This window comes from Rosa rugosa, chromosome 2, assembly GCF_958449725.1.
Source record: "Rosa rugosa chromosome 2, drRosRugo1.1, whole genome shotgun sequence".
Lineage (NCBI taxonomy): Eukaryota > Viridiplantae > Streptophyta > Magnoliopsida > Rosales > Rosaceae > Rosa > Rosa rugosa.
The window spans coordinates 5797715-5936429 of record NC_084821.1 but is presented as its reverse complement, the minus strand read 5'-3'; the positions used below and the strand labels follow the sequence as shown (position 1 = coordinate 5936429).

Genomic DNA, 138715 nt, shown 5'->3' with positions numbered 1-138715 from the left:
TCCCAGTCCCCATGTTCCTTCGTCCTCATCTCCCGACACCGATCCCTCCTCTTTCATCCCAACATCCCCACCGCCTCCACCGCCCTCTCTCCGTACTTATTCCCGCTCCCGAACCCGTACCCAATCCCGATCCCATACCCAATCCTGATCCCATACCCGATCCGGCTCCCCTCCGTCGCTCCGGCCGCCTGACACGTCCCCCGGACCGCCTCACCTACCATGTCTGCTCCACCGTTCCCTCGGACCAATCGTCTTCTTTGTTGCCTGGTCCAACCAAAGGTACTCGCTACCCCTTGGCCAATTATGTTTCCTATCATCGGTATTTGCCGCAGCACCTCGCTTTCACAGCCAAGCTCAGCCACGTTCCCGAGCCCCGCACCTATTCTGAGGCTGCTGGTCATCCTGAATGGCAAGCTGCTATGCTTTCCGAATTACAGGCTCTTCAAGCCAACAGAACTTGGACTCTGACTCCTCTTCCGGCCGGTAAGGTCCCTATTGGTTGTCGATGGGTTTATAAGGTGAAACTCAAGGCTGATGGTTCTGTGGAACGGTATAAAGCCCGCCTGGTTGCTAAGGGTTTTACTCAGTTGGAGGGGGTTGATTATCACGAAACCTTTTCTCCTACTGCCAATATCATTACTGTTCGATGTTTGTTGGCTTTGGCTGCAGCTCGTGTTTGGCAATTGCATCAATTGGATGTGAATAATGCGTTCCTCCATGGAGATTTGTCTAAGGAAATTTACATGTCTCCTCCGCCTGGTCTTCGGCGACAGGGGGAGGAGAATCTGGTATGTCGATTACATAAGTCCTTATATGGTTTAAAACAGGCTTCACGACAGTGGTTTGAGAAGTTTTCTGATGCTGTACGGTCAGCTGGGTACGTCCAATCTAAAGCTGATTATTCATTATTCACTAGAAAACATGGGAATTCATTCACTGCACTTTTGATATACGTTGATGACATATTGATTACTGGAAATGATTTGGAGACTATTGCTGCACTTAAAGCTTTCTTACATAGTCAATTTCGTCTCAAAGATCTTGGAGACTTAAAATACTTTCTTGGTATTGAAGTTTCGACTTCCAGACGGGGGATTTTCATATGTCAACGTAAGTATGCTCTAGAGATTATTGAAGATACAGGTTTACTTGGAGCTGCACCTGTGGATACTCCCATGGAAAAAAGTCTAAAGCTATCTGATCACAGTGATTTGCTCAAAGACCCTGGACAGTACAGAAGGTTAATTGGGAGACTTATATATCTCACTGTTTCACGCCCTGACATCACTTATGCAGTCCATGTTCTTAGCAGATTCATGAACCAGCCTAGAAAAATGCATTGGGAGGCAGCTCTGAGGGTAGTACGCTATCTAAAAGGTGCTCCTGGACAAGGTGTGTTTTTCTCTTCCACCAATGATCTAAAATTGAGGGCCTATTGTGACTCTGATTGGGCGGGATGCCCTGTCACTAGAAGGTCTACCACCGGATACTTTGTTTTTCTTGGACCTTCCTTAATTTCTTGGAGGTCAAAACGTCAAAAGACAGTATCTTTGTCTTCAGCAGAGGCGGAATATCGTGCTATGACAGGAACATGTTGTGAGCTAACTTGGGGGGCGTTATCTGCTCAGAGATCTCAGTTTATCCCTCCGTGAACCGGCTCTGCTATTTTGTGATAACAAGGCTGCACTGCACATTGCTGCCAACCCTGTATTCCATGAGCGAACTAGGCATATCGAGATGAACTGCCACTACATTAGGGACAAAATTCTAGATGGTACTGTGACCACAAGGTATGTGAAATCAGCTTATCAGCTTGCCGATGTTCTTACTAAACCTTTGGGGAAAGATATCTTTGTTCCTATGATTCGCAAGTTGGGAGTGCAAGACATCCACTCTCCAACTTGAGGGGGAGTGTAAGGAAAGTAATCAGCCATATCTCCCATATTATTGCAGATTGATTTACCATTTAGTTTGTGTAATAGCTGTAGCCTTCCTTATATGTATTTTAGATAGTAAACAGATTCCTGACTTGTAGGAACAACTTGTAATCACACTTGTATAAAGATACGATTCTATGTGAATGAAATCATCACTTCAGCATATTAGTTTCTCCTTCTTTTCAAATGCTAGCTAGCAGTCTATCAAGTATTAAGATGTTTCTTTTATCTTGACAAGTAGAGTAATCTATCATACATAAAACTGAGCTGCAGAGCATCCTCTTCAAAAAAGGTTGAATTTCTATTACTTTGAGCAATGTATCCTTGAATTAATTATATATACCTTCATGCTAGCCTCAGAATTCGCTTACTTAGCACTATACGTACCCTTCTCCTGCTTGCTCAGTTTTTGAGTCTAGGAACAAGCTAATTTGGTAGGTTTAAATTATCAGGAGTTTGTGATTGTGTCAATGACGGAGAAGGTTGTTGTTTTAGGATTCTGAGCTAGTATGCCTGCCATGAGATTCAAAGTAGCTCTGGCTGAGAATGACTCAAACTAGCTCTCAATTAATTTCTCAATGCAGTACATATAACTTATTGGTCACTCCTTGGTTATTTCTCAATTAATTTCTCATCCTCATGAAATTTTGCAGGGAGTAGGTCGCGTAGGAAGTGTAGCAGCTGAGATGCTAACAAGATGTGGTGTTAATTGTAAGATCAAATATGGACATAACACATATCATCATAAAGTAATTGATGATTAGCTTAATATCAATCCTAGTTTAACATGGATACAAACAGTAAATCAATACTAGTGACTTAATGAAGTAGTGTATCAATTCATTAAGGATAGTAATCCATTGCTTAGTCTACAAGAAAGGCTACAAGTTGTGATACATTAGGAATCTAAAAGTGAAACCTAAACCGACAAGGAATGCTTTAATGGGAAGCTTCTTGAGGTTTAAGTCTCATATATATACAGATGAATTGGTCCCTGATTACTACACCGACGTTTTGCATATTGTTCTGTCCATTGAGAAGCAAGTTGGTAAGTAACAGAAGACCACATTCAGTGATCGAGTTAAGCAGTTGCATAAGATGGAATCTATGACAGTAATTGCAGAAGGTAAGCCTTGATCCTTTTATGATTGTTGTGCATATGTTGTGAGCATGTAATTATGGTTTTACAATTGGTATCAAAGCATAGTCTCACAAATATGAAAAATCGTGTTAGGGTTTTGCAAAACAAAAAAAAAATATATATATATATATATATATATATATATATATATATATATATATATTCTTTTGCTTTACGGGTCAAGTAACTGATCAGGTAACTGACCAAGTAACTGATCAAGGTAAGTTACTTACTCTAGGCCCAGTCACAGCACGCGGAGCATCCAAGCCCAGACCCGAGCAAAACCATCAAGAAAAAGTGACCGCTGTATCACAACGGTTAGTTTTGATCAAGGACGAGGTCTGGGATTGGATTCGGAAACGCGCGAGATGTTTTCATCTCGAGAAGGGATTCAAAACCCCAACTGCTGTGAATCAAGAAGCCAATAGAGTCGATTGCTGCATGTAGTTATCTAATTCACGCTTCCGCTAAGATTTTTTGCAGCAAATTGGGGAAAAAGCAAAAACAGGTTTTTCTGTGAAAATTGTTTTTGATTCATAGCATGATAATTAAGTTTTTGATTGTGCTCAAGAACCCTATTTGCATTCCCGGCGTGCGTTAGGCTAGAGTAGATGGTGACCGGATGAAATTTACAATTTCTTGATTGTTCTGTGGTTTTTTGGAATCGAATCAATTTTGGTTATGCTTGAATATGCATGTTGAATTGATTGATGATATGGTATTATATCTGTGATTGTGTAAAATTGTATGAAGAACAAAAATCTCCCAGATTTTGTTTACACGTTGTTAAAGTTGACAGATACAAGAGCTTAATTTTCTTACAAGGATGAATCTGGATAGAATGTAAAGTAAAAGAGCTCATATGTTTTGTGGTTTTCTATTGGCATAAGTGATTATGATGCACAAAGCATTTTTCATTGATGTTGGCAGAAAACACTGATCAGGTACCTGACCAAGTAACTGATCAAGTAACTGTACCTGATCGAGTAACAAAACTGAAATTGTGTTTTGTGTTTTAAAACTATACTTCAGTTTTATCTTCCAAAGAAGTGGTCAAGTGTGGTTTTAGAATGCAAGACAGCAGTATGCATGCTTTATGAAGATATATTTGGATACTTGGAAATTTTTCTTCTGTCTAAAGATGTGGATGAATCTCCTTGGATAACATATGTTGATTAAGCATGGCATATTGATAAAGAACTCCAGGATATTAAATTTCTACTCAAAAGTGATGCTTAATATTGTTTTTGTTATGGACTGACATGAATGCAATTATGGAATGATTAGGTTTTCTGTATGAACTTTTCTTGAACTGTTCTTGTTTTGATTGCTAAAAGCATAATAAAACACAGAAAACTTAAAGTTATTTTCTTTACAAATAGAGAACTCACATGAATTTTGTTTTGCTCCTTAGGTAACTCTTACATGAACTTGAACAGTGTCTTGATGTTAACTGGAACCAACTATAGAGCTTGGCTAGACTCTGTGGAAAATTATATGGGAATGCATGAAAACATAGACTATTGCTTTACTAAGGATAAGCCTAAAGAGTTGAATGAAAAGAGCACCAAGAAAGATACTGACCTTTACAAGAAGTGGCATAGATCCAATAGAATGGCTAAGAACCTCATTCGTTCTATGTCTAAGACTGTCAGGGGAAGTATAGAAGAGCCTGAGCTAGCATCAGATTTTTTGGAACTCATAGGTGCTAAGTTTAAAGAAACTGAAAAAGCAGAAGCAGCTCGGCTAACCAAGGAGTTTCATGATTTGAAGTACATGGGTTCAGGGGGAGTTAGAGAGCATATTATGAAGATGATCAATATAAATGGCAGACTCAGGGAGCTCTTGATGGGAGTTAGAGATGAACAAGTAGTGCATTATGCACTGCATTCCCTACCTAATAGTTTTAGTCATCTTAGAACCAGTTACAACTCTCAAAAGGGAAACTGGACTTTAGATGAACTCATATCCATCTGTGTGGATGAAGAAGGTAGGATCAAGGAAGAAAAGGAACCTGCTACATCCATAAACCTCATAGAGAAGCCTAAAAGGAAAAAGCCCCAAAACAAGTTGAAGCCTATCAAAGCCATAACTAAGAGTTCAACAGCTGCAGTGGCCAAGGAAAACAGGCCATTTAGGTTCAAATGCTACTTTTGCAAAAGAGTAGGACACATGAAAAAGGACTGCACTGGCTATAAGAACTGGTTAGCCAAAAAGGGTAAGATTTTTTCCAATACAGTTTTTTCTTCAGAAATTAATCTTATAAATGTTGAACCACAATCTTGGTGGATAGATTTAGGCTCACCTATTCATATTACTAATTCTTTGCAGGGATTCATAAGGAGGAGAATCCCAAAAAGTGATGAAGTGAACCTGTGTGTAGGCAATGGCATGAGAGTGGCAGTCAAGGCTATTGGAACCTTAAAGCTCGATTTAGGATTAGGAAAATTATTAGTTCTGGACAATGTTTTTTATGTACCTTCCATGAGAAGGAATTTGGTTTCAGTTTCTCTTTTAGTAAAATCTGGTTGTAGACTTGTTATGGATAGTAATGGAATTCTTGTTTCTAAAAATTCTGTTCAAATTGGTTCTGGTGTTATTATGAATGATTATTTACAGTTAAATTGTTCAATGGCTCAACAAGAAATTTTACTTGTTGAAAATAACATAAACAGTACTAGCACTTTAACAGGTGTTAAAAGAACCAAACTAAATGAAAAGTCTGCATTTTTATGGCATAGAAGACTCGGCCATGTTTCAAAAGAGAGACTGAAAATTTTGGTGAAAAACAACATCCTAAATGAACTTAATTTTTCTGATCTAACAGACTGTGTTGAATGCTTTAAGGGAAAAATAACTAATACTAGAAAGAAGACTGCATATAGAAGCCAAAATTTATTAGAACTCATACACACTGATATATGTGGACCATTTAGGCATCAAACTATCTGTGGGAATGTGTATTTTATCACATTCATTGATGATTTTTCTAGATACAGTTATGTTTATCTACTTTCAGAAAAGGCACAAGCATTGAAAGCCTTTCAAATCTTTAAGTCTGAGGTAGAAAATCAACTAGAAAAGAAAATCAAAACAGTGAGATCAGATAGAGGTGGTGAGTTCTATGGCAAGTACACTGAATCCGGCCAACAAAAGGGTCCATTTGCCTTGTTTTTGCAAGACAATGGAATTAAAGCTCAATATACAACACCCTATAACCCACAACATAATGGTGTTGCAGAGAGAAAGAATAGGACTCTTTTAAACATGGTTAGATGCATGATGTGTACAACTGTTTTGCCTAAATTTTTGTGGGGTGAGGCTTTAAAAACTGTAAATTATATTTGCAACAGGACACCTAGTAAAGCCATAGAAAAGACTGCTTTTGAGCTTTGGTGTGGCAGGAAACCTAGTCTTCATCACTGCCATGTTTGGGGATGTCATGCAGAAGCTAGGATTTATAATCCAGGCTTGAATAAACTTGACCCCAAAACTGTTAGTTGCTATTTTATAGGTTATCCAGATAAATCTAAAGATTATAAATTATATTCTGCTCATCTTTCACCTAGAATTTTTGAAACACATCAAGTAAAGTTTCTAAGTGAAAAAGTTCACAATACAAACCTTGAGGATTTATCCTTAGATTTTGAGGAAATTGTGTCAAATGAGAATATAAGTGTAGCATTGCCTTTAGAACAAGAAGTAACTGGTCAAGTAACTGATCAAGTACCTGATCAAGTAGCTGTAACTGATCAAGTAACTGGTCAAGTAAGTGACCGAGTAACTGATCAAGTAACTGTAACTGGTCAAGTAACTGATCATGTATCTGTAACTGGACAAGTAACTGACCAAGTAACTAATCAAGTACCTGTAGCTCAACCTAATCCTGACAATCCTCAGCCTAGAAGATCACATAGAGCAAGAAAACCAACTTATGGGGGGGGGAGAGAGTGACTACATTGTTTATCTGCAAGAAGCATAAATTGAAATGGACTGTGCAGAAGACAATGATCCAACTACATTTAATCAGGCCATTGAAAGTAGTGAATCTCATCAATGGCAGCTAGCAATCGAAGCAGAAATTGAATCCATGAGCCAAAATGCAGTTTGGGAATTAGTTGAACCTGACCCTAATCAGAAACCTATAGGTTGTAAATGGGTCTTCAAAACCAAAAGAGATGCAAATGGCAATGTAGAGAGACATAAAGCAAGATTAGTTGCTAAGGGTTTCACACAGAATGAGGGCATTGACTTTACTGAGACTTTTTCTCCAGTTTCTACAAAAGATTCGTTTAGGATAATCATGGCTTTAGTTGCTCATTTTGATATGGAGCTGCACCAAATGGATGTTAAAATAGCTTTCTTGAATGGTGAACTAGATGAAGTGATTTATATGAAGCAGCCAGAAGGTTTTGTGCAAGCTGGAAGTGAAAACTTAGTATGCAGGTTAAGAAAATCAATTTATGGCCTTAAACAAGCTTCTAGACAGTGGTACAAGAAATTTGATTCTGTGATTTCTACTTTTGGATTTACAGGGAATCTTGTTGATGAGTGTGTTTACTTGAAGACAGTTGAGATAAATTTTATTTTCCTAGTACTCTATGTCGATGATATACTTTTGGCTAGCAGTAACATTAAACTGCTTAAAGACACCAAGAGCTTTCTGTCAAAGAATTTTGACATGAAAGACTTAGGAGAAGCATCCTATGTACTAGGCATTGAGATTAAAAGAGATAGAGCACAGAGACTACTTGGTTTGTCTCAACAGAATTATATTACCAAAGTTTTGAAGAGATTTGGTATGGACAAGTGTGCAGCTGGAGAAGTCCCCATGTCCAAAGGAGATAAACTAACCAAGAAGCAAAGTTCCAAAAGTGATGTTGAGAAAGAAAATATGGAGTCAAAGCCTTATGCTAGACTTGTAGGAAGTCTCATGTATGCACAAGTCTGCACTAGGCCAGACTTGTCTTTTGCAGTAGGGATTTTATCAAGATTCCAGTCTAATCCAGGCCATGAACATTGGGTAGCTAAGAAGAAAGTGTTGAGATACCTGCAGAAAACTAAAAGTCACATGCTAGTTTATAGGCAAGTGGAGGATCTGAAACTTGTTGGATTCTCAGACTCGGATTTTGCAGGGAATTATCCAGACTCTAAGAAGTCGACTTGTGGATATGTGTTCATGCTTGCAGGAGGTGCTATTGCTTGGAAAACCATGAAGCAAACTCTTGTTTCAACTTCTACTATGCAAGCTGAATTTATTGCAGTATATGAAACTGTGTGTGAAGGACTTTGGGTTAGGAATTTTCTCATGCAGACCAAAGTATTGAGTCACATTGTGGCTGGCACACTTGTGATTTATTGTGACAATGAGGCTGCAGTTTTCTTTAGCAAGAACAGTAAAAGATCAAATAATTCTAAACACATTGATTTAAAGTATTACAGTGTTAGAGAAAGGGTTAAGCATGGTGAGATAGCTGTTTCGAGCATTGACACGAATTCACAGCTAGCAGACCCCTTCACCAAGGCATTGTCAGTAGCAGCATTCCAGAAGCATACAGCCAGCATTGGAGTTTTAGCTAATCTAGATGCTTAGGTTCAGTAGAGAGTTAATCCAGTTGGAGCAATTTAAAATTTTAAGGCTTTTTGAGTTCTTGTGTATTAGTTGTGATCTTTTGTTTTTGTTTATCACAATTTGTTTGTAATGACAGATTTTATTATTATCAATAAAATTTTGAGGTATTTCCAAATATGTTTTTGCTGCAGATTTGTTGTTTTATTTTGGAAATTATCATCTTGTTTTGAATATCATACTTGCTATCAGATGGCTTAAATCATGTGAAGCATGATGTTAAGGTTCAAGCAATATTTTTAAGCCATCAGTGTTCAGTGAATTTGCTTGAGTTTCTGGTTTTAGAAACATACAGTAGGACCTAATATATGTTTACTTGTTGGTACACATTAACATATATTGTATCACTTCAGGTTTTGACATATGTGGATTGCAGGAGCTTGTGTTTGTGGTTTTGAAACTCTGCATTTTTGTTAAAATGTATACTGTTTCTTGCTCTGCATAAGTAACTGTGATCTGACCATGTTGGAATGGATTTTCGATTTGAGTTTGTTATCTGGCGCGCACTTCAGTAAGTTAAGTAGGTTTTGATGTTCTCTGGTGCAAATCATCGAGCATGATATGTGTGAGTCCAAGGGGGAGATTGTAAGATCAAATATGGACATAACACATATCATCATAAAGTAATTGATGATTAGCTTAATATCAATCCTAGTTTAACATGGATACAAACAGTAAATCAATACTAGTGACTTAATGAAGTAGTGTATCAATTCATTAAGGATAGTAATCCATTGCTTAGTCTACAAGAAAGGCTACAAGTTGTGATACATTAGGAATCTAAGAGTGAAACCTAAACCGACAAGGAATGCTTTAATGGGAAGCTTCTTGAGGTTTAAGTCTCATATATATACAGATGAATTGGTCCCTGATTACTACACCGACGTTTTGCATATTGTTCTGTCCATTGAGAAGCAAGTTGGTAAGTAACAGAAGACCACATTCAGTGATCGAGTTAAGCAGTTGCATAAGATGGAATCTATGACAGTAATTGCATAAGGTAAGCCTTGATCCTTTTATGATTGTTGTGCATATGTTGTGAGCATGTAATTATGGTTTTACATTAATCTCCTTCTGTTGTATGATTATGACAAAGTAGAGCTAGCTAATATGAATATGTTATCCTTTCGTCCAGAGCAGGTGCTCATCCTTATCATGCTCATATGTCTTTCTTTCTTTTCAGAATTTGCCTTCTGTGCTCATTTGCCAGCAAACTGGTTCCTATAATTGAAAGTTTGAATTACCATGAGTGTAATATTATGCAAATTAATTGAGATGCACAGTGGGTCAGATCTAATAAAGAGTAAAGGACCTAATCCGGGATTCACATCTCAGCTGTTAGTTCAGATATAAATGGCTGAAACGAAGTGGGGTGAGAACTGTGAGCTGCATATCAGTCGTGCATATATGAGTATGTTTTTATATGACGTATGTATGTCTAACATTCTCTCACCTTTGATGAAATACAAACATGATTATGCATACTCTCTCTCTCTCTCTCTCTCTCTCTCACACATTACACACGGCAAACATGCTTTTTGAAATATAGTTACTGTTACACACAGAAAACATGAGTCTTGACCAATGTATAAAGGCCTTAGCACATCATGCAATTACACACAGCAAACATGCTTTGAATATAAATGAAATATAGTTAATTTTACTGCTTACTAAAGAATGAATTGATCGATTCAGGTTCAACATCTTATTGAGAACTGCTTACTCTTTCACATTAGTCTTGACCAATGCATAAAGGCCTTAGCACATCATGCACACATTACACCACTCATCACACTTACAGGTTCAGTTTTTATCTGGCTCGCTCTAGCTAGCTCAAGTTCCTATTCAAACTCATCACAAGCTCCTTTTGATGTGTGATACAGAATTGCTCATTGCTCAAAGATTGGGGAAGAAAAAGGGTGGAAACCTCGATGCACAATTATCTTATGCAATTGGGATGCTGAAGAATACTGCCTGGTCTCCCTCCCTCCCTCTGTCATTATTTCTATTTCCATGTTTCTGTGAGATTGTAAACCGAATAATGCAGACAGGATCAACTGAATGGATCGAATACTTTGGTTAGAACTGAAGTAGAACTCACTATGCAGCAAGTTTCTATCTGTACACTGATTCTGATCTTGGTTTTTGGGAAAGGAAGTTATAAAAAAATTGAGAATGTCATTGATGTCATTGAAGGTGAAAAGAATCTGATTGGTAAGTTTGAGTGTTTTTTTGCAAGTAAAGTTCTAGCATTTGAGAATAAGCAGCATCTGTTACAATGCAAAACGCTTCACTCTCCAGATAGAATAGTGAATGTGTTTGTAGCTATTTGTTGCCTTTTAGTAGCTCTAAGCTTTTTTTTATTGGGGATATGTAGGGAAGAACTCGATATGGAGTTTTTGGACTGAAAAAGGACCAGTTTATGTATTAATTTCAGATAGAAGGTAAAGGAGAAGCAAGAAATTCTCTTTTCCAATTTTAATTGTTGCTACTAAAATGAAAAACAAACTGTGTTTATTTTTTTTATCTGCTTATAATTGATTTTTGAGTTCTTTCAGCAGCAGAAGTAGCAGATAGCAATATGGATGACCAAAATTCTTCAAGAAATGAACTGGCTAGGGAACTCACCCGTATGAAAACAAAATTACCTTTAATTGCAATATTTTTTTATCAAATTATTTTGGTAGTTCTGGTAAACTGAACACAAGGTTTTTGTTTCTTTATGTCTAAGGCTTAGACAGAGGAAAGAACAATTGCAAGCTCAATGTGTTGCTCAAATCTCTGAACTGACTGCTCTCGAGGTAAATCAACATCGAACCCTTAATGACTCAGCAAATAGTTATTGAAAACTATCTATTATAATCATAATCATTGTTAATTTTTTTTTTTTGAAATAATCATAATCATTGTTAATAGCGCTGTGCAAGTGCAAAGAATCGATGTTAATCATAATCAATGTTTGTTGTGTAGAGAGAGCTAGGAATTATCCTTAAAGATTTAAATATGAGATTGAAAGAACTCGAGTACGATCTGTAAGTGCAAATCAAACTGAAAAATGGTAAAGGCTCTCATTTCCTCTTTTGTAATATGGTGTCCAAAAATCTTGCATATAGTTGATAACGAATTATCGAAATATGTTCTCTGGTAGCTTTGAATGAAGAAACCAGAGGGAGCATGAGTTATTGATGAAAATATTGAGCGGGACAGAGTTTGGACAGCTTGAGTAAGATTGACATCGTGAACCACTGAAAGATCTACAATATGCAGCATGCTTATAAGTGGGGTGTTGTTTTCGACAAATAATGATCCAGCAAACTCTGTTACAACTAAATTATAATTGCTATTTGTAGGGGCACTTTTGATCGGAGTTGTATGGCAGTGGAATCACGCCCAAAATCTCGTTCCCTTTGTCTGAGTTAGCCAAGATTAGGCCCAGCAAACTTCGAAAGACTGAAAATCCTAGGAAGTATGTTGTTGTGTCCCTCCAAGCAGCTCTTCTCTATGTTCACAGCAGTGAATTAGTGTGCAATTTTAGTAAAGGCTTGGCAAGATGTGCATGGCGTAGGAGCTAAAAAAGCATGAGTTTCGGAAGAAGAGATTCCGGCAGTGATTGGTGGATTGGTTGAGCTATTCGGTATAAGGGATGGGAGTTGGGAAGGTAGAGGACTAAGGATGGATTTGGGAGAGAAAAAGCATGGCAGAGAAGATCTTTATACGATCAAGCATGATAAATATGAATCTACATGGAGGTAAAGGAGTTTCTGGGTTTGGGAACGGTTTCTGTGATTCTAATGAGGGAATTGCTTGGTTGTTTAATGGTTAGCTTGTGCTGCACCCCCCCCCCCCTCCACAGCAGCTATAACTATCGATTTATAGAGTGGTGGTGGCTTAGGTATGCTGTTGTTCTCAAGAATCGTGCTGTTGTGTTTTCAGGATTCCCATGTTCTCAAGATCTCATTGCTGTAATTCCAAGATTTGCTGTTGAAAAAAGGGAAGTCAGTGTTTTGTCTTTGTTCAAAGGTAGAGAATTGGTATTTGTGCAAAATGATGTGGTATAGTATTTGAGATGTATGGTTTTTATTTTGGGTTTTTGTCCATTTACCCCATTTTTAGAGATTTTTTTCCCACCTACCCCATTAAGTTTTTTTAATTCCCCCTTACCCAAAACACTCTAAGGAAGTATTCCCTAATACCCAATTAAGATTTTTTTTTTTTTTGTTTTTTAATTTTTTTTTATAGAAAATTACATACAAGTGTCAGTTTGAAACTTACATAAGGCCACTTGTAGCTTTAAATTATTTTCAACCTGACAATTTTACCCTTCCACTAACTCCATGATCATCCGGCCAAAACGAAAAGAAATTAATTTCCTCTCCTCTCTCTCTCTCTCTCTCTCTCTCTCTTTCCCCGAGATCTCTTCTTCTTCTCTTCCCTCTGCAATCACCGGAAAGAATCAATTCCGGCCACCATCTCTCATCACCATCACCATCAATTGAACCACAACACAAACCCGACCAAAGCCCAGCCACCCCATCGCCGATTACAAGTCCAGTAGCTTTGTACGTGTGTTATAGTAGCTTTTTGTACGTATGTCAGTAACTTTTGATTTTGGGGAGCGTAGCTTTTGTTTGTGACAGTAGCTTTTGTTGCTGGTGATAGTAGCTTTTGTGACCTCGCCGGAGGTTGCCGGAAATCTCATCAGAGTAGTTTTTGTTGCTAGCCACAGTAGCTTTTGGTGTTAGTGACAGTAGTTTTTGTGGTCGCCGGAGTTTGCCGGAGGTCGGCCTAAGACTTGCCGGAAGTCGGCCGAAGACTTGCCGGAGGTCGGCCGGAGTTGACCGGAGACCTTGCCGGAGAGGAGAGAGAGAATGATTGTTGACTTTTTACTCTAGTGGCATTTATGTAAATATGTTGGTTTTTATATCTAAAATATAACACTTTTTTTAATCTAGTGGCCTTATGAGGGAAAAAACTAGTTGGTGGCTTTATGGCTAAGAGCAACTCCAACAGCTTCCCCATATTTTAATTTTCCTCCACTTTAGGGAAAAAAGAGCCTCTTTTGCTCCAACAGATTCCCTATAACTTTCCCTATTTTAGGGAAAGTGAGGAAAGAGAAAACCAAATTCTTTATATTTACAGCAATCTCTAAAATTTTAAGAAAGAATATGGAGATTTTAGAGATTGCTGTAAAATAGGGAATCTATTGGAGTTGGAGAAGAAAAATATGCTAAAGCTTTAACTTTTGCTTCCCTATTATACAGAAATTATAGGGAAGCTGTTGGAGTTGCTCGTAAATAACATTCAAAGATGCACTTATATGTAATTAACCCTTTTTTTAATACCATTTTACCCTCACTCCTTTGTTACTTAGAGAGAGAGAGAGAGAAAATGGAAGAGAGAGAAACCATGGGAGACTTCACTGGAGCCCAGTCACTGGCCGCCGGAATCCGGTCAACTTTCGCCGGATTCCGGTTGCCGTAATCCAGTCAACTTTCGCCGGATTCCGGTCACCGGCGCCGCCCACCGGAATTTGCTGAAAATCTCACCGGAAAGTTTTTTTGCCCCCAATAGACATCTATTACCCCCTAATAGAGGGGCAATAGATCTATTGCCCCCCCCAATAGACGACTATCAGCCATGTATTGCCCTCCAATAGGACTTTCAGTTGCCAGAATGAGAACTTATCTCCCTAAATTTAGACAAATAAAACTTTGATTACAGAAAGAAAAAAACAAGAAGATTACATCAATTCAAAACGTCTATTGCCCCCCAATAGCCGTCTATTGTCCTCCAATAGAGGGGTAATAGACGTCTATTAGGGGGCAATAGACATTCAAAACTTTTTTTTTCTTTCATTCTGTCTCGTTACTTAAAAAAAAACTAGAAATTGATTTGGGCACCCAGAGAAAAGCTTTGGGCACCCAATCACCAATCTCCTCTGCCATAGCCTGGGTCGAGCACCGGCGGCGTCCAGGAAGCCATAGGCGACGCCAAGGAGACGACGAGGCGTCCAGGAGGCCATTTAAGACGTCGTATGGTCGTCGTTGTCAGCGTCGGGCGAGCTTGGGCGAGCTACAACAGAATCTGGGCAAACGTCTAATGGACACCGGCAAAGACGATCTCGAGGGAGGAAGAGCAAGAGTCGATGTCGCGCTCGTCCCCTACGCCGCCTTCCTCCTCGACCTCGACGGAACTCCGGTCGTCGCAATCCTAACCCACCTCTGCTGGTCTGAGAGTTGCCACCATTTGTATGGCCGGCGAAGATCGGAGGATTGCGAAATCGGGATTTGATTTTGGAGAAAGAGAGAGAGAGAGAGAGAGGTGAGCGAAATCGCCTCCGGCGCGGCTCCGACTTCTCATCCTTTGCAGAAACAGTTCACAGAGAGAGAGAGGGGGAAGAGAGAGATAGATAGGATAGAGAGAGATCGAAGGAAAAAGGAGAGTGGCATAAAGTAGTTGTTTAATTAGGTGGAGGGCAGAATTGTCATTTTATTTTAAATTGGGTTAGTGAGAATAAAAATCTGTTAGTGGGGTAAGTGGGACAAGCTTTGGGTCAAGGATCCTTTTATTTTTTAAGTAAAATGGTTTGGTGTTGGGTAAAAGAAGTGTTGCTATAATTAAGGATTTTTGGGTTCTTTCTTCTTCACTTACCCATAATCAGAATTGAGCTGTTGGGCTTGAATTTCGGTCCCCAAGTCCGAAATTACCAACAAGCCTAAAACTAATAATGGGTCTCATGCATTTCTGTTACCTTCCACTCCACACCCGCTCTTGCAAGCCCCAAATGCATGAATGTGGCTGGAGTCCACATGTGTGGCTTGATAATTGTCGATATAATTTTCTTATTGGGCTCGAGATATAAATTGGGCCTGATAGTTGGATTTTTAGGCATCAACACTATTTAATTAGGTTCAGCCATATTAGTATAAAATTCAAGCAGATAACAAACCAGCAGCAACACGCAGGCTTGCTAATTAGTCTCCTAATTATGCTATTACTATTATTCTGACTTTCAATCAATCCTTATTTCATATGTAAATGGCTAGTTAGCATCATTTTTGATCGGTCTCTGAACAAGTTAATTAGTGTAAATTCAATTTTCAAAATTTTCAAATTGTAAGCATAGCAACGATGCAAGTATAACACTATAATTGCTAATTATAACAATGTAGTAGTATAGTGGTGCAAAGTAATTCATCACAAGAGCTAAAGGTCACAAATGAAGCCAATATAATACAAGGGATTACAAGAAAATTTGTAAACGTAGATATCTAAAGAAAAAAAAAATTATCACAACTTGCTGTCTAACAAATCAATTAACATGAGACATGTTATGAATGTACATGAGAAAAGGGTCATCATCTCATTTCAGCGTTTAGCTTCACATACAAGGAGAAAAGAGTAACTTTCGTGAGTGTTTTATTAAAGGAAGTTTTCATCATGTTTCCTAATGGATCATGAGTTGTGTCATTGGATGCAATTGGTTAGTTTTTTATTTATTTTTTAATGTTTTTTTAGAAATTAAATCTTGACCCTTGTTTCAATTTTCAAAGTCTTGCTATGTTTTATAAGAAGCACAGTCCACAAAGGCACAAACTTTGCAATTGAGTCCGCCTTTTCAACTTGCTAACATTCAATTAAGATCATAGATTGTGGCATGTTAATATATTAAAACATGAACTGGAACCTAACTCGTGATCGAATGAAAATTCAAAACCTAACCAATTTATTAAACAAGCCATCTACGATGATCTATCAAGTTGAACGTCATGACTTATCTACAAATGAGTTTACTGCTTCGCCAATTAACGACATTTAATTGAAAACAATGCATGAAATTTTGTAGTACATGATTTCACCATGTAAAATATTCAAGTCGTAAACATTTTTTTTTTGTTTTGGTTATTTTTTTGGGTGACCCCACTCTTCCTAAATGAGAAGTTATTGTCTAACCACCCAAGTAAACACACACACCTTACGTATATCAAAATTACTTGGTGTTAGTGGGTTGTGTATGCAGGTCATATACAACCGACCCGACTCGATCATTTAATAAATGAGTTCTACGGATTCGTTTTGTGGTACAGATTCGTTTTGTGGTTCTCATTTTATTTTATTTTTTTTAAATTGGGCCAGTACGACTGCCTCGAGTTTTGAGCATTAATGAAACCGCATAATACATTGGAGTGACATTGTGCCTAAACCCCAAAATATAATAAGCATCAAGAGAACATCCGAGATAATAACAGAAGTCTCAACTAAATATATGTATTCTAACAAGCACCAATTAGTGAAGAGTGCACAGTGAGTTATTCCATTCGCTTTACAATTGTGGCGACACATTGGAAAGATATTACTCACGCGGAGCCATAATTTACTAATATTATCAGTTTTTCAACTATGTTGCTACCGAAAAAACAATCTAGTAGCACTTAGTTTTATCCTGTCACTGGAATGTTGCGACCATTTGACGAAGTAAGGAACTTGCCGCCTAACCAGAGCAGACAACGCATAGAAAGTGTGCAGTTCGAGACAAAACTCACATCGCCCTACCACTTGGTAGAGACTTATTACCGATATAAAACCACCTTCTACTACTAAAAGTAAAAAACCAAAATAAATAAATAAACAATAAAATCACCATCAGCCTATTATGTGCCCATCATCTAAGTCCAGGTCCACAGTCTAACCAAATGAGTAAAGAGGGAACAACCCACTAGCCCAACCCATATCGCCGCCGTCGCCACTTTACACCACCACCACCGTTGTCGGACCACTACCTCCAGGGCACCACTACCAACTTCTCCCACCCAACCAGAATGTTCCACTCCCACCAAAGTCACCATCAAAGCGGAAACTAGAGCCACAGCCACCGCATCCCCAACTCCAAACCAGAATGAATCGAAAAACTGATCCCAACCTCCACCGCATGACCATTGAGGAGACCCGGTCTGATCCTACTATCCATCTCCCATCTCTACCCAATCTGCAGCAACCACCATGTCGCGCCCAGGGGCGGAGCCACGTGAGGACCCAGTGGGTCCCGTGCCCCACTCAACTTCTCAACATACAAATCAAGTTTAGTTACCTGCGATCGTGTATTGCTAGCTTGGTGCAGTGGTTCGGCTTGGCTATGCTAATATAGAGGTCCCCAGTTCAATTCTCCTTTGCAGCGGTACCTTTTATGCTATTTTCAATTCTAATTGTACTCTTTTTCTTGCTTAATATATTCGTTTAAAAGAAAATTAAATATTGTTGCGATCTGACAAACAAACGATTGTTTGATTTCATTTATTGCAAAAAAAACATTTAACTAATATAGACAAGGAGACTGTTTTGAAATGATTTTAAAACATGAAATCACGTCGATGACAATAACCATTTTAATATATAGAAATTTTGTATGTTTGATATTTTTTATTTGTGCCCCAGTAAGCTTAAAATTCTGGCTCCGCCACTGGTCGCGCCCAGTCCCACAACCGCCGTTGTGATAAGGTAACAGTAGCCCGATAGGGCTACCACTCCAAGCCGCTGCTAAAACCCTCAAAACCATGTTTAGATCTCTGAACCAAACAACCAGACTATGAACACCACACCAGGCCAAGAAGGCAGTAAACCGACGACAACCGGTTTGACGACAACGTTTAAAACGCATCGCCAAACAAAGAAAGGGGAGGATTTGTGTTTCTGATTTATTAAATGAATCTTGACATTTGGCATGTAAATGATCAATTTTTTAATGAAATAACTTCAATTCATTTTACTTCATATGAATCACAATTTGTGTTATCATATTGTATGAGAACCGACAGTTCTAAACTCATCATCACCTCTTCTTCTTTTTTATTTTTTTTGGATCATCAGCTCATCAATTGGCACATTGTCATGGACCATTTGCCTATAATAATCGAGATTTATCAACAACAAAATTTACAAAACATAATTCAGTTTTGGACCACTAAATGGTTGGAGATGGATACTTAATGACTTTATTTCTTCTTTAAAGTGGAGTAGTGGACAAGTGAGAAGGGACATGCATGTGATTTCCTACATCTCAAAGCCTTAAAGAGGAAAACCCAAAACCCCAAAGTATGAGGGGACAGGGTGGAGCCATAGGAGTTCCATCCATTGATTCAGACCCTTGTATTTGGGACAAAATACATTGAAATAATTGTAACCTAAAAAAAAAAAAGAGAGAGAGAGATCAATAATGAAAAGCCTGAGCCAGAAAGCCTCAAACTTTAGCTGTTTGGCTTTGACCCCTCAAACTCAAAGTATATATCAATACATTGTAGTGTGTAGCCCACAGAGGACATGGGAGACACACCCAAGTTTTTCAGTCTTTTCTAATAATCAAAACTCACTGAAAGCTTCTTCCTTTCTTTGTATTTCTCTCTCTCCACACATTTCAGGAAAAAAGAAGCTCTCAGTCTCACACTTTGCTCTTCTTTTCTCTCTCTTAACAGTTGTGAGTGCTCTCTCTCTCTCTCTCTCTTCTCCACTCTGCTAAAGCAAAGCACCTTCAAAGTTCTGATCTTTGAGAACCGCTCAATCTCTCTCTGGCTCACTCAAGCAGGTACCCTTTTTGGGCTTCCTTTTCTCTTCAACTTTTAACTGGTCATGTGATTTGCTTGGTGGGTTTTTGCTTCTGTATCTTGGTTTTTAGCATCTGGGTCTTTGTGGTTTACTTCCCATTTCTTGATGATGTTTTTCTGTAAGTGGGTTTGGTACTCTTCCAGTTAGTTGTTTGTTTAATATTAAATTTTGATTTACTGCAAAGCATAGATTTTACTTCTGTGTGATTTTCATTTTTATTTAAAGGATGCTTGCATTGATGTGGGTTTTGTAATTTGCATATAGATCATGTTAATACAGTAGTGATTTTCAAGCTTTGTCCCCCTTTTTGGATTTTTACTGTAGTATATCTCTGCTGCATAGTAGTGAAATTTTCTGTTTGTTTGTAGAAATTACCTTGCAATTGATGCACTTGAAGATGAGATTAATTTGGATTGTCAATGGAGGGAGTCACTTAATGGAGTTGGGGGTTGAATGATGGCTTTGTTCAATTTGATCTGTTATAGCAACTCTGGTTTCTTTGATGACCTCGAAATCTGGCTTCTGAACTTCTCCGGATAATTAAAGGAAAATGATGGGTAGTCAGACAGCAGAAGGAAATTCCCGCAGACCTCCACCTTTACAGATTACAAAGACAAGTAAATCGGAGCCAGTTACTCCAAAAAAACTGCCCGGCAATCTGCAACCAGCTGTATCGAAGCAGGTTTCTGAATGCAAGACTCAGCAGGATTCTGCCAAATATTTAGCTGATAAGTTAGAATCAAGTTTATCAATGGGTGATCCAACTCAGGTGCCAGCCGATGTGGGCCTCGCAGTGAGTGAGACCGGGAATTTGCCGGATGGTGGTGGCGATAAAGTAAAGAAAACAATAGAAAATGGTATTGGCTCGGCAAAGGTCAGCGATGGGGCAAGCAGTCTTGCCAAGACTAGTGGAAGTGCCAAGATTAGTGATCGAGCTGAGTTTGTTGAGAGTGGGAAGAGCAGTATTTGTAGAGGTAGCACAAGCACTGATGTGAGTGATGAAAGTAGTTGTAGCAGCTTTAGTAGTGCTATCAACAAACCTCACAAGGCAAATGACATTCATTGGGAAGCCATACAGGCTGTCCGTGCAAGGGATAGTGTATTTGGTTTAGGCCATTTTAGACTACTGAAGAAGTTGGGTTGTGGGGATATTGGAAGTGTCTATCTTTCTGAGTTGAGTGGAACAAAATGTTATTTTGCAATGAAGGTCATGGACAAGGCATCTTTGGCTAATCGTAAAAAACTTCTTCGGGCTCAGACAGAGAGAGAAATACTTCAATGTTTGGATCATCCTTTTCTTCCAACCCTATACACCCATTTTGAAACAGAAAAGTATTCATGTCTGGTGATGGAATTCTGCCCTGGCGGTGACTTGCACACACTTCGGCAGAGGCAACCAGGAAAGTACTTTAGTGAACAAGCAGTGAAGTAAGTATTCTCTCTACTTGAGCATTTTATATAGTTCAAAACGTGGCAAATAATCTCCACTATTGTCAGTTTGAGCATTTGTGGTTTACATTGCGTATTTTTGTGAATGTCATCTGTCACCTTGATTTACTGGTTTATTGACATATTGCTGTTAGAAGGATACCAATAAGTTTTATGGTGTGGCATAAAAGTTTCATCTTTGTAGTGTGAGTATTGAGTATTGAATGATCTAGACTCACTTAAGCCTTCATGCTAAAATGATGCACACATACCCCCAAACACACATTTTAATATAGAATTTTTTGCTGTATCTTGTACACTTGGGCTGTTTCTGGGTTGCTGATGTTGACTCTTTAGCATTATGGACCACCTTACTGGTGTTAGAATAAATTAAAAATGATAGTGTACTTTTTTTCACAGCTGCGATGTTCAATCCTGTTCACTGCATTGCAAAGAAATAAGCTTGCTATGAAGGTAATTAGAACTGTTATTTGATATTGATGGACGTTACTGTTATGTTTGTCCATGCAGGTTCTATGTAGCAGAGGTTCTCCTTGCGCTGGAATATCTTCACATGCTTGGGATTGTTTATCGTGACCTCAAGCCGGAGAATGTCCTTGTAAGAGATGATGGACACATAATGCTTTCAGACTTTGATCTTTCCCTGCGGTGTGTTGTCAGCCCGACTCTAGTTAAGTCTTCAATTCCTGAGTCCGATCCCTTGCGAAAGAACCCAGTTTACTGTGCGCAACCGACCTGCATTGAGCCCTCATGTATTCAGCCATCATGTGTGGTGCCTACAACATGTTTCTCCCCTCGTTTCTTTTCCAGTAAATCCAAGAAAGACCGAAAACCCAAGAATGAAATGGGAAACCAAGTCAGCCCATGGCCAGAACTTATTGCTGAGCCAACCAATGCTCGGTCAATGTCATTTGTTGGGACTCATGAGTATTTGGCACCAGAAATTATCAAGGGTGAAGGCCATGGCAGTGCTGTTGATTGGTGGACTTTTGGGATCTTCCTGTATGAGCTATTGTTCGGTAAGACCCCTTTCAAGGGATCAGGGAATCGAGCCACTCTGTTCAATGTCGTGGGTCAGCCACTGAGATTCCCAGAGTCGCCAGTGGTCAGCTTTTCAGCAAGAGATCTGATAAGGGGCTTACTAGTGAAAGAACCACAGCATAGGCTTGCATACAAGCGTGGAGCAACGGAGATTAAACAACATCCCTTCTTTGAAGGTGTTAATTGGGCATTGATTAGATGTGCAACCCCACCTGATATCCCAAAGCCAGTCGAGTTTGAGCGGCTATCATCCCCCGTAATGTCATCTAGTGATAAAGCTACTGCTGCTGCCTCTCATCCAGATCAAAACAATTATCTGGAATTCGATTTCTTTTAATTATTTTCAGAACTGGTATGCCATTTCCTTTCTTTCTTGAGATGTAGAGTTTCTGAATATGTTGATCATGTGGAATTTAGGGTTTGTTTTTATGTTCATAATGATCTTATGTTTGGTGTTGTTATAAACAGAAATTTGTATTGCAGCTCAAAGGTTGTTGCTGTGTCCAAAATGTGGATCCTGGTTCTATCTTTGATATGATAATAACAGTATATTGCATTGAAAATCGCCCGAGTGATGTTCGTTTATCCAACATCCCTTTTTTTTTTTCCATATGAAAAGAAAAACCTCAAGGGCACTGAAAGTTGAGGAGGTCAACTCAAATCTATTAGCATGAGACGCGGTTCTGATTCATTCCACCTTGTTAAAACAACTAACCTCTTGAGTTCTTTGCATGAACTCTGTGGTTAGCTAGTACTTATTTGGTTTCCTAGTCGGAACAAGACTCATTAAGAATGTGACTTGTGAAGTTTAGTTATTTGACTTCAGATATGAACCGTGTGGAGCTTTCCCAATACCTCACAAACATGACTTATGATTCATGAGCCATTTGTCTTTCGTAAGCAAATTCTCTTGCTCAACTTGGACCTTAGGGTCAAACATATTCAGGTGAGGAGGTGAACTTTGACGGTTCTTACGGATGTAATTTTTGGGGCTTTTTCTAAAGGCTTCTCTTTTGTTATTTTTCGGGTTAAGGCCCAACAAATGATATAAACGGTTGCATTGATTTTTCAAAATTTTCACCAAGGGATAGATGACTAATTCTCTAATTGTGTTTTAGACACTGAAATGTCTTTAAGAAAAGTAAAGGAAAATAGAAAGGTTCAATAATCAAAATGCACAGTTAGAACTCACAAAACATACTTTCGTTCGTTCCCTGTGTTTGCGTCCAAAATTTGTGGTCAAGCAACTCAGACAAAAATTTGTACCACTCATTTGTACATAATCTCTGGCGTACAAAAGACAAAAGTTTCCCATTACTCAGGGCTTGTTTTTTTTTTTTTTTTTTTTTTCGGTCTGATACTCAGGGCTTGTTTGGGACTGCTTCTGAAATATCTAAAAAAAAAAAGTTTTAAATTAAGCACTTTTGGTTATCCAATAAGCAATCCCAAACATGCCGTTAATCAAATCAATAAATGAATCTCTAGTTGCCAATGCATGTTGTGGTACTACTAAATATTATTTGAACCAATGATTATACAAAAGTTTTCGTATTTGCATGCTGAAAAAACAAAGCATCAAGTAATAACCGAGGGTGACAAGTTACCCTCCTAAAAAATTCATACCCTTATTAGAGAAAGCCCGAGCCCCTGAATTTTCAAGGTTTTAACTTTAGAGGTCGACGTTGTCATGGAAAATAGACTATGACCGGTTGAAAACTAGATAAGAGGTGAGTATGAAGCCTAAAGACGAACGAAACAATGGTGGAGAATGTAGTGTCTGTAGTCAAGGTCACCTCTTGGATGGATACAGAAGTCGACGGCAAGGGAGAAATACTAGCAATCACGACTTTGATATATTCAAGGTTTAATACAGCAACACCATATACTTTGGTTTTGAAAATAGGCCAATATAGTCAAAACCATTCCAACAAATTAACTCATTTTCATATCTCTGATAAGCAATGAAACTGATTCACCTTGATTTCTCTTTCTGTATTGATTATACATTGCTTAATATTTGCTTGTCTTGATTATACATTGCTTAGTCTTAGGATGTTCATGTATAAACTACAAATCTCTAGGATCTAAACTGATTAGCAGTCCTTGAATTCAATTCATTGTAATAGCTGATCTCTAGGATCTAAACTGATCAGCAATCATGTATATAGTTGTAATACATCAATGAGAAAGAGTGTGGAAAACACTTTACCCAAATCTGCTTCATGGTATCAGAGCCTTTGTCTAAACAACAACTTCCTCTCTTTTTTTTTTCTTCTACTCTCCTATCTGTTTCCTTCCCTTCCCATGGCCGGGCAGAGAATATCTGGTATCAACATGTGAGAATATATTTTTCATTTACAATGTTAAGATGGACTTTATTTGTTCAATACATGCTAGTTTTTTGTCCAAAATATATTGTCAATTTCACGGAAGTGCTTATTTCCTATGCTTTAGGGATACAATTTTTTTGAAACAAAAGTTGACTCTGGAGATCCAATTCGGCTATTAATCTAGATAAAACTTTTTTTTTTTTTTTTATCAGAATCCGGATAAAAACTTGAGAGATATAAATATTCTTCAATCATATCCTTTCAAAATTAGGGCTCTTGACCATTTACCCAATTTGGTCCCAATATATGCTTACTTACTCCACTAAAAGATTTGTGTGCCCACTTACCCAATTTAAATGTAAAAAGATAAGTTTGCCCTTTAAATAATTAAAAAGTCATTTGACACCTCGCCAGACTCCGGTCACTGGTCACCGGAATCAGGTCACGGCTGCGGGACTCGGGTGACCGGTCGCCAGAATCCTATGACGGCCCCCGGAATCCGATCACCAGTCGCTGGAGGTTTCCAAAGAGGTCGCCGGAGACTTTTATTACCCCCCAATAAATTTTCATAAAGTTTATTGGGGGCAATAAAATGTTAATTGGATATTATTGGGAGGCAATAAAATGTTTATTGGCTATTATTGGAGGCAATAAAAAGTTTATTGGGTATTTTTGGGGGCAATAAAGTTTATTGGGGAGCAATAAAATGTTTATTGGGGGCAATGAAATAGGATGTCGAACTCCGGTCACTGGTCCGAAGGTTGCTGGAAGTTCGCAAAGCTTTTATTACCCGCTATAAATTTTTATTGCCTATAAATTTTTATTGGGGGGAAATAAAAAGTTTATTAGGGTGCAATAAAGTTTATTGGGAGATAATAAAAAGTTTATTAGGTATTATTGGGGGGGGGGGTAATAAAAAGTTTATTTGAGGGCAATAAAACCGGACAACAGTCGCTGGATTCCAGCCTCCAATGATTCGATTCCTGCGGTCGGTGACGAGATTTCGGTGAAGTCTCTCTCTCTCTCTAGGTGACAAAGGGATAGAGAGCAATATTGTCCAAAAAATAAACAAAAATTAATTAAAAAAAATTAATTGGGTATTAGGGTAAAAAATATGTAATTTGTTGAGTAAGTGGGCAATCTTATAATATGTTTGGATAAATAGAGTTAGTGTAGCTTAAATTTAGGTAAATAGACATTTTCTCTTAAAATTAAGTGATGTGACATTTTCCCTTAAAATTAAGTGATGTGACTAATTGCTACATAAGTACATGTGTGAAAGAAATAAAAAAATAAAAAGAGAAGAAGTAGTAATCGGACGGGACCCATAGAATATGTCTCAAACTGGACCAAGTAAAAATTTGGTGAGGGACATTGAAGCCACATCTGAAACATGTGAAAGATCCACATCAACTTTTACCAAAGAAAAAAAAGGGCTCTTAAGAAAATAAAATATAAACTATTTCTAAAGGCTTGGACACATGGGGGACATTCTTGCCACACACAAGTTTGATCCCTTCAAATAATTGTGGGATAAGCTACAAAATTCAGCATCTATTCCATGATGAATTAGGGGTCACCATGTCTATTGTTCGGTAGAAATTTAACCATGTCATCATAATTATTAATTCATTAAAGGAAAAGAATATTTTTTTCCAATCATCCGTACTAACCTCATATCCGTGCGATACACGTGATATTATTGAGAAGTAGAAAAATTCAAAAAAAAAAAAAAATTATGTTAATGTTATTTTGTTTTACTTTTACCATTATAACCTTTTGAATTAATTTTTATTTTATTTTTTATTTTAAAGAATTTATGACAATTTAAAATTTAGTGAAGTTTTCGACAGCGATACTAACTTCTAAGCGACGGTGTGTGTTAGAGGCAACCCGGTCCTCAAGGAAAAGGGTCGAAAGACAAGATGATGTCCTGCCTCCCATCTCCAGCTAATGTTTAAAATGTTGAATGTCATGATTTCATGGTCTTGGAGGCTTTTAGTCAAAAAAATGCTGCATTTTGCACCTTCCTAATAGTTTAAGGTAAATAAGTGAGAACAACAACAACTCCACCCAAGTCCACGTATTCCCTCTTTCTCTCTCTCTAGTTAGGTGCCTCTTCTTTCCTTCATGGACTCACATCAATCACACGGCTGCTTGGTCAAAATATGGTATCTTGGCATCAAAATGAGCTCTCCATGTGTGCATAATAAAGAAAATTGGACCATTATTTTGGATTTTCAGATCTTTTGAGAGGAATTCAAGTCAACAAACATTTATGAGATAAAATCACATTTACAAAACTAAATTATTTTTTCCACATTTATGACATATTATTTCATGAAATCAATTTTGAGATTGCAGTGGATTAGGTAGTTTTTTTTTTTTTTTTTCTCTCTCGAAGGTAAAGGTTGGTTATTCAAATCATAGTTTTACTTCATTATTGCATGAGGAAAAAAGAATTATCTTAAAGCCCGCATGTCTACCTCTAGTTAGGCAATAATGCACGAGAATATCTTCCCCATTATTGCAATCTCTATAATGTAGAAGATTTGGTGGACAAATTTTGGGATTTTCCAAAGAAAAGAGAAAGTTATTCCCTTGTTTTTTTTAGGGAATTACAATTATTAATTCAATCGAGAATTATAACCATCAATAAGAGCATTAAGAAAATTATATCATTCAACAAAAAAGTCATTGCTAAAGAAAAAAGAACAAAAAAGTTATCTAAATATGAAATGACTTTGTAAGTGCAATCATCAACAAATAAGAAAAGTTTACTGAGATACTTGGGCTTGAAGATCTGAATTTATTAAATAGTTTTAGATCTTGTCTTTACTTGTAAATTTGAATCCTCCATGTATACAGATATTGAGTTTCGCAAGGAAATAATATTTTTACATAGTTCTACACTTCTACTGTAGTTAGTAGTTAGAATGAAGTTAGAAGATTACTACAGCAATCTACTAACAAGTTACCAGCTTTACTTCATCTAGTAGATGCATGAAAATAACTGCAAAACAGCTATTTAAAACAACTGCAACAACTATTTCTTGAAACCCATATGTTTTTACCATGATGTTAATCGTTAAACTAATCTGACCTAAACCATTAACTGATTTGATGGCATGAAAACAAAACAAAAGAACAAAAAAAAAAAAAAGTTGGTCTCAAAATCTCTAATAAATAAAGAAATATCTTTTCTTTTCAAAATTTTTCCCATATTTTTCACCGCTGAATAATTTTATAAATATCATATAATGATGACATTAAACCATTGCCTTAAAAAAGGGCTCAATCATAGTTTGAGGCGCTCATAAAAGTGGTACCCAAATTGTGTTAAAGAGACACCTCTCCTCTTCTCTCTCTCTCTCTCTCTAAAGGTTGTCTCTTTTTTAAACCTCTCTCCTTCTTTCTCTCTAGATTTGGTGAATCAAGTTCCAAGTTTTTGTACTGAAAAGTTGTGGAGAGAGAGAGGCTCTCAGAGTGAAAAACTTGGAACTTAAATTTGCAGTCTTTAATGTTTAAATATCTGCAAAGGGAACCGACAGAAGACAAGATGGGTGTTCCTGATCCAGAAGCGATCAAGCAGTTTCAGTTGTTAATGGAAGAAAGTAAGAGTTTGAAAAACCCATTTCAAATATGTAAATGGATCATCCTCCTCTTGTTTGATCTGAAACTCGATCTCTTTGTTTTTTGCTTTGTCTTTTTTGAATTTTACAGTTGATGAAGCGCTGAAGAAGACATTTGAGGTTAGACCCTGTTTCTCTTTTGAGTTTGGTCGATCTGGGTTCTTAAAGTTTTGTACTTTTGTGATTTGCACTACCAGATAATGAAACCCTTTACTCCATTCACTTCATTTTAATCATTTAGCTTTGCTTTTTTTTTTTTTTTTTTTTTTTTCCGGAAACTGCATACTGTTGAATCTTAAATCAGTTTTCCGGATTTGATCTGGGTCTCTGATGTATTGCATTTTGGATTTTTCCTCATATTTTGGGCTGTTAGATTGATTAGCATGAAGTTCATCTTCTATGTTTCGAAGAGAATTAGTGTGTTTATTAATTAATACTTGATCAATTTGATCTTGTTAGTATTTTCGAAAGAGGAACTTTGTCTCTTGCTTTTATTGAGGGGAAAGTATGAATCCTGGCTGTGATCAGCATATTGGTCTTTAACAAGTTTTAACTATCTATTCGTAGATAATGTCAACTTTATTGTTTGAATTGACTATAGGTAGGTATTATAAGGATGGTGTAGAATTTACTTGAACTGAACCTTACTGCAATACAAGTGGGTGCAATGTATGCGCTGCTACTCTTGGCTATGCATTAGGAAGTCCCTTGGTTTTGGAAATATGGGAGAGGATAATACGTTCTATAATATATATACACATCTCTAACTAATCAGCATCCAAGAGAGAGGAAAGCAAGCCAAAGGGAAAAATCATAGAGATGGCACAAAGTTTAAGACAATATAACTTGGTAGTGGAATGTTTTTGTTGGGGATAAATTGTTAAAAGTTGGTAATTTGGTTTTTATAATTTATTACCTGTACAAATGAAATGTACCTTAAAATCTAAATAGTGCCTCTTCATCTTCAGAATGTGCACCAAGGGTATGCAAATGAGACATTTGTGCGGTTTCTTAAAGCAAGGGACTGGAATGTTGGCAAAGCCCACAAAATGGTTAGATTCATTAAGTTTGCTCAATAATTATTATAATGCCACAAGGCTCAATGCTTTGGTTTGCTTTACTAACAATGCGTAAATTGTTCCAGTTGGTTGACTGTTTGCAATGGAGGATAGACAGCGAAATTGACAATATATTGGCGGTGAGTTTCTCAATTAAGAAATTATTGGACAAACATCATATCTTTTGACCATTCATGTGTAACTCCTCTGATGTTTGTCAGTCTGATATTTTAATGAATCTTTGTATTTAGAATGTTTCAAACAGAGATAACTTTCTATAAAAGTTGGTGATTTAAATTTCAAAGGTTTTTAAGAGCACTTATGTTTTGTTAATCATGAATCTCAATATGGCCTGTAGGAAGTCTTTAAGGCTAGGTTATGACTATTGTTTACAGATTTGATTCGTTTGCTGATTATTGATATGTAGAAGCATGACAGTTGCACCTTGGGCAAATCTCTACTTTCAGTTGCATTCAGAGAGCATACATCCTGATCATTATTTGGACGTGTGGTCCAGTAGCCACTAGCCACAACTGCTTGAACTTTTAAGGCAGTACTGAAATCTGGACACATATGTTACAGATGGTTAGAGGGGATATTGCATCTAATTTAGACACAAGTTTATAGGAATTAGTAATATGGTTGATTTTACTATGTCCATTCTACTTATGAATGGCATATTGCGGATTGATACTCTGACACATTTTGGAAACGTAACTCTATATATTATTTGGTGACCAATGATTTATTTTGTAAATACAGAAACCAATCATCCCTACTGATTTGTACAGAGCAGTGCGAGATTCTCAGCTTTTGGGATTGTCTGGTTACTCAAAAGAGGTATTCCTTGATACAATTTCATGCCTTCTATTTCTACCATTATGTTGTGCTATATCCACCTTGTCGAAGAAAGGGCTGCTCAACATCTGAATATTTGTCTTTTGTCTGCAATGGTTGATTAGTTTTGGCTTTCTTATGGTTCTTAATGTTTAATTTCAAAATCATGATTCTCATGTTGTCCTATTTTTTTCCTTCCAGGGTCTTCCTGTCATTGCTATTGGTGTTGGGCTCAGCACATATGACAAAGCTTCTGTAAGGATGATATATGTGGTTATAATGATATTTCATAGAACATTGGTGCACTTGATAATGTATGTATATACATGCATATACTAATGATAATACTGGGCTCAGTCCATATAAGTACTTTTTAAAGCACAGTAAATATCATGATTGTAGGCCTTTATGTTGTATTACCGTCCTTTCAGTGGTATTAACATGTGTGATTCTATCAATGTAGGTAAATTACTATGTTCAGTCGCACATCCAAATGAATGAATACCGAGATCGTGTAGTTTTAGTAAGTACTTAAGGTTATCTAGTCATGTTGCTGACAGGTATTTTTATCTGTAGCCTGATTTGGTTTTTCTTTATTTGTAGCCTGCTGCAACAAAGAAGTATGGCAAATATATTGGAACCTGTGTGAAAGTTTTGGATATGACTGGTTTAAGGCTCTCAGCACTTAATCATATTAAGGTATCCCTTAGCATATATTATGAGCTCCTATCTTGGTCTGTGACCAGTGAAAATCTTCTTATTCTGTTGTGTGAAAATTATTCTGATGATTGTTTGTGGTCGTATGATGGTTTGTTTTAGGTTTTACCTTTTTTTTTATCTTTTTTCTTTTCCCTTCAAGACAAAGAAATCCAAATAAGAAAAGAACTATATTGACTTAATTCTCCTCATTTGGTTTTCTGAGGGCCATATGACTGACACTTTCTTTGATCTGTTGGTGCAGCTTTTGACTGTTATTTCCACTATCGATGACTTGAATTATCCAGAAAAGACGGATACATACTATATTGTCAATGCCCCATACATATTTTCAGCATGTTGGAAGGTATGCCAGAGAAACACTTTGATAAACACATAGAAAAGAGGAAAACATGATTATGGGTGGTATGCCATCTTGAGACAGAATTATTAATGTTTAAATTCTGAACAGGTGGTAAAACCTCTTTTGCAAGAAAGGACTAGGAGGAAAATCCAGGTTCTTCAAGGATGTGGGAAAGATGAATTACTGAAAGTAAGCATTTTCTTTTAGTTCAAATATCACCATTGGCTTCCTATTCCACTTCTGGCTTGCCATTTTGGTACTGTTTCGTAATGGAGTTATGTACTTCTGTTGACCTAGAGGTTAACTTAAGCACTCCAAACCAATTTTGTTCTTCTCCAGCTGCATTTGTTCATCTGCATCATGTTCCATTTCGTTGATGTTGACAATATGACCCGGAAATGTGTGTGCAGATCATGGATTATTCGTCCCTCCCACATTTTTGTAGAAGACAGGGCTCTGGATCATCTCGGAATTCAGAGAATGGACATACTAGTAATTGTTTCTCGTTGGACCATGCTTTCCATCAAGAGCTCTACAATTTTGTCAAGCAGCAAGCTATTCAAACGGAGTGTGTTGCACCAATCAAACAAGGATCCTTCCACGTCAATTTCCCTGATCCAAACCCTGATGACGCAGAGATAGCGAAAACCATAGAGTCTGAGTTCCACAAGTATGGAAACGGCCTCACCAAGTCACTAAGTGGCCTAAGATTTAACGGTTCTTGAATCTCTATTTTTAACCTGTATGACGGTTATTAGCGTCTGTAACCTACATGAGTAAATGACAGTGGCAACATTTCTATGAGACCAGAATGTTGTTGTCATATTAATTCTATGTAATAGCGTATGCTTGCATCAGCTCGATGCAGATTCATTTATGACAAAAGCTAATCCGGTGGTCTGAAATACCACCGATCACTAATCTGTTCTAGAAGCTAAATCCCACTAGTGTATCACAGGTTATTCAAACGAAATAAATTTAGCTTTACCAACGAGATTACTGTTTTGTACAGTTCTGATCCTAGGAGACTTGGGACTATAGTAGGTACCTTGACCCTGGGTGAAGATTTTGTGGTTTTTTTTTTTTCTTCATCATGTTGATAAGAAGAAGGCATTGAAGTTAGAACATACAGTTTAGGGTTTAGGCCTAGTCTGGAACCCCCAGGTTTAGCGTTCGAATCCCAGCTCCATCCCGTGGCCAGCAGATTTGAGGGACCATTTGGGTTCGTGCGTTTGCGGTGCAGTGGATTAGTCTGGCTTTGCCTGGTTTTCGCCGCAATGTCGGTGCAGGTGTCCTGGCGCTGGGATACCACTGCATGAGTGTGTGAGTTACTAACAACTAACCCGATAAAAAAAAAAAAAAAAAAGTTAGTGTTTGGCTCCAATTTTGCTTCAGCTGGTCAACAGTCTCTTTTCTTGCGCGGGCGTGCCAGCACCGTTCGGGTGCGGTCGTCGGGGGTGTCCCTTGACCTGACTTCTATCAAGCGATTGTAGACGAGGAGAGCACCAACCTCGTCGTGGGATTCTTTGTGCCTCGTGGCGAGGACTTTTGCTGAGCTTCTTGAAAATCACAATCGATACTCGATGTTGTAGATCGAGCAGAGCGAGAACCACTGGGAAGTGAGGAGAACTTGCTAAAGCGTGACTTTAGCTTGGCTGGGTTGCTAGGGCGTTACCCTTGCTTGGCTGGTTCTGTAACCGTTGTGGTCGCGGCACTACCGTCGGCTCCCGAGGAGACTAGGACCGAAGCACGTTGACAGAGGGTTTGGTGGCACTGAAAGTCGGCTTCTGAGAAGAGTAGGACTAGTAGTGTGATCACCGGTAAGAGAAAGAGAAAGAGAGGGAGAGGAGTTGCTCTTAGAGAGGTTTGCTCTAGAGAGAACTTAGATCATCTTAGAGATGTTGTTGTTGAATGTGAATGGGTTCTTAGAATGAGAGGAGAAGGTGTTTATATAGGGAAGAAAAAGAAGAGTGAAATGATGAGTGGAAGAAAAATAATGAAAGTAGATCTAAGTTCACTTGTAAAATATGGAAAAGATAGAGAAAAGATGAAATGAAAGCAAAGCATGAAGGTTCAGCAACATGGAAGTGGTGATGATCTATTAAAGAGATTGTAGAAGAAAAATATATCCAAGGAAAAAGAGAAAAGCATCTAGCTTTCTTCATGTGGGTAGGAAACATGAACATGTGAATATTGAGCTGGTTTTAGGTCAGCTTCTGCCCCTTTATTCCTTCAATTATTTCTCCAACAAGACTTCATTATATGCCTTCGACTTCTTCATATGAAATGTTCCACTATGAGTGTAGATCATCCTGACAAATTTTCAGATTTTTATTCCATGTGGTTGGGCCGAAAATGCTGCTGGACCTCTTACAGGTCCAGTTTTCCAGTTTTGCTTCTGTAGAAAATTGGGCTGATTGTTTGAAGGCCTTCCACTCAAAAAAAGCTCTTTCACTCTTCATAAGAAATGATCCTTGGGCTGTCTAGAATGGATCTGGAAAGTTTCAGCACATTTCGATTTCATTTGGTTAGTCTGCCACCCCTCCTTCCTTGTCTAGCTCGGTTTTTCCTAGCCGAAGTAGGAAAATATGCTAAAGTTGACTTGTCATACTTCCATAGTAGGCTTTATTTAGCCTCTAAATATATATTTCGAGCTTGTCGACAATATATAGCTTGAGCCACTGATATTGGCTCAATTTCTCCAAGACGTGCCTTGTCAGGCCAAAATGTTCATTTTGGGTCCAAACAGTTAGAACATACAGTTTCGAGAATAACACTAAAGATATGGCACAACTAGAGGTGGCAAACGGGCCACTAAGCACGAGCACGGCACGGGCCCGGCACGCTTAAAAGCGGCCCGGCACGGCCCAAGCCCGTTAGTGGCCCGGCACGACCCGAGCACGTTAGAATAACGGGTCGGGCTGGGCCTAAGAATATTGGCCCATTGGCCCGGCCCGGCCCGAGCACGACATATTGTGGGCTGGCCCGTTACAAACACAAAATTTCATTTTGTTTTTAAAAATATTAAAAAACTACAATGATGAGATTTGAATAAGAGACATTTTTATTTAAAATCTCATGACAATTCCACCAATGCTTTCTTTTATATTGTCAAAATAATGAAACAAAACATTATATCCTTATTTTGACATAAGCATTTTTTCTAAATATTAAATATATGTTTATTAATAAAGACTAATATCATAATAATACAACTATAGATTGAAGGAAAGAATAATAGATACTAAATCTTCATTATATTAATAAAGATTAATCTCACAATAATATACTAAAAACAAATTTTTTTTTTTTTTCTTTCTTATAGTGGAATATAAAAAATTATTAGAAATCTAATCTTAAAAAGCTAAGATTAAGAAAAACGTTGTAGAACTTAATTTATTTTAATTTTCTAAATAGTTAAATAAAATTAATTTTTATTTGTTCAAATTAAGATTTTAAAATCGTGCTTTATAGTGGGTAGGCACGAGCACGGCCCGTTATTGACCCGGCACGATATGGGCTCGGGCCATGGGCCGGGCCGGGCTTAATGTTTAAGTAAATGGGCCGGCACGAGCCCGGCACGATAATAAATGGGCCGGCCCAAGCACGGCACGAAGCACGACTAGGCCCGCTTAAAATGGGCTGGGCCGGCCCGTTTGCCACCTCTAGGCACAACAATAGGGGCCGGAGTGGGCCCTGGCCCCCCTCCAAATTCTTTTTTATTTATCCTCTATTTTCAGTAGATATGTGGATATAATGGGTAAAAAATCAGTAGTTTATATATGTATGGCCCCCCCAAGTCATTTTTTTGTAATATATTATCATTCTTTTCTCTCTCTCTCTCTCTCATTATTTTTAATAATATTAAATAGCTTGAATACATGCAACTCGACAGCTATTTGACTTATCTCATGCTTAATTCTTAATATTTATTTAATTAACTAAAAAATAGAAAACATGACGTATAGCAAAAGTCTTTAATTTACTTCTTCCAAGTATTTATTCATCTAAAGGTCACTACAGCACTGCATCTATTTCCACAGTAATTCATATGAGAACCTATATATGGTTTTTAAAGACTCACCTCTCGAATCTAAAGAACCCCAGTTTTGTTGTAAGAGGTAGAGAAAATTTCTTGAAAGATATGTATAAACCATTGAACATATATCGATTTCATTTTGATGTTTCTGTGCAATAGAACATACATGTAATGTTTTTTTTTTCTTTTAAAATGATGTATTTTTTGTATAATTATAATTAGTTTCTTGAGTTTTATTGATGTTCACTTGATAAGTTTTTTTGATAAATCATAAGTGTTTGACAGTTAGCGAAGAAGAATTGTAAATAAAAAATTTGAAACCGCCAATCTCCGGTAATCTTATAATTTTTCAGCCTCCAAAGACAACTTTTTAGTTCCGCCACTAGAAAGAGGGATAAGATTTTATGAAATTTATGAAATTTTACGATTACAAACTTTGGAGGATTCAAACTCGTGTTACTTTGTACATTGATGATGCAGCAATGGTTGGATATTATTCTAAACATATAATATATTTATAGAGAGGAACTAAAATAGTAGAAGTTGTTAATGATGCTTTGATGGCTACGAATCTAACTTTATAATTAAGTTGTTTTCAAGGAATGTATTAATTCTCCGCATGACAATAGGAACTTCACCTGTTGCTACTTATATGTTCACCAGATATCACATATCATAGCAAGTCAAGTCACGACTCATGAGTTCCAACAACGAACATGCATAAACAAACCCCTGCTTAGTGCTCCAACATTTAATACCAGAGTACCAAATATGTCAATACGTTCCAAAAATCAATCAAAACCTCTGAATTATTATTAGAACGACAACATTACGTACATTTCCCGATCACCGAACAAATACTTATTAGCAAATGACAAAACAGCTAGTAGCTAAGCAAAAGCTAGCACTTATCGATCAGTTTCAATAATGCAAGACATAGATATTATACTTCACTATAGCATCAGCACTTTTAGACGCATTAAACGACTGAGTGGTTGCTAGAGCATAACCCCTAGCATACCTGAAAAGTCCACTTCCTCCTATCACAGACAGCTCCCTCACTTTGTTCAAGATCGAATTGCTCCCCATCAGGGTTATGGTGCTACCGTTATACTTCCCCTGAACAAGAGCAAAGTTCTGAGCCATCAACAGGCTAATGTCTTCTTGTGAAGCAGATCCATAAAACCCTTGAGCCCTTCCCAGAAGTTTCGAGCTCGGTTCGGGGCCTTGGGTTAGAGCGTTGTCGAACATTCTTATTAGGCCGAACCGTGTTTGGGAGGAGTTGGAGGGTGGTTGCACTATTAGGACCATCAACAACGTCGTGCCAATACATGCGAAAATGGGTGAGCTTTTCTTTCTTTAAACCGAAAAGCTCGGGGTCCATGGATTTCACAAACTCATGATCTTCCGCAGAAACTAAGATCATGGAAAAGGAAGATAGGAGGGAAGAGATTATGAGCAAGTGGAAAGCTAAGGTGGGAAGGATTCTAGCCATGGTTGGCACAGTAACAGAACCAAGACCCCTAAACCCTAGCATGACATTTGTGCAGCCACATCTATGATAAGATTAACAAGAAATCTAAAAATAAAAAAAAATGATTATGCACATATGCCCGACACCTTGTTCGACGGAAAGTCATGCCTCAATTTTTTTCTTTTTTTAATTTTTTTTATTCAATTTATATTTGCCAATAGCTTCCTCATTGGCAAAAGTTATTCCTCATTTTTTTTTATTTCTTTTCATTTCATTTCATTTCTATTTGGGTAAGGCTATGGTATGTTAATATTTCTCATACATCAACTATTTTTACAAATTTGAGGACTCATTTTACTACTTTAAGAACTCATTTTACCACTTGAGGACTCATGTGGTAACTAAGAAAATTTACCACTTTAAGGACTCGTGTTATCACTTTGAGGACTAATATTACTATTTTGAGGACTCATTTTACCACTTTAAGGCAATTGTATGCATGTCATACGTTAACACATAGTATAATGGGTAAGGCTATGGTATGTCAATCAAAATAGCGTACAAAAAAGATGTCACTTGTGTTGATAGGTCTCTATAAATTAAAATTTATTTATAATTTGATTAATTTCCCTATTTCTATATCCACTTAATAGAGTAAATAAATGCGTCAACTTTCTGGTCAAGAGAATTGATAGGTCTCTTAACTCTCTATAAATTACAGAAGTCTCATTATTAGTGAATTACGTATTTCATAGCAAGAGACCTTCTCACCTAATAAACTGTGAGAGACAAGTGAATCTGAGGCATACATAGCAAATGAAACTTATCACATCACACTAGAATTGCCACTACTACCTTACTGGCTTCAACTAGATTGTACTCTAGCTTCGTATGTTGATTGTAGTGTTCACTCCATTCTTGACTGTATTAAGCAAAACTCTTCTATTATCAGTGGCTTCGATTCAATAAATAAGAATACATTGATATATTCACAAGTACAAATTATATATCCAAAAGAAAGATGAAAGACACAATTCCAGTATTCCCGCCCGCGTTCTTACACATATGCACACATGTATCCAACCCTTTTCCCTTCTATAATCTCAGCACAGATCTTTCTTTTTGCTGGGACCTTACAATTCGATGTAGTATCAAAAGCCATAATGTAAACTTTGAGGAAATAAGGGGGGTTGAAACTCTAACCTATAATATGTTTAAACAACACAAGATTGGATTCGGTTTCATCTCAACTGTTTGTAGCAACTGTAAGCAACACCAACCGACACAGCAGCACAAACAATAGCCAAAGCTGCATATGTATCTTCCCGCTCCCAGCTCTCAGACCATGTTGGCATAGCACAAAACTTTCGAGCAGATGCAGCTTTGCTTCTGCGTGAAAGTAGTTTGCTACTGCTCTTTTTCTTTTCAGATGTCGCTTGTGTTGCCATCATATTCAAATCAGGACTACTTATCCTATCTGTTAACGAAGTGTTCTGGCAGCAAGAAGAGCTTCCGTTTTCCTGGCAACATCCCCCAATTTCAACTTGAGATCTGCATGGACCAGTATTCATCCCCCTTTCCTTCGTTTGTGTCAGCTCTGTACTTCTTTTCTCCACATTTGACTCGCCATTAGGCTGGAGCCTTAGTTCTTGAGATTTCTTCTGTTGTTCTTCTGATAAACCCATTTGACCCCTGAAATCACACCATATAGTCTGTCAGTACGTGTCAAAGAACTTGCTGACAAGAAACACAAATTTAAACTAGAAATGATTAAATACTTCTATAATCATCAGCTATTAATCTAGATTGGTTGAAGAGACAATGTTCTGTTCCATTTTTCAGTTTTGTACTTCTGTGAGAAAATTTACATAGCTAACAACTTTGGTTAAGGTGCAAAAGAGGAAATGAGGAACTTCGCCTAAGATCCAACTGTACAGTCAGCATATCAGTAGTCTGCTTTTGAAACATGAGAAAACTGCTTCCATAGCAGCCTAGAAATTATGAGAAACAAAACTGAAACTGAAAAATGACTACCTCCATAGCCAGTCTACAATTTCTCCTCTCCCAATATGCTGCTCAAGCAATTGAGGTACATCTTCTGGAGCAACATATCCATACCTATGAGAAATAAAACGATCAGACAGCTCAAATATCAGTACAGTAAGTAATAGAACTGGATAACAGTAAGAAGCCACTGGGAATGAAAACAGAAAAAAGCGAAAAATTAAATGAATTAGGGCACAAACTTCCTTACCAGTGGCCAGTGACTTCTTTGTTGATATTTGATCCAAATATAATTACATTTCCTGCATACTTATGCCCTCCAATGTGTGAACATGGCCTAACAGACACTTTACCTTGTAGACCATGCAAATCTATCTCTTCTCTGAATCTATTGATCAAGGGAGGCCCACAGACTCCACAACGGCGATCCCTGGACCCATGAGAACATACAAATATGTATGAACCCCTCAGAGTTTCAGGAGTTCCAGGCAGCCACTCACCATCCTTCACAAGAACTTCTTCAACGAATGTGTCAACATCAAAATGTGTCAATCTCCTGCAATGTTTCCACCAAGTCTGTCAGTATTAATTTTAGGGAATGTAAGTCAAGAGAATAATATCTAAAGAAATCCTAATGTAGCAAGTATATGACCTGTATCTGATCATGTCGGGGAAAATTAATACATCACCATTTGAAGTCTCAGTTCCATCGTGCCCTTCACATATTGTTAAGCGAGTCTAGAAGAGGAAAGAGATGAATCAATGAATGAAAATGAATAATTAGCGTTGACTGAAATTATACAACCAATTCTGGACAAGACGTAAAAAGGAAATAAGCTGAGAGTTATGACATGCTATTTCAAGTAGCATGCAATGCACGGCCAATAAACACACTAGCTATGTAACTTATCTTCTACTAGATTTTCATAGATTTATTCGTAACAAAACAACTGCATATGCAAGTATTGGACAACTTCTTGCAGCATTTCATATCCTTGGAAAGATTGTCTACTGGAAGTAGTATCTAAACAAATATTCCGACCACCCATCGTCATTATAAGGTGATTGTCAAGTTGAAGACTAATATGCCATCATTTTACTAAAGAACACCATGTTTTGGGAAGTGACCAAGAACAGCTATAAGAAGAAAAAGAAGAAGATTATATTCGGATGATGTTATTCACAAATTTGAAATATGGGTAAATAATAGCAATGGAGTTAGATAATTAATTGTCATAGATCAGATTAAACAAGAGGTAAACTCAATATCTCTTATCTGACAGACAATAAGAAAACATTACACGAAACGTCTTGTACTTCTGTCAAAATCCCCCTACTTTCCATAATATCTTGAGCAAAGTTTTACTTATGTCCAAAGTTATATTCTTTGAAACAATTTTCGAATCCAAACACCAAAACCAAAAGTAGAAAAAGCAAAAAGATGCATTCTCATAATTCAAAACACCGTTCTTCAAAAATCCTACATCCCTCATCAATGAAGCTAAAAAATTCAGTCATTTCTAACGCCTAACAGTAGCCATTTAACAATAAACCAAAACTTAACACATCCAAAATCCAAAACTACCCCAAAACAAAAACCCCACTGAAACAAAACAAAACGAATCCCTTCAACTTCAAGTTACCAGATACCAAATCACATGCTTCCAAATCAGTCTTACATTACAAGAAATCCACAAACCAACCAACATTTCACCTTAAAGCAAAAAAAAACCACCAAATCACAATCCTAAGCAAAAAATTCAATTCACCCCAATCAAAACCCACTAAAGGTCACACCTTTACAATCCAACCAACCCCAACTCAATCTGAACCTCCCATTTCAAATCAATACCCACTTCAATTCACCAAAATCCAAACCAAACCCCTCAAAAAAAAAACTCATTACCTCTTTCCCCATATCCACCCTCCTCGCCATCACCGCCGCGTGGAGCAGCCTCGGCAGCCGATCAAAATCCGCCGCCTCAATCCTCGGCGGCCACACCTGCGGGTTCTTGTAGCACAAAAACACATGCCTCTGATAAAACTCCACCGTGCCGGCGAGTTGACTCGTCCGGAACTCGCCCCTCGAAAACCCAAACTCGGCGTCGCTGCCGCTCGCGCTAGTATCTGCCAACAAACCCTCGTTCTGGAAGCTCCCGGAGGCGCTGGTCCCGATGTGGGAATTCGGGTCGGAGAGGAACCCGTCGAGCGGGTCGGATATCACAATCGGGGAAGACGACGTGGACGGCGGCGTCGTAAATGGGAGCAAGGAGTCGTCTCGGTCTCGGTCTCGGGCGCTAGCCATAGAGAGAGAGAGAGAGAGAGAGAGAGAGAGATTTGAGAAGAGAAGAGAGGAGTGAAGAGAGTTTTTGAGGGGCTCAAAGTTGGAGTTGGAGTTGGAGTTGGTGTTTTTTTTTTTTTTTTTGTTTTTTTTTTTCCCAGTGGTATGGGAAGTGGAGAATGGGATGGGCTAAGGAGAGACTAGACGACTAGTAGTAGTGAGAGAGAGACTTTGGTCACAACCGAATGGGGAATTACGACACGTGCTTTTATGGGAGAAGAGTCGTATTTGACTCTTTCAGTGCGGTTCTTTTTATTGCTTTTAGCCCTCCATCTTGAAAAATTCTTCTATGCACTAGCAGCGTACCCGGTATTTGGTAGGTAATCGCAGTCCTCGACACCCTCTTTAATTTTTTTTTTTTGGTAATAAAATGGTGGCAAAGTGTGCTACAATTCCGATCTGGGACCTGTTTTGGATATAGCTCTACCTATGAGGTGTTTTTCACAAGCGGATGATCGAACGTTGAACCTCTTTTGAGTATCCATCTCACATTCGCTCAACTTGCAAGCCTAGTCAGGTTTCCGCTAGACTTTCATTTTACATTTACAATTCGCACTCTATGTTTTCTTTTTTAGTAATTTTGATATCACATATTTTATGATCCAGACTACAAAAAGACAAAACTCAAGATATTAAAATAAAAAACATAGTGTGGATTGTAAGATGAGGAGTGTAAATTTTACTTTTTTTTTTTTTTAACAATAAAATACTGCACTTAATGTTATCCAACCGTTCATTCTTATTAGTGCAAGTGCCCCCTCTGCCTCTCTAATTTTGTTTTGTACACATACAGGTAATTTTGGATACCCTACGGTATGCTTCCATTTTGATTACTACTGTTACTGTATTTTAGAATATTGAAATTTGAGCCGACAGATTACCCATAAAACAGCTCACATCTCTGGAGACAGCTCATATCTTTGGAGAGTAAAACGCCCCCGCTTGTCGTTTTAGAAAAGAATACGATGACGGTGAGTAAATGCACATTGGGGTTTCATTCATGCATGCATAGATAAAGGGGAAGGGAAAAGAATGTGGTGCAAAGAAAAGAGTAAAGGAGTGGAAGGTTGAGACTTGATTTCTACAGCAAAACTTATAACCGAAAATCCAAGAATTGTGTGCAATATACAAAACCACACGCTCTCTGGAGTTACATACAGCGAAGATCGTTCGAGCTTGTTAATGCAGACATACCCAAACTTGCTCTGGTCTACAATGTTTCAGAGTTCCACATTTGGTAACACACACATATCAAAGGGGTCTCTCACCAGGGAGATAAGACGGAGAGCCACCCTCAATCTGGTTCCTTTTCCTATTAAACATCCCGCTGAGGGTAGGCAATAGTGTCTTTTTTGAAACAGAGGTCTTTGCTTTCTCCATCTTCCGGCCCTGGACAGTTTTCGTCTGGGAGTTCTGCTTTTGAATCCTGTAATGGCGCGGGGATGATTCCACTGACTCTTCTGTCTCTGCCATTATCCGTGAGGCAGCATCTGCTGCTTTCTTTTGCTCGCGTTCCCGCCACCTTCGGAGCTCTCCTTCCACTGCCTTTTTGGCTGCTTCAGCCATTTCGGCCCTCTTTTTGGCCTCCTCAGTTGCAGCCTTCATATCTTCAATCTCCTTCTGGGTTGCCTCTAACTTCTTCAAGGCCTCATTTTCACTAGCCTTCACAGCTTCCACCTGAGCCATGGCAGCAGCCACTCTCATTTCTGCTAATGTGTCGGACTCCTCAACCTTTCGGCTCAAAGACTCAAATTCATCCTTCGATATAGTGATCTGGCCACCAGACTCAGATGTTGATGCGCGAACAGCGTTAGTTCTCTCGGATAAAGTTCTAATCTGTTCAAGGGCACTTTCTTCTGCTGATTTAGCTTCTTCAGCTTCTTCCAGAGCAATTCTCAGCTTCTTCTCTGCCTCTTTTACAGCACTTTTGGTAGTTTCAGCTTCCTTTTTCATTTCCTCCGCTTTAATCTTCATCTCTTCTGCATCCCGTCGAGCATTTTCAATTTCCAACGACAGCTGGTTTAGTGTTGCTATCATTTCATTGGAAGCACCTCTGGCTTTAGATTCTTCGGCTAGGCATGCTTCAAGCTCAGTCTTAGTTTTCCGCAGTTTGACATGTAAGTTCCCAGCAATAGATTCTGTTTCCGCTTCCTTTTCCTTGAGCTCAGCATGCTCTTTCTTCACATTCTCAATTTCCACCTTAAGTGCTTCAACTAAACTTCTGAGGTTGTTTTCTTCTTCGGCTACTCTATGCAGTGATTCCTTAGCATCATCCAGCTCCGAAGTGACCGTTCTTACAGAATCTAAATCTGAAGCCTTTTCATTCTCCATTTGCTTTTGCAGAGCTCCAATTTCATTCAATGTATCAGCAAGTTGTGCTTCCAGATTTCTGGAAATTTCTGGATCAAACTTTTTTTGTAGAGAGAGCAATTTCTTTGCAGACTCTTCTGCCGTAGCCTTATATGCTTGCCTCAGGACATCCTTTTCGGAAAATACCTTTGCTTTCTCTTGCTGGGCTTCCTCAGATGCAAGTTTCACTTGCCCAATTGATTCATGCACAGCTGCAATTTCCTTTGAGAGCTCATTAACCCTCTCCGCATTTGCTTTGGCTGCATCTTCAGCTTCTGCTGCCTGCTTGAATGCAGCAACTTTTGCTTCTAAGGATGCATCACAGTCCTGACGGATTTTCCTCAACTCTTGCTTTGCAGCATCAAGTTCAGTAATTACATTCATGTATTGTGCTCTATCTGTTTCCAAGTCTTGCTTCCAAGCACCATCAGTTCCAGCTAGGTTCCCATTGTTTGCTTCTTCGAGTTGCTTTGCCCGATGTTTTGCAGCTTCTGATGCCTTTATTGCAGATTCCTTAGATTCACCAAGAGATGCCAGCTTCTTGTTCAGCTCTTCATGAGTTACTTTGGCTTTTGCAAGCTCCACAAGTGCTTGGGCTTTAGTAGTTTCGGCATTCATTAGTTGATCCTTCAGCTTGTTCAATTCTTTCTGGGCCAGGTGAAGCTGTGTCTCACTGGCTAGCACTCGCTGCATTGAAAGTTTGAAACAACAAATGTTAACAGCTTCCCACAAAAAAAAAAAAAAAAAAACAGGATATTTTAAAAATAGTGCATTAACTAAAAAGTCCTGGTGTCACTATCAATAAAATTCTCTGGAGATTAATTATCTAACAACAACAAAGCAGTCAAACTGAATTAAGACCAACAATCCTAATATATTATACATCTATTTAGTCCTTGATTCCCTCTTCTTGACTCGGATTAAACCATTCACATTCATAGACACAAATTACAAATTCCTTCAAGCAGTAGGTTCCATCTCAATAACTTTTCATGACAGCTGAAAATATTATGAGTTGTAACTATTTTGGTAGGAAGGAAACTACATGCCCATACAAAGAAAAACTCACACAGAATGACCTTATAGCTTCTCTTACTTTAACAAAATCATTTTCTTCTTCTTCAGAAAGGAAAACTATGTTGCTTTAATTAATGTGACAATAGTATTAGCTTCACAAGAAAAATGAGTGAAGGCAAGACCATGTAACAATAATTCAGGAACAAGTTACAAATATACTTGCCATTTGAAAATATAAATGTCTCATTATGTGGTGCGATTCCTAAATTGAAACGTAAAGGAATTGGACATACCTCCGCTGACTGGGGTTTTATCTTCCTAATGGCAGGTTTCTCCCCAGAGCCAGAGAATGCCCCCTCACCAAATAGTGACACAGCATCTTTAACAGATTGGAAAGGTGCCCTGGTGTCGATCTCTCCCACCTCCACTTTTGGACTAGGAGAATTTGTAGCACTCTGGTGGTCTTTTGCAACCATAATGCTCTGTTTATTTATCCTTGTTTGCTGAGAAATGGTAGAGTAGCACTTTAAAATGTAATCTTAAGGAAACAGAGAAAGGATAATTGCCAAAAGCTAAAAACAACACATGTCTCAGCAGACCAAACATACAATTCACCCAATCCTCATTTAGCATTCATACAGACAACACAGGCAAGACGTATGCATTATATGATATGATTGCAAGGCTCAAAAAGCAGACACCCATATTCTCACTATCCCAAACTGCATTGACCCTATGAAACTTGATATAGACCCTCAATCTAAGGTAACCTATGGTCAAGAGATGTCAACATTTGATACTGAAAAATCCATGTGGAATTGGAATATAAACAAATATTGAGGCCTTGTCAAATCTCTCACAACTTTATAACTCTTTAGGAAACCAAACAGGAAAGTTGAAACACCAGTAAGAAAGTATGACTCAATTATACAGAAGCATTTTCATAATGCACATTCACAACTAAGCAAGGGAAAGAAGAATATGAGAGCCCCAGTGTTTAATGAGTGCTCTTCTTCACATTACACCCAGTTCTACCCCACAGTCTCACTACCACTTCTATTCAACTTGTAAACTACACAAAGCCCACCACCTAAGATTTCAAGGGCACCCAACACCACCATAAAGTTCAGTCCGATATAGAGAAGTAATACAACTGCGAGTTGCAAAAAGTATAATGGCATAGGAAATAGCCGAGTTAGCTCAAACAAAACAATCCAACAGCACCAAGTTGGCAATAGCATTTCCCAGAACTAGTTTTTTGAAAGTTTTACCGCTAAACAAACAACAGAAAAGCATAACGCTATATACCCGAAAATAAAACAGAGACAGGAAAAGGAGCCAATTCAATTTTCAAGGCACAATCTAACACCTTGTCTACGCTTCACCAACACCTGCTTCAAAGATTCACAGGAAAACTATAAATATTGAGCCGAACCCTTTAATCATGAGACAGACACCTTTTCTATGACAGCAAATCCTTCAAGAAAATGGGCCCAGAAATACTACCCAACTCGCCGCTTTAATAATGAAAACTCCTGCACTCATAGAATTCAATTCCAAAAACACTAAAATAAGAAAGTGCCTAAATTATCAAAAAACTCAGATTTCTTACTACCCACAACAACAGTAAATCAGACTTATAATGCAATCAATCAGTGACATAACATAAAGCCCAAAGAGGTAAAAACTTGAAAAGTGAAACAGAACCAAGAAAAGAAGGGTAACAATTTCTTACCGAGAAACCCTAATCAAAGCCACAAAATTTACACACACCGCAAACCCTAGAAATCACCAAAAGCTCGAAACCGGAGCTCCAGCCCAAAAAGAAGAGTGACCATCTTCACCGATCCTCTTGTTCTCACAAAGTGACACAGACCCTTTGAAATTCTCGAACCGAAAACCAAAACCCACCGATCAAAGCCCCGAAACGCCAAGAAAGACTCGAGCTTTCTCAGCACAGATTGCGTTTTGGTGCAAAAATTCAAAAGAGGAAGAAGAGAAAAGAAGCAATCTTTGAGGGCTATGGAATTAGAAAGGGGTCTTTGCTTGGACAATAGAAGCGGTTAGAGAGAGTCTACAGTGTTTTAGAGAGAGAGAGAGGTTTGAAAATTCGAAAGCTGTTGGAGACAAATTTTATATCAGACTGACTTTTGCTGAGAGAGGAGAGAGAGAGAGAGAGAGAGAGATGGGAACAGAATGCCAGAATCCCGTGGAATATCTTGTCGTTACCTGGCTTTTACTTGTGCATATACCTATTGTACATTTTAGCCCATTTTGCCCCTCGTGTCCAAAGTGTAATGACACTTGGAGCGAGGCTTGTAAAACTGAAAATCGAAAATTATTGAGCTCAAAACCGAACCAAATTACACTAAAATTCGACGGGTTTTGATTTGTCCAAATTGAACCGAACTGATTTGAAATGAACTTATTCAGAACGTATCGTTTTGAACTATGTGTCGCGATGGCCTTAATTTTGATTATATATCAACAAACTCAGAAAAAAGATATGTGAATAGAATTATGTCAAATATCTTGTTATCAGGTGACTTTTGTTGTGCAGATACCTTTTATACATGGTTGACTATTTTACCCCACACATTCAAAGTACAATGGCTTGAAGCAACTAGTGACACAATAGAGAGACTCACTAAATTGAGAATCGAAAAAACAATCGAGCACAAAACCAAATCAAATAAAAAAAATAACCAAAACGAAGCTCAAAACATTCAACTAAACTCTAAAACGACATTTTGGGATATATGTCACAATCCCCTTAACCTTTTCCATTTTATACCGGCAAAGTTCAGAAAGAGAGATAGGAGGAGAATTCGATAGAATAACTCACCCTTTAGTTGAACTTTATTGTGCATATATACCTATTGTACTTTGTAGACCATTTTGCCCCTCGTATACAGAGTGCCGTGGTTTGAAGTAACAAGTGATGGGAGCTTTTTGCATTGTACAAGTGGCACCGTCCAAAAGAGAAAGAGACGGCTTTAGTTGGCTTGTGAAAATGGCTTGTGAAAATGGATTGGATAGGCTTTTTGCCTTTTAGTTGTTTTCTTCTAGTTCATCTGCTAAAATGTCACACCAATAGTAGTGCTTAATTTTGCTTTTATTTATCTTCTCAAATGATGTGGATGTGGGGTTTTGGATAATATCATATTTGTGGTTGACCTGAAAATTGACTAGCATCTGAATGGGCATATTCAAGGTTTTATTCATCTAAATAATTCTAAATTTCCCCAGTAATAATAGTTTGGAATTTACCCAAATTGTTCTTTTCCTTCTTAATTGTATATATCTTATTTATAACCAAATTAAAATCAGACATTAAAAAGAATAATCAGATTGCTCCAGACAGATGTAACTGTCCGAAAATCAGAAAAACCTAGAAACAAAATAGTTCAGACATGAAATAAATTCCAAGAGAAAAATTCCAACATATCCAAAATATTAGTTGGGACAACTACTAAAGGTAACCGAAAGAAGAACAATTTTAATTGGGCCAACAACCACGGGCATCATGAACCCATTACTACATGAGGGATCGAGTTGTACCTATAAAAGCATCTTGATGTTAGCAATTCCCAGCACACCAAGCAAGGAAGAAGGAAAATCAGCAGTAGATAGTCTCATGACTTTATTAATATTAACAAGGGATACAGTGAGCCCAAAGATACAACACACCGAAACCAGAGACTTAAAACAAACAGAGGCCCAACACACACACAGGCCTTAATTATTCCAAACGAAGTAGGGAAACAGATCAGCCAAACCCTTATTGATGCAGGAATACTCGGTTTGATTGGCACGTAGATATGGGGCTGAAGTCTTAGAGTTCATCATGATCTTGGTCACGGTCATCATCATCAACACCAGGGCTAGTGTCATTGTGATGAACGTCAAGTCCACGGTTTTTGCGAGGCAAGATGGGTTGCAGAGAGGGCCAATTGGGAAGGATCTTCTTGACGCCACCGATGATGTAGTCATCAGTGGTTCCAGGAGCAAAGTTGATGAGTGCGTAGGAATCTCCTTTGAATAGGTAAGCCTCGTTAGTCCTGTGCGAAGCAAACGCTGCATCAATTCCACTTTCAAAGATGGTGTTTTTCAAACTAGGGAAGCCGTCACTGATGACATTGACGTGGATGAGGTGGGGATCATCAGAATCGAAATATATAAGAGCATACTGGTTGCCTTTGAAGAGGTAAGCTTCATAGTCTTCCGTTGACTCAAACGCGGCGTCTATGCCGCTTTCAAACTCCGTATTTTTCAAGAAGGGGAACATGGCAGTGATGGTCATCGGGCCTTTGATTATCTTGTCATCTGTGGAGTATGGTGCATAGTTTATCAGTGCGCAGAGATTCCCGGAGAAGATGAAGGCATCGTTATAATCATGATATGAAGTCCCAAAAGCAGAGTCTATTCCATGTTCTGCAAAGGCTGTGCCCCTGAGGGATGGATATACCCATCGCAGATAAGAAGCGGTCCGTTCAATACCTCGTCGTTTGTGCTGCCCGGAGCATAGTCCACTAGCACATACTCGTCGTTTATGAATAGATAGGCTTGATCGATACGTGACGAACGGAATCCAGCATCTATGTAGCTCTCACAGTCAGCCACATCGCCGGCATACCAATCGGTGGTGGTGTCAGAGTTGTCAGCTGATCGTTTCTCTGGATCGGAGACTGCAGGGGGTACCGGTCGCCAAATGACAATGGTTAGAGGCCGGCTCTCACCTTCTTCATCCTTGTAGTCAAATGCTGGCCTCTGAATGTAGAGCAACCTTGATGGATGCGATTGTGGATTGAAGTTCCCATTCAATATAACCCGAAAATCAAGTCTCTCCCGTCTTGAGTATCTGCAATAGTTGACGTTGATCAATTAACTTGTCACTTAATTTGCAATCTAGCTGCATGTATATTGAGAAATATTAACTTACCTTCCGTCCCAAACAATCCTGAAACGTTGGGCAGCGCGAATGTATTGACGGGCAATGCCAGCAACAAAGCAGACCTCGTCTTGAGAACGATAACGGTACTGATCACCAAGAGTCTCAGCAACCCAAATGCCACCAGGAGCATATATCTCATAGCGATATACTTCCTCCAGAGTCTCACGGACGGTGGGACGCCAATCGCCGTTAAGGGTGGTGCTAAGGAATGCGTGGTTGGCGGATCGGCGGGAATCAAGAGGCCTACCGGAATAATGGACAAATTGATCCAGATTGAAGTAGACATCACGAGTGTCATCTTGACGCCTCACTTGGAATCCATTCTGAAACACCTCTCGATAGGGAGTACGATCCCAGCGGAAGACATGGCGGAGTATGTCTCCTTCTCCACTGCTGCTTCTGTACTCAATGTCAGCCAGAGGGAGATCTCCAACACGGCAATTGAAGTGATAAACAGAATTTCTCAATTCTTCAGCTGCAAGCTGGTCGTTGTCATCGACAGGTTGAGCGAAGTGTGCTGCGCATCCTCTCAATTGTGAATCCGCCGGGATATACGACATTTTCTTCTCACCTGTAAATAAATTTCAGTGTCAGTTCTCCTGGCTGAAACAAAGAGTGTCTATTTGATGCAGCAAATAGGGATCCTGCAAGAGTTGAGTATGTGTTTTAATTAAAATCATAACAGATCTATATAGAAGGATATCAATTGAAAACGAAAACTATACAACTTTTTGAGATTTTTGTTTACCAATGACAGAGATTGAGACCAAACAGATCTTAATCTGGTATTTGATTCAAGAGAGAACAGCAAACACATTCGATGATGGAGTTAGAGCTAGGAAGGCCTCAATATATAGCATTCTGGCATTGTCCCACTAGGTCCACAATGATGCTGACAAGAACAAAGTGGATATTAAAGAAAAATTAGGTTCTTCATTTCCACTTGATACCTTATCAATAAAAAAACCAATTGAGACGCAAAGTTAGGTTCTTAATTTCCTTCTCGCATAATATATAGAAGCATTATGTGCGTGGATAGCACGTTTGTTCATCTCTATTAAGGTAGAAGAAGTTCATTCCTATTAGAATTTTATTCTAAACTTGCTGCATGAAAAAGATGTGTACGTAGTACGTACATATGATCTTGATTTGATGTTTCTGGAATATGAGATCAATGAAATGCATTCATGCCATTGGCCTATCAGAACTTGAATGAAAGAATCTCGTTGAACTATTCAAATAAAGATGAGAACCAACAAATCACTCATGGCGCAAGAAACGAAACAGATCAATGCTTTGCTTCATAGAGCCATAAACATGAAACAGATCGATCGATGCTTTACCTTATACTTGAGAATTGTATTATTAACTCAGCATATATATACCAACCTCCTCCAATAGGATGAATGTTTAAGACTGTTGATTTAGTGGTAAAAGACGTTAATCAGTTTTATCCAAGACTTTGTGATTGTTCATAAAGCATTTTGATAACATATAAGTAGGCCTCGTCAACGGGCCGGCCCGGGCCATTCATAGCTGGCTTGGAGCGGGCCGGGCCTAACTACTGTTTTAAATAGTGTCGGGCCAGGCCGGGCCGGGCTTTTCTATAAATCATAAGATCCAAGCCCGTCCATATAAAGTTGGCCTTGCGGGCTTTTTCGGGCCAGGCCGGGCTGGGCTTTATTTACAAAGACATATTTAAGGTTGCTATTTTTTTTTTCCTTTTAAGGGGTTTGGAACCTAGCCGAACTAGGAGGCTCATCCCCACGCCCGATTGAATTAATTGAAATAAAAATACGAAAAATACGAAGTGTAGGGAATGGGGGACTATACCAAAAGTCCAAAACCATTCCCAATAACAATTTAAAACAAAAGCAGATTAATAATACAACTTCTATATCTACTTAGGCATATTGTCTTCCATTTTAAGGTTGTTCCTCTTCTTCACATCTGACTTGGCAACATTGAGGCTCATGTGAACTGTGAACAACAATAAGCTGCATAAGTTCATAGTATCTGCCCATAGACAACGAGCTAGTAAAAAAAAGGAAGGGAGAAGGCTTGTATACCCAGAATGGCCTGTGATGCGTGAAAGAGTGCATTATTTCCTGTCGACAATTGAAACAATGTTAGACATCTAAATCAGTACAGTTGCTACTCTAGTACTTCAAATTTCCAATCGTAAACTTCGTAAATGAAGGTGATGCTAATAGCAGCAGTGCATGGTAAAAATGAAATAATATAATTGTCTCATCACTATCCAAAGGACCAAAGCCTTCAGCAGGAAATCATCAATTTCAACCACAAACACAAACAACTTTATGGCAACATATTCATAAAAGAAGCATCAAATGCTTGAAATCATCCAAATTGATGGATCTCAGTATCTCAATCCTTTTTTATATTAGAAGCTATAACTTGTACTAAAATTAAATATACAATTAGGGACTTGAATGACCAAGACAACAATGCAGCAATTAAAACAAAGAAAGCAAATCAGGAAAATTACAGAGAAGGGAACAAGTGGGGAGGTTTCAGCTCAAAAAAACCAATAAACCACTTCATTAGAAGTTCTTAGGGGCTTCACTGAACAAACAAAGAAATAAAACTCAAACTCGTCAGATCGCTCCATTTAAAACAGAAATTGAAATTAAACTAATCAAAAAGAGAAGAGAATAGTACCAGAAGTCGTTTCAGTCCCTGCTCGATCAAATCTTTGCTCTCAGATTATCCCCTCTTGCAGCCCGTGAGATGAGGAAGAGGAAGAAAAGAAAAATAGCGATGGACAATGAGAAGGAGAGGAGCTCGCCGTGACCGGCTTTACAACATGAACAGATCCAACTCGCCGTGAAGCCGCCGTGTTCAAATCGTTGGTGGATATCCAACCGGAATGGAACACGCTGGATCAGATCCCGTTCTCGATCTTCTCCAAGCTCTCTTTCATTGTCCCTGAGTCGTGGCTGAGAAAGTGAGTCGATGGAGTTATGGAGGTTTAGGTCGAGAGGAGGCTGAGACTCTGAATCGTCGAGAGGAGCGGATGGCTGAGGCTTGAGAAAGTGATAAATTTTAGGACTTTAGGTTTAGGTCATTTAGGTGTTAGTCTCAGTGTCTCACAACTGGTATCCATTCCAGATCCAACGGTAGGATTAGAAAACGGACGGATAGTTTTCTAATAACATATATATAATTTTACATAATTTTTTTTATAAATCTATATTTATATATCATACACTCCAAAGAGCAACCTCTATAAATTCAAAGAAAATGGGAAAACCGATCGTTGGATGTGATTATCACAATAAATTGTGCGTGTGGTTAAAAATTTAGTCAATTTCACCATAGTTTTGAACCCGATCGGATTGGTCAACCGTAGTCACTTATATGTTTTGTTGCACTACTAGAATTATGTCAATAGACATCATCACTATTAAATCGGTCGGAATTGCACGCGATGTAAAAAAACGTGTTAACATCAGTTTATGAAATATCCGATTTCTATTGTCGTTATAAACATCAGTCGTTAAATTAACCGATGTGTATGCTTTCGTTCAAAAATTTTGAAAAAAATGCGGAGGGACTAAGTAAAAAAGTTTTGAAAAACGCGGGGTCCAAAATTTCAATTCCCTCTAACACTTGGTCATTTTCTCTGAAACTTTCGAACCCTAAGTCTCTCTCTCTCGCTCTTCCCTGAAACCCGAGCGCTCTCCTCCTTCCTCTCCTGCTCTCTTTCCACGGCTACTGTCTCTCCCTCGTTAACTGCCTCCGTCCGCTCACCGGCGTCATCGCCTCTGACGGTTCTTCTCGTCCAACGCCACCACGTCCTTGCTCCGAGATCTGAACCCCAACTAGTCCAACCGGCCTCCAAGGAGTCATGGCCACCGCGTCGCCCTTGGATTCTCCGAATACCGACTCCGAAGCCGCCGACACGGAGCCAAACCCTGATCCTAATCCTTCAAACGCATTAGTCCCTACTTCCCCAAACGGCTCTGCTGTCTGCCTTCTCAGGTTCGCTGGGGACTCCGCTGGCGGTGCATTCATGGGCTCCATCTTTGGCTATGGTTTCTCCTCTTCCTCCTTCGCTTTTTGTTTATCTGCCTATTTCGTATGGGAATTTGAGTTATTTTGGATGTTGATTTTGAATTTTTGACAGGATATTATATGCAATTTTCATTTGGGATTTCTGTGTTTGTATAAAGATAGTGTCTTTGTACTTTTATTGGGTGATTAAAGTTCATATGATAAAGTGCATGTATGTAAAAAAAGTCTGTAAATTTACTTGTATGAAGCTCTGAATTATGATTATATGGTTGTTTGATATATAAAAATTTAGTTGCTTTTGTAATATGGAATGAGAAATGATGGTGTTGTGCTCATTTGTTGTACATAGGTGGGTTTGCTTTGAGGAGGAAAAATTGCAGGACAGTGATTGGAAGAAGAATTCAGTGTTAAGCACAAGCACCACCTCTAGCTTGGCCGGGAAGTGCTTTTCCTGAGCCGGGCCGGAGGACTTGGGATGGTCCAAAAGCCTATTTCTGTTGTTGGATCTACTGGTTCCATTGGAACCCAGGTATGGCAGAGATCCCTTTCTTTCATTTAATATTTGTTTTGGGATTAAAGATAAAAATGTAAGACACTAGACAGATTATGGAAATTGCATTTGTTGGTTAAAATCACAATCTCCTGTTTCTACAGATATTGGACATTGTTGCAGAGAACCCGAAAAAATTCAAAGTTGTGCCCCTAGCAGCTGGCTCAAATGTGACTCTTCTTGTTGATCAGGTAATCCATCAGATGGATAAAATTTCATAGAATTTGAAATCTTATTTCTTCCGTCATAAAAATCCATTTTATAATATGAGTGGCAAAACTGGACTTGATTCACTCGGTAAACTCACTGTGTAATCATCCATCATTACTACTAGTAGCCTAGTTGTCATGAGTTTGGAATTGATATTTGTTACATATTTAGCTTGCTGTTGAAAATCCTAATTTGTATTGCACAGGTGACAAGGTTCAAACCCAAATTAGTTGCAGTTAGTAATGAATATTCATTAGTTAATGAACTTAAAGAGGCTCTATCTGGTCTAGAAGACAAGCCTGAGATCATTCATAGGGAGCAAGGAGTCATTGAGGTAGCCTAGCATCTAATTACCACTGCTAATGAATTTCATTCTCATCCTCTACAAGAAATTGCTAATAGTTTTCTCTTCTCAGGTTGCTCGACACCCTGATGCAGTCACAGTAGTTACAGGAATAGTCGGTTGTGCAATACTGAAGGTAATTGCGTTGTCATTTTGTTTGGTACTCATTGAAGTTATCTATCACAACTTGATCTATGCCAGGCCTCTCAGAATCTGTTTTCGTTTTTTAATCAGTCTTGTAATGGTGTGAATGCAGGTGTGCAAGAGACCACTTAATAAAAAGGAATTGGCAAAGAATGAGGAAGACATAATAGACACACTTTCCAACTCTGTAACAGTTCATGAGACTAAGCTCAAGGTAATTGCCACTTGATGGTAAACAACTTACTAGAGAAAAGATGTATTATCTTTGCCAACGATTTAATGAAATAGATGGACAAGTATATTTGTTGCAACTAGAGCCGGCTGAATACAGATGATGCCTCCTCCTTTTACTTCTTCCTACCATTGGGATGTAAAAAGTAAATAACAGTTTATATATGCAAAATCAGAGGTATATTAAAAAGTTTCATACAACCTAGGTACACTAGACATAAAACAGGTAAAATAAATGTCATTACATACCCGTACTTGCTGATAGTCTGATAATGATGGTTGTGTAAATATTTGGTATCCTTAATTCATTTCTCTTTTTATTTTTATTTTTTATTTTCTGCAACCCTAGATCATTTTTGTTTCCCCTTCCCCTCTTTTATCCTGTTTAGTCTGATGCTTAGCTCATGATTGTACTCATAATTCATATTTGGTTAAGAGGATTTTTGTGTTTCTGAGTTCATTTTCTATGTTCTGTAGGTTGACCTAACAGCATATGTGGAGAAACACGAGTTTGTTTCTGATGCAGTGCTGAATGAGGAAGTGTTTAATGATGAGGTTTATACACACACACACACACACACACACACATATATATATATATATATATATATATATATATATATATATATTGCAATTAAACTTGGAGTAGAAATAAGAATTTGAAATCATGTATAAACATTAGTGGTATTCAGAATATTGGTCTTTAATATGTTTAAGGTTACTTATCAACTGTTGTCATTTTGTACTAATATGTAGGCTTTATGCTCAACTTGGAGGGATGAAGGGGCGACCGTCTTCTCTTGAGGCTGTGACAAGCAAGCTAAGATGTGGTCCTTGGCTACAAACCAACAATGATTGTTGCTCTGCATGATGCCCCCATTAAAGACATGGCTGGGATCCCCCATTAAAGAAATTATTGTGGTCCTGTTGTTTGCAGTATTTTCCTACTGCTGTTTCTTATGTGGACTCTTATTTTAATTTTTTTGCTTTATCTACTTGAGAGAAAGGAAAACAAAAGAGTGAAAGACATATACTTTGTTTAGTTAGTTAATTTGGTAACTAAATGCTCATTTCTTTATGTAGTCGTTTCTGTGGTAAACATTGCAGTTATTTTTCAAATTAGTCATACTGTCATCTGGTTTGTACGTAGTAGGTTAATTGGGGTTTTATTTTGCCTATTTTATGAAGTGTCAAGAATAATGATTTATAGTAGCAGCTACATATTTTGTTGACATATCCTCATCTAAAGAACATGATGTCTAAATATAAAGTTTAAATAAGTTATAACCATAAAAACTGATGTCCATTGAGAGAAATACATTAGTGTCAAAATGAAAATCGATGTCTCATTAACCATAGGGATCAAATTATTATGCTGGAACCGATGTGCCACAAACTAGTGCACATCGTGTTTTAGATAGAGATCGATGTCCAGTATAGGTATTGTCATCGATGAAGACTAGAAAATTGATGTATGAAACAGTATCAGTCATCGTTTTTAAATGAATAACGATGTTAAAATGCATAGTTGTGTTGTAGGATATATATTTCTTTAAGCATTAAAGGCAATAAGATGAGGATTTAACAATTTTTAAACATACAAATTTGTTATCATTTAAACGTATTTACATCGATTTATAATGAGTAACCGATGTGTATACTGATACTAGACATCGGCTAAAAACCGATGTCTGGATTTTCCGGACCTTTCTCATCACCCACTAAGACATCGGTCGGGATTTTTTTTCTCATCGGTTTTTGGCCGATGTCAGAGGGCATTTTTCTAGTAGTGTTGGTTGACCGATGGCGTGACAACGGCGAAACGTGTTTATTTTTTCACATCACATTTGTATATATTCCATCGATGGATGTGCGTGGACATAAGATAAAAAAAAATTAATTTTAATTACAAACACATTGGCCTATACCAATTTTCCTCCTAAAGTTGTATGACTTATACATTGCATTTAAATTGTTTAGGTTCATTCTAAAGTAACCATGAAGTGGAAAATGAATTCGGAGAAACCAACCGCTCGATGGAGAGATTGTAATGTTTTATGGTGGTTGTAGAAAATCCAGCCAATTTGGTTCTCGTTTCGAATTCGATCAACTAGGCCAAACTTAATTACTCTTATAAACCTATATTTATATATCATACACTCCAAAGGGCAACCTCTATCAATTCAAAGAAAATGGAAAAACCAACCGTTGGATAAGATTATTACAATAAATTATGAGTGTGGTAAAAAATTTAGCCAATTTCACCATATTTTCGAATCCGATCGAATTGGTCAACCGTCGTCACTTGTATGTCTTCTTAGTTGACCGATGGCATGACGACCGCGAAACGTGCTTATTTTTTCACATCATGTTTGTAAATATTCCATCGATGGATGTGTGGACATGAGATAAAAAAAAATTAATTTTAATTATAAACACATTGGCCTATACCAATTTTCCTCATAAAGTTGTATGACTTATACATTGCATTTAAATTGTTGAGGTTCATTCTAAAGAAACCATGAAGTGGAAAATGAATTCGGAGAAACCAACCGCTCGATGGAGAGATTGTAATATTTTATGGTGGTTGTAGAAAATCCAGCCAATTTGGTTCTCGTTTCGAATTCGATCAACTAGGTCAAACTTAGTTACTCTTATAAACCTATATTTATATATCATACACTTCAAAGGGCAACCTCTATCAATTCAAATAAAATGGAAAAACTGACCGTTGGATGAGATTATTATAATAAATTATGAGTGTGGTAAAAAATTTAGCTAATTTCACCATATTTTCGAATCCGATCGAATCGCTCAACCGTAGTCATGACATGTAGAATATATATGCACATATTCTATATAGAAGTATGAGAACTTCCAATGTCTAAAAGTCCTGGATCTTCGATAATGATGATGTGGCACATTGAAGATTTCCAAATATATGTGCTGGACCTTATAGACATGAACTTGTAAAAGATGTTGCAGATTCCCGTCCAAGCTGAACTGCTTTCATTTAAATTGCCGTAACTCATTCTAGAAAAGTCGGAATTGCAAACCGTAAAATTCCTCAGAAACTAGACACATAGGGCTTTCCGTGCATATAGGGTACAGCTCCTAATTCCATCCGAGAAGTTCCCAATAATTCAGCGAAGTTAGGTTCTAGACATGAACTTGTAAAAGATGTTGCAAATTCCCGTCCGCGCTTAACTGCCTTCACTTAAATTGCCATAACTCCTTCAAGAAAAGTCGGAATCGCAAACCGTAAAATTCCTCAGAAACTAGACACATGGGGCTTTCCGTGCATATAGGGTAAAGCTCCTAATTCCATATGAGCAGTTCCCAGTAATTCAGCGAAGTTAGGTTCTAGACATGAACTTGTAAAAGATGTTGCAGATTCCCGTCCAAGCTGAACTGCCTTCACTTAAATTGCCATAACTCCTAGAAAAGTCGAAATCGCAAACCGTAAACTTCCTCAGAAACTAGACACATGGGGCTTTCCGTGCATATAGGGTACAACTCCTAATTCCATCCGAGCAGTTCCCAGTAATTCAGCGAAGTTAGGTGTTCTGCACAACAATTTCTGTGTTAGTTACTTCAGCTTAGCTTCTTTTCTTCTTTCTTTGAAACACACCTACAAAGACACTAAACTAATGTAAATGAACCATAAATAAGGAGAGGTAAAATCATCCGTACAGTACCTGACATTTTCTCCATTCTAAACTTCAGTACCTCACGTTCAGAAAATATCAGAACGGTACCTGAGGTTTCGACCCTGACCGAAGATCGATACCTAGAGCCGTTAGCTCTGTTACATAAACTGATAGCTGAAGGATATTTTTGTCTTTTCATGTCTTAATCCCTTATTTTTTCTATCAACACATTTTTCTTCTATTTTTTTTCCTCTCTCCCTACTGTTCCTCTCTCTCTCTCTCTCTCTCTCTCTCTCTCTCTCTCTCTATGAAAGCAAACCCATAATTCTCTCTCTCGTCCCTAGATTCATCAGAGGAACCTCAACAACAGAATGTACAAGGAAGGGAAAACAATGAAGCCGCAGTGACCATAACACCTTAAAATTCCAATTTCTGCAATTCTCCTCCAAACTGAAATTCAAGTATATAGCCAGGTAGAGCTCGACAAGAGGAACAAGTTTGATACCTCAGTCGAAACCAAACTTGCCGGGAAACTCAGAAACTTTTTCTCCTCGATTCTCTCTCTTGTCTCATCATCTGAATGAACAAATACCATGAATAGGTCATCACATCGAGAGGATCCTTCTGATATAGGTGCGAGACCACGACATGGCTGGAATCGGAAAAACTCGTCGGTTCTCCTTCTCTGCTTCGATTCTCTATCATCGGATGTTTTTTGACAAAACCAAAAGCACAGGGATGACGGCGACACCGAGACGAAGAAAAATAGGCCGGTCCGACGTTTGAAAGTGGCCGGAAAAAGGAGAAACAGCCGGGTCACTGTCGCTGATATTCGGGTCGGCACAGACCCGATCTGGGTCTCGATCTATAGGTTCCTTCAACGGTCAAGATCTTCTGCCATTTGAAATCAACAGTCCAAATGTAGCCAACTTGAAAATTCTATTTTTAATTATATTTCTGGATATTACCAACTTTAAAAAATCATTAAAAATAGCTCTGGTGTCTGAAAAATCCTTCAAGAATTCCTACGAACTCGTAATAACATCTAGTTTAATCCTACGAGCTCGAAAAATAAATTTTGATGAACCAAAAATTTAAATAATTTTCAAAACTAAAAATAGTTTAAACTAATAGAAAAAAAAAATTTGCTTTTTTTTTATTTTATAAAAAAAAACTAAAGAAAACAAAAATTAACAGGTAAATTGGTCATTTGATGATCAAAATATGCCATCCGTCCGTTTTTGTAACAGAGCTAACGGCACCAAATACCGATCTTCAGTCGGGGTCGAAACCTCAGGTACCGTTCTGATATTTTCTGAACGTGAGGTACTGAAGTTTAGAATGAGGAAAAGGTCAGGTACTGTACGGACGATTTTCCCGGAAAACTAAACATATATACCAAGAGAAAGAGGCATAGAAATATAAGAAAATATGAGCACATCAACATACATTATATATATATATATATATATATATATATATATATATATATATATATAAAATATAATAGTTTACGTGCTTTTACGGGGCAGGCCTATCGGGCTTTTGGCGGGCCGGGCCGGGTTTTTGCGGGCTTTTTGGCGGGCCTCCATCGGCCCACCGAGGCGGGCTTTTTGACTGGCCGAACCGGGCTTTTGGCCCTGCGGGCCGGCGGGCCTCCATCGGCCCACTTGATCCGCGGGCTTTTTGATGAGGCCTACATATAAGTCTAATCTACAAACTAGCAATGTTATATCTCAAGCTTTTACCGTGTGACATAATCCCCTGCATACGGATTACTCTTTGGGCCTAAAAAGCATACGAGGATAACTTATAATCTCAATAAAAAAACATTATAAAAAAAAAAGGTCGTTGACCAAAAGCACCAAAATGAGCCAAAGTTATCCCACAAACTGCATTGACCCAATGAAACTTGACATAGACCCTCAATCTAAGGTAACCTATGGTCAAGGGATGTCAACATTTGATACCGAAAAATCCATGTGGAATTGGAATATAAACAAATATTGAGGCCTTGTCAAACCTCTCACAACTTTATAATTCTTTGGGAAACCAAACAGGAAAGTTTGAAACACCAGTAAGAAACTATGACTTAATTATACAGAAGCATTTTCATAATGCACATTCACAACTAAGCAAGGGAAAGAAGAATATGAGAGCCCCAGTGTTTAATGAGTGCTCTTCTTCACATTACACCCAGTTCTACCCCCACAGTCTCACTACCACTTCTATTCAACTCATAAACAACAAAAAGCCCACCAACTAAGATTTCAAGGGCACCCAACACCACCATAAAGTTCAGTCCGATATAGAGAAGTAATACAACTGCGAGTTGCAAAAAGTATAATGGCATAGGAAATAGCCGAGTTAGCTCAAACAAAACAATCCAACAGCACCAAGTTGGCAATAGCATTTCCCAGAACTAGTTTTTTGAAAGTTTTACAGCTAAACAAACAACAGAAAAGCATAATGCTATATACCCGAAAATAAAACAGAGGCAGGAAAAGGAGCCAATTCAATTTTCAAGGCACAATCTAACACCTTGTCTACGCTTCACCAACACCTGCTTCAAAGATTCACAGGAAAACTACAAATATTGAGCCGAACCCTTTAATCATGAGACAGACACCTTTTCTATGACAGCAAATCCTTCAAGAAAATGGGCCCAGAAATACTACCCAACTCGCCGCTTTAATAATGAAAACTCCTGCACTCATAGAATTCAATTCCAAAAACACTAAAATAAGAAAGTGCCTAAATAATCAAAAAATCAGATTTCTTACTACCCACAACAACAGTAAATCAGACTTATAATGCAATCAATCAGTGACATAACATAAAGCCCAAAAAGGTAAAAACTTGAAAAGTGAAACAGAACCAAGAAAAGAAGGGTAACAATTTCTTACCGAGAAACCCTAATCAAAGCCACAAAATTTACACACACAGCAAACCCTAGAAATCACCAAAAGCTCGAAACCGGAGCTCCAGCCCAAAAAGAAGAGTGACCATCTTCACCGATCCTCTTGTTCTCACAAAGTGACACAGACCCTTTGAAATTCTCGACCCGAAAACCAAAACCCACTGATCAAAGCCCCGAAGCGCCAAGAAAGACTCGAGCTTTCTCAGCACAGATTGCGTTTTGGTGCAAAAATTCAAAAGAGAAAGAAGAGAAAAGAAGCAATCTTTGAGGGCTCTGGAATTAGAAAGGGGTCTTTGCTTGGACGATAGAAGCGGTTAGAGAGAGTCTACAGTGTTTTAGAGAGAGAGAGAGAGAGAGGTTTGAAAATTCGAAAGCTGTTGGAGACAAATTTTATATCAGACTGACTTTTGCTGAGAAAGGAGAGAGAGAGAGAGATGGGAACAGAATGCCAGAATCCCGTGGAATATCTTGTCGTTACCTGGCTTTTACTTGTGCATATACCTATTGTACATTTTAGCCCATTTTGCCCCTCGTGTACAAAGTGTAATGACACTTGGAGCGAGGCTTGTAAAACTGAAAATTGGGAAAACATCACAAATGGTGTATGAACTTTAGGCCATTCTACACTTTGGTGTACCAACTTTCATAACTATCATAATGGTGTATCAAGTTTGCTCAAATCTTTCATTTTGGTGTACGCCGTTAAATTTTACGTTATCTTTACAAAAAAAAAAAAAAAAAACTGACAAAGCTAAAGGAAAGATAATGGAATTTTTTTTTTGGCAAAGATAACGGAAAATTTAACGGCGTACACCAAAATGAAAGATTTGAGCAAACTTGATACACCATTCTGATATTTATGAAAGTTGGTACACCAAAGTATAGAATGGCCTAAAGTTCATACACCATTTGTGAAGATATCCCCGAAAATTATTGGGCTCAAAACCGAACCAAATTACACTAAAATTTAGGGGTGGGATCGGCTCGGTACGGTTCGGTAATTAAGGTATACCGAAGCCGAGACCGATTATTTGACTCGGTTCGGTACGGCTCGGTACTCATAAAAATGCCTAACAAAACCGAACCGTCCCGAAACTGATCAGTTTGGCACTGGTTTGGCACCATTCGGTACCCCAGTTCTGCTTTCAAAATTCTATGAAGAAACAACTTTCAACTTTCAAAGAAATGCTCAACTGACCAAGCAATGCAGTCCTGTTCTTCTCTTCATCATGATAGAAACTAGAAGTAAAGACAGTAAGCAACAAATCATTGGAGGCATGACTAAGTAAGACAGTAAGGCAAAAGCAATCAAGGCATGCATGACAAAGTAAGACTGTAATGCAGTAAGCAATAAACTCATAAACTTATAATCTGATAAATAAAGTAATAAACTGGTAAACTGAAGGCAATCCAAGGCATGACTAAGTAATTCAATAAGCAACTAAACATTGCAGCAAAGGCTTACTATTACAAGTTTACAACAATACAACCCAAATAACTCATAGAAGTATTGCACAAAGGCTGAAACCATAAAAAATTAAAAAGTTTAAAACTGAAAATGAGATTGAGAAATGAGGAGTGAGGACAGTTCATGAAATGATAGAAATTAAAAATGAGCAAAAGCCAACAATGAGGACAGTCAACTTGTTTCTGAGTCTTCAGAACTAGAATTTTCAGATTCATCTTCAATCACCTCCACAACTTCATCACTTGCATCCTTTCCCTTTGCTTTTGGAGGAGGCCTAGGACATGAGTTAACACTTGAAGATGCTGAGCTTATATGATCTATGGGTAAAGCTATGGTATGTTAACATTTCTCATACATCAACTATTTTTACCACTTTAAGGACTCATGTTACCACTTTGAGGACTAATATTACTATTTTGAGGACTCATATGGTAAACTAAGAAAATTTACCACTTTAAGGACTCATGTTACCACTTTGAGGACTAATATTACTATTTTGAGGACTCATGTGGTAATTAAGAAAATTTACCACTTTAAGGACTCATGTTACCACTTTGAGGACTAATATTACTATTTTGAGGACTCAAATTACCACTTTTAAGGCAATTGTATGCATGTCATACGTTAACATTTTGTAGAATTTTCCATGATCTATACACCAAACAGTCAAACACAATGGTTTGCACAATATCAGAACTTGAAAAACATAAAAATGTAATGATATAAAAAACTGAGCAGTTGAGTAGAAATCAAAAAACTTTACCTTTCTCACATTTCTTCTTTAGTTCTTACTTCTTCTCTTCGATTTGAATGGAATCGTGGTGCATCGAAGTGATCGAAGGAGGTTTGGCTGTTTGAGAGTGAAGGACTGAAGGCGGCTTCTTTAGGTTGAAATGTCAAATGAGTGAATAACCTACCCGAGTTGCAGCCCTGCATCGATTTGGAGCAAATTATTGGGCCGGGTCGGTAACAACCCGGTATTAAAAAGGCCCAATCCGATCCCGACCCGAGCCCAATATAATCGGTACGGTCTCTGTTCGGTACTACAGAAAACAGAAATGAAACCGACCCGATCGGTATCGGTACCGGTTCGGTCGGTATCGGTATCGGTATCTCGGTCTCAGATTCCCAGCCCTACTAAAATTCGACGGGTTTTGATTTGTCCAAATTGAACCGAACTGATTTGAAATGAACTTATTCAGAACGTATCGTTTTGAATTATGTGTCACGATGGCCCTAATTTTGATTATATATCAACAAACTTAGAAAAAAGATATGAGAATAGAATTTTGTGAAATATCTTGTTATCAGGTGACTTTTGTTGTGCAAATACCTTTTATACATGGTTGACTATTTTACCCCACACATTCAAAGTACAATGGCTTGAAGCAACTAGTGACACAATAGAGAGACTCACTAAATTGAGAATCGAAAAAACAATCGAGCACAAAACCAAATCAAATAAAAAAAATAACCAAAACGAAGCTCAAAACATTCAACTAAACTCTAAAACGACATTTTGGGATATATGTCACAATCGCCTTAACCTTTTCCATTTTATACTGGCAAAGTTCAGAAAGAGAGATGGGAGGAGAATTCGATAGAATAACTCACCCTTTAGTTGAACTTTATTGTGCATATATACCTATTGTACTTTGTAGACCATTTTGCCCCTTGTATACAGAGTGCCATGGTTTGAAGTAACAAGTGATGGGAGCTTTTTGCATTGTAGAAGTGGCACCGTCCAAAAGAGAAAGAGACGGCTTTAGTTGGCATGTGCCTTGTGAAAATGGATTGGATAAGCTTTTTGCCTTTTAGTTGTTTTCTTTCTAGTTCATATGCTAAAATGTCACACCTATATTAGTGCTACATTTTTCCTTTTCTTTTTTCTTCTCATATGATGTGGATGTGGATGTGGATGTGGGGTTTTGGATAATATCTTATTTGTGGTTGACTTGAAAATTGACTAGCATCATGAAGGGGCATATTCAAGGTTTTATTCGTCCTTCAGTTAATATATTGCTTATCATCTTTCCTCTAAAAAAAAAAAAAAAAGATTTTATTCGTGAGTGTTTCTATTGAGATCTTCAAATCTGCTCATTTGATCTCACTCGATTATGAATTATTAAATTACATATATAACCCACGATAAAATAACTATTAAGGACAATAATTATATCAAAAAAAAAATATTATTTTTATTTCTCTAAACTTTCCAATTCAATAATATTAGATTGCATTCTTTATTATTTTCCTTATCTATTTTCATTTTTCAATTTCACTACATACTCATTAAAGCATTCATATATATTTAATAAGAATTAAAACTATGATTAAGATCATGTGACATAAAAATATATGATATACATGTTGAACGCTGTACATACCTCCATTAGTATGGAGAAATAACTATGTCATCAAGCATATGTAACACCCTCTTTGGGAGGTCCACAAGCCATGATGGGACCCAACCGCGATATGCATTCCGTCGCCCGATGTCTAAGCTACGCCGTGATAGTCGGAAGTGCTCAAGAGCTTGACGGGAAGCCAAATTCCCAACCTTGCCAAGTTGCCTTTACAACATGCTTTCTAGAATAGAATAGTTATTTTTGCATCCCACATTGGAAAACAAGTGAAGGAAATAGCCTCCCTTCCCTATAAAAAGGGACTCATTCCCACTTACTCATCATCTCATTACAACACCTCTTATAATCATGTTGGGCTGCAAGACCCAAACATATAGTAAAGCTTTCAAGTGGACGTAGTACCACTATACATCATGTCTCTCACTATCTCTCTCTCTCTCTTTCTCTAACGTTAATTAGAGCCTTCGGTTTCTAACATTAACAAACGCATATTGTGAGGGAGAACAAAATAAATCCTATTATGACCTAAATCTAAGTCTATCTATTATATTTGTTAAAAAAAAAAAAAAAAGAGCTAGCAGTTAAAGAAAAACTATAAAAAAAAAAATTAAATAATTAATCAAGAGGTACAGAAAATAGAGAAAAAATAAACATTAAGAAAAAATGATTAATCTTCATTTTTTCTGCACAGCTAAAAGAGAGAAAAAAAAAAGTTAAAAAAAAACCACAGAATAGTTCATGTTATTTTCTTGTTGATTAGAAATTAATTTATGATTTTTTTATTGGATAAGAGATTTGTGTTCTCTGATTAAGGAATAGACATGTAATTAAGATTTATAGAGTAATTATTGAATGACTAAGTTTTTCATTTTAAAGATAATAGTTTGTTTGCAAATTATATGAGTGAGATTATTTAAGGAACTTTAGTGAGGTGTAGTGAGTAAATTTAGTATTTAAAAAATTGATAGGAGGTCTAAAAAGCATAGGAGGTCAAGTGAGTAAATTTGGAGCTTCCAATAGAAAAACTCTTTATTCATCTAAATAATTCTAGATTTCCCCATTAATATTAGTTTGGAATATACCCAAATTGTTTTTTTCCTTCTTAATTGTATATATTTTATAACTACAAGTCTTTCATATGAAAACAAATAGCGTCTCTCTCTCTCTCTGAGCGGAGGCGAAACTAGGGCTCTCGGAAGGTTTGTCTACATCCGTTCGACGGTGCGTCTGTGGACGCTGTTGTCGGATGGGATCTATTGCTCAGCAATCAAAGGTCCCTCCATCGGGGTTTTCTTGCTCCGGATCGAGGGTGTCAGTATCAGGTAGCAGGGTTGTTCGTGGGGGCGGGGTGGGCGATGCTCAGTTCTAGCAGGACGAAGTGGTGGGTTGGATGGGTTGTGGAGGCCGGATCCGGGAGTGTTCTTTTCAGTCTGGTTGCACAAGGATGGTGTATGCGAGTTTATTGATCTGCTTTGGTTTGGGGATTGAGGGGAGTATTTCCAGTTCCGATCGGGGTATGGCGGCTTGCAAATCAACATCTTAGGACAACTAGGTTGGTGGAGAGGTGGCCGGCGGCGATCTGTTGCGGTGTTCAATTCAATTCGGGGGTTTCTCTGATGCCAGTAGAGGACCTTTGCAGGTGGTGGCCGGATGCAAGGGAGGGTTCGATGCAGGCGGGCGCGATCCCTCCGGGGCTGGGGCGACCCGATTTAGTTGGCTGCGGCCCAATGCTTGTGTTGGATCAGAACTGGGCTGGGCCCAGAACTGGGCTGGGCCCAAAATTGTGGCTGTGATATCCTTGTCTCTTGGGTCTGTGCTTGGGTTTGGGCCCATTGTTTGGGTCTGGCCCAGGCTGTTTTATCTTTTTTAATTTTTATTTGTCTAAGTTGTCTAGGTTGGTTGCGCTTTATGCGAGCAATAAAACCTTACATTTGTTGTGTAGGACTAGTCGGGCTCTGTGCCTATGTATGCACTCTACGTGCCTTGTCTGCTCTAAGTTGGCGGCAAGTTATTTGCTTCGTCAAATGGGCGCTGCCGCCTAGTGGCAAGGTGAGACTAAGTGTCGTCGGAGTTACTTTTCGGCGGCAACATAGGAGGAAAGCTGTGCTAAAGCTGGTAATTATGCTATGTTGTAATCGAGTTACATATCGAGTTATCTTTCCGATATGTCACTGCTATGTTAAAGCAAATGGAGTAGCTAATTGTGCACTCTTTGCTAGTTTGTGCTTGTTAGAATACAAGTCTCCAATAGAGATTTCTGATAGTATTTCGGAAAATACTATAGTGCTTATTGTAATCAGGGGTTTAGGCTCAATGTCACCCCCTTGTATTCGACAGCTTCATTAATCAAGGCTTGAGGGCAGCCGCACCAGCTCTTTATTAAAAAAAAAATTGTATATATTTTATTTATAACCAAATTAAAATCAGACATTAAAAAGAAGACAGATGTAACTGTCCAAAAATCAGAAAACTCCAGAAGCAAAATAATTCAGACATGAAATAAATTCCAAGAAAAAAATTCCAACATATCCAAAATATTAGTTGGGGCAACTCCTTTTTTTTTTTTTTTTTTTTTTTTTAAATATCATGTCGATATATTAATATTACTCAGGCCAGAAAGGACCATTACATATCCTCCATCTACCATCTCTGGGTAGATAAAGAGTTTGTGGTAAAACCACAGCGATACATAGATTAGGTCTGATCATTTGACTGTACCCATGCTCACTTATTCAAAGAAAGCCTATAAACTATGTTACAATGACAAGTAAATAGGCATAGTTCAAAATAAAAAACTTAATTTTCTCCTTGCCCTTAACACTAGGGCTAGGAGGTTTTTCAGAGCAAAGCATACTAAGCACCTCTTCAGCTGCAATCTTCTTATTCTTTGAAGAGTTCTTGTTTTTTGACCCCAGAGGCCAACCTCTTTTCTTCTTTTGTTCCACTTTGACTAGTGGCATAGATTCCTTAGGGAATGACTATTCCTTAGGAACTAGGACACCTCCCGGAGCTTCAATGAGACCCAGGGATTTAGCAAAGAATTTGGTGTGGAATTCTGGAACTTTCAGTTTCTTGGGCATCATAGTTGAGCTAGCAGCAGTCCCACCAGCATTAAACAGAAATTTCAGTTTCTTTGGGGACGTATATGGTGATGCAGGCCTCTTTTCGCAGTTGATGACTCCACTTCCACAGGAACTAAGGCTAGGGCATGTCCTTCATCAGCAGGCCTTAGGTTTTCACTATGCACAACAATAGGCTTGCGGTGCTTGTTCATAGCAGGAGTGCCAAATAGGTTGCGCACTACTGGTGGCAGTAGCGGTGCTTGCAGTCCCTGAAACCGGAACGCTCCATTTTGGAAACGAAGATCAGACAAACCTGGAAAATGGGATGTGAGCGACTTCCCTGATGTTTCCGATCGTGCAGCGGTTTCATGCACAGTCTATGCATCAACAGTAGGGAAAACTCCCTGTTCATGAAACAGAAGATGGCAATCTCTGCATTTTCCATGTAAATTTTCAAAGAAAAAAGTAATCTCTTTCACCACTCCAGGAATGATCTTGAGAATCCGTTTCAAGAAGAATGGGTGGGATATAGCATGAGCTACATGAACCCTAATTTGACCCTTATTGTCATACAGTCTTTGATCAAAATCCAGCTACTTACCCGCAACAGAAGCAACATTCATGATAATCTTTTTCTCTTCTAGGGCTGGTGGGATACCTGTGATTTTGACCAAAAAAGAGAGCAGATTCATGGGGATGACGAGAGGATCTTCCAGGCCATCATATTGCTGTAGCAGAACCGGAGCTTTGTTAAAATACCACGGCCCTCCCCTTAAAACCTTATTTCGATCTCGTTTCAGATCAAAGGAAAAAACAAAGCGACCTTGGGTACTGTCTTGAACCTTGAAGGCTCCATCGATGACCCAGATGCGTCCGAAACAGCGCTGCAGATTTTGAGTGCCAAACTGTTTCTTTGTCAGTGGTTTGGCCAGGAGAAAAGCCTGACAGTTTGAACGCCTGTCGGAGCCGTTCAAGTGCGAGATGTCAACGACATCAGAGCCTGCGAGGGCGAGAGATGCCGCGAAGCTTACTGTAACGTAGTCGATGGACGTCATTGTGCAGTAAGCAGGGGCCGTAAGGTGTACCGCCGTGAGGAGAAGAATAGGGTTTGGTAGCCGCTTCAGAGTCGCATTAGGGTTTAGAGAATAAGTTTTGTTTATAAAATTTGAGTAATAAGTGTTTTTTAGCTGGGGCAACTCCTAAAGGTCACCGAAAGAAAAACAATTTTAATTGGGCGAACAACCACGGGCATCATGAACCCATTACTATACGAAGGATAGAGTTTTTTTTAATTATTATTTATTATTATTTTTTTATTTTATGACAATATGAAGGATAGAGTTGTACCGATAAGCAAGATGATGTTACCAATCCCCAGCACATGCACCAAGCAAGGAGAATCAGCAGTAAATAGTCTCATGACTTTATTAATATTTACAATACACAACAGACCGAAACCAGAAACAAAAGACCATGCAGAGGCCCTTAATTATTCCAAACATAGAAGGGAAACAGATCAGCCAAACCCTTATTCATGCAGGCACACTCAGTTTGGCACGTAAATATGGGGCTGAAATCTTAGAGTTGATCTTGGTCACGGTCATCATCATCAACACTAGGGCTAGTGTGATTGTGAACGTCAAGTCCACGGTTTTTGCAAGGCAAGTAGGGTTGCAGAGAGGGCCAATTGGGAAGGATCGTCTTGACGCCACCGATGATGTAGTCCCCAGTGGTGCCAGGAGCAAAGTTGATGCGTGTGTAGGTATCTCCTTTGAATAGGTAAGCCTGATCAGTCTTGTGCGAAGCAAACGCTGCATCAATTCCACTTTCAAAGATGGTGTTTTTCAAACTAGGAAAGTTGACAGCGGTGACATTGGAGGTGATAATGTTGCCGAGAGTAGTGGAATCAGAACCGTAGTTTATACGAGCGTACTGGTTGTCTTTGAAGAGGTAAGCTTCATATTTTCTCGTTGACTCAAACGCGGCGTCTATGCCGCTTTCAAACACCGTCCCTTTGAAGAAGGGGAACATGGCACGGATGGTCATCGGGCCTTTGATTATCTTGTCATTTTTGGTGTCTGGTGCGTAGTCAATCAGTGCGCAGAGATTCCCAGAGAAGATGAAGGCTTCATTCCCATTATGAGACGCAAAGGCACAATCTATACCATGTTCAGCAAAGGCTGTGCCCGTGAGGGATGGAAACCCATCGCAGATAAGAAGTGGTCCTTTCAGTACCTTGTCGTTTGTAGTGGCAGGAGCATAGTCGATTAGCACATACTCGTTCTTCATGAATAGATAGGCTTCATTTTCGCGAGACGAACGGAATGCAGCATCTATGTAGCTTTCATAGTTAGCCACACCGCCGGCATACCAATCAGTGGCGTCTGAGTTGTCGATTGCAGGGCCTTCCCAAATGCGAAAGTTCAGATGCTGCCTCTTACCATCTTCAGCCACGTAGTCCAATACTGGCCTCCGAATGTCGAGCGCCCGGTATGGATGTGATTGTGGATTGTAGTTCCCATTCAGTATCATTTCCTCATCAAGTCTCTCCCGTCTTGTGTATCTGCAGTAGTTAAATGTTGACTGTGATCAATTTGCAATCCACATATAATCTAGCCGCATGTGTTATTGAAAAACTTTACTTACCTTCCATTACGAACAAGCCTGAAACGTTGGACAGAGCGAATGTATTGAGGGGCAATGCCGGCAACAAAGGAGACCTCATCTTGGGCCGGGTACTGGTAACGGTCACCAAGAGTCTCAGCAACCAAAATGCCACCGGGAGCATATATCTCATAGCGATATACTTCCTCCACAGTCTCGGTGACGGTGGGATGCCAACCGCTGTTAAGGGTGGTGCTAACGAAGGCGTGGGTGGCGGGTCGGCGGGAATCAAGAGGCCTACCGCCATGATGGACGTAGTCATCCAGATTGTAGTAGACTTGGTCGGTAGTGTTTTCTTGACGCCTCGCTTCGAAGCCATTCTGAAACACCTCCTGATAGGGGGTAAGATCCCAGCGGAACACATGGCGGAGTATGTCTTCTTCTCCACTGCTGCTTCTATACTCGATGTCAGCCAGTGGGAGATTTGCAATACGGCAATTAAAGTAATAAACAGTTTCTACCAAAAACTGAGCTGCAAGCTCGACAACTTCATTGACAGGTTGAGGGTAGTTTGCTGCACATCCTCTCCATGGTGAATTCGGCAAGATCGACATTTTCTTATAGCTGAAACGAAACAAACAGTCAATTTCATCATAACTCATATTTCCTATGACATTATACTTTATGGTGGGCACCCAACACCACCATAAAGTATAATGTCATAGGAAATAGCCGAGTTAGCTCAAACAAAACAATCCAACAACACCAAGTTGCCAATAGCATTGCCCAGAACTGCGTTTGAAAGTTTTATAGCTAAAGAAACAACAGAAAAGCATAACGCTATATACCCGAAAAAAACAGAGCCAATTCAATTTTCAAGGTACAATCTAACACGGCTTGTCTACGTTTCACCAACACCTGGTTCAAAGATTCACAAGGAACACTATAAATATTCAGCCGAACCCTTTAATCATGAGACACACACCTTTTCTATGACAGCAAATCCTTCAAGAAAATGGGCGCAGAAATACTACCCAACTCGCCGCTTTAATAATGAAAACTCCAGAACTCATAGAATTCAATTCCAAAAACACTAAAATAAGAAAGTACCTAAATTGTCAAAAACTCAGATTTCTTACTACCCACAACAACAGTAAATCAGACTTAAAGCTTAAAAAGGTAAAAACTTGAAAAGTGAAACAGAACCAAGAAAAGAAGGGTAACAATTTCTTACCGAGAAACCCTAATCAAAGTCACAAAATTTACACACACCGCAAACCCTAGAAATCACCAAAAGCTCGAAACCGGAGCTCCAGTCAGACCAGACCCATAAAGAAGAGTGACCATCTTCACCGATCAACTTGTTCTCACAAAGTTGTTCTCACAAAGTTGTTAAGAATCATGGTGAGATAGAAAGCATGAAGAAAATGGCTATGGTGATGTGAATCAAGAACCCTAGAACCAGTGGAGGTGAGGAAAGTGACGAAGAAAGAGAGAGAGAGCTAAACAAACTTGGATATTTCTCTGAGAATTTGTTACAAAATGCCTAGCTAAACTAATTACAGCTGCTAATTGAGGCTATATACTATTCATGCAAAACAAGTTGCCTAATTTCCACCAACTAATCTTAACAAAGCGGTTGGATTAATGACACGTTTTCACTGGTTGTTGATGCAGCTGATATGCTTGGTTGACTTTTATCATTTGAGTCATGTCTTGAGTGTATGGCACGTGTAGTCTCTTCATCATATTGTAAATCTGTACGTTGATCTGGTTGACCTTTATCTTGACTAATAGATGGAGCTTCATTCTTCATCTTAACAAAAGTGACACAGACCCTTTGAAATTCTTGACCCGAAAACCAAAACCCACCGATCAAAGCCCTGAATCGCCAAGAAAGACTCGAGCTTTCTCAGCACAGATTGCGTTTTGGTGCAAAAATTCAAAAGAGAAAGAAGAGAAAAGGAGCAATCTTTGAGGGATCGGAATTAGAAATGGGTCTTTGCTTGGACAATAGAAGCGGTTAGATAGTCTACAGTGTTTTAGAGAGAGAGAGAGAGAGGTTTGAAAATTCGAAAGCTGTTGGAGACAAATTTTATATCAGACTGACTTTTGCTGAGAAAGGAGGGAAAATTCTACCGTGGAATATCTTTTAGTTACTTGGCTTTTACTTGTGCATATACCTATTGTACATTGTAGCCCATTTTGCCCCTCGTGTCCAAAGTGTAATGACACTTGGGTCCCGGTTTGTAAAATCGAAAATCGAAATATATTGAGCAAAAAAACGAACCAATTTACACTAAAATTTGACGGGTTTTGATTTGTCCAAATTGGACCGAGTTAATTTGAAATGAATTTATTCAGAAAGTATCGTTTTGAGCTATGTGTCACGATGACTCTAATTTTGATTATATATCAGATTATCAGTGAACTCAGAAACAGAGATGAGAGTAAAATTCTATAAAAATATCTTGTTATCATGCGACTTTTGTTGTGCAGATATCTGTTATACATCCAACCATGTTTTACCCCACACATTCAAAGTACAATGGCTCGAAGTAACTAATGACACAATAGAGAGACTCACTAAATTGAGAATCGAAAAACAATCGAGTGCAAATCAAATAAAAAAAGTAACCAAACTGAAGCTCAAAACATTGAACTAAACTCTAAAACGACATTTTGGCATATATGTCACAATCGCCCTAAAGAAATCTCCTTTTCCATTTTATACCGGCAAGTTCAGAAAGAGAGAGATGGGAGGAGAATTCGATAGAATAGCTCTCTCTGTAGTTGAATTTTATTGTGCATATATACCTGTTGTACTTTATAGACCATTTTGCCCCCCGTATACAAAGTGCCACGGTTTGAAGTAACGAGTGATGGGAGCTTTTTGCATTGTACAAGTGGCACCGTCCAAAAGAGAAAGAGACGGCTTTTGTTGGCTTGTGAAAATGGATTGGATAAGCTTTTTGCCTTTTCGTTGTTTTCTTTCTAGTTCATCTATGTCAGACCAAAAAAAATCTATGTCATACCAATAAACTTCCTTTTATTTATCTTCTCATATGATGTGGATGTGGGGTTTTGGATAATATCATATTTGTGGTTGATCTGAAAATTGACTAGCATCTGAATGGGCATATTCAAGGTTTTATTCATCTAAATAATTCTAGATTTCCCCATTAATAATAATTTGGAATTTACCCAAATTGTTTTTTTCCTTCTTAATTGTATATATCTTATTTATAACCAAATTAAAATCAGACATTAAAAAGAATAATCAGATTGCTCCAGACAGATGTAAACTGTCCAAAAATCAGAAAACCCCAGAAACAAATAGGTTCAGACATGAAATAAATTCCAAGAGAAAAATTCCAATATATCCAAAATATTAATTGGGCTGTTGGGACAACTACTAAAGGTAACGGAAAGAAGAACAATTTTAATTGGGCCAACAACCACGGGCATCATGAACCCATTACTATATGAGGGATAGAGTTGTACGGTTGTACCTATAAGCGAGATGATGTTAGCAATCCCCAGCACACCAACCAAGGAAGAAGGGAAAAATCAGCGGTAAATAGTCTCATGACTTTATTAATATTTACAATACAGCAAGCCCAAAGGCACAACACACGAAACCCAGAAACTAAAAACAAACACAGAGGCCCTTAATTATTCCAAACATAGTCTCTGCCAAAAAAAAAAAAAAATTTATTCCAAACATAGTAGGGAAACAGATCAGCCAAACCCTTATTCATGCAGGCACACTCGGTTTGGCACGTGAATATGGGGCTGAAGTCTTAGAGTTCATCATGATCTTGGTCACGGTCACCATCATCAACACGGCTAGAGTGATCGTGAACGTCAAGTCCACGGTTTTTGCGAGGCAAGATGGGTCGCAGAGACTCCAGAGAGGGCCAATTGGGAAGGATCTTCTTGACGCCACCGATGATGTAGTCATTAGTGGTTCCAGGAGCAAAGTTGATGAGTGCGTAGGAATCTCCTTTGAATAGGTATGCCTCTTTAGTCCTGTGCGAAGCAAACGCTGCCTCGATTCCGCTTGCAAAGATGGTGTTTCTCAAACCATGAAAGCCGTCAGTGATGAGCTGGAGGTGGATCAGACGGGCACTACCAGAACCGTAGTTTATATGATCATACTTCTTGTCTCTGAAGAGGTAAGCTTCATATTTTCTCGTTGACTCAAACGCGGCGTCTATGCCGCTTTCAAACACCGTCCCTTTGAAGAAGGGGAACATGGCACGGATGGTCATCGGGCCTTTGATTATCTTGTCATTTTTGGTGACTGGTGCGTAGTCAATCAGTGCGCAGAGATTCCCAGAGAAGATGAAGGCTTCATTCCCATTATGAGACGCAAAAGCACAATCTATACCATGTTCTGCAAAGGCTGTGCCCGTGAGGGATGGAAACCCATCGCAGATAAGAAGTGGTCCTTTCAGTACCTTGTCGTTTGTAGTGGCAGGAGCATAGTCGATCAGCACATACTCGTTCGTCATAAATAGATAGGCTTCATTTTTGCGAGACGAACGGAATGCAGCATTTATGTAACTCCCAAAGTCAGCCACATCGCCGGAATACCAATCTGAGTGATGGACGATAAGGGGTTGTGGCCCTACTTCGGCTGGGGCTTTCCAATCTGTGGTGTTAGAGCCGTCGGCTAATCGTTTCTGTCGCTCGAGTGGCCAAATATTAATGGCTAGAGAAGCCCTCGTACCATTTGTATTCTGATAATCAAATACTGGCCTCCGAATGTTGAGACACCGTGATGGATGCGATTGTGGATTGAAGCTCCCATTCACTCTGATTAGATTACCAAATCTCTCCCGTCTTGTGTACCTGCAATAGTTAAGTGTTGACTCTGGTCAATTTGCAATCTACATATAATCTGGCCGGATGTGTTATATATTGAGAAATATTACTTACCTTCCATCAAGAACAAGCCTGAAACGTTGGGCAGAACGAATGTATTGAGGGGCAATGCCAGCAACAAAGCAGACCTCATCTTGGGCCGGGTACTGGTAACGGTCACCAAGAGTCTCAGCAACCCAAATACCACCGGGAGCATATATCTCATAGCGATATACTTCCTCCACAGTCTCAGTGACGGTGGGATGCCAACCGCTGTTAAGGGTGGTGCTAACGAAGGCATGAGTGGCGGGTCGGCGGGAATCAAGAGGCCTACCGCCGTGATGGACGTAGTCATCCAGATTGTAGTAGACGTTGTCGTCGGTGCCTGCTTGAGGCCTCGCTCGGAATCCATTCTGAAACACCTCCTGATAGGGGGTGAGATCCCAGCGGAACACATGGCGGAGTATGTCTTCTTCTCCACTGCCGCTTCTATACTCGATGTCGATCAGCCAGTGGGGGATTTGCAATACGGCAATTAAAGTAATAAACAGTTTGAACCAAAAATTGAGCTGCACGCACGTCGTTGTCAGCGACAGGTTGAGGGAAGCGTGCTGCACAGCCTCTCCATAGTGAATTCGGCGGGATCGACATTTTCTTCTCACCTGCAAATAAATTTCAATGTCATTTCTCCTGACTTTGACAAAGAGTGTGTTAATTTGATGCAGCAAACAGGGATCCATGCAAGAGTTGAGTATATTAAGGAATGAGATCAACGATGATATACTAGGATATGATTGGTTAGCTGTAAAGATATGCATAGTTAGGTTTTGATTTCATACTATAGTTATTCCTACTTTTACGTAGGAAGATCTGCATGGAGTTGTATATAAAGTCTGTAATCTTCTTTGATTAATAATCAATATAGAATATATTCATCTACAATTTCTTTATGGTATCAGAGCGGCAACGCTTCTGAGAACCTAGAAACCCTACCAATTCAACAAACACACTTACAACCTTTACCTCATGGTTGGAGACGAAGAGAAGGCTGTCGTTGAAAAACCTCTCGAACAACAGACTTCCAAGAATGCTGCTCCATGGGAGAATTCCAATCACCCGCTATTTCTCCACCATTCAGACCAGCCAGGCGCCATGCTCGTTGCGCAGGCCTTGGTGGAAGATAACTATACTACATGGGAACAATCGATGCTTATGGCACTAACCATCAAGAATAAGAAGGGTTTCGTCGATGGAACTCTGGCGAAACCAACTCATAATCCTTCCGAGCAACTTCAGTGGGAGAGATGCAATACTCTGGTGAAAACGTGGCTGCTAGGAGCCATGTCGAAAGACATATCCAACAGTGTGATACACTATAAAGATGCACGAAGCATGTGGCTGGAATTGAATGAGAGGTTCTCCCAGGTGAACACAGTTGCACTATTTCAAATTGAGAGTGCTATTCATGGTTGTGAACAAGGAGGTACATCTGTTACTTCATTCTTCACCAAACTGAAGGCATTATGGGATGAGAAGGACTCTCTCTGCTCTTTTCCTTCTTGCAGTTGTGATGCTGCTCTAGAGGTCAAGTCCTTCATGGAAACTTAGAAGACAATGAAATTTTTGATGGGACTGAATGAAGGATTCGCACAGACTAGAAGCAACATCATCAGCCTTGATCCTCTACCACCACTGAACAATGCATATGCCATGGTGCTTCGTCAAGAGAAACAAGCAGAAGCAATTGCAAGCAAGAGTGGATCAATGACAGAAGCCTCGGCCTTCGCAGTCAAGAGGCCAGAGAAGTATGAACCACGAGAGAAGAGTGCTCCATCTTTTCCTCGTGATACACAGTTCATGGGAGGAGAAAATAAATATTGTGAAAAGTGTAATATGACAAACCATTACACAAAGAATTGTAGGGCACATCTCAAGTGCAGCTACTGTGAGGGCAATGGTCATACCTATAACTATTGCAGAAGAAGAAAGAAATTGATGGGAGAAGGGTACAACAATCCAAAGGCCAATCATGTTAGTGCCACCAGTGAAGGAAAGGAGGATGCAGTGAGTTTCCCACTCTCCCAGACAGAGTGTAATCAAATGATGGGGCTGCTGAGCCGTCTCCAAGCAGCAGGGAATAAAACAAAGGATGAGAGTCAATTGCTAGAGATGCTGAACATCAACAAACCATCCACGACCAACTTTGTGGGTAATGTACCAAACCTTGCAGATATCTCAGGTAAAATTTGTGCACTTTATCGTCATAACAAGGATGTAGTATGGATTTTGGATAACGGGGCTAGCGACCATATTGTATGTAGTGCAGAATTTCTTTCTACCTGTTATCCTGTGCACAATAGAACTGTGAGATTACCAGATGGGAAAAGACTTTCAGTATCTCACATTGGGACAGTGACCTTTTCATCCCATTTCATCCTCCACAATGTTCTATGTGTTCCCACATTCTACCTGAACCTCATTTCGATAAGCAAACTTGCTTTAGATTCATTTTATATCACCATATTTCTCAAGCATGTTTGTTTTATTCAGGACCTGCGTTCGGGGAGGATGATTGGGACGGGAGTTGAGAGTGAGGGATTATACTGCCTCAACATGCCTCAGGAAGGAACGTGCAATGTGGTGAGCAGCAAAACCGGTGACTTATGGCATTGGAGGCTAGGGCACCCGTCCAGCAAAATAACCCCATTTTTTCCTTTCTTGCACAATAAGTCGTGTGACACAAGCCATTTTTCTATTTGCCCTTTGGCCAAACAAACCCGAAAACCATTTTCTTTAAGTACTTCTTTGAGTAATTGTTGTTTTGAATTGATTCATGTTGACATCTGGGGAGGATATCATGTTCCATCCATTTCAGGAGCACAATATTTTCTTACAATCGTAGATGATTTCTCTCGTTTCACTTGGATTTATCTCATGCACAATAAATCTGAAGCACGAAACCTTCTCATACAGTTCATCACACTTGTTGAAAATCAGTTTGATAGTTGTAATACCCCGAAAAATCCAAATTAAATTCCGTGGATTTTTAGAAATGATTTCACGATAATAGGAGCGAGTACGAAGCTTGGAAAAGTTGTGGAATTAGTTCGAACGATTTAATTTTCGAAAACGAACGTTTTTAGGGGGTCAACAAAGTTGACTTTTTATACGTTCAAAATTTGGGAAAACTTCCTTCATGAAAGTTGTAGAGCTCGTCGATACGAATTCGTGGACATGTGGAACGCAATATTCGGAGTTCGTATGATTAAGTTATGAATATTTGAAAATTGGGAATTTTCTATAAATATCGAAAAAAAATCAGAAATTTCATTTGAGGACGAAATTTTATTCTTTTTGCTGAACGGTCCCCGAAACCCTCCGTTCTCTCTCCTCAGAACCGTCGGGTACCAGCTGACCCGACCCGGCTTTTCTGCCGCCTCCGGCGTCCTCTGGCTCAGGACCCGGCGCCTCCCGAACTCACCGCCGCACGCCCAGTCGCCTGGTGGTGTCATCTTGCTCCGCCGCTGCCCCCAGAAGTGGATCGAAGCCCCCCCCGAAGCTAGAACCCGACCCGACCGGAAAACCACTTTTCCGGCGTTGCACGGGCCGATCCTCCCCATTTTTGTGATCTCCTCCTTCCCCTGATCATCCTCATATCCTCCTTGCTTGACGATTTGGAGTGTGGAGTGAAAGATCACGAGTTGAAGATTTCGACGTCCCTGATTCAATCTGGAATCTGATCAGACGCACGAGATTAATCCAACTTCAACGCTTGATCTAGGACGATCTAGGCCAAACCAGACTTAGCTCCAGGTATGGAAGTCGATCACCCTTTCATTTTGAACCAGTTTGTAGTTGGTCACTTTGCCATCTGAGGTGGTTGACCGGCGTTGACCGCCGCGTTGACCGCCCACTGACCACCGCTTGTGGCGGCGCATCAGACCATATTTCGAGTTTTCATTATCTAGGCGATGATCTATGCATCCATACGAGCGTTTTGATATATAACATGGTCATGTTAGAAAAAGTTGATAAATAGTGGATTTACGTTTTGACGTTACTATTTAACGTTTTTACGTTTATCTTCGGTTTACGATCTACGAAGATCAGACCATCGGTTTTACTTCAAATTTTAATATGTTGATCGTATGACTGTCCCGGTGACTTTGTGAGGTCACGGGCGAAGATCCGACCGTTGGATCTTCGTATATTTGAGAAATAGTGATTCGGAAGGCGATTCGTGAGAATCCGACCGTCGGATTTTCATATAATTTTGTGGAGATGTTAGTAAGGGCGATTCAGGAAGATCTGACCGTTGGATCTTCGTGATAATTTTGGAGGATGATCCTAAGGGCGATCCGTGAGGATCCGACCGTTGGATCATCATATAAATTTGATCTGACCGTCGGATCATCATTAAATTAGAATCCGACCGTTGGATTTCTGTATATGTGTGGTCTATGAATGATTTCTAAGTTAAGATCGTGTTTGACTAGGTGGTTGATGGATTGATTGGTGAACGATTTCGGATCGTTGTTTTTGAGCTGTTAAGAAGACGCAGCGGGAATTTAGAGGTGAGTAAACCTCACGTGGTTCATATTACGAACCGAATAAATTTAATTACCTTATTTTGTCGTAATTGCGTGAAAATATTTATGGAATAAATATTTGTTTTAAAATTATATGGACTTGATCAACTACGGTCCATGGGTAAGTAAAATGATTTTTACGATACAAATGAATTTCTCGGTTTTATTGCATGTGAACTATAGTTGGTATTAGTGATTATCCCTGAGCGGATAATTACGTATATATATATTTACGTGATTATATGTGAATGGTGTGACATTGAAGAGTGTGGAAATTGGGATGATTAAATTATTATGAATTGACATGTGACTTACCATATTTATATGTGATGAACATGATTGATGAGTTCTTGTTAATATTCATGATTTACATTGGAGGATGTATAGAGTTAGAGAATGTAAGGTTCTGAGGATGAGGTGTCCGAAGTTCGACGGTTAAGGATAACCGGAGTGTTTGTGTGCTGAGGACGGGGATGTCCAAGGTGCGACGGTTTATTATTAACCGAAGTTGTGTGCTGAGGACGGGGATGTCCAAAGCGCGACGGTTTATTATTAACCGAAGTATATGGTGCTGAGGATGGGGATGTCCAAAGCGCGACGGTTATAGTGTTAACCGAAGTATTTTTGCCGTTGCTTGACCCTAGGCCAAGGTGTCAGAGGTAACGAGGCAGTTAGAGCTCTAACGTGTTATTGGGATGGACCAGAGTGGTGTTATGTGGGTTGGGTGTTTACAGGACCAGTGTGGTGTATTGTGATTTGAGGATTGTGAAAATGTATTCCTTGTGGTTTTCCATGAGTGGGTTGATGTCTCTTTGCAGACGTAATACTGTTGAATTTTACTTGAATTGTAATTTAATAAATCAACAGTTCTTTCTTGTTTACTCATACTGGCTGTAAAAAGCTTACCGGGTTTTGTGTTGTTGCAACTCCCGGTACACTATTCAAATTGTGTAGCGGGTAATCCTACAGGACAGGAGAACCAGGACGGTGATCGTGCGGTTAGAGCAATGGTTATAGTTTTACAGCAATTGTAATAGTGAGGCGAGTTAAGCTCATTTGAGCCTTACAATTTGATTTGGTGGGAGTGTGCTGTAATAAATAACTTGAGGATTTGGGTTATTGTAAATTTGAGAGTTGTGAAGTGTGGTTGTTTGTGAGAAAAAAATTCAGGATGTTAGTTGTAATTTGTTATTATTCATGTTTCGGATTTGAATTGATTATTCAAAATTCGGGGCGTGACAATAGTAGGGTTAAAATAGTACGCAGTGACAATGGCCCTGAGTCTAAGTGTTCTCAATTCTATTCCTCGAAAGGTATCTTGCATCAAACCAGCTGCATCAATACGCCACAACAGAATGGCATAGCTAAGCGCAAGCATAGACATTTACTGAATATGGCTCGTGCACTCTTGTTCCAATCTCACTTGACCAAACCTTTCTGGGGTGATGCAATTCTTTCCGCTGCATACTTGATCAACCGAACACCAACACCTCTTTTGCAAAACAAAACACCTTTTGAAATGCTCTTCAACAAAGCTCCAACCTACTACCATTTACGAGTTTTTGGATGTAAATGTTTTGTTTCCACTCATCCCTTACGTCCTACAAAGTTTGACCCTCGTTCTTCTGAGTGTGTGTTCTTAGGCTATCCACATGGACAAAAGGGCTACAAGGTCTATCGTCTGCATGATGCAAAGATCTTGGTCTCTAGAGACGTCGTATTCTTTGAAACTGAGTTTCCTTTTCAGACTAGGGTTTCTTCGAGTCCTCACTCCACGTCATCACCACCCATGTTGTTTCCTACTCCTACTATACCTTCTCATATCGAAGATGATCTTGTGCATACCCAAAATCTCTCTGATCCTATCATATCTTCTCCTCAATCACCACATCACTCGGATTCTGCCATATCTCCTATTTCTGCTCCACCAGATGATGAGCTCTTTCCTTCTTCCACTATACCACCACAAAATCCGGTTGTTCATTCTCCAGACACTATCCCTATTCAGGTCTCTACTTCCCAACCTTTGCTTCGACGCTCTACACGTGCAACAAAGCCTCCTACCGCTTTGCAAGACTTCCACGTTGAGACGGTCTTGCCTTCACGCTCTGCGTCCCCATCTTCCACGAGCAATGCAGTGTCAGGTACGCCATATCCTATCTCTGAGGTTATTTCATATGATAGACTCTCTCCCAAGCATCGAGCATTTACTGTTAATCTCTCTCACACACGAGAACCTCAGTTTTTCTCTCAAGCCATTCATGATCCTAAGTGGCGGGCTGCCATGAATGAAGAGATTCAAGCCCTGCAGACCAACAAGACATGGAGCATCGTATCTCTACCTCCCAACAAACGACCCATTGGCTGCAAGTGGGTTTATAAGGTGAAGTATAACCCAGATGGAACTGTCGAGCGTTACAAAGCACGCTTGGTGGCCAAAGGATATAGTCAAGTTGCAGGCGTTGATTACGGTGAAACTTTCGCACCTGTCGCTAAGCTTACTACTGTCCGTGTCTTGTTGAGCCTTGTAGCCTTGAAAGGTTGGTACCTTCACCAGCTTGATGTTAACAACGCTTTCTTAAATGGAGATCTCACCGAAGACGTGTACATGAAGCTACCTCCTGGTTTTGGAGGTAAGGGGGAGACTCAGCATGTTTGCAAACTACATAAATCGTTATATGGCCTCAAGCAAGCTTCGAGACAATGGTTTCTGAAACTTTCAAGTGCATTACAAGCTGGTGGTTTCACACAATCTTGGTCTGATTATTCCATGTTCATTCGAAAGTTTCAAGACACGATCACCGTACTGCTTGTCTATGTAGATGATGTCATTGTTGCAGGGAATAACCTACAAGATATAGAAGACACAAAGCAGTTTTTATCCTCACGTTTTAAGCTCAAGGACATGGGAGCACTGCATTATTTCCTTGGGATTGAAGTGGTACGTTCACGGCAAGGCATAGTACTTTCACAACGCAAATATGCACTGGAGGTGCTTGAAGATGCCGGATTCTTGGGGGCCAAGCCATCCAAATACCCCATTGATCAGAACCTGGTCTTAACTAAAGATGAAGGAGTTTTGTTACAAGATGCCTCTCAGTATAGAAGACTCGTTGGTAGGCTCATTTACCTAACGATTACCAGACCTGATCTAGTTTATGCAGAACACATCCTAAGTCAATACATGGACAAGCCTCGGCAACCACATCTTGAAGCTGCTTATCGAGTTTTGAGATATGTCAAGCACACACCAGGGCAGGGAATTTTATTGCCTTCTCATGGACGCATAGAACTTACGGCCTATTGTGATGCTGACTGGGCGAGATGTAGAGATACTAGACGCTCTACAACTGGATACTGCTTGTTTCTAGGCCAGGCACCGATTTCTTGGCAGAGTAAGAAGCAAGGAATTGTTTCAAGATCGAGTGCAGAAGCAGAATATAAATCAATGGCTACCACATGTTGTGAGATCACCTGGATATTAGCATTGTTGCGTGATTTACATGTTGATCACAAAGAAGCAGTCCAGCTCTTTTGTGACAATAAGGCAGCAATCCACATTGCTTCAAACCCTGTGTTTCACGAGAGGACAAAGCACATTGACATTGATTGTCATGTTGTGCGCGAGAAGGTTCAGAGAGGGCTTGTGAAGACTATACATGTCAGGACCAATGAGCAGACAACAGATTTGTTCACCAAGCCTCTTGGTTTGAAGCAGTTTGCAGCTCTATTAGGCAAGTTGGGTGTTCTTAACATACACACCAACTTGAGGGGGAGTATTAAGGAATGAGATCAACGATGATATACTAGGATATGATTGGTTAGCTGTAAAGATATGCATAGTTAGGTTTTGATTTCATACTATAGTTATTCCTACTTTTACGTAGGAAGATCTGCATGGAGTTGTATATAAAGTCTGTAATCTTCTTTGATTAATAATCAATATAGAATATATTCATCTACAATTTCTTTAGAGAATCTGTTTTAAATAAAATCATAACAGATCTATATAGAGGAATATCAATTGAAAACGAAATTTGATACAATTTTGAGAGTTTTGTTTACCAATGACAGAGATTGAGAGCGAACAGTAGTTCTAGAATTTGATACAAGAGAGAACAGATAGCAAAGACATTCGATGGAGGAGTTAGAGCTAGGAAGGCCTCAATATATAGCATTGCGGCACTGTCCCACTAGGTATACAATGATGTTGACAAGGACAAAGTGAATATTAAAGCAAAATGAGGTTCTTCATTTCCAACTCATACCTTATCATCAATAAAATAACGGAACTGAGACGCAAAGTTAGGTTCTTAATTTCCTTCTCGCATAATATATAAAAGCATGCATGTGCATGGATAGCACGTGCTGACATCTCTATTAAGGTAGAAGAAGTTCATTCCTGTCAGAATTTCTTCTATATATATCAACACAACATGCATGCATATATATTTTAAAGTTGCTGCATGCATGCAGATGTCAGGTGTGTAATGAAACACATACATGCAGATGTGTAGTACGTATGATCTTTGATCTTTCTGGAATATGATGAGATCAATGAAGTGAAATCATGCCATTGGCCTATCAGAACTTCACTACAACAAATTCGGGTATTAGTGACCAAATGTTAGTGACCACTTTAATATTGGTCACAAATACTATTGAATTAATGACCAATACTACCAGTTGGTCACTAACAATTTTAGAACCAACAAAATTCATTTACCCGCCCATTGTTCAAACTTTAATGACCAAAAATTTTAATACTAGTGACCATTCATGTTGGGTCACTGATATTTCTGAACTTCACAGTAAGTGGTTTCCTTTTAGTGACCAAAACTTTTCAGTTGGAGGGATTTTTTCTCTTAAACCTTGGAGTAGGCGGGCTCTTAAAAAATCAAAGTCTTTTCCAAGCGCGGCATGCTAAAGCGCTATTTTCAAGTAAAGACCCAAGAAAATTAAAATCCCTAGTTCGCACTTAAGAGGGGTCTGAGATCTTCATCGTCCTTCTCGGCTTCTCCCTCACTCCTCTGTTCTGTTCTCGAGTCATGGTGGGTCGAGCCCTGAATTCCGACCACCTTGGACAGCCCATACGGGCCGGTGACCGTGTGACTCGACCTCAATTTACTGGATAGAGATCCCAGAGTTAGCCGCCGTGTTATGGGCTTCGAGCCGAGCAAATTACTATTCGGTTTCGATATCCTGGATTATAGGTTTGTTTTTGGTAAGCAAGCTTGGAGATTTGATTTTGTGGTTGGATTTGAGAATTGGGAATTTTTTGAGATTTTGAATTTTTTGGTGCTTCATTGATTTTTGTTGCAGGACCATATAGAGGAAGATGAGAAATCAATTGTTATGCGAAGCTGAGGTATGCACCAACACTTGAGTCTGAAGCTTTATTTATTTATTTATTTTGATTCATGTGTCTGTATGTCTGTTTGAAGAAGTATGAATACTCTTTTCTTTTGTTTTAAAATCGTAATAAGGAGGGTACACTTTGTTGTAAGTTGAGGAAATTTTCTGAATTGAGACTTCATCAGAAAAGGATTTCTAGGGATTTATCTTTTTGTTTAATATTCTGTTATATCTTTGTACCGTTTGTGAACTGGGTCTTGTGTCTTTGAAGGATTTGTGACTGGATTTTTTCTATTTGAATTCAAATAGTCTCTCTAATTGATTTTTTTTTTTTCTCATTCTTCTGTTGCAATTGTATATATTAATGAGACATTGTTGAAATACAGGCTAGTTTGAATTATATATTGGTGGTTGGAAGACCTTTTGATAAGCCTTGTGGTTGCATTTTAGACTTGGCTGAATCTAATCGCTGACTTGGTAAGCAATTTTCCTAAATGTATGTTCTGAGTTCTCTACAGTGATTCTGAAGTGTCTTGGTTGACTGTATTCTCTGATCTTGAGCCAACTCTTTTGATCATGATTAATGGATTTCCCCCACCCCGGGTGTATTAGTTGTATCCTCCTTGTGAGAATCCTACAAGATTTGGCCATATATTCTAGTGAGTGATGAATTTATCAGTTATTATGTGATTGCATTACCACAAAAGAAATTGTTAGATATGGTCATTTATTCTTTCTTATCCTTTTTGCTTCTGCTTCTCCTGGTGAGTAGCTTGAGCAATCAAATAGATTAGAGACACTTTTTTTTTTTTGGTTGCTCTGCAATTTTTTTCACTTGATTAAGTTTCACGTGCAACTTGCATGATCTTTTCAATGATTTCTGAGGTTGTTATATGTTTTCATGATTGAATGTTTGATCATATAACTATGGCTATAATAAGATATAATAAAGCATGAACTACTATGGTGCTTCAATGAAGTTCCTATAACTAGGTAACCTAATTGTATTAAAACGTTTGAGCAGTATAGTACTGGTAAGTAGTTCATAGAGGTCTAGAGACTAAAGTAAAGATTAAGCTTTTGTGTAGCTTGGGCTGACAAAGCTTGATTGTTTGGGACTGGTTCAAAGAGTTGAAATCTCACATTAGTTATAGAAGAAAATGGAAAAGTAACCAGAGTCTTTGGTGCGGAAAAGTATTCTATTTTGATGTTCAAAATGATTGCTTTTGCTATAAGGCGGAAAGGTACGTGTACATGGTTGAAGAAATAATCCCCTGCAGCCCTGTGTTTGGGGTGAAAGTTTTAAATGAAATAAGGCAAGGGGTGTACTGATCTTCCCTTTCTTGAAGCCTTGAAAACTGAGCTTGCAATGGTAAAAAAAAAAAAAAAAAATGCTAAAGTAGACGTCTACTTTATATGCTGTGCATTTCACTTTCAATTTTTTATTGATAATACCATTAAGAAGTGGTCAATCATATTAAGGATTTAAATGTATGTTATTAACAGATTCTATTTTTGTAAAAGTTGAAAGACTTGGAGTCTGTTTTGTTTGCTGTGCATTTCAATTTCAATTTTTTATTGATAGTACCATTAAGAAGTGGTGAATGAAATTAGTAGGGGTTTTTTTCTTGGTGCAGGAGTTTATTGTACCAGCAAGAAAACTGTACCAAATATTTGCTCAAATGGTAAATGCGAAGGACTTGGTAAAAAAAAAAATGCTTGATCCTGACCCGAAGAAGCGGCTGCCAGCTCAAGAAGTACTTGCTAATTAGAGTAATCTGATCTGTTATATAATGGCAAAGATATATTTTTGCAAATGTTTATTACTTTACATTATAACTTCCACTCAATTCTTTTCATGCAGATCATCCTTGGATACAAAATGCCAAGAAGGCCCCAAATGCTCCACTTGGTGAGACTGTGAGACAAAGGCTGAAACAATTTTCTGTAATGAACAAACTGAAAAAAAGAGCTCTTGGGGTAAGTATTCTTTATTATCCTTTTTCAATATTATTGATGTCCCCCATAATTATGGAAGGAATTTATGTTGTGTCACTTGTATATTGTGTGGAAGTTGGCCTTTCTTTTTATATGCTTCAAAATCTGTCACTTGATGTTTGAACTTTTGAGTATCTTATATGCAGGTCATAGCCGAGCATTTGACAGTTGAGGAAGTAGCTGGCATAAAAGAGGCATTTCAACTGATGGATACTGACAACAAAGGCAAGGTATCCCTCGATCAGGTTCGAAATGGAATACAAAAACTCGACCAGCAGGTTCCTGACCCGAATATACAAATACTAATGGAAGCTGTAAGCATCAATTTGTGCTTCATGGCGTAACAGGGTATTTGTTTGACTGCATTTATTTACATCCATAGTTGAACTACAAATATAAATTACTCTTTGGTTACTCCCCTTAACCATAGTTGAACTTCTTACCTGCTTTATGTACATCCATGTCAGTAGATTTGATTGAGTTTAGGTCTAGCTTGTACTAAATTTCAGTGTTAAGAACAGATTCAAAATGAGGAGTTAAGGACAGTCAAAGCCGGTGCAGGTCAACAAAATGAAGAGATAGAGGCAATGAAGACTAGAGCCGCTCAACAAAATGAAGAGTTAGAGGCACTAAAGGCAAGACAAAATCATACTGACACTTTTACTTAAACTGATGGAGCAATTTTTCTCTCAAAACTGAAGCTATGCATACATGATTCACTTTTGTTGTTGCAATTATATTATCATAAAACATAATTATAGTGCATATAGTGAATACTAGACCTTTCTTAGATGCAACTCTTACCTACAATAGGATTAAGATTATAACTTGCTGTATGTTTTGTTATATTGCAGATGGTCAAACAAGTACATGTTGCAAACTATCATTGAAGGCTTGTTGAACTTCTAGAAAGACTTATATCTATTCCTGTTTATTTTGAAATTGCTATGAAGGATGGATATTGACAATTGTATATTTTGGATTTGCGAAGTTATTATTTCATGGAGTTCATGTCTTATTGGATTGGTTTAATATAGATAACTAGTTTCAGAGTATGTTTCATTTTGTTGTGTTGGAATATAGAAAGCTACTTTGAGTAGGTTATTGCATGAAAAATTGGACAATGTCTACGTATTGAAAGTATTTTGATTCATCAGTGAATGGTTTTAATGACCTAGCAATATGGTCACTAAAACCATGCAAGTGAATGGATTTTAATGACCAGATTTTGCAATTTAGTGACCATTGATAACACCTTTAGTGATGAACATGTAGGTCACTAATGTCACTATTATTTGTGACCATAAAATCGTGGTCACTAAAGACTTTTTGAATTAGTGACTAACAGTTGTAAGTTGGTCACTAAATAGAATTAGTGACGGACCTATAGTGACCACTTAGTGACCACCCAAATTTGGTCACTAATCATATTTAGTGACCAAATTTGCTAGTTTCAGTGACCAATGCAGTGGTCATTAATACCCAGTTTTGTTGTAGTGCTTGAATGAAAGAATCTCGTTGAACTATTCAAATAAAGATGAGAACCAACAAAGCACTTGGTGCAAGAAACGGAACAGATCAGTGCTTTGCTTGAGAAAGCCATAAATTAACATGAAACAGATCGATGCTTTACCTTAAGTATTATTAACTCTCAGCATATACCAACTTCCTCCAATAGGATGAATTTTTAGAAGCTGTACTTAAAGTTGAGGTAGGTCTTTCTTTACTTGAATAGCTTTAGTTGTTTGACCCCAGAATTAGCTTAAACCCCTTGGTATGCTAGACCTTATTCTCAACTTTTGTCATCGTTTACTTGTGAGGAAGAGTAACTATATGCAGAACTTGTTGTTTTCATGCCATGTGTGGTAAAACATGTTAATCTATTTTATCTATGATTTCAGGCTTGTTCTTAAAGCATTTAACATAGAAGTCTAATATACAAACCAACTATTGTGTGTGTGTCTATATATATATATATATACATGCCTTCTCTGCTAAAGATATCCTTAACTTAGCTTACGGTACATATTTCTATATTTTGATCACTTTTCGATCACATATTCACATCTTAACCGTTCCGTTTTTAGGTATATATGAGTAGATCACTTATGCAAATTTTCAGCCAAATTGATGATTGTTAAGTTATCCAAAACTGCAATTTACATTAACGGTTCAGGTTGCATAGATTCGGTTCGTTCGTGTAAATTGTAGTTTTGGATGCCTTAACGATCATCAATTTGGCTGAAAATTTGCAGAGATGATCTATACATTAGGACCTAGAAACTGAACGGTTAAGATGTGAATATGTGATCGAAAAGTGACCAAAATATAGAGGGATAGAGTTGTACCTATAAGCAAGATGATGTTAGCAATCCCCAGCACACCAAGCAAGGAAGAAGGGAAAAATCAGCGATAAATAGTCTCATGACTTTATTAATATTTAGAATACAGAAAGGCTGAAGACACAACACACTGAAACCAGAAACTAAAAACAAACACAGGCCCAACACACACTGAGGCCCTTAATTATTCCAAACACAGAAGGGATACATATAAGCCTAACCCTTATTCATGCAGGCACAATCAGTTTGGCACGTAAATATGGGGCTAAAATTTTAGAGTTCATCACGATCTTGGTTATAACTCATACATTGGAAAAGTAAAACCAGGGCTAGTGTGACTATCAACACCAGGGCTAGTGTGACTGGGAACGTCAAGTCCACGATTTTTGCAAGGCAAGTAAGGTTGCAGAGAGGGCCAATTGGGAAGGATCTTCTTGACTCCACCGATGATGTAGGTTTATAAGGATTTGAGTCACTCCATCCATTGTCAATTGATTTTGGAGGTGAACTCCAAATTACTTTATCACGGTCATCATCATTAACGCGAGGGCTAGTGTGACTGTGAATGTCAAGTCCACAGTTTTTGCAAGGCAAGTAGGGTTGTAGAGAGGGCCAATTGGGAAGGATATTCTTGACGCCACCGATGATGTAGTCATCTACGGTGCCAGGAGCAAAGTTGATGCGTGTGTAGGTATCTCCTTTGAATAGGTAAGCCTGATCAGTCTTGTGCGAAGCAAACACTGCATCAATTCCACTTTCAAAGATGGTGTTTTTCAAACTAGGAAAGTTGACAGTGGTGACAATGGAGGTGATCTTGTGGCCGGGAGTAGTGGAATCAGAACCGTAGTTTATACGAGCGTACTGGTTGTCTTTGAAGAGGTAAGCTTCAAATTTTCTCATTGACTCAAACGCGGGGTCTATGCCGCTTTCTGATGTAGGACGAGATTTTAGCCAATTTCAACAAAAAAATCTCGAAAAGAAAGAAGCGTCTTCACATTAAGAAGAATAATTTGAATATTGGAAATTGATATTCAAATAGGCTTCTTAATGATAGAATTAATCATAAATTACTCTTTTGGATATATCGGGATTCTCGAGCAAAATCTTGATTGAGATTCCAAGCGTAATATTCTTTAGTATCTAGGATTCTATTTCCGATTTTTATTTAATCAGGTTTCCTAGTTTTAGTCTACAATAAATTGTTCTTTATATTTTCTAGTTGTATTAGGTTTATGCTATGTGCCCTATATAAGGCACCTCTTAGATTGTAATTTTCATTCAAGTTATCAATAAAAAACCAAATATTAGAGAAATTTCTCTATGTTTTTTTACGGCTGTGCCCGTAATTGTTAGTGGATTCTAGCTCATCTCATATGACTTTCGACGCTTGATGGAGCCTCTTACTACCATGTTCACGCTTCCCGCATCATTTGGTATCAGAGCGGGTTTCGCCCGCTCCTTAGTAGACGACGATCCAAGGGAGAAAGAAGTTCACTACCACCAATCTCAACGACGCTGGTCGTAGAGTATCTTTCAAAGAAACTTTTGTTGAAGAGGAACATGCCAAGGGATTCACCCTAGGACAACCTCATCAATCCAAAAAGAGAGAGAGAGAGAGAGAGAATAAACCTGGAACGTTGGATATTCACAACGCCGGATTACGACGACTTCCGAACTACATGTATCACCAAAGACAATGTATGCTCTGTAATAATTGACAGTGGTATACGAGAGAACTTTGTAGCAAACAAAGTTGTGGATTATTTTCAATTACCGACAGTGAATCTGAGTGATCCATACTGGATTCCATTTGGGGAGGATAAATATGCACAAGTAACAGAGGTTTGTAAAGTTCCTGTCTCTGTGGGAAAATTTTATAAAGAAGAGGTTACTTGTCATGTGATTGACATGGACGACACTAATGTGCTTTTTGGAAGACCATGGCATGAAAGTGTCAAATGTGGTTATTGCAAAGAAAACACATATTTATTTAGGTGGGAGTCGCACAAAATTAAAATCAAGCCTGGAAGGAAGAACATCAAGAATGACCATCCAGAGGTATGTGAAAAGGAACATGAAGAAGTTACTTTGAAGATTGAAGAGAAACTCATTAAAGACAAGGAAGCTGATTCATTCATCACATCGATACCCATGTCATGCATGCCTAATTGTGTTGAAGATCAACCCAAGGAGAAGTCAATGCCCAGTTCTTTTCAAGTGGAGGAGTTCAAGTTTCAAGATGCTTATTCTAAACTTGTCTACGGTATTGGATGCATGGTGATACCTTTTAATTTCGAGAATATTGAAGTTGATGACTTATCATGTTTTATTCCTACTAATGATCGAGCTACATACAAGAGGAACTCGAGGTCGAGTTCTTTTCAAGTGGAGGAGACTGATGTAGGACGAGATTTTAGCCAATTTCAACAAAAAATCTCAAAAAGAAAGAAGCGTTTTCAGATTAAGAAGAATAATTTGAATATTTGGAAATTGATATTCAAATAGGCTTCTTAATGATGGAATTAATCATAAATTACTCTTTTGGATATATTGGGATTCTCGAGCAAAATCTTGATTGGGATTCCAAGCATAATATTATTTAGTATCTAGGATTCTATTTCCGATTTTTATTTAATCAGGTTTCCTAGTTTTAGTCTACAATAAATTGGTCTTTATGTTTTCTAGTTGTATTAGGTTTATGTTATGTGCCCTATATAAGACACCTCTTAGATTGTAATTTTCATTCAAGTTATCAATAAAAAAACCAAATATTAGAGAAATTTCTCTATGTTTCTTACGGCTGTGCCCGTAATTACTAGTGGATTCTAGCTCATCTCATATGGCTTTCGACGCTTGACAGAGCCTCTTACTACCGTGTTCACGCTTCCCGCATCACTTTCAAACACCGTCCCTTTGAAGAAGGGGAACATGGCACGGATGGCCATCAACCCTTTGATTATCTTGTCATTTTTGGTGTGTGGTGCATAGTCAATCAGTGCATAGAGATTCCCAGAGAAGATGAAGGCTTCATTCCCATTATGAGACGCAAAGGCACAATACCATGTTCTGCAAAGGCTGTGGCCGTGAGGGATGGAAACCCATCGCAGATAAGAAATGGTCCGTTCAATACCTTGTCATCATTATTGCCAGGAGCATAGTCGATTAGCATATACTCGTTCTTCATGAATAGATAGGCTTCTTTTTCGCGAGACGAACGGAATGCAGCATTTATGTAACTCTCAAAGTCAGCCACATCATGGGAATACCAATTGGTGGCGATAGAGTTGTCGGCTAGTCGTTCCTCTCGCTTGGAGATTGCAGGGGGTTGCCAAATGCTAATGGTTAGAGGAGCCCTCGTAATTATTTGTATTATGATAATCAAATACTGGCGTTCGAATGTTGAGCATCCGTGGTGGATGCAACTGTGGATTGAAGTTCCCATTCAATGTGACAATTAGATTATCAAGTCTCTCCCGTCTTGTGTATCTGCGATATTAAGTGTTGACTGTGATCAATTTGCAATCCACATATAATCTAGCCCCATGTGTTATTGAGAAATATCACTTACCTTCCATCATGAAAAAGCCTGAAACGTTGGGCAGAGCGAATGTATTGAGGGGCAATGCCAGCAACAAAACATACCTCATCTTGGGCCGGGTACTGGTAACGGTCACCAAGGGTTTCAACAACCCAAATGCCACCGGGAGCATATATTTCATAGCGATATACTTCCTCCACAGTCTCAGTGACGATGGGATGCCAACCGCTGTTAAGGGTGGTGCTAACGAAGGCGTGGGTGGCGGGTCGGCGGGAATCAAGAGGCCTACAGCCATGATGGACGAGTGATCCAGATTGAAGTAGACTTCATTGGTAGTGTTTTCTTGACGCGTCGCTTGGAAGCTATTCTGAAACACCTCTTGATAGGGGGTAAGATCCCAGCGAAACACATGGCGGAGTATGTCTTCTTCTCCACTGCTGCTTCTATACTCGATGTCAGCCAGAGGGGGATTTGGAACACGACAATTAAAGTTATAAACAGTTTCCACCAAAGACTGAGCTGCACGTTCATTGACAGGTTGATGGAAATTTGCTGCGCATCCTCTCCATGGTGAATTCAGTGGGATCGACATTTTCTTCTAACCTGTAAATAAATTTCAATGTCATTTCTCCTAACTGGTGACAAAGAGTGTTAATTTGATGTAGCAAACAGGGATCCATGCAAGAGTTGAGTATCTGTTTTAAATTAAATAATTGTTGACCATGATGTAAAAGTCGTGTTGACCTTGCTGTTAGTCACTGTAACAGATTCCAGAAGCTTCCAATGAGTGTGTGACACGTTGTTCCATCCAGCTATTTCCAACTATCAAGTTTGTTAGCTAGTTAGTTTTCTTGTGGTGTGTATAAATAGGTGGACTGATTCTTTTGTCTGTAATAAAAAAGCTTGGTTAATTGAAATACCACTCCTAATCTTTCTCTCGATTCTTCTCTCTCAATTTCTGTGTGATCTTTGTAAACCCTAGCTCATCTCAGCTGCCATGGCTATCATGGTATCAGAGCTCCATAGCTCCTGGACATGTGAGTCATGCTTCCGCACTCAAGGTTAATTGATTCTCTGTCACTTGTATACTCAGATTCAGCTTCAGTTTTGGTGCGAGTTGCAGTTTGATCATCTTTGTCTTCAACTCTTGGATTTGTGGCTTTGATCTTCATCGAAGCTTGGTTTTGGTTTTCATCTTCTCCTCAGGTGATTTGATCTTGATTTTGTTTCTTAGAACTATGAACTTTATGAGTTTGAGATTTCTAGTAAAATTTGAAGTATCTAGAGTAAATCAAAGCAAATCGGAGTAAACTTGGAGCATTTAGAGCAATTCTTGAGCAAAATCTTTGTGTATTTGAGCCTTATAGCAAATTTGGAGTATATAGAGCAAACCAGAGTAAAATTGGAGTCTATACAACAATTCTCGAGCAAAATCTCACTGCAAACTGTGCATACTTCAAGATTATAGAGCAAAACTGCTATCCACATGTGATATATGTGTCGAAATTGATGCAATTAGTGAGCAAAGTAAATTTTGAGCTGATTTCTCTCTACTGTGTGTGATTATGAGTGTTGTGATTCAAGTAATATTGTTCTTGATGTGTAATGCTGCAATTTGCTACAAACAGAACTTTATTTAGTAATAACTCTTTGCAGTAAAACATAAAGGTTACAGATGGCTCCTCAAGGTGTAACTACTCCTAGTCTTTCTCACTCTGATGTTCATTCTTTACTGAGTATCATAACTATGCGACTTGGAGAAAGAAACTTCATCAAATGGAGTTTTCAGTTCCAGTCTACACTTGCTGGAAATGGATTGTTAATTTGGTTTTTATGATGGCTCAGAAGTTGCCCCTCCTCGATATGTTCTTACTTCTGAAGGTGAAGTCACTAAGGAAGAAACTGCAGCCTATAGAGCATGGAAGCAGACAGACATGGCTCTTCTTAGTCTACTCATGGCCACATTGGATGAAGATATTGTAGATGTGATAATAGGTTGCAAAACTTCTAGACAAGCTTGGATTGCTCTTCAAGAACGTTTTTCTGCTGTATCAAGAGTGAGTATAATGCAGCTTAAAACTGAGTTACAAACACTTCGCAAGGGGAGTGAGACAATTGAGAAGTATCTGCAATGTGTGAAGAATGCTCGAGATCAGCTCTTATCAGTAGGAGTTTCTATTCCAGAAGAAGACATTATCATTGTCATCTTGAATGGTCTCCCTGATGAATACTCCACTGTTAGAACTGCTGTTGAAGGCAGAGAAACACCTATTTCTCTTCGAGATTTGAGGTCTCAATTGCTTGCTGCAGAAAGAAGAATTGAAGGAAGTTTTTCTCTTTTGTCTACCATGAGTGCTATGATAGCTCAAGGAGGTGAGACAAGGACTGGAGAAAGAGATGGAAGTGGTAAAGGCTGGGATAACAAGGGTGGAGGAAAAAAAATAAAGATGTTAAATATAATGGGAATGGTGTTGAGTGTTCTGTATGTGGTAAAAAGGGTCATACTGCGGACACATGCTTTCGTGTTCATAAATGGCAAACATGTGGCAAACATGGTCATCTTACAAGTACTTGCTATCAGAACCCTGACTACAAACCTCAACAAACTTCTCAGTCACAATTCAGGCCTTCAAGCAATGTACCATCTCCTGAATGTCAAATTTGTTATAAGAAAGGTCACACAGTTGCTAACTGCTTTTACAGAACTAATGTTCCTGAGGGACATCCATCTTTGTCTATTCCCACCTGCCAAATATGTGGCCTCAAAGGACATGTTGCTTTGAACTGCTCTCATAGAACCAACTTTGCTTATCAAGGTTTTGATCCTCCTGCTTCTCTGGTTGCTCTAACTGCTCAATCAACAGGCAGTGTTAATGGTGTGTTCCATCAAACTCAAGGAGGAGGATGTTTGGTATCTAATGGATCATCCAGCTCTTGTTTTCCTGGTGGTTTTCATCCTAGCAATGGTGCTTCTTCATCCAATAACTTGGCTGCTCCATCAAACACTCATTCAAACAGTGAAATTTGGATAGGAGACTCTGGAGCAACTCACCATATGACTTCAGAACTGAGAAATCTCACAATTGCTCAACCATATTCTTCTGACAACAAGATAACCATTGGTAATGGTACAGGTTTGAATGTGGCACACACTGGCTCTAGTTGCATTAAACCTGCTGATCATGTCTTACAATTGAAACAAGTTCTGCATGTTCCAGACTTAGCTATGAATTTGTTATCTTTCACAAAACTATGCAGAGACAATGGTTGTTTTATAACTCTTGATGAAGCTAATATTGATGTGCAGGACAAGGCATCCAAAACAGTTCTCTATCAAGGAAAGAGTAGTGAGGAAGGTTTATTTCTCTTCAAGTCTCCACCAGTATCATCTATATCCCAGCCATCTCCATCTGCTTTTGTCAGCTCATCATCATCATGTCCAGTATGGCATCAAAGATTAGGTCATCCTTCTCAACATGTCATGTCTAAAATGTTGTCTAGTTCACAAATAAAAGAACCTAGTTCATCCTCTAGGTCTTTGTGTTCTTACTGTTTAGAAGGCAAGATGCATAGACTTCCTTTTAGTGATTCTGTGACAACAATATCTGTGCCCTTTACCAAGGTGCATTCTGATGTATGGGGACCAGCTTCATGCTTATCCATTGAGGGATATAGATACTATGTTACTTTCATAGATGATTGTACCAAGTTTGTGTGGATTTTTCCACTTACTAATAAATCTGATGTTCTTGCCAAATTTGTGCATTTTTGTGCCTTTGTGGAAACTCAGTTCAGTTCTACAATTAAGCAATTTCAAATAGATGGTGGTGGTGAATTCAATAGTAAAGCTTTTCATAATTTTCTCTCATCCAAAGGCATTTTACATCAAATCACTTGCCCTCATACTCCTCAGCAAAATGGAGTTGCTGAGAGAAAAAATAGACATATAGTAGAAACTGCAATATCATTGTTATCTACAACTGGTGTCCCTAAACAGTTTTGGTTCCATAGTGTTGCTCATTCTTGCTATCTTATAAACAGAATGCCAGCAAATCCTTAAACATGTCATCACCATATGAGCTTCTATTTCATAACCTTCCAGATATCTCTCAGCTGAAAATCTTTGGTTCTTCTTGCTATCCCTATCTCAGACCTTATGCTCATGACAAGTTAGATCCTAGAACCACACAGTGTGTTTTCTTGGGGTATGCTCTAGGATACAAAGGAGTCTTCTGCTATAGTATTTCTAGAAATAAACTTTTGATGTCTAGCCATGTCATTCATGATGAGAATTTTTTCCCTTTCTTTCTTCATCTCCACCTGAGCCATCTCCCATTGATCCTGTTACTTCTTTCCATCTTCTTCCTCACTCACTACTCTTCATCCCTGGGTGCCTGTCCCATCTACTTCAGCATTACAAAATGAAAATTCAGATACTACTTCTAGTATCAATATACCTACTTCAACAGCAAGCCTGCCCTTTTCTAGCAATGGTGCTAACACAGACTATGTGGCCACTACTGATGCTGATAGGACAACTTGTGCAAAAAATATATGGGTTAATGAGTCTAATAATGACACTCATGACACTGAAGATGTAGCAGGAATTCATGAAGTTGAAGAAAATAATTCTGGTAATGACTCTGCAGGTTTTGATAATTCTAGTAATTCAGATGTTGATATCTCTGAGAGTACAAGTGAAAATTTCACTGATGCTGATATTGTGAATCAAATGGTTGAGCATACTGAGATTAGTCCTGGTATTGCTGCAGAAGTTCCCCATCATACAATGAACAATGTTGAGTCTACAGATATTGTGACAGGTGATATTTCTGCACTTAATAATGATAAAGTGAATGCTTTGCAGTTTGGTGGAAATCTAGATCATAATCTTCCTCAAGAACTTAATTTCATAGTTCACCAAAATTATAATGACCACTCCATGATGACTAGGGCCAAGAATGGCATCGTCAAGCAGAAAGGTTTTGAGGAAGGAAACGATGTATTGGTATCCATAAATGTTAGAACTCTATGTTCTTAACAAGACGACATCTTTGAATCATGTCACAGTATATTACTCGAAACTTCTAGTTCGAGACTATTAGTTGTACTGTTTTTGACCCTTTAATTATACTCAAAACTTCTGGGTCGAGTTTAAATAATTTTTGGAACTTCAGGTTCCAAAAGGAGCATGGACTTTAAACACATGTAATAGCAAAAATAAGGAACTTCATGCCCTTATTTAGAGGATCCACATTAACATTGATGAAGAACTGCAAGCTCTCATATAATCAAGGATCAATAAACTTCAAGTTTCGATCTCTTTTTTGGCCATACCTTTGAGAAACTTCAGGTTCTCATGTGCTTAAAAATAAAGAAACTTTAGGTTCTAATATCTTTCAATCACAAAATTCACAACACCATGTTTTAATATTATTATGGTGAAAATCCTAGCCAAAATAAAGGTGGACTCTTAACATAGCACGGTGGAATATCAAGCATGTTGAAAGCATCTTAGTGCTTACTTTGGTCACTTCTCTTCCAGAATGGCTTGATAAAAATCCACCATTGTATGAAGTGCGAAACATGCATATGGCCAATGCTTAATTCCATCTCACACGTAGAAAGCATTCCCATGATTGTAGGGCACCACTTATATGGTCTTTTCATTTGCCATTATTCTTATTCAACAATGAATGTCCATTGGAATTTGCGATGATCCTACGCATCATGGTGGATCCGGGGTGACCCAAACGGTCATGCCAAAGCATAAATGTATGTTGATCAGAGAACTGCTAGTTCACGACATTGTATGCCTCAATTGACTTAATGGTTGTATAATACAAACCAGATGAGAGGGCAACCAATCTTTCCAATATACAACTTTGGCTGTAAGTATTGGAAGTAATGCAAAGATATTCCACATTGTTCTCATTTTATCAAGTTTGTCATCTCCTATATAATGAAGATGAGATATGTCAGAATCCATGAATGTCAGAACTGCTGTTCTTGACATTGAAATAATTTAAATTCACAAAAGAAGTAATTCACTCGAAACTTCGGGTTCGAGACTGACATGTATAGTTGAACAATGGATTATGAATAAGCCATGTATGTACTCGAAGCTTCGGGTTCGAGATTTATCATTAGAATTTCAGGTGCCAAATTTAGTGGTTTGAACTTTGGGTCAAACACTGAGTACACGAAACTTCGGGTTCGAGACAAACCAACTAGGAACTTTGGTTATAAGGTTTGGTGGTTTGAACTTGGGGTTCAAACGCTTAGGACTCGAAACTTCAGGTTCGAGATAGAACAATTAAGAACTTCAAGTTCTTATTTATAATGTATGTAACTATGATACCCAATAAATGAATCCAAACATACATAGATAAGATATAGAAACAACCGTATATAAACTTATGAAAATATTGAAGTAATGATGTGCGGGCTACTTACCTCATTGACATGTGTGTCTAGCAAGATGCCTAGAACAACATGAATATTGATGCCCACTCGCACAATGAATATTGTAGATGCGATTGCATTATTTGAGTTTTTGCATATCCTCGTAGATTGGCATAATCAATATTGCAAAATACTATATGAACAAAGAATAAGCAAGTTAAACTTTAGATTAAGAGTATTACCCGGAATGAAGTTGCACCATATGACTCTTGAATCTCCGAGAGTTTATACAAGAGACTATCGTGCTGATAATGTGTTATAAAATGAGATAACTTGCTTGCTAGAACGTAAAGAATATGAAGAAAGTAGAATAGATGGGGGGAGGGGGAGGTGTGTCTTCTCATTCTCATTAGTTCCCTTTAAATAGTGATTGAGTTACTTGATGATCACTTATATGGTAACTTGGTGATCACTCATAAGATGACTTGATGATCACTCCCAAAGTTACTTGGTGAGCACTCTTAAGGTTTCTTGGTGATCAATTTCAAGTTTTCTCAATTTACATAATGGATTTTAACTAATGAGTGTTACATGGTGACCCAAAATAATTACGTGGACAGCCACATAATTGTTGTATTTACAACAAGATGCTTGTTTTTAGTTTGGATCTTTAGTTATTGTTAAATGTGTCAAATTTTATCTGAAATATCCAATATTTAGTATTAGAAGCATCCATCCACCCAAATAGTAATGGGACACGTTGGTTAATCTCCTCCATCCATGAATTTATCCTTTAGATTCTCCTCTCTCAGCTGTACACGCCATTCTCTTCCTCCTCCTCCTTTTCTTTAGCCTCTTCACTTTTGATTATGATGATAAGACTCCTTTTTCTCTAACCCAATGGCAATCAGTTCACACCAGCTATCATCTTGAAACATGAGAGAAATCGCCATGAATTTTCATTGTCAAAATATGAAATTCTCCCTCTATACACAGCTAGCTTCTGTAAGTTTCAATCTCCTTGAAAGGAAAGAGATGGGAGCACAGTCCCGTGGAATATCTTGTCGTTACATGGCATTTTCTTGTGCATATACCAATTGTACTTTCGACTCTGCCGTCTCCGACACCTTCATCTTCAGTATCTCTTCAATTGACCCTAGTTTGAAGGCGAGGAGTAGAGAGAAAGTGGATCTGGGGCACTCTATCTCCCCTGTAGCTGAAGAGGAAGATGAACAATCTAAGAGAATGGAACCCTAAGAACCCTAAATCTAAGAGAAACTCGCAATTACAAACAAACCCATTTCAATTTCGCAGAGGAGTTTGCCAGAAGACTAGGACGGAGAACAGAGGAGAGAGTAAATCAGTGATAGAGAAGAGAGGGTTTCACGTTTTGTGAGAAGAGAGAGAGGCAATAGGTTTTGTGAGGACAGAGGTTTCGACACATTCAATGGGCATATGTGTATTGACTGGAGGAACTGACGAAGTAAATGGGTTGCTGTTTTGGAATGTGTAAGTGGCTGTCGGGTTTGGTGGGAGTCTTGGTTTCAATTAAGTTGTTTGGTGGGGAGACTTCGATTTGTTTCGAGTTTCTCCAACAACATATAAAAAAATGACCGTTGTGTGAGTATATGATGATAAAGCCGGCTGGGAGGGAAAATTTGCCGCCTGTGCCTATATAGATTTCATCAAACTGAAATTTTGCCGCGCTATCCACCTTGCTTCCATGCTCAGACAACAGAACTATGACTATCTGTTGTACAAATTTGGGCATCTTGCACTAGGTGTACCTAGTACGATTTCTCAAACTTCATACAATATTTCGTTATACAACAGAAAACAAAAAACTGTTGTGTGTATAGTTCAAATTCTATTTTGGTGAGCTCGTTCTGGGAGGGAATTATGTGCTCATTTCCCTCCATTCTACGCCTCACATTTATACAACAGAAAATTCTTAAATCAGTTGTGCAACGGAAACAGATTTGTACTGTTGTATGATAGAGTTTGTGTTAACACACAACAGCAAATTTTTGTTCTGTTGTGTGATGAGTGTTGTGTGATGCACTTTTTGTAGTAGTGTTCCCTGGACACCAGCAAATGTGGTCATTCATGAAAAAAGCCATTAACAGCTGAACTAAAAACTAATATAATACTTGAGACTTGAGCATTGGACGGTTTGTTCGGTCAATGTCAAGCGACCTATTGATTGATGTCTCATGACGTGTAGTAGACACCTAGCTGTTGCGATTTTACAATGTAACATCAAGTTTACTGAATCGTTTGCTTGGTTTCGACGTCATATGTACAAGCTGCCACAATTGTTTGTTCATGGAGTAAACAGTATCCACTAGAGCTACGAATAAGGGTGCATAAGGTTTAACAACCAAGATCGTTGATGACTACGAGACTAACGTCAGTGATGACATCGTTGGCGTGTCATTCATGGTGACGTTCTACGAAAGTTGTTTATGTTAGACATACAGAGAAAGCTTGGTTTCCTTTCTTTGTTGCAACTCATGTTTACGACTCAAATTCCCGAGTAATTATTTACTCTCGTGGAATGGAGATTTGATGTAGAAGTTAATCTGTTTTCGGTGATTCTGAAAAGTAAGCTATTATTGCATGGTTGCAACGAAGTTGCTATTCGGTGAGTTACTTATCGAAAAGAATCATGATTAATGGAGAGAAGTGTATCCTATGGGAAGTATAATAGGAACACATAGTGAAGTAATAAAAATAGCCCCGAAATTGGGATATGGAATTAATGGAAGCACAAATTGTGAAAGTTTTACGAATGTCATTGTGTTGTGTAAGCTAATGCGTGATGGGGCAATCCACACGAATTGTTTACAAGTAATGCTTGAGAATTCTTACACTAAAATGTTGGTCATTTAGTTGTGGAAACGAGGTTGATAAGTGGATTTGCCACTACTTTGCAGTATGTTGTTATTGAGATTATTGGGTGACTAAGTGTTAGTCCCCGATTTGTTTTAAGGCTCATTGAATTTTTCAAAAATGCTGAAGCGATAATGTCTTTGTCTATGGCATTGAGCTCAGAGGAGTTGGGTGTTGATGTATGCGTACACACACACAATGTGATTGAGGAAAATTGCAATTTGTGAAAAATAAATGGTTAGAGATTTGACAAGGTCGTCCCCATAAGTGAAGTAAGATGAACCATGTGAACGGTAAAGGTTCGAAAGGTGTCAAGGGAAAGTGAAATTATGTCTTGTGCACACTCGAGTCCGAGGTGAAAAGAAGTAACCTCTATCATTCATACATTGGGCAAATTTCGAGGACGAAATTTATTTTAAGGGGGGTGGAGTGTGAGCCCCCGAAAATTTTGTTTATTTTTAGAAGGTAATTTTTCGAAAATAAGATTTTTGAAAGGTGACAGTGAAGGAAGTAACTTTGAAGATTAATTTCGTGTCGAGACCACCTATTGGGCCTTATGATTAAAGTTTGGGCCGAGATTCTTTCATTTGGGCCCAGAAGGTTACCGAAGTCTAGTGAGGCGACCGTTCGTTGAAGTTTCGAAGATGATAAATTGAGTTGTAACGAAGTTTTGGATTTTTAATTTTTACGAAATCGAGTTTTAGGCCTATGACGAAGTTGAGAAACAGCTTAGAAAGTTTCCGACGAAAGACGAATAAAAGAAACGTCACGAGCCCAAAACCGAAAGCAATCAGCTAGGAGAATTATGTAATTCGTCAAAGGGGCAAATTTGACATTTCTCGTACGTGAGTATAAATAGAATACTTGGAAACCCTAACACCCCAAAAACCATTTCTCCCTCACTCTCGGCCGCACACTCTCTCTCTCCCCGACCTCACTCTCTCGTCCTCCCACTGCCAGCGCCGGAAAACACCATCTCCGGCCACCATCTCACAAAACCACCACCACCAGTCGATCCAGCACCCAAATCCGACCCTAGCCCGACCTTTCTTTCTCATCTTCGCTCTCTGCCATCACCGGAGACTCCAGCTCCGGCCACCACATCGCCTCCACCAGTCGATGCAGCACCTAAACCCGACCATAACCCGAGCCTTACCGTCGACATGCACCGCCGGCAGCCTCTATACGCGACAACCCAAGGGTGCGACGCCACTGTTCCTCGACCCTCGCCGGTTTCCGGCGATTTCCTCGCCCTTCCGTCACCATCCTTCTACTCAGCAAGCAAGGCGGAGCAAAACCCAGAAGCCCCTCTGCCCGCCGACGCCTGACGACGCCGTTCGAGTATCACCGGAGCTCTCGGCTCCGCATGTCATCGTTTTCCGGTCTCCAGTCTAAATCGAGCGAAACCACCTCCAAGGATAGAATCAGCACCTCATAATCCTCCAAATCCCCTAGTTCTGACCTCCGATTCCGACCAGAGCCGCCGCCCGCTCCGCCGCTCATAATCACCGGATCTTCAGGCCTTCTCGATTAGGTAATTATCGTACCCTCCATCAATTGACACATCCCATTTCGAATTGGATTAGAAACCCTAACCCACTGCCATTTAATTTGAAATTGAGGATTGGATGGACTTCTGCATTCTGGGAGAATTTGGATAAGAGAGGAACTGTTGGGTTAATTTGATTGACATCGAAAAAAGGGTAAGGACCTTGAACTCAGTCCTGGTTGCAAAGTTGGTTAGGTGTTGAATACTGAATGTATTGTTTTTCTGTTAGAGGTTCGAATGGTTGATGGTGGTGAAGCACAGCCATGTTAAGTTGACTGCAAGTTTGGAGAAGAAAAATGGTAAGGGTTGGGTATTTGGATCTGTTTTGCCGTGTATTGTTCATACTTAGTGGAATTGTGGTGTTTTGGGTTATTTGAAAAGATATTGATATGTGTTTGGGAACTTGTCATGTTAGTGAACAAAGATGGGAGTGGTTGAATGTTTGAACGTATGGAGAGATTTGGGTTGTCAATTAAATTGGTTTCGCTGTTATTAATTTTGGAAAAATGTTGTTTCACAAGAATGAACCAAGAGAGACCGATTTTGTGGGTTTTGACAAGTAAATTAGTGTGGTGAATGATATTATTGAGAATGGGTTAAAAGTTGAATTAAGTATTCTATAGCTATCATATCCCGAAATGAATTTGAGAAACAAATTGTTCGGGAATGCAATTATTTATTTAAGGTTAACGAGTAAGTAAAAAGGGTGAAACCGGTTTACCCAAATTACATAAAGACACGAAGTATGATCTCCATATCCCGGATAAGCTTACGACGTTAAGTGGATTGTTCGGGAATGGAAATTGCCATTTGTTTTCTTAAAGTAAAAAGGGTAAAGAAATGAAGGTGAAAGTGCTAAGTATAATCACCATATCCTAAATGATTCAAATGCTATATCATTTGGATTTGGATTGTTTGGGAGTGGATAATAGAATTTATCAACTAAAGGAAAATTCTACAAACACAAGTTCTAGATCATTGTTCGATTAAAGGATAATCCGATGGACTATAAGGAAATTAAGTAAATGCTTTGGTTGCTCGGTTAGTTGAGTCATAATGAAGTCAAGTTACTTATTGGTTTAATTTTATTATAAAGGACTCGAGCGTGTGCACTTGGATTCGGACAAATGATCGAAAGTCAGAAACGAGGCTAAGATTGGGCGAGCACTCCAATTTCAGGTAGGGTGAGCTGTCCCTTCCTTGTTAGAGGCTTTTCAGTATATGTGGAATGCTATACTAAGATAGTATGTTGCTTGTAAGAACGTTTTTGGTTGTTCATTAGTCGATGCCTCGTGATACATGTGTTTTCAGAACTGATAATTGCTAATTGCGAAAACCGAGGCTAGACTTGCATGTTGAGATACTGTACCCTTGTATATTTGTACTTGTGACCTGAAAGTGAATGGGACCTAGATGCGTAGATTCCTAGGGATCCCACGGTGTCGATAACCGTGAACCTCCGGAGGGGGCCGTGCTCCTATGTTTGTCGAGAAAAAGTGAGTATAGACAGTGAACCAGTCATAGGAGACTCAGGGCCAGGAAATGGACACTTTCGCTACTTGTAGACGGAAGTACTACAGAGTAGTTGGCCGGTTCTCGAATTCAGGACGAACTAGGTCGGTCACCGATTTGATTTATATTAGCCGGCAGGTAAGTATCTCGGAGCTCCAAATTGTGTGAAACATACTGCATATGCTTTATGAAAGAAAACAAATGTTTGTGGTTGCCACTTTTCTTAAAGCATTTTTCGATAAACGTGCACAATATTATGTAGTAAATATTTTCAAGTATATTATTTTTCAAACCTAGCATGGTTGGGTCGGCCCCTACTGGGCATGCGAGGACGAAAGCTCACCCCTACTATAGTGTGCAGGTTTCGAGCATGTGGTCGGGAAGCGTACAGGGGAGGCACATGGCACGGCTTGGCGCATTTCTCTTTAGTTTTATCAAAAGAAGGTTTTGGTCCTTAATCGGATTTTGTAGTAGCTTGTTTATTTACTTTTTATTTATTTCCTACTCGTTTACAAAAATTCCGGGAGACCCGTAACCCTGGGGCGCGTCTCCTATACTTGTCGTTACTTAGAGATCTGTTTTATTTTCCAAATTGGGCTCCGATCGCAAGCCCAAAACTCTTAGCCCATTTCGAATTCCGCTTTTGAAAATGTGTTGTTAGGTTGCTAGAATGATTTGTCCAATAAAGTGTTTTGTAAACCAACAACCTAAACTCAAAAGGCTTTGCGGTTTCGGGTTGATGAGCTATCGAGATGCCATTCGTGACATGTCGATTCCTCATTGGCTCGGAGTCGCGGCGCTGTGGGACCCCCTCTCGGGTCACCACAGCAACTGCTACAGTATTCGGGTCGGTTCGGGCTTTCAGCCCCTGAAAATATGAAACCCGAGACCGCACCGATTACATCTATTTGGGTCGGGCTTTAGACCGAACCAAAAATTTCTATTCTAAAACCGAACCGAATCGGGCTTTTTTCCTCGGTTCGGGTCGGGTCCTCGGTCTTTCGGGTCCGGACGCCCACCCCTATTCTAAAACACCTCCTGATAGGGGGTAAGACCGTAAGATCCCAGCGGAACACATGGCGGAGTAAGTATTCTTCTCCACTACTGCTTATGTACTCGATGTCAGCCAGTGGGGGATTTGCAATACGACAATTAAAGTAATAAACAGTTTCTACTAAAAACTGAGCTACACGCTCGTCATCTTCATTGATAGGTTGAGGGAAGTTTGCTGCGCATCCTCTCCATAGTGAATTCAGCGGGACCAACATTGTCTTATGGCTGAAACGAAACAATATAATGTAAACAGTCAATTTCATCATAACTCGATCATATATATGCTACCCTTGCATCCACGCATGCTAATGTATGTATAACCGTTGACAGTTTTGGCATATAATATGAAATGAAAATGCATCACCGCTTTTGGCCTATCAGAAATTGAATCAATTAATCAAAGATGCCAATGAATGAAGATGAGAACCAACTAAACACTTACTGCTTTAAGAAACAGAACAGATCGCTCGATGCTAATTTGCTTGGGAAAGCCATCGACATGAGATTGGTATTTATAACCATCTTGCTCAGTTTGCAAATCTCTTCTTCTTTAGTACTTTACTAGTGTAATGCTGCCAAGCAGATTTTATACTTTAAGCTCTTTATGTTATTAGAGCAAGTTCACCCGTTGGGTCATCGGGTCAGTTACTATTTACTGCTTTTTAGTGTTTATTTCCACTCTCTGGGTCACGGGCACAATTTCCAAACTGACTTGGGTCACCAGGTCAGCTTGCAGGTCACGAAAGTGACCCATGGTGACCCAAATCAGTTTGGAAACTGTGCCCGTGACCCATATGGTGAAAATACACATAAAAAACAGTGAATAGTAAGTGACCCACGGGTGGACTTGCTCTTAAAGAGGGAGATATCAACCTAACTCTTTATGAAAGAAAAAAATTGCAATGAAATGAAAGAGCACAAAATAAAGTACAAACGCAACTAAGAAAAATACTCTGGAAGCAAGCACATGAACCTGGAAAATAAGCAGTTTTTTTTTTTTTTTAAAGAGGATCAAAGGATTTCACTCCTACCCCTATGGTGACTCGAACCCAGAACCTGGATCCTGAAAAATAAGCAGTTATAATTAGTTTAAATAACTATATGAAAACGGGGCAAATATATACATGGTCTGAAAGTAGATTAAGGTTGCAAAGCTTATGTAACAAAGATGACCTAAACAGACATATGAGTAGAAATTGAGTAATTAAGTTGCATTTTGTATGCAGCCTTTGTACAAAAGATAGTGCAGCCTTTGTACAAAAGATAGTGGATTTGATTTCATTACAAAACATCGTCATATATGAAGCAAAAAAGATCCATGGTTTCATCGGTCTTCAATTCACACTGTTCAAAAGCGTGTAAACCATTGTCTTATTAAAGAATGGTTACTGTCATTGTAGCACAAAACATTGCCATATGGAAAGCAAAAAGTATCTGCATGGCCTCATTGATATTCTACTGATATCGTTCTAAAGATGGTCCTTCAGTCTTTAATCTTGCTTGACATGCACTTGCTGCGATTTTGTGGTGTCTTTGCTATCCTCGTGTGCACTTGTACTTTGAAGCATTGAGGAATAGATAGAATGCTATTGGTAACAATAAAACAGTATAAAGGAAAAGAAAGCAGCACTTTGCTATTCATGATCTGTGACTGAGACTTGGCTATAAAATTGAGAAGAAAAACATCACTTTGTTATAGGGGTAGATAACAACTCTAAACTTATTTAGTCCAGGAAGAAAATACTAATATTCTTAACTGCAAACCTAATCACTTTGCTTAGCATAATATGAATTCAAATAATGATTGTAACCTAAGGGAAGCAAATTAGATTCAAAGAATAATAAAAAGAGAAAAAAAAAACCCTAGCTGAGTGATTGCGGCTCGAGCCTAGCTACATGCTTCTGTTGCGCCCAGATACCGTCATCCGTCGGCATTGCACTCGCCTTTCGCCCAATCGTTTTCCCTGCTTCTGTAGTTGGGGTCTTCGTGTTGGATTATAATTCATATACATATTTGTGCCCTAAAACATGGAAATTACTTGTTCTAAAGTCCAATTTAATGTTGACTAATCCAATTCCATTATTCCCCTAATCTTGTACTTTTGCTTTACCTTTGTGTTTATTTATATAAATTTATTATGTTTTCCTTATCATGCTAGGAAATGATGGAGAAGCATGGAAATGCACTAAAAAGTCAACCTTAGCACATTTTCCTACTTCGGTTAGGAGAAAGCGAGCTAGACAAGAAAGGAGGGGAGGCAACCTGAACCAAAAAACTCTAAATAAGTTGAAAATTTCTAGATCCATTCTAGATATCCTAAGGATCATTTCTTATGAAGAGTTCAAGAGCTAGTTCGGAGTGGAAGGCCTTCAAAAGATTGGTCCAAGTTTCTGACTAAAAGAAGAAAAAGGCAAAAGTCTCGTTGGAGATTCAATTGATGGAAGCTTCAGAGATGTATCCTAATCAAAACATGGCAGTTTGGCCTATAACCTTCTTTGGGGGGATTTCTTGTGCATTTTTGGAAGGTCTATGATGCTGAAATTATCAAGGAAATCCCTAGAAGAATCCTACAAGACTATGGCAAGATTAATCCAACATATTATCTTTTGGATAACAGACATCCCTTGCACACTTTCTCTCTCATGCTTGTCATCTTGACTTTGGTGACCCAAAACCACTCCAACACTCTTCATTTTCATGCTTCCCATGCATAATACAGAGAGCTAGCTGCTCCTCTCTTCTCCCTTAGCCATATTTTTCTACTTTACTCTCTTTAATAGCTCACCATTAATTCCTTCTTTTTACTCCATCTCTTCCATACCCTTTTCTCTTATTTTTAGGATCTATTACCACTCCCACACTCCACCTCCATGCTTCTTACAATGCTTGAGCTGCTCCCTTTTGCTTCCATTCATCATTTTTACTCTTCTCTCTTTTCTCTATATAAGCATCCCTTCATTAAACTCTAAAACCATCACCCATTACATCTTGTTTCTCTCTTCATCTCCTTCATAAAACCTCCATATTCATCTCCCAAAATCCAAACCCACAATATCCATACTCCTCTTACTACTCCATCTCCTCCATCTTCCACCACCATAAACTCCATCACTACCACTCAAAATTAGCCAAAGAAGCATCATATCTTCATCACCATTCCATTCATCCACCATCAACAAGAAGTCCATCATCCATCCATTCCACCATCAAGAAGGATCCAAGGAGCAATCAAGGAGGACAAGGAGGAGCTAGCCATCAATTTGTCAAACTTCAACTAGTTCACTCTTTCCTTAAATTCCTAAATTTTCCTTGATGTATTTAAGATTTGGTGTTAATTTGTATGAATATGAGTGAGTAGTTACTTTGTTGGGGCTAGGGTTGAAAGCCCTAGCCAATCTTGTATGGATTGATGCTATAATATGATGTTATGCAATTTTCTTTAACATGCCTACATGCTAGTTCAAGAGTTGAATGCATTTGCTTAGACTTTACCACTTTGAGTATGTGTGTTTGCTATGTCATGATATAATGTTTAGAGATTGGTAACCTTTGAATGTTAAAGCATGAAAGCACACTAGGTGTGCATGTAGGGGTTGTGAATTACAATCACTTAGAGATAAGATTGGTTGGTTTGCATGATTTCTTCATCTCCAAACATTATGCACTTAAGGTAATGTACTAGATACCTAACCGGATTGAAATGCATGACTTAAGTAGTTAAGTACTACACTCGAGAGGGGTTGCTTGATATCACAAAAGCAGCATCATGTCCCTTGTCATAGCCGAGAGAGATGCAAGGGGAGAAATTGGTTAATTAATTTAGCATCATTCATATTGAAATGCATAAATACTTGCAAGGGAGGTTAGTGATAGACAATCTAAATCCTAACTTTCATTCATTTGATCACTAGTTTAGTTTAGAGTAATTTAGTTTACATTTAAGCATCTAGTTGTTTTCAATTCAAAACTATCTTCAAAAACCAAAATCAAATCACTGCTCCATCTTGCACATACTCACCATGAGCCTAGATTTCCTCGTGAATTTAGGTTTGTGATTGTACATTTGCATATTCTAGCTCTCCTTAGGTTAACACCCTAGCTAGTGAAAGGAATCCAATCCTTGTGGGTTCGACAACCTTTCTTAAATCCCTATACTATTACTTATACCCCTTATACTTGAGGGTGGCTATTTGGCTAACACTTCGCCTGTGGTGGAGTTTGACCTGATAGTTTCCATCGGATCGGGATCATGTTCTTCTTTGCTTTGTTGCCGGAGTTAGCTCTCTAGACTACATGCTGGTAAGTCAGCTCTACCTTCATCAATCCAGAATATTTTAATTCAAATAAGAGAGTTAAAAAAGGACACTACGAAACTATCAGTAAACAGTATAAGCATAAATCTTGAATTTTCACTGTATTAAAATCAAATTTTCAAAGCCATATAGTGGTATCACTTAAAATTCAATCTCTTGCAAAATTTTTCATTCACTGGAAATTGGATTTTAAAAACAAAAAAGGAAGGAAGCAAAAATATATCTATCTCTCAAAGTCATCAAATTGCATAAACGAAACATATTACAAATCTTCTTCCTTTGGTCTTTGGATCTTCTTCCTTCCAGTTATGTAATCCTTTTGTACTTTCCAACTATATTAGCAGACTTCAAGAAAAACCCAACACACTTGCAATATGAGTTTGATCTCAAGTGAGAGAACACAAACAAAATAAAAGGTAAAATGGAAAATGGCTCAAACTAATGAAGATCCCATCTGCTAACATTTTCCCTCCAAGTTCACTGAGGAAATAATTCAGGAGATCACCCACAAAACCAAATTCAAATGCCAAACCCAACCCACTGTCATATGCACCACCCAAAATTGCATGCACCGAACTACAAAACTCAATCAATCGCACCCAAAATTCAAAACAAAAATGTCAGACCAATCAACCAAATAAGAAGCTTACCTGGAGCTCAATCTATCAAAGATCTCTGATTGCTCAATCAGATCCTCCAATTTAATCAAATGGGTGCCCAATCAGATATTCCAATTTGACCAAATGAGCTTAATTACGCGCGTATTGGTCTGGGTTTGTTTTGGATTCCTTGCTTTTGATCTGAAAAGCTTATTGATAGGTATTATCAGTAAGCAAATGATAGAGCTAATCGGTTGAGAAAGCATGTGATTTAGGCGATCAGCTGAGAAAGGATCAGAAGTAGCTCTGAGACGCTTGAAACAAAGGTGAGGAGAGAGTGAAAAAAAAAGGATGAGGGTTTGTACACCTAGGCCGGAAAAGAAGGGCAAAATCGTCATTTCACTGTGCCGGCTATGCTTAAGCCAGCACTGCTACTAAGCCGATGAACAGTGCGAGGAGAATTAGTAATATAGTAAATTTTAGTGATAAAAACATGTTTGCAATATAGAGAGGGATAGGTACAGTGAATGTCATTTTCCAACGACAAACACATGCTCGAGAAAAATATTATATATATTCTACAGAAAAGAACATGTTTTTTATCAAAAAAACTAAAAAGGAAATAACAAGAATCATAAAAACGGAAAAAGATTTAGAGCACCGATGTGCATTTACATCAACAGAAATAAATGGCTGGATGGACAAATTTGGCTACAAATGATAGTGTAGAAAAATAAAAGAGAACGGTGCATGTCAAGTAAATATGTTTTAATTTGTAACTTAAAATTAAAAATTAATTCCTGTAAAACTAGTGGATGGATTAATATTTTAGTTGGACGTGTAAAGAGACCATATAATTAATTTGGTCGGAACTGATCAATTGGAAGTAAACGGGACTAGCGCGTGTGCTTGAATTTGATACGATGATTTACACCTTCTGCATTTTCATACACTTTTTTTTTTTTTGAGAAGAAGGAAACTAGGAATTGCATTCATAAGCAATTGAGATAGATACAACAGATATAAGTACATCGGATTCACCATTGTGGTTAATCCTCTACCCTAAAAATGGAAAGTAGGAAACAAAAGCGTGTATGCGCTGCCTGAAAACAATTCCTAAGGGGTAATATGTACATATAACTGTAGAGAAGAAGCGAGATAAAATGTCTTCACTTCTCGTCTCACTACACCTTCACCAACACAATAAATGCACATCGCAGATGTAACAACTAATGGAAAAGATAGCAACCACAACAATATAGTAACCACAGTAACGGGGGAATACTTCGATGTAGTCACTCCAAAGGTTGGGAAAGTTATAAATGAGAAAGTCCACTTCACCCAAGTAGCAGATAACATCAGAGGTCCTCCTTAAATCTGTCGTAGACCAATACTACCCACATCAGCAAGATGAAAATCAAGAAACAAAACTCCTTGAGCTTTATGGCGTCTTGAAAAGGCAGGAGAAAGGGATGGCCGATAACATGGAATGACCAACACAAAAAGTTGGTGGCCTACTGACATCAAAATTCACTTCAACCAAGCAGAACATTAACAAACCTCCACGTAGAGCAGCCCTGAGCAGCCCCACCAGTGACAAAAACCAAACCTTTACAAGCAGCAACAACTGTAGGAACATAATAAATTGCTTCCAAGACGACCCAATGCTTGAGCACACCATGATAAGTCACTTTTTGAATTGGCTTTGCCGACCCGAACCCAAAGGAGCCTTTCCTTTAGAGATAGCTCGTGAAGCAGAACTAGTTTTGAGTGTAGACTTGGAGGTCCGGGAGGAGGCCACAGCTAAAGAAATGCAATCACCAACATCTTGGAGAGGTCCCATCGAAGTTTCAATGGAAGAGGGATGTGATGTAGAATAAGATTTCTTTGTCTTCAGAGAAGTCAGAAGAGGATCATCAGATAAAACCAAGTTCTCCTTTGCCAAACCCGATTTCATGGTCTTTGAGAGGGCTGCCTTCTTTAAATTAACACGATGAGAAGAGAAAGACACACTTTGAGAAACAATTGGTACTTCCACCAAACCCGAATTGAGATGAAATGGATCCGAAAAAGAAGAAGCAATAACTTGCAAAGAAGAATGTGATTTTCCAATTGAAGAAGGGAAAGGAGTAGCCATAGAATCAGTTTGATGCGTTGAGAATGTGACAACAGATTGTCCAGGTGGTGTTAAAAAGCCACGTGACTTTTCAAAAGGGCCTAAAATAGATTGGAGCTTAGTGGGAAAATGAGAGCCCAATATAGAAGTAGAGGAGGGTTGAGTAGAAGAGGCCCATGAAATCTGAGAAGAATGAAAATCACTGTGCACACTCCTAGTATAACCGTCAGAAACTGCTAGTAACTGCTCACTATGAACCACCACCGAATCTGCTCCGGTTGCAACACGACTAATTCCGACATCACCTCCTCCCTGAATAACGACTAATTCATACACTTGATTGCTATATAAGTCATAGCAGATGTCATTTACAATTGGAAAAAATTCACCAACGGTGTCTGGACACTTAGGGGACTTTCAAAATGATACCTGAACTTACAAAGTTATCAATGTGATACCTAGACTCATTTTTTCGTATCAATATCGTACTTATGACCAATTTCCGTAACGGCTCCGTGACGGAAATTGGCCGTAGGTATCACATTGATACGAAAAAATGAGTCCAGGTATCACATTGATAACTTTGTAAGTTCAGGTATCATTCTGAAAGTCCCTGAGTGTCCAGACACCGTTGGTGAATTTTTCCCAATTTTACACGTGCGATGCACGTGAGTCACTTAATGAAGACAAAATGACCGATTTACCCTCAAATTCTTTCTTTCTTTTCTTTTCTTTTTTTCTTTATTCTTCTTTCTTTCTTTCTTTCTTTCTTCTTCTTCTTTTCTGGTTTCTTCTTCCCCTGATTTGAATCATCAAGATTCAAATCATCTTGCTCGTCCGATTCCCACCGCCGATCGCCGATCAAACACCGCCGCTGCGTCTCAATCCACCTTCATGCACCACAGATGTTTCTGGTTCCCCCAACTTCAAATCCTATAGCAAATTGAAATTGTGCATTGAGGCTTCACCTCTCACTCCGAGTTCATCCCCGCCGCCGTCGCCAATGACTTGACCACAACAACCTCCACCACCGCACAACAACGTCGTTGGGGATAATGACTGCTTCTTCCTCCACCGCTAGCGAAATCGTGGAGGATCAAGGCCACATTGTAAGGGCCACCGGCCGGAAGGACCGCCACAGCAAGGTTTGCACCACCAAAGGCCCCAGGGACCGCAACATCAGGCTCGTCGCCCACACCGCCATTCAATTCTACGACATGCAGGACCGGCTTGGATACGACTAGCCTAGCAAGGTCGTCAATTGGCTAATCAAGAAAGCCAAGGCCGCAATCAACGAGCTCGACTAGCTGCCATCGTGGAACCCAAACTAAATTTATGTTCATACAACATTTTCTCTGACGATGCCGATATCCGCCGCGCAGGACACGCAGAACGTGAGCCTCAATTTCTTGATGGTGGAGGCTCCGAGTTCTTTGTCTACTAATCGGCGAGGCACAATGGTGGGTAGCAGCGGAGTGGCGAAGCTGGTGAATAAGAACAGCTCGAATTTTCTGCAGGTGAGGATGGTGTGGAGGCCGAAGTTGTTAATCTTTGTCTGCCTAAAATTGCCTCTGATCGAAGTTGGGCTAGAGGCCGAAGTTGTCAGCTAAACCGATGAAGTTGCAGGTGAGGATGGTGTGGAGGTGGTGTTGCATGTCGGGAACGAAGGAAAGGATGGAGGGGTGGGATTGGAGCTATGATTTGAGAGTGGAGGGCGGGCGGGGTCTGAGTTTCTGATCAATGGTGTATAAAAGGGGGTCGGAGGAGAGAACGAGAGTGGTGGTGGTCAAGTCATTGGCGGCGGCGGCGGGGATGAACTCGGAGTGAGAGGTGAAGTCTCAATGCACAATTTCAATTTGCTATAGGATTTTAAGTTGGGTGAACCAGAAACATCTGTGGTGCATGAAGGTGGATTGAGACGCAGCGGCGGTGTTTGATCGGCGATCGGCGGTGGGAATCGGACGAGCAAGATGATTTGAATCTTGACGATTCAAATCAGGGGAAGAAGAAACCAGAAAGAAGAAGAAGAAAGAAAGAAAGAAAAAGGAAAGAAGAATAAAGAAAAAAAAGAAAAGAAAAGAAAGAAAGAATTTGATGGTAAATCGGTCCTTTTGTCTTCATTAAGTGACTCACATGCATCGCACGTGCAAAATTGGGAAAAATTCACCAACGGTGTCTGGACACTTAGGGGACTTTCAGAATGATACCTGAACTTACAAAGTTATCAATGTGATACCTGGACTCATTTTTTCGTATCAATGTGATACCTACGGCCAATTTCCGTCACGGAGCCGTTACGGAAATTGGTCATAGGTACGATGTTGATACGAAAAAATGAGTTCAGGTATCACATTGATAACTTTGTAAGTTCAGGTATCATTCTGAAAGTCCCCTAAGTGTCCAGACACCGTTGGTGAATTTTTCCCTTTACAATTTTGCGTGTTCCGATTCTTTGGGTCACGTGACTTGCACGTGGAGCTTCACCCCATCTCCTTTTTTGGTTTGCATGTACATGCTTCGGTCCATATCTATTTTGGTTACATGTATATGCTTAGGCCCATATCTTTTTACGTGCCCAAATCAAATTTTGAAGGCCCAAAACTTTGACACACCCAAATCTAATTTTTCACTCTGAAGCTTGCCAAAAAAGGTATGCCGGTTCTCTGCAATTCTCTAATGCAACGAAAGTTGACACGTGGGCTCTTGACTTGACCTATTCACACTAGTACAAAGTGCATGTTAGGTGACACGTGGGATGATATTTTCTTTTACGATAAGAACTCGAGCCCTTGCTACATATACATAGACCTATAAATAGACCGGATTTTGATCCGGACCCGCTCCAAATCTGTGGCTATTAGACGGGTTTGGATCGAAAATTTTGATCCGTTGATCCGTTAATGATCCGAATCCGTTAACCCGTTTATTTAACGGATCAAATACGGATTTAGGTCGATCCGATCCGTTAATGATCCGGTCCGTTTTCGTAATAATAAAATATTATTTTTTATTAATATATTATTTTTTTTAAAAAAAATATAAACTATGAAGAATTTCTAATACAAATTTTTTGCAGAAATCTAAGGGACAGTCCATCACCCAAGATTCCAAGAAACATTAAGAATTTTGATAATGTAATTCTACTTTTGGTGATACTTTTCATGTTGTTTTAATATTTTATTAATATCTTATGAGGTATCATAATATAAATTTAATATAACTATTTAAAAATTTAAAATATTTTGAAATTATAAACGGGTCGGATTAGCGGATCGGGTATCCGTTAATCCGGTTGATACGGATTTGTATCGAGCTATCAATGATCCGCCGGGTTAACGGAGCGGGTTTGGATCGAATTTTTTTTTAAGTAAACGGGTTTGGATTTAGGTCGATCCGATCCAAATCCGGTCCATTTACATGTATATGATATACATGGTATTCCCTCAACTTCCAGCAAGCTTCAACAGAAATGTCAAGCATCAAAGAAGAAGACCGCCACCTCCACCTGCCAGCATCAGAGGGCTCAGAACGAGCAAACGCACCGGCCGAAGTGGTCACACAAGTTACTGGTGGGCGTTTGCAGTCGCATCGCGATCAATATGGTGGCATAATTAGAGATCATATAGTGGGGAATGATAGCGATGATGGCTCAGCAGCCTCAGCTGATGTTGCGGACTGTTGCAGTTTGAGTCAGCAAGCAGATCACTTCAGATGTGTTCACACGGTCACCGAGCGATCGAAGTGAGGTTGGATGAGGGTGATCGAGGGATAGAAAGCTCGATGTGATGTTGCTCGTTCTGTATAGATTTAATATTACGTCTTTATTGTTAATTTGTATGTTTCTGTATTCGTTCTTTCGCTTTGAATCTTCATTTCCAGCCCTCCTATGGGCCGGATACGGCATGTGTTTTAGTTACTACTGCTGTCTTACAAAATTGTTGTGTTAAAGGAAAAACACATTATGTGCCTTCGTCAAAGTGATTGACGGAGAAGGAATCAAAGAATTAACAATTACCATCAATCAGCAAGGATTACGGACCAATCAGCATTTAATGTCATCATTGTAATTGATCTTTTCGTTGTAATTCTCTCCCTATATAAAGGGGCTATGAAATGAAATGAGTAGACCAATTCCAATCTCAATTTTACTTTTACACGTTATCAGCACGCTCAGAGCCAATAGCCAAGAAAAAAAAAACCCTAATTTTCTAGCTTCTTTCTTCTTTCCGTTGGAAAAAAATCCTAGAAGAAAAAAAAACTTTCTTTTTCTTCTCTCCTGCCGCCACCAAAAAAAAAAAAAAAACTTCCGGCCGCACAGACTGGCCCTTCGTTGGTTTTTCATCCAGCACCAGAGCCATCTTCTCCAGTCGCTCACCTACAGCCCATCTCCGACGCCGCAACACTAGTCCCAGCACCATTTTGCCTTCCTGATCGGCCCTGCCCTGACCGGTCTCGTCTCCTTCTCCATTTTGCCTTCCTCCACCGCGCCATCCAACCCACTCGGGCCTCACTTCACCCCGCCTCCACCTTCCTACAGCCCGGACCGGCCTCACTACAGCACTTGCTGTCCAGTCTGCAGCCCAGTCGCTGCCCATCATCGGCCACAGATACCAACACCGCCCGCAAGAGCCCAGTCGCTGCCCATCACCGCTCGCAACATCCCAGCCCCGGCGCTGCTGCCCTACGCTTGCTGCAAACCAGAAGGCCAGATCGATACCACCATCTGCAAACCAGAAACAGACGAGGAAAAAGAAGAAAGAAGAGAAAAGAAAAGAAAGAAGAAGAGAGAAAAAGAAGAGAGAGAGAGAGAGAGAGAAAAAAAAATAAGCTGACCCGGGCCAAAGAAAAAGCAGGCCCAATTAAAAAAAAAGGCAACAGGCCTGCAGCCCATAGAAAAAAAGAAAAAAAATAAAAAAAAAGGGCTGATCCGGCCCAAAAGAAAAAAAAAACAAAAACAAAAACAGGCCCTGCGGCCCAGAAGGAAAAAAAAGGGTAAAAAAAACATAGCCCACTGCTGAAAAGAAAGAGGAAGCGGCTCAGTTTTTCTCAAAACCCAAAAACATCGCTACACACGTCTGCATCAACACGAGCGTGCGCTAGGTTGTTTTATTTTCTCAAAATCAAGTATGTTTTCTTTATTTTATTTTATGATCTTAGCCAAGCTTGCGAATTTTATTTATATTTTCTATTTTTAAGCATGCTTTATACCTTATTGTTTATGCCTTTATTATATTTTGTTATTGAGCATGTTTAGTTAGATAATTTTAATCATTTCAAGCATGCCTTGTTATTTATGTTTTATATGATTATCTTTAAGCATGATTTATAATTATGTTTAAGCATGCTTTATATTTTATTGCTTATGTTTTTATTATGAAATTTTAAGCATGTTTCGTGATTTTTATTTTACACACGATATATTATTGCTATCATTATGTGTAGCATATATTTTGTTGTATATTTGTGCAATTTGAGTATGCCATGTAATTTATTTTTATATATGCTATGTTTTATTCTTTATTACGTGCTATGATTATTACTTATTTAGAATGCTATACAAAAAGAATTGCGTTTTGCCATGATAATGAAAATTCATACGCATTATAAACACATAATTACCGTGATAAAGCATTTTCACGTAGCATCGAAAAAATGTGACCATTACGAATCTTGGTTTTGAAATCTAATTCATATTTTTAGAAAATAATTTACGTGGATGTCTTTATGACTGCGTAATTTATAACTTCCCTCTTGTTTATGTAGATGGCTGATCCAACTTGACCCAAATTTGACATTTTGGACCCAGAAGGACTTGAGTACCACCGTTGGGTTTCCGATGTAGAAACTGCTTTTGTAGCAAAATACTACACTGCCACTATTACCGACCCCAAAGACGATGAACCGTCTAATTATAAGGTGAAAGCATAGGGGTTTGGACGTGCTGATCCCTACCCACGTGGCAAGGGACGTGGGGGTTGTGGAGGCCCTCCCAATGTACGGCGCAGAGATGGTGGTGCGGGCCCTAATGGTCATGGAAACAAGGTGCAAAGGGCACCGATGAACTCTTCAGTCAAACAGGAAAGAGTTGATAAATTAGATTTCTGAACAAAACATTGATTTGATTATTGTTGGCTTATTAATAAATTTTGAATTTTATTCTGAAGCACTGAATTTATTCAAATTTATTTACTATACACATATTTACATGGTTCGAAATAGCACTATAAAGATGTAAAGCAAGAAAAATTATTAGAATGAAAAGATTATCATTCTACTAAAATAGAAATACCCTAAAGAATATGAGATATATTTAAAGTCAAAGACGCTCTGTATGCACTAAGAGCTAATCGAACCTTGTTAAGTTTTAAAGATATTCGTGCCAATGGTTATCATGTAGAAACACACTGTGAGAATGGAACTGAATACCTTTACATTACCTCTAATAAATGTGGAAGGAAACGCATTTTAGAGAAACTTATGAGTCAATCTAGTGGACTCTACCTCACTACGATTCGGATCATTGAATCCTATGCTGTCACCAACAATGAAATGTGGGACACTGACTCATACAGACTTTGGCATAACCGCCTAGGGCACCCCGGTCGTGATATGATGATCCGTATTTTAAAGAACTCATATGGACATCCCTTCTTTCGAGTGAAAAATAAAATGGGACAAAAATCCACCACACTGCAAGGTGTCGGTCCTAGTACTGCTCAAATGCAGCCATTACCTTCTGAAGTACCAGAAGCACTATCTCCCTCCCATTATGCCTCATTGACTATTTCAAAGGCACATCACTCGATTTGCAAAGCCTGCTCTTTAGCAAAAACAGGATCGAGACCTTCCTATGCTAAAGATACAAAACAAAACATTCCATTCTTACAAAGGATACAAGGAGATATCTGTGGACCTATCCATCCAGAATGCGGACCATTCAAGTACTTTATGGTTCTGGTGGATACTTCGACACGCTGGTCACATGTCGTTTTATTGTCCACAAGAAATGCTGCATTTGCAAAACTCCTAGCACATATTATACGTTTAAGGGCTCACCACCCTGATCACCCTATCATGTCTATAAGGCTTGATAACTCTGGAGAGTTTACATCAAAAGCATTTGATGATTATTGCATGTCTATCGGGATCGATGTACAGCATCCTGTACCCCATGTGCATACACAAAATGGTCTCGCAGAAGCCATCATCAAAAGGCTACAGATGGTGGCTAGGGCATTGGTTATGCGCACCAGCCTGCCTATATCTGCATGGGGTTATGCAATATTGCACGCATCTTTACTTATTCGTTTCAGACCCACTGCTAGCCAACCATTTTCTGCGTACCAGTTGGTAACTGGATATGAGCCTGACATTTCACACTTACACATATTTGGTTGCGCAGTATATGTGCCTATTGCGCCCATACAACGCATCAAAATGGGTCCTCAGAGACGATTAAGTATTTATGTTGGATACGAATCCCCAACAATTATCCGCTACTTGGAACCCTTGATAGGCGATCTCTTTACCGCTAGATTTGCGGATTGTCACTTTGATGAGACAGTCTTCCCGTCGTTAGGGGGAGATAGAAAAAAGGATTTTCCAAGGGAACGACAGGAATTGTAGTGGTTTGTCCCCACTTTGTCTCATTTTGATCCCCGCACTTCACAAAGTGAAAGTGAAGTGAAAAGAATAATCGATCTTCAGAACGTAGCAGATTCGATGCCTGATGCGTTTACGGATATCTCAAAAGTAACGAGATCACATATACTAGCTACAAATGTGCCTGCAAGGTTAGGAGTCCCCAACAAGGGGCACAGTGCCGCAGATAGAGGCACTGTAACCACACTTAGTGGAGGTGTGGTTGAGGCCGTGGCTCCCCAAAGGAAGATGGGGAGGCCACTTGGTTCGATTGACACTCACCCAAGGAAGAAGAGGGCGAGTAAGGCACAAACCAATCCATTGATCATCAATGTAGAGAATCTCTCTCATGAGAACAACTCTTATTACAGTTATGTCCATAAATCAATATTGGAGGACGCTCCGATGTTTGAAATGATTCCAGAGAACAAAGAAATCTCAATGGATTATGAGAGTGCGTATGAGTTGATAGAAAGATCTTCCATACACATTGATGATGTATTTGCATACACTGTTGCTCAAGAAATCATAGAGCACGATGATATCAAACCACGCTCTGTTGCAGAATGTCAACAAAGAGCAGATTGGCCTAAATGGAAAGAAGCAATCCAGGCATAATTAGATTCTCTAACAAAGAGACAGGTATTTGGTCTGGTAGTGCTAACCCCACCAAGTGTAAAGCCTGTAGGACATAAATGGGTCTTTGTCAGAAAGCGTAATAAGAAGAATGAAGTCCTGAGGTACAAGGTTCGCCTTGTGGCGCAAGGTTTCTCACAACGCCCTGGAATTGACTACGAGGAGACATACTCTCCCGTAATGGACGTTATAACGTTCCGCTACTTAGTTAGCTTAGTAGTTTCCGAAGGACTAGAAATGCAGCTCATGGATGTGGTTACTGCATATCTATGGGGATCTAGATTCAGAGATATATATGAAAATGCCTGATGACCTTACATTACCCAAGTCAAGTGACTCTAAACCACGGAGTGCGTTTGCAACTAGGTTGAAACGCTCACTTTATGGATTAAAACAATCTGGGCGGATGTGGTATACCCGTCTAAGTGACTACTTGATTGGGAAGGGATATAAGAACGATGAATTGTGCCCATGCGTATTCATAAAGAAAACAAGTTCCGGATTTGCAATTGTAGCTGTATATGTCGATGATATGAACATAATAGGTACTCTTGATGAAATGAGAGAAACCGCAAGCCTACTTGAAATCCGAATTTGAGATGAAGGATCTTGGGAAAACTCGATTCTATCTAGGCGAACTAGAACACCGAGTTTGTGGAATACTAATCCACCAGTCTGCGTATGTCCAAAAGATACTCAGGTGATTTAACATGGACAAAGCGCAGCCTGCTAGCACTCCCATGATCGGTCGAAGTTTGGATGCAAGGAAAGATCCATTTCGTCCAAAGGAAGATGACGAAGAGGTGTTGGGAGCTGAAATTCCCTATCTAAGTGCAATAGGCGCATTATTGTACTTAGCCCAATTTACTCGACCAGACATTGCATTCTCAGTGAACTTGTTAGCTAGATTTAGCTCAACGCCAACGCAGCGTCACTGGAATGGTATCAAGAACATTTTCCGATACCTAAAAGGAACCATTGACTTGGGACTGTTTGTTCCCTACAGAGAGACAAGAGGGACCGCAGATGGAACTGCAATCCCTAAAGGAAATGTTGATGGCGAAAGCGCCACTCACTACACCGAAACGCCAAATGACGTTTTGGTTGGTTTTGCTGATGCTGGGCACCTCTCTAATCCACATAAAGGTCGTTCCCAAACTGGTTATGTATTTACCATTGGGAATACGGCGATATCTTGGAGATCAACCAAGCAAACCCTTGTGGCTACCTCCTCGAACCACTCAGAGATCATTGCTCTACATGAGGCAGTTCGTGAGTGTGTATGGTTAAGAGCCATCATCACACATATTCGAGGGACTAGTGGTTTGAGTTCTACCACTGAAGAGCCTACTTGCATTTATGAAGATAATGCAGCTTGCATCGAACAGATGAAGCTAGGATATATCAAGGGTGATAATACAAAACATATATTGCCAAAGTTTTTCTACAATCAGCAACAATAGGCCCTCCTCAAGATTCAAGTGAATCAAGTAAGGTCTGAGGAGAATGTGGCAGATTTGTTCACCAAATCATTGCCTAAGGCCATATTTGAGAAACATGTGAAAAGCATAGGAATACGAAGACTTTCCAAGCTCCCCTGATTAATGTAAGTATGAGGGGGAGGTGTAAACGTCAAGGGGAGTCTAACACACACATGTCATACTCAAATGTAAAAGGTGCGTTGTGCTCTTTTTCTTCGACCAAGGTGTATTTTTTGTCCCACAGGGTTTTTATTGTTACCTGGCAAGGTTTTTAGTGAGGCAACAACTCATGCACCATTTTGTCTTTGACTTGGCACAAGGGGGAGTGTTAAAGGAAAAACACATTATGTGCCTTCGTCAAAGTGATTGACGGAGAAGGAATCAAAGAATTAACAATTACCATCAATCAGCAAGGATTACGGACCAATCAACATTTAATGTCATCATTGTAATTGATCTTTTCGTTGTAATTCTCTCCCTATATAAAGGGACTATGAAATGAAATGAGTAGACAAATTTTAATCTCAATTTTACTTTTACAGTACTATGTATTAATATTTATAATCAAAAGTTTGTCAACTGCCATGAATGGATCAATCACTGTACTCTACTAAGCAAATTGTGTCGGCTACATATTAGTCTTTTGGCTTTCAATAATATACAAACCTAATCACTACGTCTCAAATGTAAAAAAACCAAGAACTTAATTATAGACAGCTCCATGTTTTAGTGTTAAGATGTTGAGTTTGACCGGCGGCTGGTTTTACGATTTCTGTCGATGTTGGTAGATCGGTCGTTCTTATAATTGTCTGAAAAATGATATTGGAAAGATATTTTTATCATATTACAAAAGTTCTTAAAATTGTCTGAAAAATATATTAGAAAGACATTTTTATCATATTTTGAAAGGTATACATAATAATTTTTATATTGTATAAAATTATTGTCGTTTTGAGCTGTAAGATCGAGCGGCATAGAATACAGTTTTAGGTTATTTTGGTTTAAATAGCAATATGCATAATTCATGGTGGTTTTTCAGTGTTTTTGAACACTAGTGCTCCAGCTTTACATGAGAATGAGATCGATGTGATCAATATTTTGGTGCTCTGGGGCACCTTGAAGTTAAAAACCAGAAGATCTTTTAAAACTTTGAAGGATAGATGACAAATGAAACAAAAACAACCCTCTCATGTTCCCATTAGCCATGGAGGGCCAAATCACGACGTCGCATTATGCCACGGAGGGCCAAATCAAGCATGCGATAAAGCTAATAATATCCCTGATTATGGGAGAAGTATGACTTTGACCTCTCGATCAAGCTAGCTTAGAGCCTACATCGTCGGCTGTCGTTTTGTCCGGATACGACAGCGCCATTTTGGCTCTAATCGGATTAATTAGAATATACTTGCCGTCTTGTCGAACAGAAGCATGCACATGGATTTTATTGTGACTATCGATTTTTTTGTGACTATCGATTTTATTATTAGTCACCTTCACAGGATTGCATCCCTCCACATATTCGATTCGGTTGTACCAGAACTACTATGAACATTATGATTAGTTTTGTCCAAAGAAAAAAAAAACATTATCATCAATCTGCCATTTAATATAGAGGGATTTCACGTGTCCCATAGTACTCGGATCAGAGGGTAAGTTGGTGATGCTTTCGGCTAGCTACCGGATTCATTTAGGCCATGTTTGGTAACCAGAAAGGAAAGGAATCAATTTCATTTCCTTTGGGAAAGTGTTTCCGGAGGGGGAGGGGAGGTGATGTAGGACGATAATGGGCTTGGTTTAGCCGGAAAGTTAGAAAAATAAAGAAGCGGCGTAGAATCAAGAAGAGTGATTGGAAAATAGGTAACTCACGCATAATGAGGTTATTAGCTGCTGGAATATTCAAGAAGATTAGGTTTTGGACTTTTCGGGTTTCTCGTGCGAAAAGTCAGATTCTGAATTGTGAATCAGATTGGAGTAAATTTTGGCCAAAATGTCCGTTTGAGATGCATGATACCTTTCCGGAATGGGAACGACGAGATCTTCAAGACTCACTTTAGTGAGCTCTATCAAATTTAGGCCAAAATGTATCGCCTTAATTATCCGATTCGTGATTTAGTATTTTTAGGCTAGTTTTACATTCTTTTTATTTTAGGTTTTCTAGTTTATTTTGGATTTGTTTTAATCTCAACAGGCAAAGAAATCCTAGGGCGACTAACAATGAAACCCTAAAGCCCACGGATTAAAACAAAACAAATCCAAAATAAACTAGAAAACCTAAAATAAAAAGAATGTAAAACTAGCCTAAAAATACTAAATCACGAATCGGATAATTAAGGCGATACATTTTGGCCTAAATTTGATAGAGCTCACTAAAGTGAGTCTTGAAGATCTCGTCGTTCCCATTCTGGAAAGGGATCATGCATCTCAAACGGACATTCTGGCCAAAATTTACTCCAATCTGATTCACAATTCAGAATCTGACTTTTCGCACGAGAAACCCGAAAAGTCCAAAACCTAATCTTCTTGAATATTCCAGCAGCTAATAACCTCATTATGCGTGAGTTACCTATTTTCCAATCACTCTTCTTGATTCTACGCCGCTTCTTTATTTTTCTAACTTTCCGGCTAAACCAAGCCCATTCTCGTCCTACATCATTCTCCTCCACTATGAAAGAACTCGCCCTCGAGTTCATCTTGAATAAAAAACAAGAATAGGCAGACAAGAGACCTAAGAAAAAAATAGACATTTGAACTTGTGGATTATTGGCTAGATCTTCTGCATATTCTGATGGCACAATCATGAACCCAAAACCATAGATGAGTCTGTTATAGGCAACCTTAGTAGATTCTTCACAGCTCTCAAGGTTGTACTCTTGAATAACATCTGGCTCTGAATTATTTATTTTAGGCTCCAAGACTTCATCAGTACAAATAACCATGTCTTCATGAGCAATTTCATCTTTAACCTCTTCTTGGTCTTCACCCATGAATTCTTGTGGAGCTTCTTCCATTAGAAATTCTTCTGGCTTTTCTTCAATTAAACTATTAATCTCAACAGGCAAAGAAAACTTAGACTCCAACTTCTTCTCGAAAACCTTAGGAGGATAATTCTTGATGTTTTTCCTTCCAGGCTTGATTTTAATTTTGTGCGACTCCCACCTAAATAAATATGTGTCATCTTTGCAATAACCACCTTTGACGCTTTCATGCCATGGCCTTCCAAAAAGCACATTAGTGTCATCCATATCAATCACATGACAAGTAATCTCTTCTTTATAAAATTTTCCCATAGAGACAGGAACTTTACAAACCTCTGTTACTTGTGCATATTCATCCTCTCCAAATGGAATCCAGTATGGATCACTTAGCTTCACTGTCGGCAATTGAAAATAATCCACAATTTTGTTTGCTACAAAATTCTCTCGTAGACCACTGTCAATTATTACAGAGCATACCTTGTCTTTGATGACACATGTAGTTCGGAAGTCGTCGTAATCCGGCGTTGTGAATATCCAATGTTCCATGTTTCTTCTTTCTTCTTTTTTTTTTTCCTTTTTTTTTTTTTTTGATTGATGAGGTTGTCCTAGGGCAAATCCCTTGGTATGTTCCTCTTCAACGAAACTTTCTTTGATAGATACTCTACGACCAGCGTCGTTGAGGTTGGTGGTAGTGAACTTCTCCCTTGGATCGTCGTCTGCTAAGAAGCGGGCGAAACCCGCTCTGATACCAACTGACGCGGGCGGAAGTAACCTAGGTTTACCAGCAATAAACCTAAAATAAAGATTCTGGAGTCCACCAGAGATAAAAGAGAAAACTCTCAATTTTAATTGATAATATGATAAAAGATAGTTCTGCAGCCGTTTAAGGTTGCTTATATATGGGGAAAAGAAATCCTAGGGCGACTAACAATGAAACCCTAAAGCCCACGGATTAAAACAAAACAAATCCAAAATAAACTAGAAAACCTAAAATAAAAAGAATGTAAAACTAGCCTAAAAATACTAAATCACGAATCGGATAATTAAGGCGATACATTTTGGCCTAAATTTGATAGAGCTCACTAAAGTGAGTCTTGAAGATCTCGTCGTTCCCATTCCGGAAAGGTATCATGCATCTCAAACGGACATTCTGGCCAAAATTTACTCCAATCTGATTCACAATTCAGAATCTGACTTTTCGCACGAGAAACCCGAAAAGTCCAAAACCTAATCTTCTTGAATATTCCAGCAGCTAATAACCTCATTATGCGTGAGTTACCTATTTTCCAATCACTCTTCTTGATTCTACGCCGCTTTTTTATTTTTCTAACTTTCCGGCTAAACCAAGCCCATTCTCGTCCTACATCAGGAGGGAACCAATTTCCCTCACTTTTTCCTTTCATTTGGGAAAATGTTTCCCTTCCTTGGCTGTCCCAAACGCAGGAAAGGAAAATGTTTCATTTCCCAATGCCCACTTTCCGGTTACCAAACATGGCCTTAGAGTGCAGCATTCTTCCGCTTCGTCTAATAACACGACGTTTGTACTTTTTTTCATAATTCTTTTTATTGACTTAGGCTGCTCTTATTTCACTCGCTGCTATTATCAAAATTGCTTTTGCTTTCTTTTTACAAGGGTCCAATCGCCAGTGAGTTTTAATTTGAAGATAAATGCTCGAGGTTGAATTCTTGCATGCAATGATGCAATAATTGAAATCTTTAATGGATTCAACAAACGACATGTCTATCTGGAAAACATTATTGTGAACAGAGACCATATCTTTATAGTTTATACAGAGGGCAGAGCCTTATCTTGTCTAAAGTAGCTACATACAAACAAATATGTACAGAGATATTTCATGAATTCAAACTCTCCAAGTTGTTCCAGATTATTCTCCACTTCTCTAGAGGACTGGGGCTCCGAATTGCTTGTGAGTTGGGCTGGTAATGCTGATGGGTTGCTCATCTTATCATCTTTTTATTTCTGCAAAAGGCCAAGAAATCCCTTTTCATAGAAAAAAGACCAAGAAATCATGTGGAGGTGCTGTCTTGCTAGCAGATCGATCTATACGACACCTTACGTACATTCTTAAAATACTAGTCTTATCGTTCTAGTAGTCTTATCGTTCTAGTAGGCCGCCATTTATTAATAATATGTTCATTGTTAATTAAATCATTCACTCGATGTTGTTTGATCTGTTATATTGTTTGATTTGACCTACGAATAGCCTTTATATATTTGTAGCTACTCTCTCTCTGAGAGATAGAGAGAGAGAGAGAGAGAGAGAGAGAGAGATGGGGAAGAAGGAAGGAGGAGAAGGAGAAGAGAGTAGTACTACTACTCTTCCATTGTTTGAGAGCAAAACAGCAAGATTTAGAGGTGTTTATAGGGTTTTTGCCTCAACTATATTTGTGGGTGTGTGTTTGATATGGTTGTACAGACTAATAAACATCCCGAAAGCTGGAGAGAGAGGGAGATGGGCGTGGATTGGTATGCTCATGGCTGAGTTCTTGTTTGGTTTGTATTGGATCATCACTCAGTCTGTTCGCTGGAGTGTCACTTATCGTCAACCTCTCAAGAATAGACTCTCACAGAGGTTTGCTAGCGTCTTATTCATCTTCTAGTTCATATATATATATGAGTAAAAGTGTAATACAGTAACCAGTATTATAGATGATTTGTATGAAAAAAAGAGTCAAGTTTGCATTCATATAGAGAAATGATATTTCTATGTGAAAGTATGCTTAAACTTCTAGAATTTACCTGATCCTTTGATTTTCATACTTGATTTGAGTTCTTAGAAACCTTTCTTTGTGTTATGCAGATATGAGGAGAAGTTGCCGGGTGTTGATGTTTTTATATGCACTGCAGACCCGAAAATGGAGCCGCCAAGTTTGGTGATTAACACTGTGTTGTCAGTCCTATCCTGCAATTTTCCATCTGAGAAGTTGAGTGTTTATCTCTCGGATGATGGCGGTTCACAGTTTACTTTCTATGCTCTTTTGGAGGCGTCTCGGTTCTCGAAGTATTGGATACCCTTTTGCAAGAAGTTCAAGGTTGAACCAAGGGCGCCGGAGGCTTACTTTGCCCTGCATTCTGACGTTCATGACACCAAATATGGTCCAGAATGGTTTGATACCAAGGTAAGTACTGTCGTGTATGGAAACTAGAAGAACAAGGTTAATGTTTTCGCCTTTTTGATTTTGTTGAAAAAAGGACTAATTGATTCACATATGTATGATGTCGAAGAAACTTTATGAAGAAATGAAAAATCGGATCGATTCTGTTGTTGAAAGTGGGAAGATACCAGAAGAAACAAGGATTCAACACAAAGGGTTCTCAGAATGGAACCTTAAAGTAGCAAAGAATGATCATCACTCAATTGTGCAGGTATAAAATTCTTGAATGAATATGTTGATCTTTATCTGTTAACTTTTGTAAATTTGGTTTTTTATTTCATTGCTGTGCCTCTGATTTCTTTTGAAGATTATAACTGATGGAAGAGACACAAATGCCGTGGACAATGATGGATGCCGATTACCAACTATTGTCTACATGTCAAGAGAAAAGAGACCCCAACAGCCACACAACTTCAAAGCTGGAGCCATGAATGCACTGGTTAGCTTTAGCTTCCTCACTTGCCAATGCATTGTTGACACTAAGTTTTAACCTCTGTGTTTGATTTGGAAAATCGATAGCTTATTCTCGTGTATAGTGATTTTAACTTCACATTTGGAATTACCATGAAACTGAAAGGCTATTTCGATTGTACAGCTGAGAGTGTCATCAGAGATAAGCAATGCACCCTTCATTCTCAACTTGGACTGTGACATGTACGCAAACAATGCAGATGCAATACGAGAGGCACTTTGTTTCTTCTTGGATGAAAAGACTGGCCACGAGACTGCTTATGTGCAACATCCGCAGTTCTACAACAATCTCACAAAGAATGATATTTATGGAAATGCATGCTTCGTAACTAATGCGGTGAGTTATGTAGACCATGGTTGTGACTGCCCCTTTCCTTTCAAATTAGGACTACTAAAAGTAAGCTAAAGATCTTGAACTTAACCTAACAAGTTATGATTTCTGGACAAAGGTTGAACTGGCTGGGTTAGGTGGATATGGAGCGGCCTTGTATTGTGGCACCGGATGTTTCCATCGAAGAGAATGTCTTTGTGGAAAGAAGTATTCAAAGGGTTACACAGAAAAATGGAACATTGATGGCCAGAAGAGTACTATTGACAAAAGTATCCAAGAATTGGAGGAATCTACGAAACCTCTTATCGATTGTATCTATGAAAAGGGCAGTCAATGGGGAAAAGAGGTATCTTTCTCTGTCTCTCTCGCAATTTCAGAATATTACTCCAAAAGGTGATGATGAAATATTTGTTATGGCTATGCAGATGGGACTGATATATGGATGCCCTGTCGAAGATATAGTTACTGGTTTGGCAATACAATGCAGGGGTTGGAAATCAGTTTATTACAATCCAGAAAGGCCTTCCTTTGTTGGTGTTGCTCCAAACACCCTAGAAATCGCACTTGTTCAACAAAAGAGGTGGTCTGAGGGCATGTTTCAGATATTTTTCTCCGAGTATTGCCCTTTCATATATGGACATGGGAAGATACACTTTGGTGCCCAAATGGGATATTGCCTCTACCTTCTATGGGCTCCAGTTTCATTCCCAACTTTGTATTATGCACTTGTTCCTCCTCTTTGCTTGCTCCATGGCATTCCCTCGTTCCCCAAGGTACCTCTTTCTTACTTTTTTATCTTGATGGACATAAGACTTGATAAGGCAATTGAACAAGAGAATTTGAGGGCGGAATTTTTAACCTGAAACGTTAATGCACACGAATTTAAGCCAATTAATTCAACATTGTTGTTATTAAATCGGTGGCTTGTAATTGATCTTGCAGGTGTCAAGCCTATGGTTCCTAGCATTTGCTTATGTTTTTGTAGCAAAGAATGCATACAGCATAGTTGAATTTGTGATGTGTGGGGGTACACTCAAAGCATGGTAAAACCTACAAAGAATGTGGCTGATCCGACGAATCACTTCGTACTTCTTTGCCTTCTTCGACACCATAAAGAGGCAATTGGGGCTATCTGAAACACACTTTGCCCTCACCGATAAGGTTGTCACCGAGGATGTGTTAAAGAGGTATGAGCAAGAGGTTTTGGAATTTGGAAGCTCAAGCATTATGTACACTGTAATGGCAACATCGGCATTGCTGAACTTGGTGAGCTTAGTTTTGGGGACAAAGCGGTTTGTGATGGATTTAGAGTTGAAGGCCTTAGACCAGTTCATTAGTCAAGTTATTCTTTGTGGCATATTGGTTTTGATCAATATACCAGTGTATGAAGCTCTCTTCTTGCGCAGTGATAAGGGCCATATACCATCCTCTGTCATGTACAAGTCTGTTTTTGTGCTCACGTTGGCATGCTTGATGCCTATATACTAGGAACGCTTGCTCAAAGATTGAAGAATAATCATAATATAAACTAGCATTCCCTATTGGGACATGCTTAATAATCCTGGACTTCTTTTGATTTTTTATTTATATCAGAATAAAGAACTTTCATTGATAATTATGGTCAATTACAACCTTTGGAGTTAAGTGACCCCGTCAAAAACCTTACTTGATTAGAGCAAGTAAAAAAGAGTATCACCCTCTACATCAAAAATTTATGTCATTAACTAAAACTTCCTCCAACCAAGGTGGTCCAGCTTCCTTCCAAAATCTCAATCCAGTTGACCTTAGCGCTTGAGTTGAAAATTTAGAGAATTAACCGATTTTTGTTCCAAATTTAGTAATAAATTTTGACTCGTTTCCAACTCATTTCTCAATCTCTAATTTATCCCAACTGTAGATTTATTTCTAAGGCATGTTATTAAGCTCAAATTGAATTTAGAATAGCAACTCTATTTAAGGAAGATAAGTTATCAAAGTTCGATTAATGAAATTTTAATACTGATGATTGACATGGAGGGAAAATGTACTTAAAATTTGTTTACGACTTTTGAAGACACTAACAGTCAAATTTATTTCAACTTCAATTTTATTTATACATTTGGGTAAAAACTTTTGTTTTTTTTTTTTTTTGGGTAAAAACTTTTGTACTTTTAAACAAAATTATATGACAATGAACTATATCACAGTGTGGTACTGTGGTAGTTGATGTATCAATTAAAAGATCTCCATAACAAGCAAAATAGGCCACAAGTGGTTGGTTACGGACTTGCGGCCGGAAACAGAACACAATGGAAGGTGATGCATGGATGATATCATAGAGAGCTAAGTCGATCAAACCTTGTGGGCAGTCGACAACCAGATCAAGTTGACTTCTTGAGGGACGATAATAGAAACCCCTTTTGGAACAAACTTTCAAATATTGAATATATCAAACCAATAAAAGCAGAAATGGACCATACACAGCTCGTCGAGTACTACTTGAGTTTGATTCAGACACCAATCGCACCATCATAAAAATTTAACGTAAACATCTGTAATTGAATCATTATATATTATTCTCAGATAAAGATATAGCCGCCATGAAAGAAAAACAACGAAGATAAAAAGATACCTTATTGAACCATGCCCAATGTCATTGACTTTATATTATATGACTATATATACTCAAACACGCATATGATACATGTCCCTGAGATATAAACAGAGAAGCTCATGAAGAGAGAGAGAGAGAGAGTAGAGATCTGAATTGGCTAGATATGGGGAACGGAGGGAACAGTTCACCATTATTTGAGACGAAGAGGGCCAAGGGGATAGTTCTGTATAGGCTTTTTGCTGCGTCTATTTTCGTGGGTATATGTTTCGTCTGGGTTTACAGGGTGAGTCATATCCCAAAAGCTGGAGAAGATGGGAGGTTTGGTTGGATGGGTCTGCTGGGTGCTGAGTTATGGTTCGGGTTTTACTGGCTCCTCACTCAAGCCTGCCGGTGGAACCGCGTGTATCGGCACACCTTCAGGGACAGGCTCTCGGAGAGGTACTTATACCTGAACACCTAGATCTTATGTTGTCAGACTATGAATTAGAATCATTAGAGAAATGATGTAAGAAAGTTCTTTCATGATTCGTAGTGCATTCAGGTATATGCTTGAAATAGTGACACTATATGTTATTAGATTGCGAATCAGAATCATAAGTGTGATAGAATGATCCGTGTTAAAATGTGCGGTCATGATTCTTATTGTTAGTGTACTATATATGAATGCTATAAATAGTTCTTATTTTCTGGAACAGATATGAGGATGAGTTGCCGGGAGTGGACATATTCGTGTGCACGGCAGACCCAATTATAGAGCCGCCGATGATGGTGATAAACACTGTTTTATCAGTAATGTCTTATGATTACCCACCGGAGAAGCTCAGCGTGTATCTATCCGATGATGGCGGATCCGAACTTACATGTTATGCTCTATTGGAAGCTGCTGAGTTTGCTAAGCATTGGATACCATATTGCAAGAAGTACAGTGTGGAGCCAAGGTCACCTGCTGCTTATTTTGCCTCACTAGCTTCTGATAATGCAGGGGATTTCACTCTCATTAAGGTACTAATTGTTAAGTCTTTATCTCTTATAATAGAGTCTAAATCAAATCTTAGCTAGCATGGCGTGCGAGTAAAATGATAAGAATCGTAAGATAAACAAAATGTACTAGTGTCAACAATTATTTGTTTTTGAAAATGAGATGGGATTGGACAAGAAAAAGAAATGATAAAGGGGATTGATTATTTTCTCTGTCTCAACCCAGAATAGTATTAGTGACAGTATGGAAATTGAATTCGGTCAATTTTTGGCAATAACATTTTTCTGTACAAAAATCATCTAAGATTTGTTCAATTTTTTTCATCTAAGTTCAAATTCCCCTCTTCCTAAGATGAAAAAAAAAAAAATCACATCATATGTTATTATTTGTGGCCTCTAACTCTCTAACATTATCGAGGTTTTTTTTTTTGTTAAATTTTTTATTTATTTTTTAATCTTTTGCAAAGACCTCTTTGAGATTTCATTTCTGTTCAATATTGGGAAGACATCATTTTATGAGTAAATACCAATGTTTTAAAACGCTGAGGCGTAGGCCGAGGCGTTTTCCGGTAAGCCTCAGTAAGGCGTAAGGCGTAAGCCTTACGTATAAATGACCTATATTGATATACTTATTACTCTTATATGACCTATCCAAGAATTAAAATATAACAATTTGGGCAACATATCAGTTAATTAAATATACCAATGTTTGACAATTTGGGCAACATACCAACATATCAATATACATAAAAGTAGCCATCAATTGAAATCAGCACAACAATCAGCAGCCTATATATATATATATATATATAAGTAGCCATCAATTGAAATCAGCACAACAATCAGCAGCCTATATATATATATATATATATATATATATATATATATATATATATATATAGCTATCAACCGAAACCAGCACAACAATCACCAGCCCATACCTTTTCAGAAGCATAACAATCTGGAAACAAGTCTATGCATTCAGTCAATGATCTTGGCAAGGAGTCAATTGAAATCTGGGCAGCGAATTTGAAGAACACCAAACAACATATATGCATTCAGTTAATGATACAAAGCAATTCCGAATGAGTTGTAAATCACCTTAATACAACAGTTCAGCCCCAGTCTTTTCAACTCCCTGATTCAAATATGCATCACGTTTGGTCTTATGATGATCACTAATCTTCAGATGAATGGGTTCTAAGATTTAGTATTTCCTGCAACAAATTGAGATGGCTCATGTTAACCACTCTAGGCTATCAGTCTATCACTATCCTATCCTTAATTGTAACAATCAACAATCTTACATTCACAAAGCAAAGCCTAAACATTCAGAGTGTGAAAATCAATTGGAATCATACCTTCCAATCTTCAAACATTCCTGCGAATCAAACTCCAAGTCTCCAACAATCGAACTCCAAGTGCGAAAGTAGTCTCCGTTAAAGCCAAATCATTCAGAAAACTAAAAGGTTCGAAGAGATTTGTATGATCTTGCTGCCTTCTGGAAGTTCGGGTACTGAAAAGGAGAGCCCAGCTCTTGTCTGCTGCAAGTCGCGACCTAGGAGGGCTTTAAACCTCAAACAACCTAAAACGAAAAAAAAAAAAATTCCTGCGCGTGGGCCTTGGACGCCTCAGGCGTCGCCTTCGGCGCCTTTCACGCCTTGGTCACCGCCTCAGAAGTCTCGTCGCCTTATCAACGAAACTCACTCAATTTAAGGGCTGATTTCCGCTTTTTAAGCCTCAGGTGCGCCTCAAGGTGCGTTTTTTAATTCATTGGTAAATACCGCTCTAAAAAATCTCAAACATTTTTAAACTCTTGATTTTCTGATTGTTTTCCCACTGTTACTAACCAAAGTAATGAAAAATCTGAATTTCGTATCCCTATGAAAAAAGGCAAAAGAATTAATTCTCCACTCCAATACTTCACGAAAACCATACGAGACCATATAGTTATCTAATGTTTGTCATTCAGTAACAAGTACTTGATCATTTCGTTTGATCAAGTATAGGAAATAGTCAATTGATACACCAACTGGTAACATTTATAGAACGCACATGTGTGTTTATAAACAAACAGTGACATGTTTGCTCATGCATGGTTGCCTTCCTATAGAAATTATACAAAGACATGGAGAATAAAATCGAAATTGCAGTGAAGTTAGGCAGCATTTCTGAAGAAGTACGATCAAAACACAGAGGCTTTTCTCAGTGGGATTCATATTCATCTCCTCGTGACCATGACACCATTCTACAAGTATGGCATCTAGATCTCAATTTACTTATCATCATAAGTCAAATAATTTAAAGAATTAACTTTATGATACTAGATGTTTACTCAAATCAGTCAAATGTTATTTTGTAGATAGTAATTGATGGGAGAGATCCAAATGCAAGAGATGTTGAAGGGTGTGGATTGCCAACCTTAGTGTATTTGGCTCGCGAGAAGAGACCCCAATATCACCATAACTTCAAAGCCGGAGCTATGAATGCACTGGTATACTGCACATCTCTGGTTAGAACTATTAGATAGAGTAGTCTTCGATATTACAAAAGTTTTCAAGATTCATGGTTTGTTATGTGATCCTTAACTTATGCAGATTAGGGTATCTTCAAACATTAGCAATGGGAAGGTTATTCTTAATGTAGACTGTGATATGTATTCAAACAACTCTAAGGCCATAAGGGATGCACTCTGCTTCTTCCTGGATGAAGAAAAAGGCCAGGAGATTGCATTCGTACAGTTCCCACAGAATTTCGAAAATGTTACCAAGAATGACGTATATAGTAGTACACTACGAATAATCAGTGAGGTAAGCTTTTTTTTTTTTTTTAGGGTTACAGGTAAGGTAAGCATTTTATTGCTATGATATATAAATGATGCATGGTAGAGTTAATTGAACTTGATTAATTTAACTATGCTGACAAGTTTGGAACTCTCTGTGTTGGGTATCAACGAAGGTGGAATTTCATGGTTTGGATGGTTATGGGGGCCCTTTATATATTGGAACTGGATGCTTCCACAGAAGAGATACTCTTTGTGGGAGGAAGTTCAGCAAAGGATATAAGAGTGAACTGAAGTGGGAGAATAGAAAAGGAGAAGAAACAAGCATTCCTAAATTGGAAGAAAGTTCAAAAAGTCTAGCAAGTTGTACATTTGAAGAGAACACTCAATGGGGAAAAGAGGTATGTCTTCTCTCTCTGTTATAGTAAATCGGACACACATAGGCTGACGCGCAAATGCACATTAACTTGACATTTGAGCTTGATCAATATTCATATTTACAGATGGGTTTGAAATATGGTTGTCCGGTTGAGGATGTTATAACAGGGTTATCCATCCAATGCCGTGGATGGAAATCAGTGTACTGCAATCCACCTAGGAAAGCTTTCTTAGGATTAGCTCCAACTACACTGCCTCAGACACTTTTGCAGCACAAGAGATGGTCAGAAGGTGATTTCCAGATTTTGGTTTCTAAGTATAGCCCTGCATTGTATGGGCATGGAAAGATTAGTTTAGGCCTTCAACTTGGATATTGCTGCTACTGCCTGTGGGCTCCAAATTGCTTGGCGACGCTATTTTACTCAATTCTCCCTTCAATTTACCTTCTTAGAGGCATTTCTGTATTCCCACAGGTAATCGACTGATGGGTTCCTCTGTCATTCTTTTTAACTTGTCATTACGACACAAGATAATTAAAGATTACTATTCGTAATGGGTTTTGTTTTGTGGATTTAGATCTCAAGTCCGTGGTTCATACCATTTGCGTATGTGATAATTGCCAAGTACACTTGGAGCTTTGGGGAGTTTTTGTGGTCTGGTGGCACAATCTTGGGATGGTGGAACGACCAACGAATATGGCTATACAAAAGAACAAGCTCCTACCTATTTGCCTTCATCGATACCATTTTGTACTGTCTGGGGTATTCGGATTCAGCGTTTGTAATAACAGCCAAGGTGGCTGATGAAGATGTGTCACAACGATACGAGAAAGAGATTATGGAATTCGGAGCCTCATCTCCAATGTTCGTCATATTAGCAACAGTTGCATTGCTCAATTTGTACTGCTTTGCTGGGTTTCTCAAGGAAGCGATCACTAGAAAAGGCATTGTTGGAGTTTATGAGACAGTGGCTTTGCAAATTCTTCTATGTGGTGTTTTAATTGTCATCAACCTGCCTTTGTACCAAGCTCTTTACTTGAGGAAAGACAGTGGAAAAATGCCAAGTTCTGTGGTATTTAAATCGATGGCATTTGTTGCATTTTCTTGTGTATGTACTAAATTCTTGTATTAATTAGAAAGGAAAAAAATTCCTTTGTGAACCATAATAAAATTTCCTACATAAACTATCAATTATGGATCTATCTTTTTTCAGTCTATCACAGGCAATTCATCAAAGGTTGGGATCTTGCATGCAGTTTGTGTTAAGTATGTCAAACTATATAAAATTCATTTTCTGGTTCATTTGGAGCTACTCTAAACATTTTTGTTAGGATTAAATACTGTTTACTCCCTATACTTATAGGGTTTCATCGTTTCAGTCCATGACCTTCGAAATTCACCTAAAAAGTCCCTGAACTCTCAATTTCCTCCAAATTGGTCACTGCCGTCAAAATTTTCTGTTAAAGTTACCGAAAATGTCTATTATGCCCTCACTTACTTTGTTTTTTTTTAATTTATTTTCTCTCTCTCTTTTATTTCTTTTTTTCATTTCACCTCTTGAAGGTCTGTGGATTGGAACCATCTTGATGAGGAGATGAACAGAAGGAGGTGAGAGAGCCGGAAGAAGAAGAAGAGGTAAAAAGAAAAAAATAAATAAAAAAAGAGAGG

The 138715-nt window shown here is 38.8% G+C and overlaps 11 protein-coding genes, 1 long non-coding RNA gene and 3 pseudogenes across 18 annotated transcripts; 8 read left to right on the top strand and 7 right to left on the bottom strand.

The window, feature by feature from the left end:
• The first annotated feature begins 18991 nt into the window (after positions 1-18991).
• LOC133731536 (serine/threonine-protein kinase D6PKL1-like) lies at positions 18992-22356 on the top strand. Its single transcript, XM_062158902.1, has 3 exons — positions 18992-19283; positions 19672-20731; positions 21263-22356. The coding sequence occupies exons 2-3, from the start codon at positions 19854-19856 to the stop codon at positions 22128-22130; spliced, it is 1746 nt and encodes a 581-aa protein (XP_062014886.1). The 5' UTR covers positions 18992-19283; positions 19672-19853; the 3' UTR covers positions 22131-22356.
• A 5083-nt stretch (positions 22357-27439) lies between these two features.
• On the top strand, positions 27440-31631 carry LOC133732616 (SEC14 cytosolic factor-like). The gene is made up of 11 exons (XM_062160202.1): positions 27440-27737; positions 27847-27875; positions 28724-28807; positions 28900-28953; positions 29576-29653; positions 29852-29905; positions 30114-30173; positions 30254-30349; positions 30612-30713; positions 30819-30899; positions 31121-31631. Exons 1-11 carry the CDS (start codon positions 27644-27646, stop codon positions 31433-31435), a joined length of 1047 nt encoding a protein of 348 aa, XP_062016186.1. The 5' UTR covers positions 27440-27643; the 3' UTR covers positions 31436-31631.
• A 3922-nt stretch (positions 31632-35553) lies between these two features.
• Positions 35554-36245, bottom strand: LOC133728481 (dirigent protein 22-like; annotated as a pseudogene).
• A 905-nt stretch (positions 36246-37150) lies between these two features.
• LOC133733315 (uncharacterized) lies at positions 37151-40650 on the bottom strand. Its single transcript, XM_062160962.1, has 5 exons — positions 40134-40650; positions 38880-38965; positions 38478-38783; positions 38258-38341; positions 37151-37915 (listed from the first exon to the last, which is right to left on the bottom strand). The coding sequence occupies exons 1-5, from the start codon at positions 40530-40532 to the stop codon at positions 37465-37467; spliced, it is 1326 nt and encodes a 441-aa protein (XP_062016946.1). The 5' UTR covers positions 40533-40650; the 3' UTR covers positions 37151-37464.
• Positions 40651-41625: 975 nt separating this feature from the next.
• LOC133733314 (WEB family protein At5g55860) lies at positions 41626-61364 on the bottom strand. Of its 5 annotated transcripts, XM_062160960.1 has the most exons (5): positions 45670-46103; positions 45441-45469; positions 45243-45325; positions 44228-44437; positions 41626-43604 (listed from the first exon to the last, which is right to left on the bottom strand). In XM_062160960.1, the coding sequence occupies exons 4-5, from the start codon at positions 44408-44410 to the stop codon at positions 41820-41822; spliced, it is 1968 nt and encodes a 655-aa protein (XP_062016944.1). In that variant the 5' UTR covers positions 44411-44437; positions 45243-45325; positions 45441-45469; positions 45670-46103; the 3' UTR covers positions 41626-41819. The 5 variants fall into 5 exon arrangements, with proteins under 5 accessions (XP_062016944.1, XP_062016942.1, XP_062016943.1 ...); XM_062160958.1 differs by having other exon boundaries at positions 45304-45469; XM_062160959.1 differs by lacking the exon at positions 45243-45325 and having other exon boundaries at positions 45392-45469.
• LOC133733274 (uncharacterized) lies at positions 47536-49737 on the bottom strand (annotated as a pseudogene).
• On the top strand, positions 53943-55404 carry LOC133728683 (kinesin-like protein KIN-13B). The gene is made up of 3 exons (XM_062156112.1): positions 53943-54387; positions 54882-54959; positions 55161-55404. The coding sequence occupies exons 1-3, from the start codon at positions 54280-54282 to the stop codon at positions 55206-55208; spliced, it is 234 nt and encodes a 77-aa protein (XP_062012096.1). The 5' UTR covers positions 53943-54279; the 3' UTR covers positions 55209-55404.
• A 7906-nt stretch (positions 61365-69270) lies between the features above and the next one.
• LOC133732622 (uncharacterized) lies at positions 69271-72528 on the bottom strand. 2 transcript variants are annotated; one of them, XM_062160207.1, is made up of 4 exons: positions 71709-72528; positions 71323-71392; positions 70517-71098; positions 69271-70433 (listed from the first exon to the last, which is right to left on the bottom strand). In XM_062160207.1, exons 3-4 carry the CDS (start codon positions 71086-71088, stop codon positions 69449-69451), a joined length of 1557 nt encoding a protein of 518 aa, XP_062016191.1. In that variant the 5' UTR covers positions 71089-71098; positions 71323-71392; positions 71709-72528; the 3' UTR covers positions 69271-69448. The 2 variants fall into 2 exon arrangements, with proteins under 2 accessions (XP_062016191.1, XP_062016190.1); XM_062160206.1 differs by lacking the exon at positions 71323-71392 and having other exon boundaries at positions 71709-72525.
• A 1516-nt stretch (positions 72529-74044) lies between these two features.
• Positions 74045-75569, bottom strand: LOC133730222 (albumin-2-like). The gene is made up of 2 exons (XM_062157852.1): positions 75419-75569; positions 74045-75353 (listed from the first exon to the last, which is right to left on the bottom strand). The coding sequence occupies exons 1-2, from the start codon at positions 75567-75569 to the stop codon at positions 74278-74280; spliced, it is 1227 nt and encodes a 408-aa protein (XP_062013836.1). The 3' UTR covers positions 74045-74277.
• Positions 75570-76369: 800 nt separating this feature from the next.
• On the top strand, positions 76370-76951 carry LOC133730221 (uncharacterized). Its single transcript, XM_062157851.1, has one exon. It carries the CDS (start codon positions 76370-76372, stop codon positions 76949-76951), a length of 582 nt encoding a protein of 193 aa, XP_062013835.1.
• A 7579-nt stretch (positions 76952-84530) lies between these two features.
• LOC133732762 (uncharacterized) lies at positions 84531-88306 on the top strand. Of its 2 annotated transcripts, XR_009857308.1 has the most exons (5): positions 84531-85156; positions 85255-85300; positions 85674-85764; positions 86925-87267; positions 87432-88306. It is a non-coding gene; the product is annotated as an uncharacterized LOC133732762 (long non-coding RNA). The 2 variants fall into 2 exon arrangements; XR_009857307.1 differs by lacking the exon at positions 85674-85764.
• A 1594-nt stretch (positions 88307-89900) lies between these two features.
• Positions 89901-93757, bottom strand: LOC133730219 (uncharacterized; annotated as a pseudogene).
• Positions 93758-128232: 34475 nt separating this feature from the next.
• LOC133732489 (cellulose synthase-like protein E6) lies at positions 128233-131876 on the top strand. The gene is made up of 8 exons (XM_062160053.1): positions 128233-128932; positions 129161-129479; positions 129586-129726; positions 129823-129954; positions 130111-130323; positions 130436-130663; positions 130743-131090; positions 131260-131876. The coding sequence occupies exons 1-8, from the start codon at positions 128631-128633 to the stop codon at positions 131362-131364; spliced, it is 1788 nt and encodes a 595-aa protein (XP_062016037.1). The 5' UTR covers positions 128233-128630; the 3' UTR covers positions 131365-131876.
• LOC133732490 (cellulose synthase-like protein E6) lies at positions 131377-131876 on the top strand. The gene has a single exon (XM_062160054.1). It carries the CDS (start codon positions 131377-131379, stop codon positions 131803-131805), a length of 429 nt encoding a protein of 142 aa, XP_062016038.1. The 3' UTR covers positions 131806-131876.
• Positions 131877-132890: 1014 nt separating this feature from the next.
• LOC133733099 (cellulose synthase-like protein E1) lies at positions 132891-138238 on the top strand. Its single transcript, XM_062160709.1, has 8 exons — positions 132891-133348; positions 133606-133912; positions 136002-136142; positions 136251-136382; positions 136486-136698; positions 136847-137071; positions 137174-137521; positions 137625-138238. Exons 1-8 carry the CDS (start codon positions 133074-133076, stop codon positions 138177-138179), a joined length of 2196 nt encoding a protein of 731 aa, XP_062016693.1. The 5' UTR covers positions 132891-133073; the 3' UTR covers positions 138180-138238.
• Positions 138239-138715: the final 477 nt, after the last annotated feature.

Excerpts from the sequence above, each read along its gene's own strand:
- LOC133728683 (XM_062156112.1), top strand. The coding sequence starts at position 54,280 with ATGCAGGTGTGCAAGAGACCACTTAATAAAAAGGAATTGGCAAAGAAT. Across the intron at positions 54,388-54,881 it reads TTCATGAGACTAAGCTCAAG|GTTGACCTAACAGCATATGT; the intron begins GTAATTGCCACT and ends TATGTTCTGTAG. Across the intron at positions 54,960-55,160 it reads AGGAAGTGTTTAATGATGAG|GCTTTATGCTCAACTTGGAG; the intron begins GTTTATACACAC and ends ACTAATATGTAG.
- LOC133732489 (XM_062160053.1), top strand. The coding sequence starts at position 128,631 with ATGGGGAAGAAGGAAGGAGGAGAAGGAGAAGAGAGTAGTACTACTACT. Across the intron at positions 128,933-129,160 it reads AAGAATAGACTCTCACAGAG|ATATGAGGAGAAGTTGCCGG; the intron begins GTTTGCTAGCGT and ends TGTGTTATGCAG. Across the intron at positions 130,664-130,742 it reads GCAGTCAATGGGGAAAAGAG|ATGGGACTGATATATGGATG; the intron begins GTATCTTTCTCT and ends ATGGCTATGCAG.
- LOC133732622 (XM_062160207.1), bottom strand. The coding sequence starts at position 71,088 with ATGTCGATCTTGCCGAATTCACCATGGAGAGGATGTGCAGCAAACTAC. Across the intron at positions 70,434-70,516 it reads AGGCTTGTTCGTAATGGAAG|ATACACAAGACGGGAGAGAC; the intron begins GTAAGTAAAGTT and ends TAACTACTGCAG.
- LOC133732490 (XM_062160054.1), top strand. The coding sequence starts at position 131,377 with ATGTGGCTGATCCGACGAATCACTTCGTACTTCTTTGCCTTCTTCGAC.
- LOC133733315 (XM_062160962.1), bottom strand. The coding sequence starts at position 40,532 with ATGGCTAGCGCCCGAGACCGAGACCGAGACGACTCCTTGCTCCCATTT. Across the intron at positions 38,966-40,133 it reads GGGTGGATATGGGGAAAGAG|ACTCGCTTAACAATATGTGA; the intron begins GTAATGAGTTTT and ends TTCCTCTTCTAG. Across the intron at positions 38,342-38,477 it reads AAAGAAGTCACTGGCCACTG|GTATGGATATGTTGCTCCAG; the intron begins GTAAGGAAGTTT and ends TATTTCTCATAG.
- LOC133730221 (XM_062157851.1), top strand. The coding sequence starts at position 76,370 with ATGGTTGGAGACGAAGAGAAGGCTGTCGTTGAAAAACCTCTCGAACAA.
- LOC133730222 (XM_062157852.1), bottom strand. The coding sequence starts at position 75,569 with ATGAGATATATGCTCCCGGTGGTATTTGGGTTGCTGAGACTCTTGGTG. Across the intron at positions 75,354-75,418 it reads AGGCTTGTTCTTGATGGAAG|AGTCAACACTTAACTATTGC; the intron begins GTAAGTAATATT and ends CAAATTGACCAG.
- LOC133733314 (XM_062160961.1), bottom strand. The coding sequence starts at position 44,410 with ATGGTTGCAAAAGACCACCAGAGTGCTACAAATTCTCCTAGTCCAAAA. Across the intron at positions 43,605-44,227 it reads TAAAACCCCAGTCAGCGGAG|CGAGTGCTAGCCAGTGAGAC; the intron begins GTATGTCCAATT and ends CTTTCAATGCAG.
- LOC133732616 (XM_062160202.1), top strand. The coding sequence starts at position 27,644 with ATGTTTAAATATCTGCAAAGGGAACCGACAGAAGACAAGATGGGTGTT. Across the intron at positions 28,954-29,575 it reads AAATTGACAATATATTGGCG|AAACCAATCATCCCTACTGA; the intron begins GTGAGTTTCTCA and ends TTGTAAATACAG. Across the intron at positions 29,654-29,851 it reads TGTCTGGTTACTCAAAAGAG|GGTCTTCCTGTCATTGCTAT; the intron begins GTATTCCTTGAT and ends TTTTCCTTCCAG.
- LOC133731536 (XM_062158902.1), top strand. The coding sequence starts at position 19,854 with ATGATGGGTAGTCAGACAGCAGAAGGAAATTCCCGCAGACCTCCACCT. Across the intron at positions 20,732-21,262 it reads TTTAGTGAACAAGCAGTGAA|GTTCTATGTAGCAGAGGTTC; the intron begins GTAAGTATTCTC and ends TTGTCCATGCAG.
- LOC133733099 (XM_062160709.1), top strand. The coding sequence starts at position 133,074 with ATGGGGAACGGAGGGAACAGTTCACCATTATTTGAGACGAAGAGGGCC. Across the intron at positions 136,143-136,250 it reads ACCATGACACCATTCTACAA|ATAGTAATTGATGGGAGAGA; the intron begins GTATGGCATCTA and ends GTTATTTTGTAG. Across the intron at positions 137,072-137,173 it reads ACACTCAATGGGGAAAAGAG|ATGGGTTTGAAATATGGTTG; the intron begins GTATGTCTTCTC and ends TCATATTTACAG.